The sequence below is a fragment of the Sabethes cyaneus genome, chromosome 1 (assembly GCF_943734655.1).
Source record: "Sabethes cyaneus chromosome 1, idSabCyanKW18_F2, whole genome shotgun sequence".
In the NCBI taxonomy this organism is placed as follows: Eukaryota; Metazoa; Arthropoda; class Insecta; order Diptera; family Culicidae; genus Sabethes; species Sabethes cyaneus.
The window spans coordinates 121,441,417-121,585,595 of NC_071353.1; positions in this window are offsets into that span (position 1 = coordinate 121,441,417).

Genomic DNA, 144,179 nt, shown 5'->3' on the forward strand with positions numbered 1-144,179 from the left:
ATGTTGATCCAATAGATTTATATAAATAGAACGCCGCTGGCACTAGGATTTCAATGAGCGTTATGCTGACAATCTTATTTATGTCATATCATTCGACGACTAAAAAGTTACCGATTATTATCATCCGTCCATAATTGACAAAATTTGACATGTGCTGTTCCCCTTCCGAGTCTTGTACTTCGACACATGCCCCCCGGAAACAAGAACATAATTCTTCCAGCACAAGCTATTTCGGCAATAATTTTCTGTATAGAAAATTCTACTGTTCTTGGTCCTCAATCGTAACAGAACTTCCTTAAGCTGTTTCCGTTTTCACACGTCATCATTCTACTTAAGCAAGCATCATTCAACTACACCTACCCACCCTACCGGAACCGATTAAATCGAAACAGTTCTAGATCCAGGTCTTCCACCATCAGATAAATTCTTGGTCCAAAACGATGAGGATGTTAACAATGCTGTCGTTGGCTGGCAAGATCAAACGGAAACTTTTTCTTCTCAGTAAGCAATATTTCTGTGCTGTTTCTCTGTAGGTACCTACCTGTATTCGGAAGAAAAAGGACACATTTTCTTTTTATGCAACGTCCCTTTTCTATTCAACAACAAGATTGGAAAATAGTTTCAACAAGTTTGCTTCGGGCATTGCAGTTTTACCTTCCTTAGGGGGAAAAAAGTAATAGTATTACACAATAAATTACCTTTTTACGTAACTCAATCGGTTTTCCTAAACTACGAGAAATTTGACGACAGCTTTCTTTAGTACAGAATTAGCGGCACTTGTGCCGTCACTGAAAGTGTTGAAATAAACTTTGTCGACCCGGAAAATAGTTTATGTGGGAAAGGCATTCATTCACTGTTGAGTAAATTATGATGGGATTTACCATGTAGCCAGGTGTTTGCTCTTGGCGACCTTCCTCAACTCGTAAACGGTCAACAACCACTAGATAAACGAGAAACCATGTTTGAAAACACCAAACCTTATTTCGCACACAAAGTGTTGACCGTACTGTCCCTGTCGCTGCATTTGGGATCATTTGTGTTAACTGTCAACGCACAAAAAAAGTTGCAATTTCACCTGTTTACCATTTAAATATCATGCACATGCCTGTTTCGGCAAACAGCGCAGCGGTTGGTTTGTTCTCATTCATAATTCACAGCTACTGAACGTCTGATTGAATGCGTTTAAATTTCCAAATAAGTACCCGTGCTCAAATATTGAACCTGCAAACGGTTGCGGGCAATAATAGCATCGGAAATTGTGAATAATTAAGTGTACAACTTTGTTTTTGCCGACGAACGAATGTGTACAGAACGCCGGAAACATCGCTTTTGCAGCATCACTCCCAGCCGGTTGGCGCTGCAGCAATATTGCGCCGCATGTCAGCAGAACTCGTTCCCGAAACAACATGACCACGTGCTAGAGGTGAAGGGGGCCGGGTTGGGTCAAACTTGCTCATCAACGACCAACTACAGGTGGCAGCAGTAGCATAGCAGTTTCCGCGGTAGATAGAAAATTGAATTCGAATGAAATGAATTTTCTCCGTACCGGATTCGTCACAGGCTTGTTCGGTTTACCGAGTGTGGCCTACCTGCCATGTGTTGTACTAATTAGAGTTGTTCTGCTTTGTTGTATGCTTAACTCAGGAGTTTTGCGATTGAGAACGGGATGCAAAATTAAGCTGTTAACCGCAAACGTACGTATTTGTGAATGTTTAATCAGACGTTCTAATAAGCGAGCAGTTTAGTTTTTCAACATGTCCTGTTGAAATTGTTTATTCTTAAAGGTATTTTAGGTGTTGTTTGGTCTTGCTTTTTAAGCACTTTTTTCTCAAACTCCTCTATCAACTTCTCACTCCTTCTGACATTTATTCGTAGTTCAATGGGTGGAGCGGATGCTGGTTGAAGCGCCCGAAAGGAAAATATTTTGGGGTAGCACTTGATGGTCAGGCCGACCCAAGAGAAAGTATAGCAACGATCAGGTATTAATCATTGCTCTCGCCTTAAGAATTGCCGTTTTCAGCGTCTTATCGTCTGGACTGCGTGGTATCTCGACAATCATCCTCAACGCTGCTTCAACAGTGCACACAATCTGCTCCCACACTCCGCCCATATGGGGAGCTTCGGGTAGAATGACAGCACGTTGGGCCCCACTATTCTTGGTGCCGGTAAGATACTTGAAGAGAACAAAGTACCCTGCTCAGTCCGTCCGGCATCCGTGCGACGTGTCCGATCCACCGTAGACTCCCAACTTTCGTAAGGTACGATGGGATTCTCGCCACTCTCCTCTTTCCATTTTTACTCCAACAAAAATAGTCTAAAACACCTTTCATTCAAATACGGCATGTGCACTTCTGTCTTCCATAAGCAAAGTTACAATCTCAAGTCCGTAGAAGAATACCGGACTGATTAGCGTTTTGTACATCTACAGCTTTGTGCGGTGGCGTATGGTTCTTGATAGTAGTACTATGCGGAGAGAAAAGTAGGCTGGATTTTTAGTTTGAATGCGTCGTTGAATCTCCTTACTCGTTGGCGCCACACTCCACCTTCCATTTTGCCACCAAGTACGGATTGCAGAACTTTACGCTCAAAAACACCAAATACTCGTCGATCAGCTTCCTTTGGTGTCCATGATTCATGTCCGTAAAGGACCACCGGGAGGATTGGTATTCTGAAAAGCGCCAGTTTTGTGCGAATTTGCAAACTACTGGATTTCAGCTGGCTGCGTAATCCGTAGAAAGCCCGATTCGCGGCTGCAATTCATCGTTTCATTTCACGGCTTACATCGTTGTCACATGTCATGAGTGCACCAAGGTATATAAATTCCTCCACTACTTCATATCGTTCCCCATCTAACTTAACCTCGGCACCAACACCACATGATCTCCCACGTTCCCTGCCAGCAATCGTGTACTTCGTTTCGACGGTGATAATGGTAAGCCCCAATCTCGACGCTTCCCTTTTAAAAGCCCTGAATGCCTCTTCCATTGCTCTACGGTTGATTCCGATGATATAGACGTCATCCGCAAAACCAAGAAGCAAGTGCGATTTCGTGATGATAGTTCCATTCCTTTAGACGTTTGCTCTTCGTATTGCATCTTTCAAGGCAATGTTGAATAGCAGGTTAGAGAGTACATCCAGGTTGCTTCAGTCCATCCAACGTCACGAAAGTGGCTGAGGTTTCACCCGTTATTCTAACGCATGATTTGGTCCCACCGAGCGTCGCACGAATCAGCGTAAGTAGTTTCGTTGGAAACTATGTTATAACATTATCTGCCACAGCTCATTTCGTTTAACTGAATCGTACGCCGCCTTAAAGTCCACAAACAGATGATGTGTCTGCAAGTTGTACTCCCGGAAGTTGTCTAGTAACTGATGCAGAGTACACATCTGATCCGTCGTGGAGCGACTCTCACGAAAAACAGCTTGGTACTCGCCGACGAAGGACTCCGTTAATGGTCTCAGTTTGCAGGACAAAATACGAGAGAACACCTTACAGACAGAGTCGAGCAATGCCATTTCTCGATAGTTTTTACAGTCGAGTCGATGCCCCTTGTTAAAATTTGGGCAAATAAGGCCATCCAACCACTCCTCTGGCAATTGTTCTTCCTCCCAAATCCTAACAATGGATCCGGTGGATTGTTCCGTACAGCCGCTCGCTCCCCGCTTTTAGAAGTTCAGCTGGGATACCATCCTTCCCAGCAGCCTCACCATTTTCAGCTTACTGATTGCCTTCTTAACCTCCTTCTGTGTTGGTGGCCCAACAGCTTGGCCTGCGCTTTCTTATCCTGTCCCTGCTGATCTCCGCGTTTACCTCTCCATTCAACAGTGTCTGGAAGTGCTCCTTCCACCTGGCTGGTACCGCCATTTTGTCAGTAAGCAGGTTACCAGCACTATCATTGCACATCACAGGAATGGCAAAATTCCTGCATTTCACCGTTCCCTAGAAACTCCGTGTGTCATTGCTGGCGTATCGTTTCTCTGCGCTGGCAAGCACGTGCTCCTCGTACTCGCATTTTTTTAGATAATGGGTTCTTATATCCGCAGCTCTTTTTTCCTCTCTCTCTTTTGACGTGATTCCGCAGTGAGCTTGCGACTCCTGGCCTGGTTCTTTTCATCTGTCACTCTCTGGCATTCGGCATCAAACCAGCTGTTCCCCTGTTCCACACGTCGTGCCTACCACCTCTCTCGCAACTGTTTCGATGGCACCATGGATGTTTCTCCATAGCCCATTTATATCTTCTCATTCTACCTGCTGTTCTGCGATTCGTTGATCAATCATCCTGGCGTACTCCACTGCCACGACATCTGCCGTCAGCCGCTGGATGTTTTAACGCAGCGTCCTCTCAGTGCGAGTCTTCGCCGTGTTCGACAGCCTTACGCGAAACATACGCTCTTCGAGATAAGATCCAGTCACGAGTCGATTCTACGAATCAGAGTCGATATTTGGTCCTTGAAAAGACCGTACATCGATGACATCGGAACAGTGTCGACCGTCAATCAAGACTCCGAGACCGTTCGCTCCGAGACAGACGGTGTGTGAGCCGTCCCTCATCTGGAGTACAGGCGCCCAAGCACACACCTTCCAACTTATCTGCTTCAGTATGTACATGAAGCATTTCCAGGTAATGCCGTCGATCGTCATCATTTGACTTAAATCTGCGTGGAAGCGCTAGGTTAGACCTTGAGGGAACCAGAGCTATGTTTGACGCTCCTTCCAAATAACTCTCCCCGTTTCATGCCCCAGAGTTTCATTAGTACAAGCATAAGCTTACGTATAGGATACCGTCCATCTGCTGCTATTCCGTTTTGACAAGGACCGATGAAAATTTGCAAAATGATGACTAGAAAAAGCATACTTGGAACAGTACACTACTCCTCATTGTGCAATCTTATCAGGTCCCTGCATGTTGATCAATACCGACGCCGGCCACGTCCGAATGCGGGTCCTGGTGGGATGAGTAGGAATGTTAATCCAATACTTGTTGCTACTCTGCATCTTCACAAGTATTTGGGAAAGGAATTTTTGTTAGTAGAAAGAGAGAACTACATAAAGACCCAACTTAATGGATGTTGTACTCTGTCGAAAAGTACTCGAGGTTTCGGTGTGGTTTCATTAAAACGTCCGCGAAGCATCGACTAACTCGTATGTACAATCGTAAATTACTTTTCTAACTCGGTATAAGAGTTAGTTATTCACGTCGGCACACGACGTGTTGCCTTAAAAAGTCATCGAGACCAATCGGAACCAGTTATCGCCAGGGCAGCAGTTCCGAGAACGAGCCGAAACATCACGCCCGCCCGAATCAACCCGAAATCTCTCATAGAATCGAAAGCATGCTGATAAAAGATAAAAAGGATCCACGCAACTGCCTCTACATCTATAGGGGTATCTATGTATCTATAACTACATCAATATAGGGTACGGGAGCAGCAATGTCAAATCTACGTATTTTTATGCAAGCTTAAATTTGGGACCCATCAATTTTCTCAAATTCTGTGAGTTTAGAATAGAGCAGCAGACTTCATATAATCTTCATATTCTGTACATGTTTAGACTCGATAGTTTCTCTGATCCCGAGTAAAAGAGTGAGTCCCAAATTTAAGCATGCACAAAAATCCGTAAATCTGACATCGCTGCACGGGAGGATATTTTTGGTCCATTAAGCGATTGCATCTATTTTTTCGGCCAATGGCCTAGTTCTAGTGGTTTTGACGTTCTTTTAATAAATAATAGTATATTAAAATTTTATATCGGTAAAGTATGTTTATTGGGGGAAGAAAAGGCAAATAGGCTGAATTTAGAAACATGCTGAAATTATCCTCTCGTACCCTACTTTAATATAACATGACCTAATACACAAATGAAAAATCAAATACTCAAGCTCCTAAAATATACAAATACTGTTTTGTAAATTTTGACTGCACCTATACACACAAACTCGTATACTTCGTTGATTATTTATATAAAAAGCAGCAAAAAACTATTTGTAATACTCCGATATTCACAACACTCGCGATCAATGGCTTGCACAGGTCTTTGGAGAACATTTGTGATTGTTTTTTCCTGATATTCGTAATATTTCAAAGCAAAATATCAATTAGAGTAAGGAGGGGTAAAAGTGCGATGCGGGTAAAAGTGCGATTCAATGATTTATCGGTGCAGATTCCGAGTAAATTTTCTACATTGGCATGGATGGGTGACTACTTTGACAGCTTCAATCTAACGTAAACTTTGGTTGCTTACGAAGCATAGTTGCTGAATTATGTGCAAACGTTATTTTAGGGCGGTTTTGACGTATTTTTTCGTTATACGGCGAATACGATATCAACAGGAGGATATTACTTGTTGACAATTTGTAGCAGCGTTTTACATCACTCACATATCTGTCTTGAAAATACGGCGAAAATAATTTACAAAATATATTTCGGTTTTCCGTAATTTAATCTAACTCCGTCAAACGCCTAGCGGGGTAAAAGTTCGATTCACGGACGGGGCAAAAGTGCTATTCATGGACGAGGTAAAAATGCATAGCTAATTATATACACAGCTTTAGGCACTATATCACAGATACTAGAAATGAAAGATCTGCAGAAAACTGTGTACTCTACAGATGTTGGCCGAAGAAAAACAATGTGTTCCCGCTAATGAAACAAAAAACAAATGTTTGGAAAAGTTTCGATCTAACGGAGGCTGCAATACACCAGCGCAAAATAGAAAACGGGCAAATTGAGAATATTCCTTACCGAAACATAACGCAGATTGAAGATAATATGGTTTTGATAGCCACTGCTGGGCTAATTTCATGGATTCTAGCTTCAAACTTTTGCACCGCGGTATTCGCGCTTTTGTCCCGCTAGTGGGGTAAAAGTGCGAAACTGCACTTGATCAGAAGAATGAAGAATTTATTTTGCAAAACACTATTACCGTAGATGATTTATAGTTGAATGTGAAGACATTGAGTTACTGCATCACTATGAAATGTATTATGTTGTTATCCTTCTTTATATCTCACGAAAATTGATGACAACTTCAAACATCGCACTTATGCCCCGCCCTACTCTAATTGCGGAGCACACGCGAACAGATCGCCTGCACCGACGCCATCTTTTTTCACTCGTGTCATTCCAGAGTTACATTAGTGCAGAAAAACCAAACGGATTACATCTACACTAAACAAAAGCATTTGTGTGTCGTTGTTTGTATCGTTTCTTCTTTGGCAAACCAACCTGGTGTCGAGCCGCTTTTCCACCGACCTTGACAGTAAGCCATCTAAACCCGGATTAGTGACGGCAATCCGACACCCAATCAACATGTCACTTTCATTTGCCACGTCGATGCACTCGCTTCCTTCCTTCGGCACAGCACCGCACCGCCACGGAACGATTAGCATAAAACAACCAATGACTCCCGGTGTCTAGTCATCATGGCCTTAGTTGTTGCCCTGGACGCCGTTTGAACATTCGAATTGGGGCAGCCCATCCATTCATGAATATTAATGATCAAACAAGGAGAGGCAGGAGCCGAAAAAATACCATCGAATCCGGCTGCAGAAATCCTGTGCCTCGTGTCCGAGTATCGCAGCATGCGCTCGCTTCGCAGGTTATTTTCTCCTTCTGACATATTACAGTAGGCTTACAGAGACATGGAAAACGTAAAAAAAAACGACGGAAACACTTGTTAGTCCGCCCTTCCGCTGTCCAACCCAGGACGATAGCTGTCGGATTTGAAATGCGTAGGCACGGCATCACGATTACATATCATGGTCGAGCTTTAATTACAGTTTAAGCCACAATCTGGCAGCGGAAACGGAAACCTTCAACTGAGAACCGTGCGAAAGCAACTCACGAAATACCTACTATAGCTATTGAAGCCGTTGATCTTGGCTGCCCATTCTAGCAGCTGTCAGGAAAGTTGCAGATAAAATATTTCTTTCGAAAAAAAAACTAGCGAACAACGAGCCTCGCACAACTACGATGAACCGTCGTCTTCTGGTCTCCTGGTTACATGATGAAAATCGCAGCCTGCATCTCTTCCTCCGACAACTACAGGGGTCGTGCTACGGCGTTTTATTTTGCACTTTTGCTGGTCAAAACCAAAAGGCTTGATTTCACCAAAATTGGCAGAAAAACGACTTCTCATCAGTACCTACCTACTGGCAGTCGTCAGCCACCTAACGGAAGGATTTCTTGCCATTTTAGCAGATAGAGAAAAATTAAGCAAGCGTGAAAATTTAACGAACGCATTCACTGGTAGGTAGGTAGGTATTACCAGCAGATGATGTTAGAAAGCAGCGAAGCGCTTTCTGAAAATCTGTTACAGCCGGTGTCGGTGGTGTTTAATGACTTAAAAACTACATTGCTTCAGAAGAAAGGTAATTCATGGTCTGTTCATGTCAGGGAAATTCGTTTTTTTTCGAACTTTTATTGCTGATGGCTCACGCGTGGTTCTTGAATTGTGTCAGAGTGAAAAAATGCGCATACCACTCACACACAGAACAACTGGATCACAAGTACCTAATACTGTCGCGGAATTTTATTCATCAACTGTACTCGCATAACAGTCGCATTTATATACCTATATATATTTTCACTCTCGACTCTACTCGTGAAAAAAAAACTTTTTATCGATGACTTATTTTGTTCATCATCATCATCATTATCAATTGTAATTGTAATTGTTATCATTTGTGAGTTATTTTTGTGCCAAGTTCTTAATCCATTTTTGCGTGATTCGTGATTCGTGTTATTATAGATATTATAACCATTGTGAATCAATCTTTGTGCCATTTTCTTTTCATTACTATATACTATTTTCAAAATATTTTGTTGAATCATTGTATTATAAGTGCCGTTTTTGAGTCATTTTGTTTCATGTTTGTGCCGTTTTTATATAATGTTTAAATAAATTTTCGTGTTATTTAATTATAACGCCCGAAGGGCTACCACGGTCTCTACCAACCACCATATACTTTGTTTTGGTAGAATTTATGATAAGCCCGATCCTCACAGCTTGCGGTTTAAGATGCATGTACGCATCTTCCACAGATCTACGGTTAACACCGATAATATCGGTGTCGTCCGCAAGCCCTAGGAGCATATGAGACTTCGTGATGATGGTACCGCTTCTCTGCACGCCTCCCCTTCGAATAGCACCTTCCAACCCAATGTTGTACAGCAAATTCGATAGTCCGTCACCTTGCTACCAACCATCTAACGTCACAAACGAGTCCGATGTCTCACTCACTATGCTGACGCTTGATTTTAAATCATCAAAGGTAGCACGTATCAACCTAATCAGTTTTGTTGGAACATTATCTTTAGGCATAATTTGCCACAGCTCGTTTCGTTTAACTGAATCGTATGCCGCCTTGAAGTCTATAAACAAATGGTGAGTCTGTAGGTTGAATTACCGGAATTTATTGTTCTGTTATTTTTGTGTTATTTGAATTTCATTTTTGTATACTGGTATCATTTACTGCGCCATTTATTATTTGACGATTAAATTGACCATTTTGACCAAATTTGACCATTGAATATTTGACGTTATGTTGGTTTCATTTCGAATCATTTTTGTGTCACACTGTACTATTTTAGTATCATCTAAACGCATTACAAGCGGTTTCTTGGGTGATAATTTGATACGGCAACCGGAAGGAAAGATGGCAGACATTTCCAAGCATATGAAACTAGCAAAGTATGCTAAAAATATTAAATTTGGCAGGATTGACTCTGTACCTATGGCTTTATGGATTACTTTATTCCAAAACATCTTATTTTGAAAACTACTTATTTGATCAAAATGGCGTCAAAAGAAAAGTGCAAGTTGAAAATTAAGTGCATTTTCAGAAAAAGTTACACTGAGAGAAAAAACTTTTCAAAACCATGATAAAAATCATAAAATATTAATTATCTTAAAACCATCCCTTTGATTTGCAAATTTTTTGACGTAGGACTACGTCTTTGTTTACTATACTGGGACTGGGTAGCACTTTGTAAAAACGAGAAATAGAAGTGTAACGTTTGAATGAAATATTTCAAACGCTAATAGCTACTATACTACTGAACGAAACATAACAGTTAATATGTCGTTGGATAGATAAAATGTCCAGCAATTTTATAGTAACATACTAATAATAATTTTTTATACGCTAAATAGTGAAAATGTGTGTAAAGATTCAAGGTCGAATTTTTCCATACATTTCCCTTGTTATCGCCTAGCTTCACAGGCACGGACGACAATTAGATACACCAAAGGATTTGGATCCAAATGATAACCTTGAGACCACTTTGTAAGCCACACCCCTTTTCCAATCCAATCGGCAACATCGATGGCTATTGACGGCAACACCGGTCCCAAAGACAAGCGGAATCAGAGGGCAATGGCCAACGTGAATCCCACACGATGCACTTAACATTACATTTTGCATTATCCCCATCGCAGACATGCGAAATTGTTCGATAGCTTGCTCAATCAGTGTCGGACAATCATTTAAGCAGCAGCAGCCGATATGGTTTCCCCCACCACCTACACTAGCTTACAAGCAGCAGCGGCAGTGCCAGTGACTATAAAATGGTACTCTTGGTTCGCCGTCTGCTCATTCATCGCACAATCGCACTGACGGACGGTCAGTATTTACCATCGACGGCTATTGGTGGCGAAAGCAACGGCATTTGGCGGCAAACACCAGCGATCGGAGCCAACAACGATAGCAATCGGGAGGTAACGATAGCATTTTTGGCGGCTATTGGAGGCAAATCCAAGGACCTTTGCTGCATCTAATGTCATTTTCGATGACAATTCGAGGCACCCAATGGCATTTTGGCGGTTATTTTCGCAAACCAACAGCAAATGGAAGCAAATCGACTGACGGGCAGCAAATTCAGCAGTAGGCCGTTGTGGTCTTAAACAGTTCTTATAAGAACTATAGTAATTGAAGAATGAAAAGATTTTTCTTCACTTTTCTAAATGGTTAACGTTTCAACGTTCCATGGAAAATGCTTGCTCATTCAGCGTCGGATAATCATTCGAGCAGCAGCAGCAATTGATCTGGTTTCCCCCACCACCTCACTAGCTTACAAGCAGCAGCGGCAGTGCCAGTGACTATAAAATGGTACTCTTGGTTCGCCGTCTGCTCATTTATCGCACAATCGCACTGACGGACGGTCAGCATTTACCATCGACGGCTATTGGTGGCGAAAGCAACGGCATTTGGCGGCAAACACCAGCGATCGGAGCCAACAACGATAGCAATCGGGAGGTAACGATAGCATTTTTGGCGGCTATTGGAGGCAAATCCAAGGACCTTTGCGGCATCTAATGTCATTTTCGATGACAATTCGAGGCACCCAATGGCATTTTGGCGGTTATTTTCGCAAACCAACAGCAAATGGAAGCAAATCGACTGACGGGCAGCAAATTCAGCAGTAGGCCGTTATGGTCTTAAACAGTTCTTATAAGAACTATAGTAATTGAAGAATGAAAAGATTTTTCTTCACTTTTCTAAATGGTTAACGTTTCAACGTTCCATGGAAAATGCTTGCTCATTCAGCGTCGGATAATCATTCGAGCAGCAGCAGCAATTGATCTGGTTTCCCCCACCACCTCACTAGCTTACAAGCAGCAGCGGCAGTGCCAGTGACTATAAAATGGTACTCTTGGTTCGCCGTCTGCTCATTTATCGCACAATCGCACTGACGGTCGGACGGTTTATTACAATGATCTGTGGGCTGGCCATTCATTGCTATTTCAACCTTTGTGAAATACAGTAGTGATTTGTTAAAGAATTCGCTATGTCTAAATGGTTGCAGGCGTTATATTTACGTAACCACCGTAAACGTATTCGTGAACAAGTGGCTGGTGTAGTAACTGAACCAAGGATATCCTTAACAGGAGCAGAGCGTACTAGATTATCACGCAAACGAAAGCGTGAGAGTGCTTCTAGTTCGGCAGGTGAAGTTGCAAGTTTGTCGCACGAAGAGGCATCGCCCGCAGATATCAATCCATCGCATACCGTTATAATTCCGTCACATGAAATGACAGGTAAGCATATTTATAGAAAATTATCGCATGCTATTTGAGCTGTTTAGAAAGAAGTTCATAATAAATTTCGTAGCGAAATTACAAAAATACACTACAACTCAGTGCATTGATGGCAACAAATGTTTGTTTATTCGTGAATCTAAAATTGAATCTAAAATTTCAATTTAAATTAGTTGTGAAAATCTGGTGAATACTTAAATTACATAGTGGATCGTAAAACAATGTTCAAACCATCTCTGCTCTATTTACTCTATTTACTGCTAAATTGCTAGGGAATAGTAGGGAAGTGAACTGCTTGTATCCTCATGACTCAAGAAATGCACCGATTTTATTGTCCAGTCCCAGATACACCTGGCTGAGCTTCTATCAAGCAGTTATTAATAATTGTGTAAGACAGATTATCTAGTTTGACATATTATTTAATGAGTATTATATGACACAGTCCTACGTCACCCTTTCGTACAACCCTTAGGGCTGTATACCTTGTAGTTTTTTAAAGATTGCTTAATTCATTTAAGGAACTAGAAACAAGAAGAGCAATCATGACAAAAGTATGAGCGTAGTATGAGTATGTGCGTGTTTTTTTCACGAGTATTGACATCTGCTCAGCACCTTAGAAAATACGGTACTATCAGACACCTGAGAAGACAACTCAGGAATTGGGGCTTCCCGACCCCCCTAACGGGGCGTGAGGATGCAGACCCACTAAAACCCTACTCGAGTCTCCAGCCTAAATCCCCCTGGCACCACCTTATCGGTATTACTTCAGGGAAGGGCTATTGTGCTTAACGCACCCTCTTAGATAACTACTGGACTATGGTAGTTAGACTATTTATTCGCCATTGATCGGCTCTCCAGCGCACAGTGGTTTGATTGCTCTGGAATCGTGAACTTTTTTGATAACTCTTTTCATAGTGTTTTTTTCAATATGGCGTCTTCGGAAGAATTTCTGTATATTAATAGACGCAACAACTGGTGATTAGTATTAGTTCGGAACTCAAATACAGGTGGCGCTGAAATATTTAACTTTCTAATTTGATGATTTAGAGCTATAGTATGTTCTAAAAAGTTTTAGATAATCTTATTATGAAGCTTTTTGCTGAAAATATTATTCCTCTAAGTATCACAGTTTTCGAGATATTAGGCGTCTTTCATGACGGACCCCCACAAATCGAGCTTTTCACTGTAGCTTCAAAACTATGTGATTTAGGGAAAAATAGTGTTCTGCAAACATTTGCATCTACTAAAATCACACACTTTTCCAGAAGAAAGAGAACACGTATCTTTTATACAGAGCGAGTTACTGAACGATTTAGGTAAAAATTAGCCATATTTCGTACTGCTATACTGCTATACAAAACTTGGAAAAACTGGCGACCGAGATATAATTAAAGTGAAACTACATTCAAAACTGATCTTAAAACATGCTAAGTCATTTGTCTCTTTAAGTATCTTCATCATTTAATTTACATTTCCAAAAAGTGTTACTCAGTCTTTTAGAGACATATATCATAATGTTTACTATATCCCATCGCCCTGTTAACAGCAAGGTACGATGCTAATCTAACAAGCCAGTCGTCGTATGTACTAATCTCGGCTGTGTGGTACTGCTAGAGTTTAATAGGATCCTTACACTAGCCCTGTAATTGTCCCGTACTCTAATAACCGCTGCGAAGCCTGCCGGCAGTGCCGATAAACAAGGGTGATGTTCTCAAGACGGTTATACCTAAAGCTTTGCTCCACTTGCATCGCAAGAGACTAGTAAGAAAAGCAAACTAATGTTAGGTAATTAGAAGTCATTACTTTGAGCGTCTTAGCAGAATTTCGAATACGGGAATATTGTGATAGATTTTTGTTATGTAACAGAATTAAACAGAAAACGTTTTCTTCATTCTTTTCTCGTAGATTTGTCTTTTCGGAAGCCGAATTGGTTCCTTGACAGACCGTTTGTACCCTCCGTGTACTGTACGAGTCTGTTAAGGATAACCCTCTCCAGCACCTTGCCGGCAATATCGAGCAGACAGATCGGCCTATATAACGAGGGGACACCCGGAGGTTTTCCCTGCTTCGGCAATAGGACCAGGTTCTGTCGCTTCCATCTGTCCGGGAAGTTGCCATCTTCCAGGCATCTACTCATTACTACTCCGAATAATTCGGGAGTCTCCAAAATAGCCGCTTTAATGGCCATATTCGGGATACCGTCTGGCCCCGGTGCCTTGCTCACCTTTAGGGTTTTAGCGATATCAATGAGTTCCTCGTTCGTAACCGTCACTTCCTCCCCGACCTCCAAACCGCCGTCGCCCACGTTACTTTGGATGTTCGGCTGGGAGGCCGACCATCCTACGCTATGGTCTGAGATACTGGAACGTCAGCCGTGGGACGACTCAGCGGCCTGGGGCCAGGGCCTTGGCTCGTGGCGCGGAAAGAGGCCCTCGATGATCCGCTCCAGCATCTCTGGCAATTGCTCTGCGGGCGCCATCACGCCCTTGGTCTTTGCGATTACGACCCTGTAGGCATCACCCCACGGGTTCGCATTGGCACTAGTACATAACCTTTCAAAGCAGTCTCGTTTACTAGCTTTTATCCCGCTCTTAAGCGCTGCGCGTGCAGCAATAAGTGCTACTCGACAATCAGCCCTGCCTTCATCCGAACGAGCTCTTTGCATAATTCTCCTCGCACGAAAGCATGCTCCGCGGAATTCCGCAATTTCAGCTGTCCACCAGTAAGCCGGTGACCTCTCAAACCTAGGTCGGCTTTTCCTAGGCATGGTAGCGTTACACCCTCGCGGCAGTACCTCAACCAAATGATCAGCGTTCGGATCGGGCATACCGCGATCACCGCACTCTCTTCGGATCGCTTCCACAAATACTTCGGGATCGAAGTATGATGTCTTCTATCCACGGGTGGTTGGGGTGTCGGCTCTACTCGCCACCTGCCGCCTCGTTATCTGACCGACACCATAGCGGACCGCCTGATGGCCACTGTGAGTGTAGCCATTGTCTACCCTCTAGTCTCCTATCAGACCAGGACTGCCAACGTTGGTCAGATCTACGTTAAGCTTTGCTCAAGCAGAATCCGACCCCTTATGGTTCGCGCGACGACTTCCCCACTCTACCGTCCAAGCGTGAAAGTCGTCCGCCACAACCACCGGCCTTAAATCAGTCAGCACAACTGATACTCGTTCTACCATCCGCGTGAACTGCTCGATAGACCAACTCGGCGGAGCATAACTGCGGAGCTGCAGTAAAACACTGCACCCACTTTGGAAACCGCAAATCCCTCGTCTGCAGTTGACACAACCTCCTGAACCACGAACCTGCTTGTTGTCCATAGAGCCGCCGTCCCGGACCTATCCGCGACCCAGTTGCCGCTTCCGGCAGGGACGCGATATGGGTCCGAGGTCATGGTCCGAGGACCATTGCTGACTCGGAAACTGCTACGTGTAACAGCGGCTGAGCCGTGCTGCAGTGGTTCAGGTTGAGTTGTGTCACTTGCACTATGAACGTGGCTTAGGCGCCGGCACACCGGCCGGGCACTTTGAACCTCCCGTTACGTGCTTTGCGTCCCGTTTACCGGTACAGATCAGGCACTTGGGAGGCTCCGCGCAGTCTCTCGATTTATAGCCAGCATTGCCACATCTCCTGCACAATTGGCTCCTATCTGGCCCCTTACAGTTCTAGGCTTTATGTCCGTACTCGAAGCACCAAAAGCAAGCTTCCGACTGCTTGAGCACGCTCAGTGGGTATACCCACCACCCCACTTTTAGCCTAGCAGCATTTAGGGCTTTTTTTCCGTCCGCCAGCGTAAGTCGCATGGTAGCTACCTGGATCCCGGCCGGACCCTTGCGTAAGCGAACCGCCTCGGTTGCCATCACCACTCCACTTTGCTCTTTGAGAGCTTGTACTACCTCGCGCACTTGGATGATCTCATCCAGGTTCTTAAGCTGGAGAGTCACTTCTGGTGTGAGAGCACGTACCTGCACTCCGTCCCCGAGCACTCCTTTCGCTATGGACGGAACTTGTATGCGGAACTCTTCTTGGTGGCGTCCTTCTTTGACTCGAGGATCCGCCCATGCGTGAGCGACGAATGCTTCGCACGTCCGCGCTCAGATCCCTGAGTAGGGCGTCTCCTCTCATGGCCTTCAAAACCTCGGAGTATTTCAACCCGTCGGTTTTCAGGATAAGAGCGTCGCCCTTCTTCGCTCGCTTCCTTGCCGGTTTAGGTGGAGCTGTTTTTTAGTGGAGCCTCCTCTGTCTTTCCGCTTGGCCTTAACCTCGGTCCACGGGCCACCCGTCTTGGAGCTTTCCGCTGGTTCATCGGTTAGCTCTGACAACCCGCTAGCCTAAGGGCTTTTTCCGATCAGGCATTTTTTCGGTCCACCAGGGGTGCAATCCCCCGGGGACTATCTTAGACGCTTGGCGGACGCCTGACCGCTGCTGGTAGCGCTTTTCGTGGCCTCCTGGGTCGTCAACAGGCGGGGGTCCGTCTGTACTGCCTTCGATGCCTTCACCGTCACCTTCTTGCACGCGCCACGAGGTTGTTGGGAATTTTGGTCGCTGCATTCAAGATTCTCCGAGCATCTGAGCATGTGCAAGCTCTGCTTCAGGTCCTTGGAGAAATTGACGCGACCTGACGTGAACTCGATTATTACATCGAGCTGCTGCCACTTTAGGTACAGCGTCTCTGTTCTTCTCCATCGCCCTGATTAGCGCTGGGCCATTCATCGCTGTGTCTGGCGTGGTAGCCATACCACTGCCTTTGCCACCCACACTAGCTCCTAGTTGCATCCTTCTCCACCCTTGGTGGAGAACGCTGGATGCCTCCTCTCGCGAATGGGTTTTCCACCGTATCTACACTTATTGTATTTTTGATTTTGTTTTCCATAAGAATCCCACGAGTTGAGGGGAAAGAAAAGTCCGCCACATCAGAGCCCCTCATGATGCGGTAAGGGCTGATTACTGTGGAGGGCGCTCTGGTACTCCACAGGCTCCGTTTGAGGCTGAATATTTATAGAACCCCCCCCCCCCCTCCCCAACATTCATCCCTCGGCACGAGTCGCAGGACACCTTGGATTAGGGGTTTATCCATTCATGTTTTTACTTTTAGCCATGGATAACAGCTGTTGAAACCATCCTCCTTTTGGGGGCTTTGGGCCCTCTGCTCAGGTTCTCAGTATTTTCAGGTTCATCGAACATGCTTCTACCGAGATCCGTCATTTGCAGGCGGAGAGTTTACACTCAGCCTTCGCATGAATGCCCCCTTCTCTGTCCGCATACGACTGTAGTTTCCACTGGTTGACCGATTTCCACTAAGGAACGTATCCCGGATGGTACCACGAGGAGGTAGAGATATGAGTTGCTAAATAAGAGACTGCGGAATTTCATGATAGTTCTGGAGCGCATGATTCAACCATTTACCATTCTGTGTGTGTGTGTGTGTGTGTGTGTGTGCGTGTGTGTGTGCGTGTGTGTGTGTGTGTGTGTGTGTGTGTGTGTGTGTGTGTGTGTGTGTGTGTGTGTGTGTGTGTGTGTGTGTGTGTGTGTGTGTGTGTGTGTGTGTGTGTGTGTGTGTGTGTGTGTGTGTGTGTGTGTGTGTGTGTGTGTGTGTGTGTGTGTGTGTGTGTGTGTGTGTGTGTGTGTGTGTTATTTTGTTATCCTCCTAGTTGGCTTCGAGGTACGAAGCAGGTCTAACATAACATTAACTACTGCCCTTTTTTCACACATTTCCTAAGGCATTGCTGGCGTAGAAGAAGTTTATGTGCTGTTTGACGGGACATTTTTATGAAAAGTTACAATGAATTTTCTCTAACAGATGTTCTTTAGCCGGGGTTAATTTTAATCTGGTAGTTCCTTAACGTAGTTTATTACCACAATAGTCACAATATTGACTCTTAACAAGAGCCAAATTAACTTTTTAGTGGATTATTATAAAATTTTCTACTACAATGTCATCGGTTTCACCAGAAAATTTATTTTAATTTGCAAAATCAAATCCACCAAATTGGTTGCTGTTCTTGTTCGTTTTAACAAAATGCTATTCATCGCAGGTTTTTATTATATTAACATTTATGTAACTTTGGCACAGCATAGTTTTCATCATTCAATCCTCATTTTTGTACCAACGTTGATTTATCGAGGCACGATTGTTGACGTTACTATAATATGCTATGAACGATGAACTACAAAACATAAATTAAAAAGCAAAAATGAAATTTTCTTTGTTGAAAAAATAAATACATTAAAGATGCAAAGTTGTTCCACCTACAGTTTGGTGTATTTCGGGTTGTGTTACAGCGCACAAAAACTTGAAAAGCACGTGTTCACGTCAAACCAGTTGCATGCGCTCGCATCAGTGGAAAACCCATTCCCGAAGGAGCTAACTTTATAAAATAGTTCAACATAAGCTTGTATAACAAGCGAACGTGCCAGCCAGCAAGTTCAGAAACGTATACATACTACCTACCTCGCTTCGGTATGGTATGGCTTCTCGGAAATAATTTTACTACAAGTTCGACATTGCAGCTTTGGGGCGATATGCATGTCGTCAGTTGCAAATTCATATCTGCGATTTAGTTGTTAATACTAACTCTATGTAAAATCGGTCAGTAGTTCTCGTTCTCTATACTGCGAGATTTCACCAGCAGTGAATGTCACCGATTCGTCATGCCACAAACGCCATTTAATTAAAAACTTTTCCGTCAGCCCGTGTCGGTGAGGCATAAGTTCCATTCGCGCACTTGTTGCATTCCTGCACCCACACCCACTTCCGGAGCTCACACCAGCTCGACCCAAGCTCGACAATATGCAGTTCGTCCAAGGCGTCCCTGGCAATCCCCTCTGGAGCAAACTTTAATTCACTTTGCACGTTACGCAGGAAGCTTCCAAAAATGAATTATTATAGGAAGCCTTCAGCTTCTTTAGTGGTGCTTCCCGCGGGAGAAAGTGAAAGTTGTCTTCTGACACACCCTTGTTTCCTTCGATTCTCGCTAGAATTCAACCCGTAACTGACCTACCGACTGTGTGGGGTATTAATTTGATAAAGGCAGAAAACATTTTTTTTACGGCTGTATAACAAGGCATTTCAATTATGGTTGGTATATGGTACTTTGAACGAAAGTATTCACGGGTCACTATCTGGCAATGACCTGCTTGAATTGGGCTACTTTTTTCGATCGCATTCCAAATATTCCCTTGCTATCGATATTCGCTATTGCGTTAACTCCAGGTTCTATCTAATGCAGCACTTGGTTGGATCGGGGAACGATAATGTCTCGGGTGGTCAGATGTAGTTCAGTGTACGCCAGGTCTTGAGCCCTTTTCTTTACAACGAGTAACACCAATCGCACCGCGTTTTTTCACCAATATTAACGATCAGCCATCGTTTTCAAAATACTTTCAGCAGTTGCTGTTCAAAATTCATCGACGTGCTGGTAAGCAAACGCGTTCGTTGCCCCCATAGTACTTGTAGTCCCTTACTTTTCTGCGGCACTTACGCCAAAGGCCACAAATATTTACTATTAAGCTTTAAGCCTTCTGTCGGAATACGCTTCACCCAAGACTGTTTAACTGACTGTACAAGGCGTTCCCATGCTCCACCTAAAGGGCCAGAAACTGATCAGCTCTATCCTTTAGCGCAGCGATTCTCAAATCGCGGACCCCCAGGGGCTCGCCAAAAATTTTAGTTCGCAAGATTGCAGCCCGTCAACGGTGTAGAACTGGAGAAAAATTCGCGCAAGCTAAAATTAAAGCCGTCGTTAGCTAAAATTAAAACAGCAATAATAAGTATGAAGTCCAGCAAAGCATGATGGTATTATCGGTACAAGTGCGCATCAGCTAATCAGAGTGTACGTAGGGCATCTTACTGATACAGCAGGATATTGCTTTGGATACAGCAGGCAGCAGGATGCTCCCAAACAAACATTTTTGTTTAACAGCAACTTATTCAACCGTTGTATAGCTAATTACCAAGTAGCAAACGCTTGATAAGCTCTTATACAACAAAACTGTTTGTTGGGCTACCACTTTCGAGTTCCTCCGAGATGCGACAAAGGTTGAGTGAGACAAGGTGACGGTTTATCCCGTGTGCTTTTCAACATCACTTTTGATAGTGTGATCCCAAGAGCGGGCATCAAAACGAGAGGCACGATTTTTGGCAAAGGTAGTCCACTCCTAGGCTTCGCAGATGACTTTGATGTCATAGCCAGTAACTTTGCAGCCAGGAACTTTGACGGCGGAGGCCATCTACGCAAGACTGTGAGCGGAGTTTAGAAGGATTGTGTTAAAAATAAATGAGTCGCATGACGCCGAACAACAGTGCGACAACTCTTCAACATTCCCACCGGCACCAGCAACAGAGGTACCCAACGTGCAAGGTAGCTTCACCAAATCGAAAGCGACTTGCGACGGCGAGACTAGGCGACCTCGGGATGATCACCAGAGTCAGAGTGAGGCTCATAGGAAATGGATGACGAGTGACCCAGAATCGGGTCGAATGAAGACGACTGCTAGAAATATCACGAACCACCTCGGCTTTACGCGGACAATGATGATAACGACGTTTAGTTCTTAAGGAAGAAATTCTTGATAACCTATTTTGGTTAATGTTCTTCAACAAAATGTTACACATACTTACCTCCTTTTTTTCGGCGACAATCCACTTATCGAATCCATGCCGAATTCAGGAGCCGCCTCCACATTACTCGGTCTTGGGCTGCCACTCTCCAGTCGCCCCTAACACCCGCTGTGCTAGCATCCTCGTCAACAGCGCTCATCCAACGGGCACGGGGTCTGCCTCGAAGTCGTCGGCCTCTGTCGGATTCTCTGCTAAATATTGTTTTCGCTGGTCTCTCATCCGGCATCCGTGGCCAGCTCACTCTAGCCTGCCGTATTTTAGTCGCTTCATAATATCCGCATCTTTGTACACTTGGTATATTTCATGATTCATGCGCCTGCGCCACACTCCTTCGTCTAATATGCCGCCAAGAATTGATCGCAGGATCTTACGCTCGAAAACGCCAAGCGCTCGTCGGCCACTCTCTTTCAACGTCCACGCTTCGTGGCCATAGAGTACCACCGGAAGAATTAGCGTCTTATAGAGCGCGAGTTTTTTACGGAGTTGCAGGCTACGGGACCTCAGCTGGCTACGTAATCCGTAGAAGTTCCTGTTGGCAGTCGCTATCCGTCTTTTTACTTCACGGCTCACATCGTTGTCACATGTCACTAACGTACCAAGGTAAAGAAATTCGTCGACCACCACCACAAAAGTATCTCCATCTATCACCACCGCAGCTCCAACACCCGAAGGACTACCACACTCTCTACCAGCCACCATATACTTGGTTTTGGTAGAATTTATGGTAAGCCCTATTCACGCAGCTTCCTCCTTAACATGCGTGTACGCTTCTTCCACAGCTCTACGGTTAACACCGATGATATCGATGTCGTCCACGAGATGAGATTTCGTGATGATGGTACCGCTTCTCTGCACGCCGGCCCTTCGAATAGCACCTTCCAATGCAATGTTGTACAGCATTTTCGATAGTCCGTCACCTTGCTACCAACCATCTCACGTCACAAACGAGTCCGATGTCTCACTCGCTATCCTGACGCTTGATTTTGAACCATCAAGGGTAGCACGTATCAGCCTAATCAGTTTTGTTGGAAAACCATGTTCAAGCATAATCTGCCACAGCTCGTTTCGTTTAACTGAATCGTACGCCGCCTTGAAATCTATAAACAGATGAGTCTGCAAGTTGAATTCCCGGAGTTTATCGAGGATCTGTCGCAAAGTGAAGATTTGGTCCGTCGTAGAGCGTCCCTCTCGAAAATCGCACTGGTATTCGCCAACAACTTACTTACTTACTTACTTACTTACTTAGGTGGCTTGCCGTCCTAAGACAAAGCCTGTTGAACAAAGTTTCTCCATGTAACTCGGTTGAGGGCTACCGCTCTCCAATTCCTCGGACACCGGATCTCGCTCCACCTGGTCTAACCATCTTGCTCGTTGCTCTCCTGGTCGTCTTGTTCCTACCGGACACCATCTTTGCAGAGTAGTTGTCCGGCATTCTTGCAACATGCCCTGCCCATCGTATCCGTCCAGCTTTAGCCACCTTCTGGATACTGGGTTCGTCATAGAGCTGTGCGAATTCATGGTTCATTCTCCGCCTCCATACTCCGTTCTCCTGTACGCCGCCGTAAATTGTTCTTAGTAGTCGTCGTTCGAAAACTCCGAGCACTCGCAGGTCCTCCTCGAGCATTGTCCATGTTTCATGCCCGTAGAGAACAACCGGTCTAATAAGCGTCTTGTTCAGGGTACACTTTGTAAGGGGACTTAGTCTGCTCGACCGCAATTGCTTGTGGAGCCCATAGTAAGCACGACTTCCGCTGATAATACGCCTCCGAATCTCACGGCTGGTATCATTGTCCGCCGTTACCAGTGAGCCAAGGTAGACAAATTCATCGACTACCTCAAACTCATCGCCGTCGATCAGTATACTACTGCCCAAGCAGTGTCGTTCGGCATCGGTTCCACTGGCCAGCATGTACTTTGTTTTAGACGTATTTACCTTTAATCCAATCTTTTCTGCTTCGCGCTTTAGTCTGGTGTACTGTTCAGTCACCGCCACAGATGTTCTGCCGATAATATCCATGTCATCGGCAAAGCAGACGAATTGACTAGATTTGTTGAATATCATGCCCCGCGTGTTGATATCCGCTCGGTTCATAACACCTTGTAGCGCTATGTTGAACAGCAGGCATGAAAGACCATCACCTTGATGAAGCCCTCTGTGTGATTCGAATGAACTTGACAATCCACCCGAAATCCGAACACAGCACTGTGTACCATCCATCGTCGATTTAATCAGTTTGATGAGCTTCCTGGGGAAGCTGTTCTCGTCCATGATTTTCCATAGCTCTTTCCGGTCGATGGTATCATATGCGGCTTTGAAGTCAACGAATAAATGATGCGTGGGAACTCTGTATTCACGGTCCACGGAGGATTTGCCGCAGTGTAAATATTTGATCCGTTGTAGACCGACCTTCGACGAAGCCGGCTTGATAAGTTCCCACAAATCTATTCGCAATTGGTGATAGACGGCGGAAAATGATTTAGGACAGCACTTTATAAGCGGCATTGAGAACGGTGATCGCTCGATAGTTCTCACAGTCCAACTTGTCGCCCTTTTTGTAGATCGGGCAGATAACCCCATCTTTCCACTCCTCCGGTAGCCTGTCCGTATCCCAAATTCTTACAATTAGTCGGTGCAGACAAACGGCCAGCTTTTCTGGTCCCATTTTAATAAGCACCGCTCCGAAGCCATCTTTTCCAGCTGACTTATTGTTCTTTAGCTGCATGATGGCCTCCTTAACTTCGCCCATCGTTGGGGCTGGCACCTCTTCCCCGTTTGCTGCACCGTCGAAATCGCTTTCCCCGCCGCCATGGTTTTCCACCTGGGCGCCATTCAGGTGTTCGTCGAAGTGCTGCTTCCACCTATCCGTCACCTCACGATCGTCCGTCAGAATACTGCCAGTCTTATCTCGACACAAATCGGCCACCGCTCTTCCTGGATGGCTGCAACCTCGACCTTTATCTTCTGCAGCTCTCTTGCCAGGATACCCGCGCGTGCCGGTTCAAGTAGAGACCTGACATTCCAAGTACCAAGTTTCCAATAATCGTTGTCCTTTTTCTTTTGCCTGGGTCCATGCCGATTATCCGGTTGTAGTTCTTTTCCTGAATTTCTCCTAGCGAAAGTTATTTAAGCGTACTGCCTTACTGGGGCTGCGATGCCTAGTCCTCGCGGACAGGGCTGCTGTCTTGAGTATAGCTGGCGAGACACAGCGTTTCATAAGTCAGCCGTCCGCTACGAATCAGTCGCTGTTGTATGCCGCCCCTAACCTGGGATACAGCCGCATACCTGGTACGGAAACGGCGAATCACCATGCGGTGGAATCGCCGTCGCGAGCCGTCCCTAACCTGGAGTCAGACGCTCACGGCTGGCAAGGTTGTTGCCAACACACTCTGCAGATGCATGAGTGCTCCTTCCGTGTCGGTATACGACCTTAGCTTCCACCGGGGTTGGTTACCCGATCTCCACCAAGGTTGCTCGCATTCCGGCTGGTACCACGAGGAGGTAGGGAGAGGAGTTGCTGGATGAGAGGCTAATGACCACTGTGGGGTCTATTTTATAACTGCAGGTACGCGAGTTACCGATGTTACGCATTACCCAGCTATTTACCAGCCAAATGTTACACATAAAGTCATATAAAAATATATTAAAAAAATGAACCTCCTGTAAAAAAAATCATTTTTTTAAAGTCATATAAAACCGCTGGGAATCGCTGCTTTAGCGGTATCTTAATATTCATTCTGGCTCCAGTGAAGCAGCGAGAAAGTCGTACAACAAACGGATATTACCATTGGCAGCAGTGGTTTCTACTTTGCCGAATAAAGATAGAGATTCTTGAAAGCACCCGGTATAAAAGTTAGATTTTTATACAGAAACTTTTTTAGTTAAGTTTTGCAGTCAGCAATGTAACTGCATAGATTATGGAATTGCAAGTATCAACTAATCCAAAAACAAAGCCTCTGTTAAACGTACAAAGTAACTTTAAAAATTAATGCAACAACTTGCCAATCCTGCCCATCTCACGTTGCTTTAAATGAGTTCGATGCACGCAGCTGGCACAAGCTATTAAAAAACAAAAGCTACTGACGATGGAAATTCCCAGTGACATCCGACGAGCGCCACCGAACCGAGGGAATAACAATGCGAGGAAAATTATTTTCAGTGTAGTGGCAAAATTGGCGCTTTCGGAATATTAATAAGTCGCATTCCGGTTCACGGCCGGTGGAATGCTTTCGTTCTACTCTACAGTATCCTGACAGAAATCTGCTGATGGTTACCATTTATTTTTGTCGAACCTCGCACAGAATTGGCCGAATTGTTATACATGCCTACCTACCTATAGAACTCGATGATTTAATGCGACTTTTGGGCGCGTTACATCCATGGCGACAAAATCTCCCATAGACTTGCTGATATCACGTAGCAAAAACGTATAGAAAGCCATATTTTCCACCATTGTTGACTGGCCGTTTATTGTCAGAACACAAGCTAATTTAAATTGAAAATAGAACGTGTTCAGAATCGGACATGCCGGGACGCTCTGCTGTGGCGTATTCAACCCGCTGCTGCGCGGCGTTTTTCGTATTTTCTGTGCCTACCAACTAGCGGAAAAAAATCAACCAACCCGCATATTTTGAAAGCAACTAAGCATGCTTCGATTGATTCGTATACAGGCTCGTTAGCACGTTTCTGTTTGCGATGTTTTTCTTCTGCCAATCAAGCATCAAAGAAAATTCCCGCCTCATACACAGGGTTTGATTTGAAACTTCTTCACCGGCAAACAAAAAATAGGCAGATACTATTCAGCACTTCCCCCCAACGACCAGCACCAGATTAAACGCTGAGGTATTTCAAACAATTTCACTTTGCATAATTCAAGCAAATCGCATTTGCGCGATGAAATCGCGCGTGCAATTATCCGCGATATCAATCACAACCACAATTTATTCCAAATCACTATCTGTGTGGTGGTTGCACCACAAATCTGGCTCGTTATCTAAATTTGCCGATAATGAGCAAGGGCTATAGGTTAAACGATAACCGCAGAGAATGATTGAATGTTACCCGCTGACTTGGCGCGATTATCACACCGCTGCACTGCTGCGCTGCGCTGCAGTGATTGTTTTACGTTTGCAAAAAAAACACGACATTATCACTGGAGTGGAAAATTATTTCCGCACTCCCTCGTACCATGCGATGATAATGATGCTAACGCACAGTTCAGTTATCAGTTTTGCCTCCCATCCAAACGGCAACCATCACATCCTACCTACCTGCCTGCCGGTAGATAGGTAAATTGATTGTTCCGTTGATTCCAATTTATTCAAAATAAATTTGATAGAAAAAAAATAGCTGCTTTGTTCCGGCTCAAAAAGTACGACGCCGCTTTTTTTTCTGTCGGAGCCCCCTCCCCTCCAGCAATTGGTGATACAAACGGATGATGCATTCTGCTATATTGAAGCTTACTGGGGAGAGAAAAAATAGTCATCTTTTATAAGTACACCCTGTTCCGGTTCGGTGGAATGCAATTTAATTTTTCGGCCCACTCGGCGAAACTTTTGTGAAAGATCTTTTTTTTTCTCTCTCTCTCGCCATGGCATCTGCACTGGAAGTACCCCCATACGAATACGAACAACGCCACGTACCACATAAACACAGCATCCTAGCATTTGATAAATGCTGCAAGTTCGAATGCGACTGCGTTTATATTTTATTTCTCCGTGCAGCATTGTATGCTGCCGTATTTCATGCTTGTCTGCCTAGCTGAAATATTCAAGAAAAATGAAACTGGCAATTGCCGGTAGGTTCACAGGAACCCAGCGCCAGCCCCCAATCCAGCAGCCAGCTGCTCAAACCCCAAACAACTACTGGAGTGGAATGCCTTAGGATTTTGTCAATCTCTGGGTGAAATTTTCGACAGCATAGATGCGGAAAAAGAAAATTGATGTCAATTTTTGCTGCGTCAATGTGGTAAAATAATTTGCTTTTAATAACTAAACCCTTTTGACAAGAGGGATCATCTTTTCATTACCAGGAGCGCGGCTGTACCCCAGCAATCAGCAGCATAGAGCCGGGATGACCCGTGCTGTTTCAAGTAGTAGTCTCCATTCAACTCGATCTCGGGCCACTCGTCGCCAATTCACCGGTTGTCTCAGAAGTCGCAAATTGCTTTCGAACTAGTCGAACCATCTTGCACGTTGAGCTTCCCTATTCCTGGTGGGGTTGTTGAAAAAAATTGCTTTCGCGCACTGTCGTTCGGCTTCTTAAAACGTGTCTGGCCTACCGTAGCCTACCGACTTTCACCAGATGTATGAAGGGAATCTCTCCAAGCAGTGCTTGTAGCTCGTGCGTCCCACCGCTTTCAGTTTCTACTCCACCAAATATCATCCGCAGTACCTTCCGATCGAATACGGCACGGAGGAACAGCGTCACGGCTTCAAGTTCATAAAGAACTACTAATCTAATAAGGGTTTGTACATTTGTCAGCTTCGTACGGTGGCGTAAGGTTCTTGACCGTAGCGTTTTGCGAAGGGCAAAGTAAGCCCGATTTTCCGCTTGAATGCGCCACTGGATCTCCCTACTCCGTAGGAGGCACGAGTTGGTTTCTTTTGAGGCTCTTCCTTTAATGGATTTGGTATTCGACCATCCATCATCCCTACACATGAATGTGATGTCAATAAAAATGTGGTGTCTCGCCAATTATTAGGTGTCCATCTAAGTTCCCGCAGCTTGTCAGCAGTTGGCAGCAGTGGTCGATTTCGAAATGTCCAAAACGACTGTTTGTCAAGAGCAATGCGTGCGAGAATCCACGCAAACGAGTATGAACATGGCACCCAACGCTTACGCCACCGAAGCAGGCGTACGACAAACGACCGCCGTTGCTGTGTGCAGGCATTGTGATACGCAACTTACAGCCTCGTAGCGTCTTTCTGCGTGACTCGCTCACGAGGCAAACAACTTGCGAGCGGTCAGCCAGCCGTGATGGCTAGCGGTACACTGAAATGCAAGTTTTGTATCATTTTTCCTTTTCCTCTTCGTTTCACGGCCTCGATTCTACACGCGGCTGGGAGTGTAATACCTCGCGAGTGATCAGTATCAGCTGCTCGGACTGCAATGACGAGTGAAAGCGACCGTGGATGATAGCTACAGACACACTTGCAAAAAATCATCGCAGTGCATGAATAAATAAGAGCGAGAGTCAGAAAGGGATGCTTACGCCGTCGTGAGTGAGAAAATTAGACCACATGACTGTGGGTTGCGAGTAACACTGAGCAAGAGATGCTACTTATGTCCTGTTTACGTGATAATCCAAAATAAAAATAGGCCAAATCTGTTTCGTGATGCTTCGTGATAGCCCAAGGACCTAAACTGATTCTAAGAGAATAGGGAAATAAAATTTAAGACATCCGCTGACATTGGGGATGAATACAGACTAACAAGATGATAACCATAAGTAAATTCTCCATCAAAGAAGGTCCTATTTGGAATAAATAGGATGACTCAGTCCCCGCAGTGGGAACTGTTGATTTTCTTCTTTTTGCGAAAAAACAGCGGCTTAAACGCAATTAAGTGCGATCGTGATTCCACAGTACGACAACGCTTGACCCCATGTTGCCAAATTCCCTACAGTCATTTTCCAGTCCAGTCCAGTCCAGTCCAGTCCAGTCCAGTCCAGTCCAGTCCAGTCCAGTCCAGTCCAGTCCAGTCCAGTCCAGTCCAGTCCAGTCCAGTCCAGTCCAGTCCAGTCCAGTCCAGTCCAGTCCAGTCCAGTCCAGTCCAGTCCAGTCCAGTCCAGTCCAGTCCAGTCCAGTCCAGTCCAGTCCAGTCCAGTCCAGTCCAGTCCAGTCCAGTCCAGTCCAGTCCAGTCCAGTCCAGTCCAGTCCAGTCCAGTCCAGTCCAGTCCAGTCCAGTCCAGTCCAGTCCAGTCCAAATTTCAGATGAGTTAAGCCAAAATGGCTGAGTTTTCCAGTAACGGCAGAAATAATTCTCAATTTTGGTTTGGATTTTAATTACCCAACGGCCTTGTTGGCTCTGTATACTTACCAGCTAACCATTTCTCAACATTTAATAATTCGAAAAATTGCTCTTGAACAAACACAAATGGAAGCACCTAAATCGAACTATCGGTTAGCAAACAACCACAAACAACCACAAACCAAACGACAACAAACGTCCGCAAGCCAGGGATTGTTCTCGAATACCGCAGCAACCGCGAAACAGTTGAGATGAAAATAAGAAAAGAGTAAACTGGGAAAGGCAAAGGTCCTCCCGGGCGGACGCTAGATAGTGTCGTTGCCCAAGAATTGTTACCGGCACTAGCAGCAGCAGCAGCAGCAGCAGCAGCGTTACTAAAGCAGCTGGAAGAAAAAAACAACCTATAATCAAATCAGCATCATAAAATTTTATCGAATTGTCGTTTTCGTTCCGCCTGCGGCTCTTCAGCAGCCAGCGTCGAGATGGAAATGGGTGGAAAGCACCATCCCTTTGCCAGCCATTTCCGTTTCCTTTAGCGGGCTAAATGGGAATGGGTCTCTCATAGATGAAAACACTGTTTGTTTACGTTCAGGTTCTCGGCATTGATGCTTCGGTCGAAATGGTACGATTTGCTCTTTCCACCCGGCTATAGATGCTGAAACGATGCATCCGGCGGCGACCGGTATTCGCGGACTATTCATAATGAAATAATGTTTTTAATTATGCAAATGAAAATGAAAGAATAATTCATTGTAAATGCGTAACTGAAGAGCTTGATATAGCCAACTCCGGTCAAACTTTGTTTTAAGCGGAAATCGTTTGAGAGCGATTGTAATCGGGCTGGAAATTGAATTGAATTTGGTTTCAAATAATCCGGCAGCACTGGTTTTCCTCCCATCTACCGCATTTCGAAAAACTTCAGCAAGTAGTTACTTAACCAATTGCGTTGGTTCTCACAAACTCATTGCAGACGTTATTGCTGGAACCTGGAAGGACCGTTCTGTACGCCTAAACTGTCAATTCCACCACTCGCTCTTGCAAACCTCATCGAAAATTTCGTCATTATTGTCCAGCACACAGCCGTAGGAAATGATAATTACTTTCATGCATGCAGCAGAATGAAATCCCGCCGGAGGCGGCTGCTCTGTCGCAATCGGCTCTCGCGCATCGTAAACCGGACGCGACGAAATAAATTTTCCAAATTGTCCCTTTACTCGCGGTAAGTGCACCGAAATCGGTTCCTGGTGGTTAGTAAACCGCACCCGAAATGAGTCCCCGCGGATGTCCCCGGCCAGAGCTCCAGAGCTTCCGGGGCGGGGTAGCGGGAGTTTTCCAATTTCGCCATCTGGCCGCGGCAGTAGCCGCAGAACAATTTCAATTTTAAACGAACCATTTCATGCCGCTCGGTGCTGCGCTGCGCTGGTTTCGGAACCAAACTGCAATCTTCATTTTCTGGACAGCCGAACAGCTACCCGGTTTGCCGGAAGAACGTGATGGCACAAGTTTGCTGGAATTTGTCCATAGGGGAAACCGCCATGTTAGTGCGAACCGGTGACTGAATTGTCCCTCCCATTTGCCTGCAAAATAATGGGCTTCTGGGGCCATAATTGCAAGGTTTATTAATTAATTTGTGAATTATTGACAAGTGTCTGGGTTTTGGTAGGTTTTACAAGGACGTGGTATTGATTTTTATTGTATGTCTAAGATCAGCCTAGTATGATGGTTTTGCTAGCAAAGGACAGTAGGATCCCACAGTTCCACATCCCACAGAACTTGACATGTTTCTGTAGGTAATGTGGGAAGCTGACCTACGTTCAATGTGTATGCTACAACCTCTGCAGCAATGGCAACAGCAGCTGCGAGGGTGTGCTGATTGTTCTCATAGCTTGATTCGTTTACCTTAGCATACACAAGATCATCATAAACTCATGTTTCGAAGGCAGCGTTTTTTTGCGAGGGAAGAAAACATATTGTTTCTTCAAGGATTTCGGCTGTAAAAATGTTCCTGCAAACACACATTAATAATTCATGAAATGTTGCTTTTGGCGTGTTGGATGAATGTTTATATCTCCTGTCTAATGGAAGGGGAAAGTCTACTGCAGGATCCTGCTGTCGTCGTCTGCGTTGTTTTGCTTTCCCAAACGTGGAAAAGTCATAATTTCGCATTCTTGTCTTGTAACAGTGCAACATCACTGAATGCACTGGATGTTCCTGAAGCACCCTCAAGACTACTTCACCCGGATAGAAAGTGTATTATTGTCCTGATTTTATAAATAACGATCGTTCTTCTGGTTAATATGTTATCGATAAAGGTATATTTTAATGGAGGCGCGTGGTACATAAGAATATCGTGCAGGAATAATGATCATCCAAACTAGACCAGTTTTAAATTTATTTTTTGATTTCAAATTGAAAGAGTTCGAAGTTCGATCGAAAAATACACGTAATTAAAACAGTTAGTGCACGACAAAATACGTAAATCAGTTTCAACGAATTGTCCAGTTTCTTACAAAATTGCAAAATCCTTTTCAAAATTATATAAAAAATTCAAAGTGTTATGGTTACAATTGTTATCAAAGCAAAACTTTTGATTCCGATTGACGAATTAACGATAAAGGGAAAGTTTAATAGCACCTCTTGATAACAAACAAGATAGTATGAAAGGTTTCCAGCCACTGTTACGTGCACTGAGTTTATATTTTATTCTAATGTTCTAAGAAAAAGTGCTCAATCAATCATATTGGAGCAGAAGCCCAAGCTGTATAAAATCTGTTCTCCGTCGTCGTCGTCGTCATCGTCGTCAACGTCGTCAGGTAGGAGAACAGTTTGGTACCGAAAATCTAAAACAAACAATACGTAAGGCTGGTTTTGAAGAGGAGACCGTTTTGTGCCGTTGCGTAGGTTCCAGAAGTGTATACGCAATCAATAAAGCAGTGATTTAAACAGTCACAGCACATCAACAAATTCGCTACGGGATTTTGACTTTGAAAGTGTTCAGAGATGGTAAATAGATTGTGCAATAATCTGGACTGAGCTTTTGTTTGCAACGGAACAAAAAAAAATTAAAGCACTCTCGGGCAAAAGGTAATGACCTTAGCAGGATCTTTCGATGACGTTTTGAAAGTCATTCCATTTGTGCTTGGAACTGTTTGCTAGTTTTGTATTATTCAGACCCACGACTTCTCAATACAGTAAATAGTACTCGTTTCCATTTTTAATAGAATATTAGCTGACCCGACAAACTTCGTATTGCCAAAAATAAAACTGTGCTGTACATAAATCCGGGGGGTTAACCCCCGCAGTGGCCGGCGCTTCCTAATTCACCATAGAAAAAATTTCGTGACTCCAAAAACCTTCACATGCCAAATTTGATTCCATTTGCTCGATTAGTTCTCTAGTTATGCAGAAATTTGTGTTTCATTTGTATGGCAGCCCCCCCCTCCCCTCTTAGTAGGGGAGGGGTCACTAACCATCATAAGAACCTTCCTCGGCCCCAAGAACCCCTACAGGCAAATTATCACGCCGATCGATTCAGTAGTTTTCGATTCTATAAGAAACATACGGGCAAACAGACAGAAATCCATGTTTATTGGTATAGATTTGTATGGGAGCCCCCCCTCCCCTCTTAGTAAGGGAGGGATTTCTAACCATCATAAGAATATTCCCCGGCCCCGAAAACCCCTACATGCAAATTTCCACGCCGATCGGCTCAGTAGTTTGCGATTCTATAAGGAACATACGGGCAAGCAGACAGAAATGCATTTTTATAAATCTATACGATTTGTATGGGAGCCCCCCCTCTTAGTGGGGGCTCTCTAACCATCATAAGTCTCTAACCATCATAAAAACCTTTCCTGGCCCCAAAAACCCCTACATGCAATTTTTCAGGCCGATCGGTTCGGTAGTTTTCGTTTCTATGAGAAGCATACGGACAGACAGACAGAAATCCATTTTTATAGGTATAGATGCAAGTGTAAGCCAAACTCCCCGAAAGACGTTCGAATCTACCGAAATAAAACACACCGATTCTTACAACTATGTCTTTTTTCCATCAGGGTATAATTAGCACTCTCGTTTTAGTCATAATCGGTTATATCGGAAGTTCTTTCGAGCAAATTCATTTTATAGATTTATGGCAAACATTATAGAATGGTTCAAAAATCGAAATTAAAGTTCAACAAGGTTTACATAAGGATGAATATTGATAAAATACGGTGAACGTGCATCTAATTTAGGTTTTACCCTTATTATGCTTATAATGCCACGGTTCATCTTTTGCAATTCATTCAATCGCGGCGATTCTTAACCAGGTGCTATAACAATTCCGCACATAACTTTCTAATTCTGTGTGCTCGACTGGTGCGCAAGAACAGACACAGATTGCACAGTAGTCCAAAAAGGCGAAAAATGGAACTTTTTTTCTAGTGTCTTTTGTTTTCATTTCATCATTTATGGTCTTCATCACTTTTGTTCGTATGAATATCCCTCTTAATATAAGAGTATCAGAAGTTAGTCATCGTTTACTATAATAAAAATAAAAAAATAACTTTTTTGTTTTAGGAAATATAGACATAGTTTCGTCAACAACGATGTAAATAATGTAAAAAGAAGCAACTTGTCTGAAGAAATAAAATTTCTATCTTTATCGGGTGCTGAACTATAGAGCATATTGTTTGAAACTTTTGTTAGTTTTCCATACTTAACTTTTGCTAGTTCCATTTTACAAGAATATATTATCGAAGCACTCAACCACACGTTTTTGCAGAACACCGCAAATCTTTTGGATCATTACTTGCCAAGTTATCGCATATTCAAGATTTAAATTTCCATAGTTTCACGAACCTTTACCCCACAGGTTATGAAAGTGAATTTATGAAATCAGTGCTTCACCCTAAAGCTTAGGTCGAGTACTACAAACTTGTATAGATGCCGCTTGTCTACAACCACCCAAATGAGAGTACGGCAAGCATACATTTTTATGTGTTTCGCGTTCGCTATAGGCTCGATACACGTCCACTTTTTTGTGTTAGCAGATAGACACATAGTTTCTTCAGCAAAGTTGTAGAAATGAGTAAGAAATAAAGATAATAATGTAATTTTCAAAAGTTTTAGTCGTTTATGTCCCCTTAAGGAAAAACTAAGCTTAAATCTATACCAATAAAAATATATTTCTGTCTGTCTGTCCGTATGTTCCTTATAGAATCTTTGTATATTAAAACTTATAGAATTTGTATATTAAAACACCCATGAACCCAGAAACATGCACAACTCGAGATTGTAGAAAGGTCGTCAGAGATTCACAATTTATGTACAACACAGTTTAATTTTTGGCAATACGAATTTTGTCGGGTCAGCTAGTAAGCTATAACTTTGTAAGGAAAGGTCCTCGAGATTTGCAACCTTCTGCAAAAACATGTGTTTTGAGTCTTTCAATAATTACCGAGAACCATGTATTCTTGTAAAACGCAACCAACATAAGCTAAGTATGAAAAACTAATTTTAAAAGAATTTCCAAAAAAAATGCTCTATAGCACTGCACTAAATAGAAATAAAAATGTCATTTCTTTAGCAAAGTTGTTTGTCTTTATATTTTATACAACTTTGCCGAAGAATTTCCTCCAATCTAACCACTCGTACGCACACACATACGCTCCACTAACCAGATGAACTACGCAATATATTTTTGGCCCTTATATCAAAGTTTCGCAATTTCATCCAGCCTACCATTCTTCTCCCCAAACACTCCTCCACTTTAATAAAATAGTTTACGTTGGACCGCGGCAGAGTCAGAGGCAAGTAAAATAGAAAAAGTTTAGATTAGCCAAAATAAAAGTTTAATTTACAGTCTAATAAAATTCTAGTTTAGAGCTCAACTTTAAGTTCTATTCCAAGCCTAATTTCATGTCTAAGTTCAAGTCAAAGTTAAAGCTCAAATTCAAGCTCAATTCGAAGTAAAGTTTCAAGTCTAGATTGGTGCTAAATTAAATACAATTTCGTGCTAGTTTAAAGTCCAAATTCAAGCAAAACTTCAATTTCAAGTCTAATACCATATCCGTATCCGCTTTGACGGCTGATGTCAAGTCCAATTTAAGTCCGTATTCCATTTTAATTTGAAGTACAACTTTGTGTTTAAATAGGTCCAAACTAAAGTTCAATTAACTGCCAATTTCAAGTCCAATTTTATTTGTGTATAATTTCTAGTTTAATTCTTTGTTCAATTTCATTTCCTATTTAAGCCCAAAAGAGGGAAAACGGTTAAGAAAACGAAGAAAGCAAGAAAAACTTACGACAAATTGTACAGAAAAGAAGACAAAATAGAACAAAATGAATGGAAAATGAAACACAAGAGGAAAAACAGGACTGAAAACAAAAACAACGGGACAACAAACAATGAAACAGGAAACACGGGTAGAAACTAAGAAAAACAAGCGAAAAAGAGGAAAAACGGAAGGGAAAAACACAAGAGTAAGAAGAAACAGTAACGAGGAACATGTGGGAAAGTAAGATGAAAAATGTCAGAGCTGATTTCAAGAGAAAATTCGAGTCTATTTTCGTGTCCATATCTAAGTTCAAGCCTTATTTAACATCCAATGTTAATGTTAGAAAACAAAAAACAGAAAACAGAAAACAGAAAACAGAAAACAGAAAACAGAAAACAGAAAACAGAAAACAGAAAACAGAAAACAGAAAACAGAAAACAGAAAACAGAAAACAGAAAACAGAAAACAGAAAACAGAAAACAGAAAACAGAAAACAGAAAACAGAAAACAGAAAACAGAAAACAGAAAACAGAAAACAGAAAACAGAAAACAGAAAACAGAAAACAGAAAACAGAAAACAGAAAACAGAAAACAGAAAACAGAAAATGGAAAACGAGAAACAGCAAATGAAAAACGGAAAAGTGGAAAGAGCAAAAAAAGCGACACAAACATGGAAAACAGAAAATTATATAAACTTAGAAACAGCAATAACATGATGGATTGGAAAAGCATAGCATAGTTTGACCGCCCGTGAGTTGCCCGCGATTGATCTAGATCAGCTGAGATTGCACAAAGAACCATCAGAATGATGCTTGGGAGTAGCAGACCATTTTCAGTGTGCATTTTCTGGTGATCTAATTCTTTGTGATGATCAATAGCAAAGCCGGCCACGCCCATGCAGGTCAATTTGGGAGGGAAAGGAATGTTAGTCCGACACTTGCTGCTACTAGAGACCGAGAAATCCTCTGCATTATCCACTTATTCATCCAAGTGTCACATGACAGGAAGGAGTTGTTGTTAGTAGAAAAGAATTGATCTGGAACCACCGAGGCAGGTGGTGCGATCACTGTCATTCGAGATCGCGTACGATTTGAGGACGTTTTTGGTTACGTGGCCATTGTGAAACAGGTAGTGGAGATCCGATATAGCAAAAAACTATGAGAAATCAGTTTACCGCACCGGAAGTTATGTGCTATCAACATATTCGATTCGTTCGAAATCGCACGCGGTCAGTTATTAAATACCGATAGACATTTGTTGCAATGCACGATAGCTGTCCTGAGACAAACGGGTTTATTTTGGCTATTAAATCGAAAACATTGACTGCGTGAGATACCTTTTGACATCCTTCTATCATAGAACTAGCTTAAAAACTCTAACTACTTTATTAGGGAGCTGTATAAAAGCTGTCAAGCTTTTGATATTTGATAATCATATGAAATATCGCGCAATGTTCCTAGGTAACCGATTTTACGATTAAAATGCACGTTTATAAGATTTCAATAAAACTTCCCGTTTGTAAACGCACCATTGCTAATTGTGCTCAAATGAATGCAAAATGGCGTTCTAAAACAACCGCTGTCGGAAAAATGCAACGAGCGAGACACGAAAGCAAACAATGCTAAATTACCATACAAAAAGATTCCCAGTATGTAAGCACCGGTTGTATGAGACTAACCTGGATATTCGTAAATTTTCGTGTAAAGTCAGTAATTAAGAAAATTAAGATCAAAAATACAACTTTTTTATAAATGAAATATAATGGTAATGGTACTACATAATGAATCATGGTTTGAAAATTTATATCGAGAAATATTATGCACATGCGAGATTTACGGTGGCTTGAAAACCTCGTGACAAACTTAAATTTATTATACCTGAAATTAAAAATCAGGCACAATGAAGTGTGCCAATACATATAGTCCCTAAGTTGATAAGCATTTCCTCCTATCAACACTATGCAGAGATATAGCGCCCTGCACGCGTAATAACATGATGGATTGGAAAAGGTTAAAAAACTATTAAGCGAACAGAAACAATAGACGCTTTCAAAAAAGTAAAAACACTGGAAAAACGAAAAATAGGCAACAACATAGCATAGTTTGACCACCCGTATGTTTTTTTTTTTTTTTTTTTTTTTAATACCCTCCTCTGACCCCCACACCAAAGAGCTCTCAATGAGAACCCCCTGGTAGTGGACACATACAAAAAAATAAAATATAAGAAAATAACAACGCGGAGTATTTAGCTAAACAAAAAAACAAAGTGAGATCCCAATGGAACTTAGTTCCTTCGAAGGGATTCACGTAAAACTGTAAAACAAAAAAAAAGAGAAAAAAAAGCATATAGCTTTATAGTGAAGTCGTTTGTGGCGCAGATAAGTTACTTAAACTACTATATAATCGAGATGCAGGGAAAAAACTAGCAGAAGCCAGAAAAAACCTACATACATAAATGGTTGACACGTTAAATAATATACTCATTTACCTTCCTTATTATATACTGTTTTAGCTTGCTTTTCATAAGGACACTACTTCTTATTGTTTTTATTTCATTTGGAAGCAAATTGTACTTTGATGGACCATAATTAGTGATACGTTGTAGACCCAAGTTGGTAGATGCTCTGCTTCTTAATAACTCATTCGAATGTCTAGTATAGGGATAGTTTCGCCTGGTCGTAAATATAATATTACTACGGAAAGTCCGGTCATGTGAGGCATTATGTACAAACATGATAGTTTGAGAGTCGCGCAATCCTAAGATGGGTATAATTCTATGATCTAAGCTTGTATAAAGCGAATACGTCGAGAATAAATGCGGTAAATTGAAAATTATTTTTATACATCTGTTTTGCAACGTTTGAACCTTTTTAAGTTTTGATTTAGCAGCGTGACCCCAGACAATGACTAAATACTGAAATATAGAGTGGATACACGCATAATAAAATTTTAGTAATGATTTATGCGGCACGAAGCAGCGTACTCTTTTCATAAGCCCACATAACGACGAAACTTTGCTGGATACATGCTTAATATGTGTTGCCCAGGAAAGACAAGAGTCTATATGCAGTCCTAAGTACTTAAAAGACACAACTTTTTCAATACTCAAATTGCCGACGAGCGGATCAGGATGTTGACAGATTTTTTTCCGCGACGAGTGAAAAAGCATGTATTTTGTTTTCGATAGGTTCAACGAGAGTTGATTACCATTAAAAAATTCAATAAGAGTTGATAAATCCGATTCTATGTCTTTTACTATGGACTGAACATTAGCGCGAGGGTAAAACAATGCCGTATCGTCCGCAAACAGTTTAGGTATGCCTTGAAGTTGTAAGTTTCCAATATCATTAATGAAGACCAAAAACAATAGAGGACCTATGTTACTACCTTGCGGAACTCCAATGTCAATCGATCGTAAAGTGCTATGAACACCGTTAATAGCAACAAATTGTTTCCGGTTTGTTAGATAGTTTTTTATCAAGTCATTAGCGACTCCTCTAACTCCATATCGCTCAAGTTTTTTTAAAAGAATTTCATGGTTTATGGTGTCAAATGCTTTTTTAAGATCGATAAATAAACCACCTACGATTTTTTTGTCGTCAATTTCTTCTATCAACTCATCAACAAGCTCTATAATGGCGGTTGATGTTCCACAGCCTTCCCGGAAACCATATTGAAACTTGTACAGAACATTATTAGCACAGAAAAAGTTTGCAAGCCGGTTTGTTAACAGTTTTTCCATGATTTTGTTCAAAACTGATAATGTTGAAATAGGGCGATAGTTAGAGGGATCAGAAGTATCACTAGATTTAAATACAGGCGAGACTTTTGCAATTTTAAAGATGTCAGGATAAGCCCCGGTTTCTATTATTCTGTTGAAGAGCTTCGCGATTATCTCGGAAAATGGACGTACGTTGGCTTTTATCAAGTCTGCTGGTAGATTATCATGCCCTCTACTTTTTTTCACATCAAGTTGATTTATCAGAATTGTGACTTCGTTCACGCTAGCGGGTCTCAGAAAGATAGAGTTACTAACACACTTTAAGGGTTTCAGACAATCGAAGCTAGACTTTGGGAGTTTACCGGCCAGGTTATTTCCAATAGTAGCAAAATAGTTATTAAACAATTCAGCAACTTCGCGATCAGAGTCTAAGACTTTTCCGTCAATTCGCAATTTTATTTGATCACTAGTTTTTGAATGTCCAAAAATTTCGTTCAACTTTTTCCAAACATTAGAATGATTAGAACTTTCAAGTATGTTTTCGTGATATTCTCTTTTACACCGTTTCTTAGCAGCTTTAAGCTTTTTCGTAACATGAGTAAGCATTTCCTTAAGGCGCGTGTCATTGGGATTATTTTTGACTTTTTCAAAGCAATTATTTTTTATTTGAATCAATTTCCAAAGGCTGTACGTCATCCAAGGGCAGTGCTCCCCTTTTAATCTAACAATTTTGGTGAAAGTTTTAGTGCATGCGGATAAAAGATTGTTGTAAGTTGTGATTAGAGTATTTAGTGTAGCATCAGTATCATCACTAATACAAAAATCATTTAAAAACATTGAAAATTCATGGTGTAGTTTGACACGGTCGACTATATTGATTTTTAGTTCTTGTTGCCTTTTCTCATTGCTCAGTAAAATAGACGAAATAACAGGAAGATAATCGCTAATATCACTAAATATCGTATGATTCTGCAGTTTTGCGGCGAGATCGATAGGACAAATAAAATGATCCAGAATATTATTACTTACTGGCCGCGTCGGGAATGTATTGGTACACACATAACCATACGATTCCAACAAATTTTTATATCTGCCTACAACATTATTATTTTGCAGATTGGTTGGAACATTCACATCACCAATGATAAAAAATGGTTTAGACGGAGTAGCAGATGTTAGCCAACCCTCCAAAAACTTTTGAAATTCATTGTAGTCAAACGAAGGTGGACGGTAAACCCCGATGACATTATACAAATGACCCAGGTGTTTAATTTCTAAGTGTACATAATGCAGGCCATCGATGATTTGGCCCGCGTATGTTGCCCGCGATTGATCTAGATCAACTGGAATTACGCATGGAACCATCAGAATGATGCTTAGTATGATAGTATGATGATGTAAGTATATAAGCACCGGCTATATGAGACTATATTTGAAAATTTTCGTATAATATTAGTAAAATTACGAAAATTAAGATCAAAAATACACCTTTATAAATTCAATATTAAGGTAATGGACTAATGGCATTACATAAATAATTATAATTTATTAATTTATATCAAAAAATACTATGCACATGCGAGATTTACGGGTCTCGAAACCACGGGACAAACTTGAACTGTTTATACTTGAAAATAAAAATCAGGCACAATAGAATGAGCCAATATCGTCCCTTAGTTGATAAGCGTTTCCTTTTCCCAACGCTAATATGCAGAGATATAGCACCCTACACGCTTCGTAAACCGAAAAATATGCAATACAGAAAAAACAGAAATGCAGATAAAAAAACCCAATAGAAATGCAAAATAAGAAAAACCAGGAAAAATACAAAATACAAATGATAATACAGCTAGAAAAACTATTATTACTGTAATCGTGGTGAATGGTATTTACTATTTTTTAAAAAAAAGGTACGCATTATCCAGTTCGTAACAAAAATATTGCACCAAATTCAGGCTCCACATAGAGGGAGAACAATATTTTAAAATTATAGAATTCCACTGCTTTAAATTTGTTTTATTCACAATCATCATTAGTGAAGTATAAAGTCGAATCAATCAGAAGCCAATTAACCCTTCTGTATCCGCAGTATTTAATGTGGTTCAATTGGTCATTTTGTCGAACGGTATGTTTGGTTTAGACATTTGTTTTTAAACGTTGAATGGACGGATTAATTGTTTCATTTTAAGTTTGTTCTGTAGAGTATTATCAATATTCGGCAGTAATAAGTTCATGAGAGCTTATTAATAAACTTTAGTATGGATGGTTGAAAAAAGGTTGGAAACAGCAGGTTAATATCCTATCAACACCGAACAATGAAACTATATCAGCTCTGACTTGGGGCGGAAAGGACTCCGGGGATGTTGGTTCGTTTCATTTGCGTATTACGCGATGACACGGATTTCCGTATGGTAATTAATCATTCATTTATCGCAAACGGCCTCTGCTTACCCCGCCGCACCGCACCACATCGATGCCCCCAACTGCTACTCTGTCTCTGTTTCTCTCCCCGCCCGTCGGCTGCGATCCGTTTTGTTTTCACAAAAGGTGCACCAATTCGCGTTTGTTGCTTTTATCAGCAGTTCACTTGGGGCGTCCCGATACAGGTGAACGCGGACAAACACGCAGTGTAAATTGGAGATAAATACGGATTGTGCTGAATGTGAGCAGTATTGTACACTTCGAACCCCATTTGGGGTTAATAATCGTCGTAATGATATGATTGCGCAGGATAATGCCGGGAAACAGACTGCCTCACCGACCCGCCGAACCCGTTCCGTTTAATGAGCGCAGTTTTTGCAGTCAAAGGAAAAACGAAGTTTGATGTCGTTGCAGAAATAGTGCAGCGAATATTTTTTACTACCTTTGTGAATTCAATTTAATTTCTAAATTCTGGATGCGGAGCAGTCAGAGTGAAAGGCTATGCTCACTGAGGTATTAATTTTAGTTAACGAAGTGATACTTTTAATCGACATAAAATTGAAGTAAATTTCAAATTATTTTTCCACTTTTTATCACTCAGTAATCGAAAAAAAAGTATCACAAGAAAACCAAACTATGCAGTAGCGTTATCAATAAACGAACTCAGCCGTTTTTGCGGCAAATTTCCTTTCACAGTTTTCTTTTTCTCTCAATGAGGATTACAATCATTATACTTTTTTGTTTCCACTTCAACTTGGTACGAGGAAAAAAACGGATAAGTACCATTAAGTTTGGTTTCTTCCCTCGAATCCATTGGAGAGAGTTGAAATATAGAACAATACAAAGTTAAGTTGAAAATCGTCGTCTTCGAATCCGATTATAGCAAAAAGCTGCAAAATGGAGCAAACAAGGCTCATACTCGTACCTTAGCCGAGCAACAAGCTCAGTAAAAAGTAGCAACTCTTCCAAGGAACAATTTGCTAAGTGCGCTAGAACTTTTGTAAAATATACGCGGACATTACAGGGATTACTGTGTCTTTTTGTTTCCGGACGACTGCTCGGAAATAATCGCACGCCATTTTTCAAAGCCACAGCACAGCAGCAAAGCGGAAAAGTCACACCTAATCGTGCCGACCGAATGTGGAGAACTTTCCACCGGCGGTGGCAGTAAAATCCGGGCATCATCACACCTGCTGCGGTTAACGGTTTGGTACAATGCAGTACAGCAGATAATATACTCATATTTTAACGCTTTAATTGGATAACTTTTACCGCAGGTAGAAAACGTAATTCCTACCGAAGATATTTCGCCACGTTTCGGAAAGCACGTTTTGCGACCGGTAACGGAATTCACGTGGATTAGGTTATATACAGTATTTTGCCAATTGTTCAACCCCTCAATATGGTAAATATGTTTAAGTTCATTCTTATTTAGGCTATTTAAGCACAGTTTTTAGTCAACATTTCACAGTTGGTTATGGTGGCGCCGAAACTTGCATCTTTTTGCGAGAATTGTTAGAAACGTTCTTATCACAGAAAAACAATCACCTTTCCAGCAGGATGTAGAATCCAGTATTTTATCAGAAGATCGAATTGCCACAACCGTCGATCACACTACCGTCCACATTCGTTGTTCGAATTTCATCCGAAATGCTCCCTCGACTCCCGGATACCTAGAAGAAAAATCGAATCAAACGCCCTACCTCTACATCGCCGCATCTGACGCGCCGTCAGATGAAGCAACATTCCGTATCACATCATCATAAATTTCCATGTTTTGTGCATCGTCCCCTCACCGACCGGTGTGAGACTGGTACGATATGATACGGTACGGAACGGGGGCTAACGTGTTTCAGCGTGTGACACGAGATTGAAAGATTCCTGGAATCAGACATCAACCACGGAACCGAACCTTCATACACACGCGTACAACACACATGTGGTGATACCGAAAAAGGACCTCTCCATAACGTTCACAGTTTTGCTGCTACGTAGATGATAAGCTGTTTACTGGCTCGGAAAAGAGGTCCCCTCGTTATGCTGGATATTGCATAATGGAATAAAATTTTTATTGAGTTTGATCTCCCACCGATGATGAGAGGACCAATCCGGTGGGTGCATTTTCAATCCATTTTCGGTTTTAATTTCGTATAAAAATGGTTTTACAAAGCTAAGGGTTAAGCGTAAGCAGATTTAGCTCGTGAAGCTTTTAGATCGAGGTATTTATGTCACGATGTTCTTTGCCATGTCCTTTTCGATCAAAAAAAACACCCCATTCCCATACCGTGCGCTTAGTCTTTCACAAATGGAAACAATAACAAGGCTGGAAACTTATTTTGTTTAATCAATAGTATCAAAAGTACATTCCGTTCTACTATTGGGATTTATTTGCTTTCACATTTAAAGCCGCGTAGCATTGTTTTCTTTTCATCTACTTCGACACTCCCACATTTTTCAACAGAGAATACAGTTTAGTCAACTTGATCACTACACAAAGCAACTTCTCATCGCGAGTTTATTCTCGTCAAAACTATAGATCAGAACCGAAAATTAAATGGACAAAACTTCACTGGTTTTTTTGAGCACATTTTTCCACTGTTTGCAGTAAATGAGAGTACAATGAAGTAATTTGCGGTTTCGTCACCAACGAGAATGACATTAGGTGCGGCTCGTTTATGTAGGAGTGAGAGGGTAGCAAAGAGTGGAGGAGAGTATCCGGGAACCAGCTAGCACCAACTCGTATATCAATGTACGAAAACTATCGTAAATATCTCCTAACAAACTCGAAATCGTAACTAAAGCTGGATAAAGTAGGATCAAGTTGATTTTTTGTCGTATATAATGATAATGAATGACATATATACGATTTTCAGCACAAAATCGTAGAGTAGTACGGAGCGACTCGCGCTTAATCGGAAATTATCGTATATGAATACTTATATAGTCGTAACGCTCAAAATTTTTCGTAATCACGTATATCGCCTCCAAAATAGTACGGACGACTTATTTAGCATGTATATCTATACATAATGCTGATTTTTACCTTTTTTATACATATGAAAATGCTAGCTGGGGAGTTTGAAATTTGATGCTATTGATATTATTTCGACTGCAAACAGCTTCAGCGAGGGCCCCAGCTAATGTCAAAAAATCTTTATATGTGTGCGTGGTGGAATACTTCATCAAACGATTCTTTACATGACAAAACATGACTTCTCTGATTTCAAGTCACCGTAAGATCACTATCGTCAGGCTTGCTAACAAATGTTTTTTGAAGTTTTTGTCCTTTCGGTGTTGGGCAACAGAAGGGGGGAGGGCAAACTAAACAATATGATTGATTTATAAAAGGAAAAAAAACCAGAACGTTTATACCTCAATATTGGTCGTGAAAACTAAATCTGTTCTTGCTTTTCGTATACACGTGATTATTTTCTATGAAAAACCTGCCAAACGAGGGGCAAAATTGAAAAATAATTGCTACTTTTGGTGAATACATTGTTTGAACTTCCACTTCTGTTTCATGCTAGAAGCGCTAACACCCATTTTTCGAGTGTTTTAAACAATAGAGCCCACAGACTAATTGTTTTTGCCACTTGATTTTTAAAGCCAACCAAACCTAAAGACAGACCTTGTTGACCTTGTTGACCTTGTTTGCATAAGGCAATTGCAAATTATTTTTGCAACTTTTTGTGACCCCTCCCCGGCCCCCTTCGAAATTGGCTTTAAAAATGGAGGAGCGAAGAAAGTTTGTTGAACATGAGTCAACATTTTTTGAATCAAATCAATTGTCTTTGGGCTGTATGGTCTAAAGAACTCGAGAAATGGGTGTTAACGCTTCTAGCACAAAACAGAACGGGAATATTCTAAAACGACTTATTGTTAGTGAATTATTTTTAATTACTAATTCTATTATTTTTACTCTTTTTTGTGTAATTAACCTTCGATACACCTTCGTTGCCAATAAGCTCGCAAAGAAAGCCCTCTGGTATCGGACACTTACAGAACTTGCCAACTTACAGAACTTGCCAATCCGGTGAATGGTTTCAAAACTAATTCGTATCTAGATAATATTTCCAACAACCGCTGTAATTTCGGCTATGCTTTAGAAATTCGTTTTTTGTTTTAATCTGAAGGTTACTTTGAAAGTTGTCATCATACCAGACCAAATTTCGCATGAGTACAATCACTGTGAGTTCTTCTTAAGTTCTATTTCTATCATTTTGCTTGCTAATCTCGTGAGTGCCTTCAAAACTGCGTCGTTTTAAAATATTTGCTAGATAATGTTTTCAACAACCACAGTAATTTCGGCTATGTTTTGGAAATTCGTTTTTTTGCAAAGCACTTGAGATTGTTTTATGATTTTTCGCTTTATATATTTCAAAGTTTTTACCAACTTTAATGTCTGAAGAACACGAAAAATGGATGTTAAAACGCTTCTAACACAAAACAGAAATGGAAGCTCAAATAATGTATCTAACAAAAAGTGACATATTTTTGATGTAGGACTACGTCTTACGGCTAGGTTTGGGATAGGGTGTCAACCCAAAAAATCGAAAAATGCGAGTGTCACATAAAAATGAAAGATGTTGAGAGCTAATAGCTTAATGGTTTCTTGGTCGATTTCAAATATTTTTGCGCCAATCGATCGGAAAATCTTCTACGCATTCACACCAATAAAAAAAACCCGAATTAATCCACCTAGCGGCGTGACCTAGCCTTTCTACTGCCACAATAATCATTATTTAATTTCTCAGGAACATCTATAATTAACTTGACTATATTTTTAAATATCCGTTCCGTATTCCTCAAAATCCTTATTTGCCAGAAAAATTCACAACGTATTGCGTAGAATAATTATATTTTCTTTCCTTGAGTGCGTAAATACTTTAAGCGTCATTTATGCTACTTGATGAACACCTTATTTAGTTTTATAATCGGTTGGCCTTAACTTTCGGGTTTCAGAGCCACATACGAAACTTGTTTCGAACTGACAATATGAAATATGTGTTCATAGCAGATTTTTTGATATTTTTTTTGAGTGGTTTTTTTAGTGGTTTTTTGGGGAAGATTTTTTTGATATTTTGATATTAATACCATGCGTTCGAAAGTTAGCATCTTTGAAAAACAAGAGTTCAGAAAAATTATTATTATACTTCGCTTTTTTCTTAGCTGGCGCTCCTTCAGATAATTATTTTTGCATGAAAATCAAAACTTAAGCTTCTTTTGAATGTACTTTCATGAAAAGATAGTCATTAACTTGATCACATCGTTTTTACAATGTTAGAGGGTTAGGAAAACAAGATGAGGTCGAAAAATAGTGCAAAAACTGCGCCATAAACATGCTTGAGAATGAGAAATATGATCAATATGATTTCCAGTGCTTGTCATTTTTGATTTATTAATAAAATATGATACATGACATAAGACATCTGTCCTTTAAAATGTCACTAACGAAAACAAATCTTTCAAAATTACTACCGTGCACCGTTTACTTCCTATTTTTCATATAACATTTCTAAGCTCTAGTATCTATGGATTGAAAAGAGCATCTATTAATGCGCAAAATTTGTATGAAATTTGTATAAATTTATTTGGAAAAATCAACTCACTAGTATTTTGATCCTATACACCACTATATGTACTTATATACTTAAATTAACTGCTTTTCTCCGCTTTTTGCTTTTCTTGTACAATTGTGAGTAACAGCAAGTGAAGAAAATGACTATTGAAATCTAAAAAAGAAAAGAAAAAACTTTTCGATTGAATCCCATTATTTAATATTTATTTGCGACAGATACGTAGTTCGCCTACGACGTGCAGGCTTCATCAGTGTCTTATTTCAAAGCGTATACGTATCTGTCGCGAATAAATATTAAATAGTGGAATTTACTGCCCATGGATGCATAGTCGGCGTAACGACCAGCACCATGATTGTTGAGAAAACGCATTTTTATCGTGAAATAAAGCCATATAATCTCTGCTATAAACTTTTTCAAACGAATAATCTGTCTATTTAGTAGAGTTTATTAATCAAAAGAGGACTGATGGGGTTTCATGATTCATTCCTCATTTATTGTGTTTAAAAAATGCGAACGCCAGTTTATGTGAATAAACAGACTGGTTTTTGAACGATTATTCCCATAACTTGGCGTCAAGCTACAAAAACAAATAGGTTACTATGCTGTTTGATTATGCAGGAAATTACGTCAACCATTAGCATTACGTGAAACCAATAGCAGAGTAACTCAATTTTCCTAAATTTCTCGAATATTTTCGAACAAACATATGTTGTTTGAGTATTGGGCATATGAACAACATAGTTAAGAGTGCGTAGGACCGAAAAAGTACATTTTGGTTTTTACGTCAACTATGCATCCATGGGCAGTTTAGTAGGTTAAAATTTTTTTTTCTTTTATTTCAGAGTTCGTATTCCACTAAGAGGCTTCAAAAACTTCAGACTATTGACATGTTTCTCACTTTTCTTGAATTTCATAGCAAATTGTCATCACATATATACATACATACATACATACATACATACATACATACATACATACATACATACATACATACATACATACATACATACATACATACATACATACATACATACATACATACATACATACATACATACATACATACATACATACATACATACATACATACATACATACATACATACATACATACATACATACATACATACATACATACATACATACATACATACATACATACATACATACATACATACATACATACATACATACATACATACATACATACATACATACATACATACATACATACATACATACATACATACATACATACATACATACATACATACATACATACATACATACATACATACATACATACATACATACATACATACATTGCACACATTGAATACAATCAACATTTGATTGATATGTTTTGATTTCACACGTTTTAACGGTTTAATATACGGTGCTTAAGTGTTAAAGTTTGAATAACTTTTGAATGAACCGTCCGATTTTCAATAACTCGGTTTCGTTTGATAGATCTCAGCAGTAATTTTCAAATAATAATAAAATGTGTGATGTTTTTCATTGAATTAATTCCTAAATGTTACAAAAATAGGTTTTAAATACTATTTTTTCATATTTCTTTATGTAACTTTCAAACTACAAGTCCAATAGTCATGAAATTTGGAAGTTAAGGGTCTGTAAGGCTCCTCTTTCATATGCAATCAATTTTGTTCAAATCGGTTAAGGGATCTATGAGATAATGAAGTCCCATATTTTTCATATTTTTATACATAACTTTTGAACTAAAAGTCCGATCAGTATGAAATTCAATAGCGACCAATGGGACACCTAGACCTTTCATTTGACACTAAGAACATTAAAATCGGTCCAGCCATCTCCGAGAAAAGTGAGTGAGATTGAAAGCGTTACATACACACACACACACACACACACACACACACACACACACACACACACACACACACACACACACACACATACATACACACACACAGAAAATGCTCAGTTTTCGAAACTGAGTCGAATGGTATATAACATTCGGCCCGCAGGACCTTCTTTCCATTTTCGGTTTTCCAAGTGATTTCTATACCTTTATACTATATATTTATATAGTAGAAAGGCAAAACCTATTGATTTCAAAGTCTGTACTACTGAAAAATTGAAAATAATGAACCATTGAAACCATTATCCAATTGGAAATCATCGCGTCGTGATTGGTTGGAAAAGAAGTTATTATAGTTTTAACGTAATTTGATATCTGTGCTTGGGAAGTAAACCAGAATAAACAACAAAGTCTCCTCGTCACAACAAAATTTCTTAACACCGTGATTAAACCTAGACCATTTTGATGTCCTTACTTGGGAAGCACGCTAGACAGAGTGACAAAGCCCCCTCGTGTCAACAAATTTCATACGAACGCGATTAAACCTAGTGTCTGATTTGATGTCTGTGTTAGGCAAGTGTGTGTGTCGTATGTTCGAATTTCGACTGTGAGAGGCTGTTAGAGTCAATAGGATCGTAGCAACTGACCCTGTAATTGTCCTACACTCTAACAGCTGGCTTCGAAGTCTGTCGTACAAAAACAGAAGGTCAAGTTTCGATAACGGTATGTAGCACCTAAGCTTTGCTTTGCTTTGTTAGGGAAGTGTGCCAGGAATAATGACAAAAGTTCCTTGTCCCAACAGAACGCAAATTCATTACGGCGAGACGATTAAACCTAGGCGAATTTGAATGGCGAATCTGTGTTCAAAAAGTGCGCTACAGGTATAGTGTTTCATTAGGAAGGATTGTAAAACGAGGGCCTGTTGATAAAATGAGATTGAATTGGTAAAATCCTTCTAACTTCCCCACCGTTAAATTGGTAATTGGCAATAAATTACGGAAATTTTGTTTTTTCCGCATTTTGGTTTTAAACTTCTTTCTGTTTTCCATATTTTCCCACTTTTTCGACTCCTTTCTGCTGCTTTTAATTATATTTTTTCCTTGCTTTCCGTTTTATTTTGTAGATTTTCGGGTTTCCGTTTTTTAATTGTTTCTATTTGCCTTCCTTATCTAGAATTCCTGTATTATTTTTGCTTTACGTTTTTCAGTGTTTTTATTGTTTTTTCGAAAACGTCTATTAGTCTGTTTCTTTGATAATTTTCTAATTCATTAGTTTATTGCTGTTTCTGTATCCTTTTGTGTTTCTGCTTTTTTAATTTTCTGTTTTCTGTTTTCTGTTTTCTGTTTTCTGTTTTCTGTTTTCTGTTTTCTGTTTTCTGTTTTCTGTTTTCTGTTTTCTGTTTTCTGTTTTCTGTTTTCTGTTTTCTGTTTTCTGTTTTCTGTTTTCTGTTTTCTGTTTTCTGTTTTCTGTTTTCTGTTTTCTGTTTTCTGTTTTCTGTTTTCTGTTTTCTGTTTTCTGTTTTCTGTTTTCTGTTTTCTGTTTTCTGTTTTCTGTTTTCTGTTTTCTGTTTTCTGTTTTCTGTTTTCTGTTTTCTGTTTTCTGTTTTCTGTTTTCTGTTTTCTGTTTTCTGTTTTCTGTTTTCTGTTTTCTGTTTTCTGTTTTCTGTTTTCTGTTTTCTGTTTTCTGTTTTCTGTTTTCTGTTTTCTGTTTTCTGTTTTCTGTTTTCTGTTTTCTGTTTTCTGTTTTCTGTTTTCTGTTTTCTGTTTTCTGTTTTCTGTTTTCTGTTTTCTGTTTTCTGTTTTCTGTTTTCTGTTTTCTGTTTTCTGTTTTCTGTTTTCTGTTTTCTGTTTTCTGTTTTCTGTTTTCTGTTTTCTGTTTTCTGTTTTCTGTTTTCTGTTTTCTGTTTTCTGTTTTCTGTTTTCTGTTTTCTGTTTTCTGTTTTCTGTTTTCTGTTTTCTGTTTTCTGTTTTCTGTTTTCTGTTTTCTGTTTTCTGTTTTCTGTTTTCTGTTTTCTGTTTTCTGTTTTCTGTTTTCTGTTTTCTGTTTTCTGTTTTCTGTTTTCTGTTTTCTGTTTTCTGTTTTCTGTTTTCTGTTTTCTGTTTTCTGTTTTCTGTTTTCTGTTTTCTGTTTTCTGTTTTCTGTTTTCTGTTTTCTGTTTTCTGTTTTCTGTTTTCTGTTTTCTGTTTTCTGTTTTCTGTTTTCTGTTTTCTGTTTTCTGTTTTCTGTTTTCTGTTTTCTGTTTTCTGTTTTCTGTTTTCTGTTTTCTGTTTTCTGTTTTCTGTTTTCTGTTTTCTGTTTTGTTTGTGTTCTCAAAATACAAAATATTTATGTTTATTATTTTCTGTTTTATTTTGTATTTTGTAGTATTTTGTATTTTGTATTTTGTATTTTGTATTTTGTATTTTGTATTTTGTCTTTTGTCTTTTGTCTTTTGTATTTTGTATTTTGTATTTTGTATTTTGTATTTTGTATTTTGTATTTTGTATTTTGTATTTTGTATTTTGTATTTTGTATTTTGTATTTTGTATTTTGTATTTTGTATTTTGTATTTTGTATTTTGTATTTTGTATTTTGTATTTTGTATTTTGTATTTTGTATTTTGTATTTTGTATTTTGTATTTTGTATTTTGTATTTTGTATTTTGTATTTTGTATTTTGTATTTTGTATTTTGTATTTTGTATTTTGTATTTTGTATTTTGTATTTTGTATTTTGTATTTTGTATTTTGTATTTTGTATTTTGTATTTTGTATTTTGTATTTTGTATTTTGTATTTTGTATTTTGTATTTTGTATTTTGTATTTTGTATTTTGTATTTTGTATTTTGTATTTTGTATTTTGTATTTTGTATTTTGTATTTTGTATTTTGTATTTTGTATTTTGTATTTTGTATTTTGTATTTTGTATTTTGTATTTTGTATTTTGTATTTTGTATTTTGTATTTTGTATTTTGTATTTTGTATTTTGTATTTTGTATTTTGTATTTTGTATTTTGTATTTTGTATTTTGTATTTTGTATTTTGTATTTTGTATTTTGTATTTTGTATTTTGTATTTTGTATTTTGTATTTTGTATTTTGTATTTTGTATTTTGTATTTTGTATTTTGTATATTGTATTTTGTATTTTGTATTTTGTATTTTGTATTTTGTATTTTGTATTTTGTATTTTGTATTTTGTATTTTGTATTTTGTATTTTGTATTTTGTATTTTGTATTTTGTATTTTGTATTTTGTATCGTTATGATCGAAATCATATTAGGCCATTACAAATATTTAAAAAAGTTTATGTCCTTCCGGTGTTGGTCAACTCATGGGGAGGGGGCAAAAAAACAAAGGGATTTTTTTATTCGACCAAAAAAAATGCGTTTTTAGTATTTTTACTTAAACTTTAAACGTGAAAACTAAATCTATTGTTACTTTTTACATATCCGTTATTAATTTCCATGCAAAAAAAATCAGAGGGGTTGTGTACAAGACACGACCGCATATACAGGTGACGCAGGACTACGTAAGTCTCTTTGTAGTGATAGTGGCATGTATTCATGCTTGTAATCATTCGATTCTTCATGTATACATGCTATATGCAACATATATACATGCTACATGCGTTGTATGTAACATTTATCAAAGTAGTAACATTGCATACGTTCAATTCTCAAAAGATTGTGCACTTGAAAACAATTTAACTAAATCAAGAACATAAGCTATTGCTTTCCTGCTACCTTACTGAAATTAAAGATTGTTTTTATTATCCATGGTTTCCCACGGTGAAGGGATTTTACCAATTCAATCCTATTTTATCAACAGCACATCTTTTCACTACACTTCTAATGAAACGGCAAGCATGCGTATTCATACGGAGTCGTATTATAACCGAACAGTACAGCTGTAGCACATTTTTCCAACACAGATATCAAGTTCGCCTAGGTTTAATCGTCTCGCAGTAAAGAATTTGCGATCTGTTGGGACAACGAACTTGTGTCATTTTTTCTGGCACACTTTCCTAACACAGACATCAAGTTGGACTAGGTTTAATCGCGTTCATAAGAAATCTGTTGGCACGAGGGGGCTTTGTTACTCTCTCTGACGTACTTCTCAAACAAGGACATCAAAATGGTCTAGGTTGAACCGCGGTGTTAAGAAATCTTGTTGAAATGAGGAAGCTTGGTCACTTGTTTTGGCTTACTTCCCAAGCACAGATATCAAATTGGTATAGGTTTAGATCATCGTAAAGAATCTTCCAACCAATCACAAAGCGAGAATTCTGGTAAAACATAGGTTCATTATTTTCAATTTTTCAATAGTTCAACATAAAGAATCCATTCTTTTCTTCATTTGGGTCAATTCTTAGAAGATTTTCCGATCGATTGGTGTAAGAATATTGAAAATCGATCGGAAAACTGCTGAGCTATTAGCGCTCAAAACCTTTCATTTTTCGTGACGCTCGCATTTTTCGATTTTTTGGAATGACACCCTATCTCAAAACTTCCCGTAAGACGTAGTCCTACGTCAAAAGAATATAAAAAGAAAGATAAATTCGAATGAAAATTTTGTTTGCCGATTTTCGGAAATTCCGTTGTTGGATATTTCCATTTCTGTTCCATGTTAGAAGTGTTAATAGTCATTTTTCAAGTTTTTTAGATTGTAGAGCCCACAGACAATTGATTTTATAAAAATATTTTGACTTATGTCCGACAAATTATTTTTTTGATTTTTCATACCAATTTCAAAGGGGAGGGGTGTGACAAAAACTTAAAAAAAATTGCAATGGCCTTACTGGTTATCAAAAACTGTTCATATAAATCGTTTGAATTGCTTTGAGTTGTGGGCTCGAATGAGGCAAAAAATAAAATCCCAAATGAGGCGGAAACCCCAAATCATATCCAGAATGTGAATCAGCAAGCACATCTTAGTGACTAATCGCTGTTAATCTTGGTGCCATAGGAGACAGACAATGCGTGTACTTGCAGGATTATTACCAGATTAACTAGCCGACTGGCAATTGTAAGCTCTGACAAATCATGAATACACGAATCCCATGCGGCATCTTCAAAGCAGCGATAATCCTTTGTCCATTGGTTGGATCCATCTAAAGCAATTCCTAAACTGGGATTCCCCATCTTATGCTGCATGGGCATATGAACCGAGAGGAGCTCAACTAGACTCAGAAATATAAAGCAAACGAGTATGAGCAGCTTTTGGTTTTCCCTTTCCGGCACAGTGTTATAAGGGTCGACAGAGCTTCTATCGTTTGTTGGTTGGAGGGCAAGCTCTACAGTCAAGAATTATTTGTGTCACCGAGAAATGCATAACATACCATCACCCGAATCGTGAATGATGAATGGACCGTTTCCATGGTTGGCGGCCCTGTGGCAAAGGAAGGAAAGGGTGGAAGGAACCAGAATGAAATAAGTATGTATGCCCGTCTTGCGATGCAAACAGAACGACATAATTCCTTCAGGGATTTCTTGCCGGGCGGGGAAATGAATCCGCTTAGCTTGAAATGGCTTCAGAGAAAATTAATCAAAATGAAGCAGCAGTCTATCACACTACACTATACACAAGTTGCATAGAAGAGCATGACAGAGCAGAGATCGCTAGTGGCGGTGTCCCAGCCGCTCTGCCGGGAAGGATGTTGATACATTGTTGCGAATGTCTGTGATTCAACTGCTTGTCAATTTCGCTTAGTCTTCATTTGGCGAGCGTTCCTACGTGGAGGATATTAATTCGTCAGGCTTGGTTTGCTGCTTGTTAGTGCAAGTGCGATATTGTTTTGTTGTTCGGGGTCGTTGACCGAAACAATATTTTATGAATTTATACTATTATAATAAATAACTTATAAATAAACAATCCATCGAAGTCTGATCGTATAAAAATCCAGTTCAAAACGATTAATACAAACGCTGATAAAATTAATACTCGAGGATCTGTTAACCTGCTTTTCTTTGATAGTTTTTTTGACAATCCGCCAAAAATATATATTTTAATATTTTAGAATTTTAACACTATTAGAAAGTTCAAACCAGCGTTGTATATTACACTTATGATCTGCAGTACAATGCGTCTCCACCGAACTTAAACTAATGGAGTTGCATGGTCATCGGTTGCTTGGAAGCATTAAAAGTTACTTATCCATCAACGATGAAAGTTAGTGAAGAACAAAACAAAATTGTTTAGGCACCAAAACGATGCCCGCAATCTGTCGCGTTCACTGAATGGTTGATAAACTTTTGAATGTGCAACTGTGTGAACAGTATATCCTTCATATAAATTATGTCGCAGTTAGGCACTCGATAATCAAGTTAAAATTAGCACCTCTAGATTAAGTCAGCTCAAACGTCTCACATTTCTCTCTCAACTTACTTTCCTTTCTTTGTGGTGCCGAAACTGTGCCTTATGCTTTGTTTTCCTCTCCACGCACTGGTACACATGCACACACACCCACACGTGGGAGTAGAATTGTTCGCTTTTTAGCGTCGCCGACGAACGGTGTTACGAACGATGACGGCGTTTTGATGAAGAAGCATGTCATGTTCAGAGGAACAGCCAGCAATCGACGCATCCGCTCTGACGCGGATCCTTACCTCTCTGCACCTGCATCGCACTCTGGCGGAAAATACTGGAAGAAGCTTTAAGCGGAAACTGCTTCGCAATGAAGAACGGTAACGACGGCGACGACGACGATGACGCCGATGAGAATGATGATGATGATGATGACGGTAATGATAATGATGATGATGATGATGATGATGTTGATGTGAACTGAGTAGCAAAACATCGCCGCCACCGTGGTTGCATAAGGCGCCGCTATTGTTGTTGTGACTGTTATTAACGAATAAGATTAAATTTCCTCTTTTATCCGCCAAACGGTGCTGCCTTGAAGTGGGAGGGTACATACTGCGACGGGAAGGATATTGATGGATATATGCCTTGTTTACGGCATGGAATGACACGCGCGTTTGGATTGACAGGAGTCGGCGATATTACTGACAGTTTGGAATTAATTTACGCCAAATGATCCCAAACCAGCAGGTAAAAGTAGGACCGAATTTTCGTGCAACTTTAATCAAGTGAACTACACTGCCAGATTTTGTTTAGTCAACGGCAACGGCGTAGATCCCACTGGTCGGCTTACCGCATGTTGGTAGACAAGAACAACGCAAACATAATCGTAATCTGCTTAACGCTGACGAGGCATAATGACTTGCTCCTGAGGCTTGTTTTCGGCTCTTCGTCACACGGTTCAGACCGATGCTGTGTTACATAATGAAACAACGGAGTGAGCAGGTTACAACCGAGGAAAATTAATATCAACACAGCCTTTGAGTAGGAGATTAAAACGTGCACTTCACGGGCCCAGGTTTAACCAACCTGTGCGCAAGTTGGCGTCGTGGGACAACCCGACGAGAGCCCTGATGCTGCCAAAGTTCATTTTCCGCTAACGGAAAAACAACACACTGCACTGGCAGGCGCGGAGAAATCTATCAAAATCGTCCGTCCAGTAGAACTGCGCCGCCGTGCAACCAATGATGCAACTGATTACGGTCCGCAATTGCTTGCATCTAATTCTAGAAACTAGGTACATGGCCATTAGCATTTATAGGCATTTTTCCTGTATGAAATAGGCACTTTATTTATTAAAAGGTAATGTAAATGCCCACATTCGCATTGCTGCATCTCACAAAAATTTCTATGAAGAGCGCAAATTTGTTGCGGTATAATTTTCAGAGTAGAGAGATCTGAACGCCAGCAGCGAAGAATGCAATATTTCCGGTGCATGTACGAGCCACTTTGCCGGTGAAGTATGTGATAGCAGCTCTGCAGCATATAAAATAGAAATGTTAGTTCATCATTTGATGTTGGAGGGCTGGTTCGGAACATTCATTGCCTTGTACTAAAAAAACTGGCTATGAAGTCTACCGAATGAAAATAGGAAAACCGAAGGACCTGCTTGACTTATCTCTTTTCGAAAATTCAAACGCATCCCAAAATGGCACATAATCAGACATAAAAGTCAATTTTTTAATTAAAAAAATTGTCTTTAACCGTTTAGTTGGTTTCGAGGTACAATGCTGGTCTAACAAAAGCCAGTTGTGGTATGTCTGAATCTCGGCTATGCGGTGCTACTAAATAGAGTCAGTAGGATTGTTGCACTAGCCCCGTCCTGTACTCTTATAGCTGGCGTTGCATCGATGATGATACAATAACGACACAGTGATCAGTTGGACATCGGCTCTCGTCCTGAAGATAGGCATATGATGCCTGAAACCGGTCGACGTGTAAGTTAAAAGTAATTTGTTTTATTTTAACATTTTGTAAGAGTTAGAAGTGTCTTGTCCGCGATTGTGTCTAGTGACTGTGAAGTCTGTCGATAAAGAAGGGTCTACTTCAGGGTTCCTTCAGGAATCGGACGCTTGTTTACGAGACTGCTGAGGGGCGAAAGACGATGAACATTACGCCTAGAGTTCCACAAGGCTCCACAATTGGCCCAACGTTTTGGAACAGGATGTATTACGGTGTACTGTCTTTGAAGCTACCCAGAGGCGCGGTGACCGTCGGCTTTGCGGATGACATCGTGCTATCGGTGACAGGCAAAAGCTGGTGGCAGAGGCGATTGGAACTATCGAGAACTGGATGCAGGGGGCAAAGCTACAAACCTCTCACCATGAAACGGAGGTTATGCTGGTTAGCAACTGTAAAGCCGTATAACATGCAGTCGTCACCGTCGGAGAGCACATTATTACTTCAACGAGCGCGGTCAAGCATCTGGGAGTAATGATAAACGACCGGTTGAACTTCAACTGCCACGTCGACTACTCTTGCGAGAAGGCAGCACAGGCTATCAATGCGATAGCCAGAATCACGCCGAATAGTTACGGTCCGAATAGTAACAAGCGGCGGCTGCTGGCTAATGTACCATCGTCGATACTGCGGTATGGAGATCCAGCCTAGCTCACAGCACTACGATCGAAGCGGAATCGTGTGAAGCTGAATAGTACCTTCCGACTCTTTCCCTTCTGAAAGAGTCGCCAGTGTGTATAAAACAATCGTCGGAGACAGTATATATTATCGGTGGAATGATCCCCATCGCGAAAGATACGGACTGCTACGGACGAAGAAACACCAGAGGAGCCTAGAAGCTGACGAGAAAAGAATCGCTGAGAATGATAGATAGACGTACGGACCATACCAGTTCTGTCAACCTAGTGGAACATGAAACATGGAGAAGTCGGGTTCCACTTGACCCAGTTTCTGTCGGGTCACGGTTGCTGTAGGCAATACCTGCACCGGTTCGGGCACGCTGCGATACCAGTCTGTCCGGAATGCAGAGTGACGCTAGAAACAGCGAAGCACGTGGTGGCCGAATGTCCAAGATTTGCGGCGATACGAAGCGGGATGCCACCCTTGAAAGTGGAGACCATTGGATGAAATGTGCCGAGACGAGAGCATGTGGAATGTCGTCAATAGCGTGGTAGCGCAGATTAAGCTGTGAGCAGCCACAAAAATGGAGAAATGACCAGCGAACTACCAACGCCGGTAAGCACATCTCGACAGATGCGTCGGAGGCGGAGCGAATACCACAACGGAGCAGTACCAGGGTTGGACAGGAACCCTGCGAGGGTGACTGTGAAAGGATGGACGGTATGTTGGTCGCCATCTCTGAAAAGGTTCACGTCTCGATAGGCAACGATGAAGTGCACAGGTGCATGCTCCTTCCGAAATAATACTTGCCGGTTGTTCCGGAAGAGTGGAAAAAGGACGGAGAAAGTAAAAAGTTTTCCTTAGTGGTTAAGCACAAAGTAAAAAAAGCAAAGCCTTGGTTGGGCTCCGTCATTAGACATTACCCTTCTTTATCGACAGTAAAATAGGTCTTTGTCGCCAGTCGGTTGGTTAAAGACAATACTTTATCAGTAACTTGAACAAAAGAAACAAACAGCAAAAACCTTAAAAAAAGACTAGCTTGCTTTGACCTAAAGTGTGGCCTACAAAAGTTACCTACGTTACCTTGGTAACTACCAAACACTGCCGCTTCCGGCACAGTGTGATATGATTCGGATTGCTCGACTGTATCGTATGCTGCCTTGAAATCCACGAAAATATCATGCGTGGGAACGTTGTAAGCAATATCTTGGGTATTACCGACTTTAAGACATCACCCTTCTTTATCGACAGACTTCGTAACCAGTTATTAGAGTACAGGACAATTACGGGGCTAGTGCGTCGATCCTACTGACTCTAGCACCATCGCTCAGCAAAGTTTCGAACATACAACGGCGGCTTGTTAGACCTGTCTGATTGTACTATGAAGCTGACTAGGCAGATGCGTTGGCTGAGGCACGTTGTACTACCGATATGTCTGGAGGATTTGTCTGAGAGTGAAAATTTGATCCGTTTAGTACTCTCGAGCAAAATTTGAGCACAAAGCGTAATCAAGATGTTTTGTTAACGGATAACTCAATGTGTTATATTGATATCATTAAATGATTATTTCTAAATAACATGCTGTAGTACACAAATAACAATATAGGTTATCCGTAATAATCCCTCTGTGTTGTCAATGTATCTTCATATTTATTTAATAACAAAATATAGCATTATACTTACTATATTTTGTTATTGAGCAGATATTTAGAACATTGGTAGTAAGATGAGCTTAATAACTGATTGTGTTATCATATCATATTATGACTTGAAAGTGACATTAGATATATTTTATAAATAATTTTTTAATATCTCATACGCTACTGCATTTGATATTCAGTTTAGTACCTTAAAAATACTAATATATGTTATTCCAAACTCTGCATATTGTCATGTGATTGCTTTGTTATTCAAATAACACAAATAGTTATTCTTTTGGTCTTAAAAGAGCAAAATTTTGATCTTAATTTTTGCTATTTTACCAACTATGTCAGCCAAAACAGAACCAAATTTTGATATGAGTTATTCGATTTCCATAACGCAGTTTGTTTTGCCTTTTTGCCAGTTATTTTGCCTTTCGTGTCTGCTCGGGTATGTTCAAATTAATACCTGTCTAGCTTCATTTCATTGCTGCAAAGACAAGTTTATTACATATGTATCTCGAAGAGGTTGATTCCAGGCAGATCTTAGTTACAGATCTCACAATGACTTCCAACGTAGAACTACGCTTTTGTTTTCTATATTGTGGTGCACTTTACAAGTACGAAAAATGGGCAAGAAACGAAAGTGGTTACGTTTTGCACGCTTATAACTCAACCATTTCCAATGGGTTTTAAAGACATTTGTTCCAATCGATCTGAAGTTTTACTATGCATTGATTGATATGGAGAGTATAATAAAAATTTATCGAGTCATGATTGAAATAAGCATAAATATCAGGCACTGCCAAGAATTACCAAATCAGGCAATTGCATGTAAGCACGGCCAAACGCATCCCGGTGTTGCGGCAGAAAGCCGCCTTGTAATATTCCTTCGCAGTTAGCTTCTATTGTTCAGCCGAATCTATCCACCAAAGGGTATTTATTGTTCGTTCGACCGAACGTGAGACACAAAGGCTATCCTTCTGAACGTGGAATAAATCTATTTGCCACAAGTGTATAAAAGGCGATCAATAAATAGCAATCAGCATCAGTGCACTAGCAGCCACCGCCGCTGGCGGATGGTTGTCTCTAAACATCTTGTGTTTTATTTCACTGTGTGAAGAAGCCAATCCCGTTAGTAACCGGACTACCCTAACGACGATCATGAGCACCCGGCATGACAATATTTTACACTTTCGATTTCGTTTACTTCGATACAAGAAAAAACAGTCGCAGAACATTGCCGTCCCAACAGGTCAGGAATGCTTTATTTCGATAAAACCTAGACCAAGCTGATGTCCTGAAAGTATAATGATTAGTAAAAGTGTGAAACCACCCCCTTCCCTCGATCGATTTTATTATTTGAACATTGTTCCTAGACTCACTTGATGTCCTGAAAGTAAACTGATAAATATCCCATCCCTTCCATTTTACCGATTATATCGATAAACTGTAAGAATTTATTGGAAACTGAAGTGAAGTAGACGGAATATTCAAGTATGATAACTCAGCTTAATTGATTATTTTCTCTGCGTTATTTACATGTATATGACTACAGGCAGGCATGACGTGAACTGTTTTGGAAAGTGATGAAGTATCTGACGTGAAAAATGATTGATAGGAAAACTGGAAAATCTCGATATAGACCAAAATTATACCGAGCGATGGAAGGCGAATTCGCCGCCATGTTCTTTTCAGTTGGTACTCGACGGTTTTACTAACTAAACTACTGCCGCCCGCTGTATAAGGTAGTCCAATACCTAATTATGTTTTATTTTCCCAATTCTATCACTCCCCGCGAAGCTGGGCAACGCACTGCTTTGCTTCTATTACATTACCGAGCAGATAACAGTCCATCTACTCGGCGATAAAAACAAACAAAAAAATCAGAGGGGTTGTGTACAAGACACGACCGCATATATAGGTGACGCAGGACTACGTAAGTCTCTTTGTAGTGATAGTGGCATGTATTAATGCTTGTAATCATTCGATTCTTCATGTATACATGCTATATGCAACATATATACATGCTACATGAGTTGTATGTAACATTTATCAAAGTAGTAACATTGCATACGTTCAATTCTCAAAAGATTGTGCATTTGCAATTTAACAAAATCAAGAACACAAACTATTGCTTTCCTGCTACCTTACTGAAATTAAAGATTGTTTTTATTATCCATGGTTTCCCACGTTGAAAGGATTTTACCAATTCAATCCTATTTTATCAACAGCACATCTTTTCACTACACTTCCAATGAAACGGCAAGCATGCGTATTCATACAGAGTCGTATTATAACCGAACACTACAGCTGTAGCACATTTTTCCAACACAGATATCAAGTTCGCTGAGGTTTAATCGTCTCGCAGTAAAGAATTTGCGATCTGTTGGGACAACGAACTTGTGTCATTTTTTCTGACACACTTCCCTAACACAGACATCAAATTGGACTAGGTTTAATCGCGTTCGTAAGAAATCTTGTTGAAATTATGAGACTTGGTCATTTGTTTTGGCTTACTCTTCAAGCACAGATATCAAATTGGTATAGGTTTAGATCATCGTAAAGATTCTTCCAACCAATCACGAAGCGAGAATTCTGGTAAAACATAGGTTCATCATTTTCAATTTTTCAATAGTTCAACATCAAGAATTCATACTTTTCTTCATTTGGGCCAATTCGTAGAAGATTTTCCAATCGATTGGTGTAAGAATATTGAAAATCGATCGGAAAACCGCTGAGCTAATAGCGCTCAAAACCTTTCATTTTTCGTGACGCTCGCATTTTTCGATTTTTTTGAATGACACCCTATCTTAAAACTTGCCGTAAGACGTAGTCCTACGTCAAAAATTAAGGAGATCTGTACCTAGAGGAACGAACGAGGGGTTCATGTAGAACTACGAATTCGGGTACAATTTAGCAATGCTTGACAATTTGTAAATGTTCAGCAAATTTACAATTTATTGTATTGTAATAAATATTCTAAAACATTTTCATACATTTGTTAAACGGAGTTTTGTTTAAATATCCTAAATGTCTGTACTTTGTATATCATTTTCATCATTTTCTTAGCGTTTATAGTTGCACTAAGAGTTAAACCATCAGGCCACAATTGAACCTTTTCTAATGATTGGCGATGATTTCGCATTTTGGCAGTTATTGCGAGACTTATAGCACCAGTCATTTTTAAGTAACTGGCTTGAAACTGGTATACAGTTGACGAAGTTAGCTTACTTAAGGAGCTTGCTTACAACTACGTTTAAACCGAGAAAATAAACTAATCTGTGTTATTTTTTACAACACTGATCGATTTCGTCAATTTCCACAAAATTGATAGCACCATTCATTGTGATAGATTTATTTGAAGTATAATTGTCTTACAATTAACATGTGGACAGCCAGTTAAAACATCAATTGGCTAACGTCCTCTGCATCTTACTAGTTCCTTTCGACACTCTGCTTTACAGCAATGACTTGACAGAAATACAATTGAAAACATGCATAGAACAAACAACTAACTTACGCAAAGCATCAAATGAAACATAGCATGAAACATGAAGCATAGCATAGCATAGTTTGACCGCCCGTGAGTTGCCCCCGATTGATCTAGATCAGTTGAGATTGCACAAAGCACCATCAGAATGATGCTTGGGAGTAGCAGAACATTCTCAGTGTGCATTTTCCGGTGATCTAATTCTTTGTGACGATCAATAGCAAAGCTGGCCATGCAGGTCAATTTGGGAGGAGAAGGAATGTTAGTCCGACACATACTGCTACTAGAGACCGAGGAACCTTCTCCATCATCCACAAGTGTCACAGGAAGGAGTTGTTGTTAGAAGAAAGGAATTGATCTGGATCCACCGAGGCAAGTGCGATCACTGTCATTCGAGTACCCGTACGATTTGGGGACGTTTTTGGTTACGTGGCCATTGCGAAACACTATCAACATATTCGATTCATTCGAAATCGCGCGGTGAGTTATTAAATACCGATATACATTTGTTACTATGCTATGTTACGAAAGCTGTTCTGAGACAAACGGGTTTATTTTGGCAATTGAATCGAAAACATTGACTGCGCGAGAAACCTTTTGGCATCCTTCGATTATAGAACTTGCTTAAAAACTCTGACTACTTTATTGGGGAGCTGTATAAAAGTCATCAAGCTTTTGATATTTGATAATCATATGATAGAAATAACGTACGATGTTCCTAGGGTACCGATTTTACGATTAAAATGCACGTTTATAACATTTCAATAAAACTTCCGATTTGTAAACGCACCATTACTAAGTGTGCTCAAAGGAATTCAAAATGGCGTTCTAAAACAACCACTGTCGGAAAGATGCAACGAGCGAGACACGAAAGCAAACGATGCTAAATTACCATACGAAAAGATTCTCAGTATGCAAGCACCGGTTGTATGAGACTAACCTGGATATACGGAAATTTTCGTGTAAAGCCAGTAATTAAGAAAAGTTAGATCAAAAATACAACTTTTTTATAAATGAAATATAATAGCGATGGTATTACATAATGAACCATAGTTTGAAAATTTATATTGAGGAATATTATGCACAAGCGAGATTTACAATGGTTTGAAAACCTCGTGACTTTAAATTTATTAAACCTGAAATTAAAAATCAGTCCCTAAGTCCCTATTTTTTTTTTTTTTTTGTCGGAAGATTTGACCACTGCGACCATTATTTTGATCTATTGTGGTACCCTAAGTCCCTAAGTGGATAAGCATTTCCTCCTTTCAATACTAGTATGCAGATATATAGCGCCCTACACGCGTCTTATGCAAAGCATCAAACGAAACGCTCAAAAACTATTCTCGGTCTTAGTCGCTAATTTTCCTCGCTTTGAGAATTATTGCGTCACGTCACATGCACAAATATTCCTTCAACCCTGTTTTCGTACAAGACAACAGTTCCGAACAAATTCTTTCAGTATATGAAAACAACCTGGCAAAAAAAGGGTGACGACTCACTTTACAATAACGTTTCATTTTCAGGGCATCAAATTGGACTGGATTCAATGTTTAGAGATAAAATCGGTTGAATAAAAGGGGTGGTTTTGCACTCTGGCGTACTTCCCAAGCACAGATGTCAAACTGGTATAGGTTTAAACGTCGTAAAGAATCTTCGACTTGTTGGGACGGGGGGTTTTTGTTACTTTTTGTGAAACGAAACCACTCTAAACAGATGATGTGTTTAACTGTCGTCCCGGCCTGTGGTTATTACGGAGAAAATGTATTTTTTGAAAGTACCCCCTTGGTACCTACCTTCCTGAGAGACGTGGCCCTACGTCAAAAGCAGTCATATAAATAATACCTAAAACAGAATTAGGTATTAGACTACCTAATACAGCGGGTGACAGTAATTTAGTTAGTGAATCAGTCGGGTATCAACCAAAAGAAGATGGGTGCGAACCCCACCTGCCATCGCCCTGATATATTTTCCAGTTCAACCAATCAATCATTGTTCGCATCAGACACTTCCTCACTTTCCAAAATATTATTTTCTGTTTAACCGAAAGTTGTGCGTTTAATGAAAAGCGCTCTATGGTTTAAACAAGTTGCTCAAGCCAATAAACTTGGGTATATCGTTTGTCGACTGATGATTACTTTCCAGCCAGTTATCTAAAATTACTTGGAAAATGTCCAGCATCTAATTGTACTACATTCGTAGTTCAATGCGTCGACCCAGCGTTCGTTCCGCTAGGCACAGACTTTAATACTTATTGTTACGTTTTTGCAGGCGTTGGAGTTGATTGAAGGTATTCGCCAGTGTGTGTGTGTGTACTGATGATCTGGGCCGAGCCAGGCTTAAAACGACAGTCCAATGAATAAGTGTGCCAGTGTCAATGTAGCAAAATCATTGGACATAAATAGTAGAGGATGCGAATTCAATGGAAATTCGACTTACTGAAGAAAAATATAGTTATCCTTGAATGTGAAATGGCTACTACCCAGTTGCCGAAATAAATGTTTCAAAACAGTCTTAACAGCTGCTTCCCATAGACCACCGAAATGTAATGCTCAGGGAGGAGTAAAGAGAAAATTTATGTACGTAGTCTTTTAACGAATATTTGAACGAAGGTGTTGTGAACTGTTTTTGGTGGAACGGAAAGGTGGGTCGAATAGGCCGTAAGGATGTCAAACGACTGTATAGCGAAATCTGTTCTCTTCAAGCGCGCTACTGGCACTAGGAACACAAGGACCGAACGTGCTAGATTACTCGACCAGATTGAAGCCGAATTGCGAGTATCGAGACGCTCAACGAATTAGCAACAAGAAGCCCAGTATCAAGCTACGACCTGTCCTAGATTCCACTATCCGTTTTATATTACCTAATTATATTTGTTTAAAGTAAGAGATTCTATTACCTAATTACAAAATTTGTAATTTAAAACCATGGCTAGCGAAATTTATTGCCATTTCATGCCGCATTTTCACTAAAGTGGCAGTCTCCAAAGAAACAAATTCAATTTTACTGGCTAGGTGTTCAGCGCTGATTGGCATAATTTGCAAAGTGATGAATAAACAAATTCGATCCGAAAGAATTTCGCTTTTCGCCAAGCAAGCAAGCAAGCGAGCAAGAAGGCAAGTAAGGCCCAAATCAACATACAAACAGCCCCGCACGCGTGTACGCTGCACGATCCAATTAGAAGCCGGAAATGCAAATTTCATTCCCTTATTTGAAACCGTATCACCCTTACGGCAGTCGTCGTATTCAAACGCATTTTCCCAAGCCGGCATTTTCTGCGGTCCCAAACAAATTTACATAGTGAGATATGCAAATATTTAGTCGGAAAAGGGTGTATAGAACCCCTCGGTGTCCATGGCCATACACTCTCAATTGAAGGAAGTGGCAACCCACCAGTGCTAGTCGGGCCGGCGGTGGTTTGTGAGAAGTAGCAAAAGTCCTCCCACAAAGAATACCTCCGGTTCGAGGTTTCGGGATGAGCTAAATGCGTGTATAATATATGCTGGGTGCGAAGCGGAGAGCATCAGCTCTGTTAAAAACATAAAAAATGCTCATCCGCTTGACGGTTAGCTGAGCAGCAGGAGCAGTGTGGTAGACGTGGAGGGCCAGCTTTGGATAATAGGTCCCCGGCGGGTTGACCAGCGGCGCTGGTAGTCCGCTTTTTATTCACATGTGTGGGGTTAAAGCTCACGTACATATATGTGTATACACAGATCGAAACACTTGAATGGGAGATGCTGCGTTTATATTTTTTTGTTTCCCATCGAAACCAGTGAATTGTGGAAGCACTGTTGAATGGGGATATGGTTTTCTAGTTACTCACGGAGTTTATTCAGTGCAGTGTGAAGGGAATTAAAAACGAATCAAAGGCGCCTTTACTTTGCACTTTGGTCGGTGTGGGTGCGCGTGAATCGAGTGCGAAATTTACTGCCCATTTTATGTGTTTGTTTGTACGCTTGAATGGTAGGTCGGCTGGATAATCCTGCTGGGAGCTGGGAAGATAATAATGATAATGTGCTAAACCGGTAGGATGTTTCCATGGGTTCTATGAAATTATATCGCTGATATAATCTATTCATTTATATACTCTATAGGACTTGACCAACAACGTTTACTCTAACTTTAACTCTAATGACTTGAGCAACAATGTTTGAGAATTGCCTAAAAGTCATCACCGCACTCACCTTTGTCATCAGGAAGTGATAATGAAGTATTTACTTAATAGAAGGCCTCCGACTCAGTGCCGATCTCGTAAACACTACGTTAAATTTAAAGTTTGCGTTAAAGTCGCTTATTTTATTCCAGTTTGACATAGTTAAACGAAGCCTTGTTGGACTAGCAGCGTGTAGTTTCGATCAAATGGAAAACTCCAGCATGAGATCATACTTTGACTTCGAAAATAAAACGCAAACCGAGACACCGGGTAGACAATACGTACTGAGTACCGAAACACATAATTAATTAAAAGTAAACCCCTCACGCAAAGCCTAAAGCACTATTTGGGCTTTGCACCATCACGTGACCATCGTCTCGATCCGGTTTGATGGTGACAATTTCCATTGCAGCAGTGCTGGACCTTGCTGGTACGGGTACTTACTATGCGACGGACCCGCCCATAACGGGGTGCGGTTATCTTTATGATTCACCTTCCGTAATAATCCAGAGGTTCCCTCCCTTGTCACATTTGACAGTGGCATACCATCCTATTTGCCAGCTAGCAAGCACCGAAACTGGTCCGTTTCGAAATAAAAGATGAGCTTAAATCCCCACGTGGCAGCAATAAAACGTGTGAATGAGTATAGGGTTATGCTCATAAATGTGACTTATAGAGCGTGCAGTCATTTTCGGCTGCCGCCCACCGCCTTCCGGTTCGTCTAGTCTTGATTTTACGGTTTTGTAACCAAAAGTAAAAGAGGACTTTAGCCAAACATGGTCCACGTTTAAAAGTCATAAAAAATGGACGAGCGACCGTTTGCGGGATGGTAAATTTGGCCGCACCATAGGAGGATGACTTTATTGTCCGGAAACGCGAAGCTCACGTTCGGGACACACCTGTGGGCTGCGTTCGCCGTGTGGATTTTTCTTCCGATTTTGCATACAGTCAAAAGCTGACAAAAGAATGACTGTGGTGTTTTTAAACCGCAAAGCAATTTGGGCACACCTTTTCCGGGTCACCGTTCCGAAGCGCTCCACCCGCCCGACCGGTCCGAACAGAGACAAAAAAGGATAACATTTACGGATGAACGAACGAATGCAGCGCCAGTGGCAAGGCAGAGCTCAATCCCTTCTTGGCCATTGTTGGTGACACAGAACGGTCGTGACTCGTGTCGGAGCAACCATGCAAACCATACATGATAATGAAGACAATTTCACCGCGTCAATCGTCGCTCGACCGACATCGCGGTCGGTACAAAGTTGGCCATGATGAATCAATTGTGCACTTCAGTCGTGGCTTTCCCTGGTTTCAGTTTGCGATGCACTTTTCCGTTCGTAATTTGTTCATCTACTTGCCGCAAGCATCTTGCGAAAACAAACATCGATAAAGATTCGAAAACCGATTCATACACTTAACTGTGAGCAATATTGTTTAGACGTTGGCGCTGGCATCACTTAGCAGACGATTGTTGGTCAGTTTAGCTATCCCGACCTATGAACGTTTCGCATGAATTGCAACAATCCGAAAGAAAAAGCACGCGACGGTTATGTCCGGAACGTGGGCGATGTGCTTTTTTGTTCGTCCCGATTGCCCACAGACCGCACAGAAAGAACACGGGAAGCGGTTTTATTGTTGCAATTGGAATGATTGAAATTCCTCCACGCTATGGAGTTTCTACGAATTATCCTGGTATCTCACTGCTGGTGGATTGTGACCTAAAGTTAACTATGTCTAAATTCTTAAACTTCGAGCTATCTTCCGAGACCTGTTTATTGTAACTATTAGGAGGAAGGCCCTCAGCCCCATCTTAAACAATGAAAAAGAATAAACATGTTTAACCTCGTTTTTTTTTCAATCCTACTCGCAGTCATGGTAAAGCAGATTCCGAGCTAGCCGATCATGTGTAGACCACATCACGACGCTCCGTATTATATTGAAACAAATCAGACCTGTGAAAGCACGCACCGCACTGCGAGCCGTGCTAAAATATTTTGCCCCGTTCATAGCTAACACACTCTCGGTTTTGGTTTCGGACACGGTACGGCACTGTGCTCATCCGTACCGAGCCAAAATCAAAAGAATCAGGTTCGGATTTTTTTCTTTCTTATGTAGTGAGCTCGCACACAGCGTTAACCGACGCTGCGTTCAGTTACCAAAAGCACCCGGTGTGGTGGAGTTTACGTGAATCGGTTGATATCGTTTTATTCCAAGTGGTGCCACGCGGTGGTATAACAGGTCTGATGCAAACTAACGGATTCCACGACTGTCTTCTTCTGGTGTTGGTAGTGATGCCGAGAACTCCATCCGAACCAACCACACAAACAACTGGGTCGCACTAAGGTTTCCCAGGTTTACTAACCTTTCTCATCGAGGTTCAATATTTATGAGACGCTTTTGGGAAAGTGCTGCACCATGGCATCTTGTTTCGTACTGCTAGAAAAGAACCGGGGGTGTATACTTTCAGCAGTACTGTTCCTGTGTCCACATTTAGGAATCCTGAACAATAGAGCCTTAAATGAGATCAATTCGGCTGACGGTGTTCTCTTGCATTTCTCCTTATTTCTCTGACAGCACCAAAATACAGACCTCAAATCAGCGTTTGACAGAGTCAATTATAAAATTCTAATCGTCAAAAGCAATCGTCTGGGTACACCAATCAACTTTGTAAAGAGGATAGCGTCATAACTCGCCAACCAATGTGTGTGTGTAACACCGATCACACAGATAAAACGCCTTTTGCAACCTTTCTGGTGTACCACAAGGAAGTAGTCTTGGACCGCTGCTTTTTTCCATATTCATCAACGATGTTTGCTTTATAACATTCGACGGATGTAGGATATAGGATGACTTGAAAATTTGCTTGCGGATGAGGTCCATTGAGGATTGTAAACACCTATAGCTGGATAAACTGCTGTATACAGTGGATAGTCGACCTATTTGCAAATTGGGGCTCAACAAATCGCATGGTAATCTGCATAAAAAGTGTGCCGTCATTTCCTTTACTCATGAAAACAAGCCAATGCACTGGCAGTACAAGATACAAGACTAAACAATCGAAAGAGTCTCAGCTTTAAAGGACCATAGAATTTTGCTTGATACATAATTGTTCGTTCGGAGTAACTCCACCTTGGTTCCACGTTTATGCTGGAAAACACCAATCATCTCCTGTATAGAATTAACCCCATGTTGTGAAACTCTATCCCCGGAATTGAATCTAAAACACATAGTCTTAACGTAACTGCTCTGCAATCGAGTCTCTACAATACTATCTCCGTATTGGACACAAGGGTGCAATGAGGAGTGCGCGACGTTAGACATTTAGACTTTTGGCATAATAGACGCTAGGCATAATGGATGATAGGCATAAAGGACGATAGGCATAACGGAAGAAAGGCATGAAGGACGTTAGGCATAATTTACAAAATTTGGCTTTCCTACGAGCTACGAATAAGCATTTGAACGAATCATCGCTTCGTCACAATACAAAACGAACAGGGGCTGCCTATTTAGCATTTAGTCAATTGACATAACGCTCTTTGGCATAACGGCGTTTGGAATAAAAACAATGACATAAAGGTAAGGGACTATTTGGCATAACGAATATTTGGCAAAAAGCAAAGCTTTGAGCTTAAACATCTTCCTAAGACTTTACCCTTCTTTATTGACAGACTACGCAGCCGGCTGTTAAATAGACAGGACAGTACAGGACAACTACGGGGCTAGTACAATAGTCCTACTGACTATCTAGAAACCGCTTAACCGCGATTTGAAATACGACGACTGACTTTTTAACTAGTGTCCACGGTAAAATTGCAACACACTCAAATTACTATAACTTTTGAACCTTCTTCTTCCTCTTCCTCTTCTTCTTCTTCTTCTTCTTCTTCTTTTTCTTTATCAGTCGAGAGCCGGAGTGGTTCTTGTATTGTATTGTATTGTATTGTATTGTATTGTATTGTATTGTATTGTATTGTATTGTATTGTATTGTATTGTATTGTATTGTATTGTATTGTATTGTATTGTATTGTAATGTATTGTATTGTATTGTATTGTATTGTATTGTATTGTATTGTATTGTATTGTATTGTATTGTATTGTATTGTATTGTATTGTATTGTATTGTATTGTATTGTATTGTATTGTATTGTATTGTATTGTATTGTATTGTATTGTATTGTATTGTATTGTATTGTATTGTATTGTATTGTATTGTATTGTATTGTATTGTATTGTATTGTATTGTATTGTATTGTATTGTATTGTATTGTATTGTATTGTATTGTATTGTATTGTATTGTATTGTATTGTATTGTATTGTATTGTATTGTATTGTATTGTATTGTATTGTATTGTATTGTATTGTATTGTATTGTATTGTATTGTATTGTATTGTATTGTATTGTATTGTATTGTATTGTATTGTATTGTATTGTATTGTATTGTATTGTATTGTATTGTATTGTATTGTATTGTATTGTATTGTATTGTATTGTATTGTATTGTATTGTATTGTATTGTATTGTATTGTATTGTATTGTATTGTATTGTATTGTATTGTATTGTATTGTATTGTATTGTATTGTATTGTATTGTATTGTATTGTATTGTATTGTATTGTATTGTATTGTATTGTATTGTATTGTATTGTATTGTATTGTATTGTATTGTATTGTATTGTATTGTATTGTATTGTATTGTATTGTATTGTATTGTATTGTATTGTATTGTATTGTATTGTATTGTATTGTATTGTATTGTATTGTATTGTATTGTATTGTATTGTATTGTATTGTATTGTATTGTATTGTATTGTATTGTATTGTATTGTATTGTATTGTATTGTATTGTATTGTATTGTATTGTATTGTATTGTATTGTATTGTATTGTATTGTATTGTATTGTATTGTATTGTATTGTATTGTATTGTATTGTATTGTATTGTATTGTATTGTATTGTATTGTATTGTATTGTATTGTATTGTATTGTATTGTATTGTATTGTATTGTATTGTATTGTATTGTATTGTATTGTATTGTATTGTATTGTATTGTATTGTATTGTATTGTATTGTATTGTATTGTATTGTATTGTATTGTATTGTATTGTATTGTATTGTATTGTATTGTATTGTATTGTATTGTATTGTATTGTATTGTATTGTATTGTATTGTATTGTATTGTATTGTATTGTATTGTATTGTATTGTATTGTATTGTATTGTATTGTATTGTATTGTATTGTATTGTATTGTATTGTATTGTATTGTATTGTATTGTATTGTATTGTATTGTATTGTATTGTATTGTATTGTATTGTATTGTATTGTATTGTATTGTATTGTATTGTATTGTATTGTATTGTATTGTATTGTATTGTATTGTATTGTATTGTATTGTATTGTATTGTATTGTATTGTATTGTATTGTATTGTATTGTATTGTATTGTATTGTATTGTATTGTATTGTATTGTATTGTATTGTATTGTATTGTATTGTATTGTATTGTATTGTATTGTATTGTATTGTATTGTATTGTATTGTATTGTATTGTATTGTATTGTATTGTATTGTATTGTATTGTATTGTATTGTATTGTATTGTATTGTATTGTATTGTATTGTATTGTATTGTATTGTATTGTATTGTATTGTATTGTATTGTATTGTATTGTATTGTATTGTATTGTATTGTATTGTATTGTATTGTATTGTATTGTATTGTATTGTATTGTATTGTATTGTATTGTATTGTATTGTATTGTATTGTATTGTATTGTATTGTATTGTATTGTATTGTATTGTATTGTATTGTATTGTATTGTATTGTATTGTATTGTATTGTATTGTATTGTATTGTATTGTATTGTATTGTATTGTATTGTATTGTATTGTATTGTATTGTATTGTATTGTATTGTATTGTATTGTATTGTATTGTATTGTATTGTATTGTATTGTATTGTATTGTATTGTATTGTATTGTATATTGGTCGAATCATCTGACAATTGATATTATGATATTATCTACATGAAAAATTAAATCTAAAACTAAGACTAATGCAGCATCCTGGGCCTTGTTATTCTTCTACTCAAAGCGCGTGAGGTAACATTTCCGAAGTCAAATAAGTCTTCGACTAGCGTGAAGGTACGAGTGCATGACGTCAGTGGTTCATAAAATCCGTACGTGGTCCGATGGAATCTAGTTGTCAGCAGACACGACGCTGTCTACGTGAAGCTCTAAAATCAATTTGAGACAGTGAAACCGTGGCATCAAGCTCATTATTGAGTAGCTTAGCTACCAAAGTCGCTTCTTGATTCTTCCTACGACTCTCTAGCGTATCCAAATCGAAAAGCTGGCAATGGTCTTCGTAACGGGGAAGATTATTAGGTAGGCGCCACGGCCAATGTCTTAGAGCGATACGGACAAATCGTCGTTGCACACGTTCTAGTTGTCCAGCACAAGTAATGGGGATTCCAGATGATACAGGCGTTTTTAAGTATTGGTCGTACTAATGCGTAGTACAATGCTTTCAAGCAATGCGGATAAAGTCACGAGCGATTTTTGTGATGAATCCCAGTTGCTGCGAAGCTCTTGAGATGACAGCAGCATACTGTTGATTGAACGTGATCTTGTTATCCAACAGAACTCCAAGATCATTAATCTGATCGACGCGTTCTGTAATAACTCCGTTTAGCTGATAATCAAATGAGATAGGCACAGTACAACGATGAAATGATATTGCAACACTTTTGGCATTGCTTATTGTTAGCTTGTTTCTGTTACACCCATCAACAAAGATGTCCAGTAGTTTTTGCAATCGGCGGCAATCGTCAACAGATTTCACAGCTAGATAGATCTTTAGATCATCGGCATATACCAGTACGCATCCGGAACCCATCAAAATAGCAATATCGTTAAAGTACAAGGCGGAAAGCAAGGGCCCCAAGTTACTACCTTGTGGGACACCAGAAGTATTACAAAATTCACGTGAAACTGTCGAATTCAGCTTGACACGTAAAGTACGGTCTGTAACATATGAGCGCAACCACGAGGTCAGTCTATCAGAAACACCCAGTTTAGAGAGCTTGTGCAAGAGTATTTGATGATCTACTGTGTCGAACGCTGCCTTAATATCTATGTACACAGCATCGATTTGCGTTCCGGCTTCCATTTGTGAGATGCAGGTACTGGTGAATTCGATCAAGTTAGTCGACACAAAACGACCCGGCATAAAGCCATGCTGGTCAACTGAAATATAGTTTCTGATGCTGTTCAGGATTACACTACTGACGATGATTTCAAAAAGCTTTGATCCAGCAAAAATGCCTCTGTAATGCTTGTAATGCGTCTGTAGTTCTTTACGTCTCGCTTTCCTTCCTTCTTGGATACGGGAAACATATAGTACTGTTTCCACAGCGTAGGAAACTTTCGCTGATCAAACGATTTGTCGTATCAAGAATTCCAAGAAGGGCTAGGGCTAGGGCTAGGGCTAGGGCTAGGGCTAGGGCTAGGGCTAGGGCTAGGGCTAGGGCTAGGGCTAGGGCTAGGGCTAGGGCTAGGGCTAGGGCTAGGTCTAGGTCTAGGTCTAGGTCTAGGGCTAGGGCTAGGGCTAGGGCTAGGGCTAGGGCTAGGGCTAGGGCTAGGGCTAGGGCTAGGGCTAGGGCTAGGGCTAGGGCTAGGGCTAGGGCTAGGGCTAGGGCTAGGGCTAGGGCTAGGGCTAGGGCTAGGGCTAGGGCTAGGGCTAGGGCTAGGGCTAGGGCTAGGGCTAGGGCTAGGGCTAGGGCTAGGGCTAGGGCTAGGGCTAGGGCTAGGGCTAGGGCTAGGGCTAGGGCTAGGGCTAGGGCTAGGGCTAGGGCTAGGGCTAGGGCTAGGGCTAGGGCTAGGGCTAGGGCTAGGGCTAGGGCTAGGGCTAGGGCTAGGGCTAGGGCTAGGGCTAGGGCTAGGGCTAGGGCTAGGGCTAGGGCTAGGGCTAGGGCTAGGGCTAGGGCTAGGGCTAGGGCTAGGGCTAGGGCTAGGGCTAGGGCTAGGGCTAGGGCTAGGGCTAGGGCTAGGGCTAGGGCTAGGGCTAGGGCTAGGGCTAGGGCTAGGGCTAGGGCTAGGGCTAGGGCTAGGGCTAGGGCTAGGGCTAGGGCTAGGGCTAGGGCTAGGGCTAGGGCTAGGGCTAGGGCTAGGGCTAGGGCTAGGGCTAGGGCTAGGGCTAGGGCTAGGGCTAGGGCTAGGGCTAGGGCTAGGGCTAGGGCTAGGGCTAGGGCTAGGGCTAGGGCTAGGGCTAGGGCTAGGGCTAGGGCTAGGGCTAGGGCTAGGGCTAGGGCTAGGGCTAGGGCTAGGGCTAGGGCTAGGGCTAGGGCTAGGGCTAGGGCTAGGGCTAGGGCTAGGGCTAGGGCTAGGGCTAGGGCTAGGGCTAGGGCTAGGGCTAGGGCTAGGGCTAGGGCTAGGGCTAGGGCTAGGGCTAGGGCTAGGGCTAGGGCTAGGGCTAGGGCTAGGGCTAGGGCTAGGGCTAGGGCTAGGGCTAGGGCTAGGGCTAGGGCTAGGGCTAGGGCTAGGGCTAGGGCTAGGGCTAGGGCTAGGGCTAGGGCTAGGGCTAGGGCTAGGGCTAGGGCTAGGGCTAGGGCTAGGGCTAGGGCTAGGGCTAGGGCTAGGGCTAGGGCTAGGGCTAGGGCTAGGGCTAGGGCTAGGGCTAGGGCTAGGGCTAGGGCTAGGGCTAGGGCTAGGGCTAGGCCTAGGGCTAGGGCTAGGGCTAGGGCTAGGGCTAGGGCTAGGGCTAGGGCTAGGGCTAGGGCTAGGGCTAGGGCTAGGGCTAGGGCTAGGGCTAGGGCTGGAGCTAGGGCTAGGGCTGGAGCTAGGGCTGGGGCTAGAGCTAGGGCTATAGGGCTAGGCCTATAGGGCTAGGGCTAGAGCTTTTTACAAGGTTGTTGTATGTCACGAATTCGCCGTGTAAAAAGTACTTGAGTGTATAAGATGTACGAAAATTGGAACTAAACGATATATTTTCAACATAGTTCAATGTATATATGCAATAATTGCATGCCTGTACAATGAAGAACAGTCGGTAGGTTTAGTGTTAAAGAGGAAAGAATATTCTACCATATTCCAATAACTTATTTATACCCGATCCAAAACCCCAAAAGCGTCTGTATAATATGATTATGGTGAAGAAGCGTAAGCTGCACTTACTACTAGAGACGAGCATGCTTGCATAAATGATCTTAGCATTCACACATTCGACTGCATATGTAAACGATGCCACATACGCTGTCGGAGAGTCTTGTCTATACACCTGCTGCAGATTTGACCTCGCCCAGAAACTCAGTGTGCAGATTATGACTTCCCTGATGTCGTTGAATCAGCAAATCTCAGCAGCTTCTCGAATCTCGAAGAAGGGATTTCTAAAGCTAAATCTCCGGCCTGAAGGGGTAGCAAACAGAACAGAACTTTCCATCCGTTGATTCAACATCCCTGCTATGAATAAGCAAACGCATCCGAGTTGTTCGTGCTTGCCGCCGGATGCGGTCCCAGTTTTCTCTCTCTCTGTCTGTCTCGCCCTTGATCCGACCGCTCGAAATGGCAACAACCAGAACAATATGCTCTAGAGCCTCTCAAATCGCAATAACCAGCTCGGATTGATGCAAGCTGGCATTATTGTTCCGCAAGACAAAAGAAGACAGATTCTATACCAACCGTTGTTTTCAACCAATCGACGTGAGCAGCATGCAAACCGATTGCCTGGCCGGTGGTTCGTGCTAAACAAATTTCTTATCAAGAGCATTCGATCGTGATTGAATCGTTTTGTTCGTTTGAAAAAAATTTAGCCTCATTTCGAATTGTCCGAATGAAAAGCTCGCTTTAGTTGCATTGGTTCGATTGTGTGTATTATTTCGTAGGAAGTTTTTAATGAAATTCAACCCTTTCACAATCGGCCTTTCCACGCTACAAAGTAGCGTAACGAGCAGCAACAGGATTTCTTTAGATTATAACTGGGTTACTAGGAGTGGCAGTTGTTGAAAATATTCGCACGAGTGATGCTGTGTCGTGTTACAGTGTATAGGATGAAGCGATGAGAGCCTGCAGGAAAAGCATTACTATGACTACCGGCTGGATACTAAATACAAGTTTACAGCTCGGCCACTAATTATCTCGTACATTCCAGCCGCGAAGCATATCAAACCCGGCTGAAGAGGTTTTAAGGATAAGCTTGGTCTCTCCTGCTGGCGGTAAAATGTTTTCACTAGCTCAAGTGATGAGTTGAGTGCAGCTCACAGAAGCTTCTGGTTTTTAATGTGGTGCACATATGTGGAGTATGCTTGCAAATGCTATATTCTCTCTATCTGAACATTATCGGTGTCAATTAGTTTTCGGAATAGCCGAATTTTGGTTTCTTTTTGTTCATTCTACAATCATTTTTCGATTCCCATTAGTCTAATAAACCAGATAAACCTCATTGATTTAGCATAAACCAAGCAGCTGCACTTCAATTTTATTCTTCTTCGATGAGACCCAAACATTCTGTGCCTTCATTACCTTCGGGAAACAGAACTCCACTATTCCGGCTGAGAGAAAAACACGCCGCTTCGTTAGCCCCGGTCGTCTTTAGTTAAACTCTTTCATCCTTTAGAGTGCCATATATTTAGCCTAGTTCCAATCACTACACAACATGCTGCTTCGCTGTCTCTACCGAACCAAACCGCAACACTCTCGCTCAACAACTCTCGCTGTGAAATTTCCACACCCGATCGAAATGAGGCACAACTATTTCCGGATTTCCATCGTCTGACGGAAAAGCATAGTCGAGCGTAACGTTCAGATCGATTAGAACAGATTTTTAACATACGTTCGGCAGTGTTTCCTTTCCCTTCCTTCGCCGTTCGATGTAGTAAAATTAATTAACAGTAGTGGGTGGTTTCGTTGGGTTGCAGTGAATTATCACTCGAACATTGCGGTTGAAGGCGAAAAGTTTCCTTTCGATGTAGCTGAGTAGTTCAGGCAATGTGGTATAGTTCCAGGCCAAATCGGAAATAGCGAGGACAATCTGTAGCACGAGTTTCAAACCGACATAGCGATGGTGCCGGGCCTGGAATGGAACGCAGACGGCCCGGCCGGCCTGTCAATGAGTAAACAGGCACAGTATATGTTGGATGTATCCCAAGCAGCATTCTCCGCCCGAATCTGTGTGCTGGAGAAAGTGAGCTTAATTGAATATGTTCTACCATCCTGTATGACCAGCAATAGCGTCAGCTTTTTAGATGTAGGCTGTGGTTTGGCAAAAGTCTGCCGCCACAAAACCGTTGCTTTGGTGTTCCAGTTGTAGGTAGGTAATTCAATTTAGGAAAATGCTATCAAATTGCTTCATATATGGTACATTAATCTAGCAAGCTCCAATGAGCGAGAGAGTAAAGCAAAGCACACAGATTCTGATCAGTGTAATTTTGGCGATGGAATGGCCTAAAAATAGTGTGTCTCGCAAACAGTGCGTCCTGATATTAGAATAAAAGCCATTTGAGAGAAAATCTTTCCAAGCCTCTACCTGCTACAGATGTGTACGATTAGGACGCTGCTGGTTTGTATCACCACAACAAGTTTCTTCCCAGTCCAAACCCGCTTCTTTCTGCGTCCTGCCACAGCAAATTACTTTCATTAATCATGTGGCTGTCAATTCATGAAGAGACAGGGTTTGCTTTGAAGCGGTTCCAACTTTGGGTGCGGATTTGCCTAACCGAGAGGCAGTATTCAATTATCGCATCGGACACAAATGAAAAGTTTGGCATTTCACGTTCAAGGTGGGTGCGTTTCTTAAAAACAGCCTACGCTTCCGAGGATTCACCGGCTGCGGGGGCGGTGTCTATACCTGAGAGTTGATAAATATCCTGAATTATGCATTGGAGAGAATGGTGAAGTACTGTTCATCTGTAGCGAAGTAGCTCTTGGTGGCATATTGGCTCCATTTATTAGAAGAAAATTACGTACGTTAAGATAATAAAAAAAACATGACGTTGAAACTAAAGTCTCTTGTTTACGGAATTGCATCCTTTTTACGCACAACGCGCACGTAATACAAGTGGAATGTACGTTTCTTATCATGTGGCGATATGTTGTTAATTTTGATGTTTCGCTTTTATCTGCGATCGTTTTTCTTACACTGTTCATTTCATTATAACTTTTTAGCTTTTAGTATCATTTACAGTTTAGTTTAAAGACGAGATTTTGTTTAGTTGCTCTCTAGTGCATGAAAATATTATACCCAAATCAATAAAGTCTTTTCGATGAAAAGATAATTTTTCTGTTACCTCTTTAGATGATTCACTTTGATGATTGTTTGTCAGGAAGGTAGTTGTCAGTAAAAATTAACGAAAAATTTCAGGGTCAGACAGTTAAACAAACCATCTGTTCAGTGTGGTCTCCTTTTACAAAAATAAGTAACAAAAGTCCCACCAGGTCGTAGATTCTTTACGACGTTTAAACTTATACCAATTTGATATCTCTGCTTGGGAAGTCCGCCCGAGTACAAAACCACCCCTTCTCTACAAATGATTTTAACGTTTGACCATTCAAACTAGTCCAATTTGATGTCCTGAAAGTATAAAGAGTTTTTAAACGACCTCTTTTCTTCAATCGATTTTATCTTTAAATGTTGAATCTAGTCCAATTTGATGTCCTAAAAGTGAAACGTCAGTGAAAGTGCAGTAATATACTGTTCGGAACTGATATTTTGTTTTCTTTTTTTATTTTTGGTTTTCTCCTCTTTTATTCAGTTTGTCGTTATTGTTTTCGTTTTCTTTATCGCTTGTTATTCTTTTCTCTCATTGTACTACTTTTCTCATCCGTTCTGCCTCTTTTTCGGTTCAGTCAGTCCCCGTATTGTGGCCTTCGTTTCTCCCTTTTCCTGTTTTCTTCTTTTCCACTATTTTTTATTTTACGTTCCGTTTACCCTCTCATTGTATCACAATTTTTTTTCGTTTTCATGTTTTCGTCTTTTTCTAACTCATTTCTCCAGTGTTTATCATGTTCACCCCCGTGCTCTTTTCCGTTTTTTCTTAAGGAGCTGCAAGAGATGGACTACATCTAGAACCATCGATAATCCATCTGTTGTTATGCTACGAAAATTTCTACATTTCTACAAGAAACTGTTTACTCATTGAGCATATTAGATGCATTCCAGCGCTACGGGGCACAATTGGCACCCATTGTTACCGTATGAATCGCCTCCTGTTACACAAATTTTTTGGCAAAGACCTTGTAAAATATTTGTTTAAAGAGTACTTTATTTTCCACTAGAATGCCAGGGATTTGATTAAACAGGAACCGATCTGCATAGTAGGGATAGTGTCCCATAACGCTGGAATGGGTCATTATTTGATTCATGAAACATGAGTTTTTGAATTACGAAACTATTCATATTTTATTACGTAAACCAAGCTTTTCGGCCTAGGGAACAACAAAAAATGTTATCAAGAAACTTTTATCATTAAGATTAAACAAGAAAAAATATTTGAAAAAATTTCCATGTGACAAAATAGAATTTTCCGACATTTCTTTGGAGTTTTTCACCATCATTCATCCTAGAATTGGACCCACAATTCAAAAAAATATATATCGGGCTTAAATTGGACTTGAAACTGGACTTGAAATTTAACCCCAAGCAACACTTCAGGTTTTATTACGTTTCTCCAGTGGTTTTCATGACCAATATCATAAACCTGCTAATAAAACTATGAGCTCCACTAGAACCTTCTGAAGACCACTGTAAAATTGCCTTTCGACCAAGTAGCCTACTCTTCAAAAGGTTTTCATAACTTCTTTAAAAATCGAATTATGAGCTTTACCCAGCTAGCACCAACTCGTATGTCAATGTACGAAAATTATCGTAAATATCTCCTAATAAACTCGAAATCGTAACAAAAGGTGGATAAAGTGGGACCAAGTTGATTTTCTGTCGTATATAATGATAGTAACTGACATACATACGATTTTCAGCACAAAATCGTATAGCAATACGGACCGACTCGCGCTTATTCGGATATTATCGTATATAAATACTTATATAGTCGTAACGCTCAAAATTGTTTGTAATCACGTGTATCGCCTCCTAAATAGTATGGATAAAATTGGCATATCCGTCAAATACGATTTATTAGCATGTATATCTGTATGTAATGCTGATTTTTATCTTTTATTATACATATGAAAATGCTAGCTGGGTAGTAGCCGTATCACGCACTGCTGAAAGCGGCAATAAAACCGGTTATGTTTTTCGCTACTTGACAACCACCGCCATAATTTAATTAAGTTTTTCACCTTGTTCTACAAAGCTATAAAGCATAAAGCTTGCTCTGGTAAAAAGTTAAATCAGTCAGGTAGCTTAATGTTAACTTGAAAATACATCTGTGAGCAGAAAAGTTTAGGGCTTACTGCCAGATCACAAAGATCGGGTATGAAATGGGGAAGGCAAATGAGGAGCGTCCAATATAGCTCTAGCCATCCCAAGCTCCTACCTAGCGCCTCCACGTGGCCATACCTGGTAATGCTCTTTTGAGTAGCCAAGCTAGGAGGTGCGATGCTGGGTGGTTCCCGGCTGCCTAATCTCAAAACCGGGGTTTTGGGCAGACGGCGGAGCCACACGGCCTTGCTAATAGGTAAGCCTAATTTAGTTATTTTAATTTTTTTTTTTTGTTTTAGCTTATGAAGCATCTCTTGTTATATAGTAAAAACCTTGGCCGAAACGAGTTTGGATACTGCACATGGATACCAGAATGAAAAAATTAAATTAAGTATTAGAAGCACTTATGGAACTTCAAAGGACGCTATTCTATTTCATACGAAGGAATGCTGGTGAGATTGTTCTAATATATACCACACTTCATTACAGTACTGGACAAAATAAAGTACGCACTTACCACATCTTGAAACTTTCATGCTTTTCTCATTATTTATAGCAGATAACTATTCACAGTGATCGAACAAAAATTAGCTTTATATATGTACTTTCAGAAGATGTTTTATACAGAGGCTTTATACTCCAGAGGTTTGTCGATATATTTTTGAGCAAATTTAAGACGTTTGATCCTATACAAATTAATATTACTTAAAAACAAATATTGAATATGAAATAAACAAACCTGTTAACATTTCGGATAAATGACCTTCGTTGAGCAAATCCATTCTTAAATCCCATTTCCTTCAGTCTCCTACGAACAGTTCGTTTGGAAAAATTTTAAGTTCATATTTTCTCGGATTACACGGCTGGTAGAGAACGAATCTTTAGCCACTTCTCGACGAATCAGGCGATCATCACTGGTTGTAGTCCTCCGCTTTCTTCCTCTTTCAGTCCGGTCTTTCACGCCTCGAAGTTCCTCATATTTTTTCAATGTTTTTCGAACTCCTGCCTCACTAATTTCATATCTTCGAGCAATTTCTCTATTCGAGAAACCTTTCTTACGATTTTTAACGATAAGTTTACGGATATCTTCACAAATTTGCTTTTTTGCCATCGTACCAGATAAAAACGCGCACCAGTAATGAAAAATCAATCACAAACAATTTGTTTTGACACTTCGCTGCAGCGTGATGGCGAGGAAACTATTCGTATGCAGTATGCGGCGTTGTGCAGTCATTATATTAGTAGTGCGTACTTTATTATGACCAACTAAAAATTGACTTTTTCTAGAACTATACAATAGCTTGATCAAAATAGCTAATGTTTATATTTAACGATACATAAATCGTTTAAAGCATTGAAAATGCTACAATTTGTCCAAATATACCGAGTTCATATGTTTGACAATAAAAAAGGTACCGCGTGTTATATAGTATGAGAGCGGGTGCGTACTTTATATAGTCCAGTACTGTATATACCCATATATACCACATTTCATCTTAATATCATATTATTAATAGTATTATTATTGACATCATAAATGTGGAAGGCTGGATGATGGAGTGGATTGCCAACCTGAATCCTTAAGGTCTGAAGCAAATATGGCACTTCTCAACTCAAAACAAACAAATCATCACGTGGGTTAAAGTTGGTACAGCGAAATTGATTGTTACATGGAAGGATCCCAATGCTGGAAGGCGACTTTTATAACCTCGGAATGCGCACAAGTGCCTCTGCTTGTGGGTCCGCCCAATCCCTTTTGGCCCTTCTGTAACAGCATTAGTGTGAAATTCATTTGATAATCAAATTTGGATCTACTGTAATTCTACCTACATACATTGGCAAGTCCTTGAAATGATGATGGCTTTCCCCTACTACTACTACTACTACTACTACTACTACTACTACTACTACTACTACTACTACTACTACTACTACTACTACTACTACTACTACTACTACTACTACTACTACTACTACTACTACTACTACTACTACTACTACTACTACTACTACTACTACTACTACTACTACTACTACTACTACTACTACTACTACTACTACTACTACTACTACTACTACTACTACTACTACTACTACTACTACTACTACTACTACTACTACTACTACTACTACTACTACTACTACTACTACTACTACTACTACTACTACTACTACTACTACTACTACTACTACTACTACTACTACTACTACTACTACTACTACTACTACTACTACTACTACTACTACTACTACTACTACTACTACTACTACTACTACTACTACTACTACTACTACTACTACTACTACTACTACTACTACTACTACTACTACTACTACTACTACTACTACTACTACTACTACTACTACTACTACTACTACTACTACTACTACTACTACTACTACTACTACTACTACTACTACTACTACTACTACTACTACTACTACTACTACTACTACTACTACTACTACTACTACTACTACTACTACTACTACTACTACTACTACTACTACTACTACTACTACTACTACTACTACTACTACTACTACTACTACTACTACTACTACTACTACTACTACTACTACTACTACTACTACTACTACTACTACTACTACTACTACTACTACTACTACTACTACTACTACTACTACTACTACTACTACTACTACTACTACTACTACTACTACTACTACTACTACTACTACTACTACTACTACTACTACTACTACTACTACTACTACTACTACTACTACTACTACTACTACTACTACTACTACTACTACTACTACTACTACTACTACTACTACTACTACTACTACTACTACTACTACTACTACTACTACTACTACTACTACTACTACTACTACTACTACTACTACTACTACTACTACTACTACTACTACTACTACTACTACTACTACTACTACTACTACTACTACTACTACTACTACTACTACTACTACCACTACTACTACTACTACTACTACTACTACTACTACTACTACTACTACTACTACTACTACTACTACTACTACTACTACTACTACTACTACTACTACTACTACTACTACTACTGCCAGATCACGAAGATCGATTTAATTTAAAATAAATTTTTACAAATATTTAAAAAAGTTTTTAATGAGTTGAATAAAATCAAGGCACCATAAATATTTTTAAATTTTTGAAAACTAGTTGTATTTAAATAAATAGATTCATCAATCAATCACAATTTCCTGCAAAATCGGTTTAGTTGCTTCCTGTGACATGAAAAGAGATTGATAATAACTTTCGTTCTGCAACTTACAGTTTGCTTCGATGAATTATTGTTTGTGGGCTGAAAAAATACTACAATATGGCAATATTATCTTGCATGAAAAAATATTTTCGGTGATGAACTCTAATAATCTTCATTATAGCTAAAAAATTAACAGAACTATTACGGTTTGACAAGCAACCGTAATAAGATTAAATTTGACTGGTGCGCCATATTGTATTCCTACGCCCCACGTCTGTCTGGTAAGTTTATGAGAGACGTGGTGCTGCCAACTAGTTTTATCGTGGCAGAGGTGGGCACCGCTAATCAGCTAATCGCTAACATTTTAGCTAGCGAGTAGCGCTTTAGCTAAGTTTTAAATGTGCTAGCGCTTATATTAGTCTTATTTCGATGCTGGAGCTTAGCGAGTTTGCAAACACTGTCAAATTAGTCGTCATCTCTTTGCAAAGCCATGCTGATTACTTACTTACTTATATGTCCATGTCCGTTGGTCCGGCAGAACAAAGGGATGAAATCAGAGATCTCCACTGCTGACGGTTATCCGCCAAGGTTTATACCTGTCGCCGGGACAGGTTCTCGTCTACAACCCGGATGTCGTTGGCTAAGCAGCGTCGCCATGAGTCTCTGGGTCTGCCTCTTCTACGCTGTCCTTGTGGATTCCAGTCGAGTGCTTCTCTGCAGGCCTCGTTCGCTCTTTTCCTCAGTGTGTCCGATCTCCTATCCACTTCCACCTACGTTCACGAATTTCTGAGGCTATCGGCCGTTGATGACACCGACGATGGAGTTCCTCATTGGATATACAGTTGTAAGGCCACCAGACGCGAATGATATATCGCAGGCACTGGTTAATAAATACCTGCAGTTTTTGTGTTGTCTCCGCTGAGACGCATCACGTTTCGCAGGCACACAGCAGTACGGATTTAACGTTTGAAATAAAGATTCAGGTTTTCGTACGTAGAGTGATCTGGTTTGAGCGCCAAATGTTTCGCAGACCTGCAAAGACACCCCTGGCCTTCCTGATTCGTGTGGCTATATCTGTCTTGGTACCACCATCGGGCGTTGTCTGACTACCAAGATATTGAATCATCTTGTTGTCCCACTACTGTGAAGTTGGTGGATTTGTCAGTGTTCACTACCATAGACTTAGTTTTTGCTACATTTACTGTGAGACCTGCTGCCTGGAAGCTCTCGTTTCGGTGTTGTGCGAGCAAGACAATGCCGTCGGCTAGTTCTTCTAGTTCTAGACGGAATTGTTACCCGTTCTGGATCAAACGCTGTCCAGAGCCGTTATAAAACTGGTGTGCAGGTTTACGCTGAGGAAAACTATTTTTCACAGCAACACCTTCTGAGTTCCTACTTCCCTGTCAGCATACGATCTTAGTTTGAACTGGGTTCGGTTATTCGATTTTCACAAATGTTGCTCGTATCCCGGCTGATACCACCGGGAGGTAGAGATAGGCGTTGTTGGGTAAGAGGCGGAGAACCACTAAGTGTAGTGCCTAAACAAGAATTTCAAGTATTTCTGACATTTTCTTCAGTCAAATGACAGCCATATTAAAAGCAGCGAAAATGTATTTTATATGAGAACATCGCAGTGTAACCACGAAGTGAATTAAAATAAAAGTTACTAAACCTTCATTGTGAGCAGGTTTCCAAGCCAACTAGATCCACGTAACTAAACACTGAACTTGACTGAAGTAAGGCGTATCGTGCACTTGTGCAAGATAGGCACCAAAGACAATCGGGAAGGCATAAGCTTTCCCTGCTTCCAAGGAGTTCCGCTTCTGCCATAGCCAACCAGTTTTGTGCTTTTGTGCTGCCATGGATAGACTGTGTAGACCGTTGAAGTTTTTCCCAACAACAACGGAACGGTTTGTGGTGCAGGTTCCACTGTCTTGGATTACGAAGAAAATTAAATGCTTTGAAAGTGAAGTTACTGCTTCTTATGCCTTCCTTGCCTTTGGGGTGGTTAACTTAGCATTTTTTCCACACTTTATCTTGCTCTTTCTTTTAGTTTTCCCATTCGAAGCGTTAAAACTGCTTCCGCAACAAATGAGAATAGTCACGCGGTATGACGGGCCACCGCACGGGTGACCAATCGTTAATGCTATCGGATGTGAGTGCAAATTAGGTTTGCACTTTCTGTAGATATCCTAGCTCTGCGAAAATTGTCCAATGTAGGGGGAAAATAGTGCCAACCCCCGTGCGATTGGTGCCTATCTAATGCACAGAGATGATTTCGGAGGATAGTTGGTCACCCGTCATGCCGGCCGTTGGCTCCGCTTTTGCAATGTGGATTGTAGGGAACAGGATAAAGTTGAAACGAAGCCACCGTGGCAAATATGCTCATTTATTTTACTTTCTAGACTGAGCAGCTTGGCCAAACAGAGAGGACGGTCACGCGGCAAGGGCGAAATTGGTACAACTTTTTCCTCCTCTGGCTGTATATTCAGCAGAAAGTTTCGTCTTTTAGTGTGGTTTCACTTATTTAATTTTCTGCTCTCTTTCACTAATGCAGGTGATATTCGTAATTCCGTCACGTAGACGGGATTGTTGGCGGCGTGTGTGTATGTGAGCACGGAGATCATCCTAGTTTGGTAGAAAGCAGATCAGTTGTGCTTGTTTTATAGTGAAAACTTTTGCACCGGAAAGTGCACTCATCCAAAACGAAAATTGATTGCACTGGGATCAAACGAGGACTTTATACATATCTATCTGAACAGGAAAAAAAATTCAATACAAACCGTAAATACTGAAGTTGGACACAAAGATCGTTACCTATACCCAGCTCAGCCTAGCCTAGCTCAGTCCGGCCGTTAGTATGCTAAACAGTTTCCACTGGCCGCTATCCGAATGGCACAACTTTTGGACAGTCGAACGGCGAATAAAGGAAACCCACCTAACTACGTGTCCGACAATTTGCGCCAGCCCGCACTCGAATAAAACTGTCACAATAAACACTCGTAAACTAGGATGCGGCCAGTTGCGACCACTCGACAAAGTTGGTCCCGCTAGCTTTGTAGCTTTCCCTTGGGGGCTGCTGATACATACGGATTGCCTGTTGAGCGGAAACTTCTTCTAGCCTCGGCAAGAAACAGCTGGAGCTTTTCGGCGGCCTTGTTTTGATAGAAGTAAACGATTGAACGGCGGAGAAAGGGTGAGAGTGGACAGCGGTAGGGGGTGGTTTAGTAACTCGCTAAAGTTTTGTTGTCGTTAATAATCCTAACACTTGTTGTTCTTTGCTAAGAAATGAGGGTTTTTATCACGGCACCGACACGGGATTCGAATGGCTGGACCAAAGTTTCCCAGCTGCCTGCAATTGAAGTCCGGTCAATCGGCTAACGATTCGAAAGCGATTCAACCGTAAATATCCAATTATGTAGATGCAATATTTATTGTGTGCAGTCGGTTGTTTTCATTTGGCACGTATCGAAATTAAATTTAATTAGCTATAATGAGTGAGAATGATTGTGCTTCGTGCGACGCCGCTACTCGTTACTACCCGACCTGAGTCAATAAATTGTTGAATATCGATGTTTGAATTTGACGGTATTTAAATGGGATCAAACAGTTCGACTGCCACCAACATTGACTTCAAAGTTTGCGGTAAACATTGAAAGTCAACAAGTAGTTTGTAATTACATGAGAAAATCAATAGGTCGGACGACCAAAAGAGTTTACTTCACTTATCCTATAAGGCTTGCAAGCAAAAAAAACACTGTTTGATTGAAACAGAGTCAGATATTCAAATTATCTAGCAAATTTAAAACCTGACTCAATCCACCTAGCGGTGCGACCTGGTCTCATTACTGCATTAAGAATTGTATTTTAATAGCGATTTTCGCGGGTGCGTAATTTTTGTAAGCGTTAGTTAAATTACTTTGTCATATATGGAGAAAATGACAATTGAATTGCTTTACGAGTTTTCCTTTATTTCTGTACTCCAAACTGTACACATATGCACATATACACACATACCTACATAAACACATACACGCATACAAACGTGTATGCATGCATACAAGTATCAAGCATCAACATCTGTGGCTCGTGTGGATCTTGTGAAAGATTTGTGCCTTGCCAATCTTGCCAGTCAGTGTCATAATTTACCTGATGAGGACGGAAATGAAAACAGAGGAAATAGAAAGGGGTGAATAAGGAATTAGGACAGCACATATATACCGAGTGATTTTTGTACCTCTCAGGGGATACTGTAACCCTTGGTAGTTAACTTATTAATAATACAACCCCTGGAGGTATTGTACACATGATAAATAAATGCCTATACCGCTTTCGGTAAGAAACATCAAAATATCTCGCAATTTCAGTTTCCTAAAATCAGAATTACATTGAAACTTTTCGTTTAACATGTTTCAAGATTTTTCAATAACATTCATATTCGGATGAAAACCAAGATCGAATCTCTTGTTTGGTCCAGTATGCCGCACTTAGTGAGGCAGGTTTTGGACCAAAAATTGACTTTTCTACTTCAGATCTTGCTAGTTCCTCAACCAATTCTTTTCCCGTTATTCGGAACCCCAAACCCGATGAACGGTATTCAAAATGCAATGGGGCGAACCAACCAACGGTTGAAAGCCCTATCAAATAGTAAATAAATAAATAATTCTTCTAACTGAGAATGGCAGGCGATGACTGTTTCAGATTTTGAATTAGCCGAACAAAGTGCTTTTATAGCGGCTTGGCTATCAGATCACAAGTAGATAATCTTGCCTATCAGTTCTTTCTGGAGTGTAAACTGAGCTCCGCATGCAATTGCGAAGATTTCAGCTTGAACGGTGCAGTAACTACCCAACGAATAGGATTCCTCCAATTCCAGTGCACGACAGTAAATACCAGCACCCGCGCGAGCTTTGTACAGGGAACCATCAACCGCTTTTCTTTCCATGTAACCAGACAATCACTTATCTCTAGAATGAAAGTTACTAGAGAAAGTTCTATACGGAAAAGTACGCATGAGCGTTACATCGCTAGGAGCAAAGGCAATCTTCCCTCAGCTACAATTTGTGACCACCATCGAGTATGACCAGTGGTGCCGTATATAAGCAGAACGCTCGCTGCCAATCGCATAGCAGCTTTCACATGCTTTCGTGTGCATTCGTATGCGTTCGTGTGTTTTCGTGAAAAAAAGTGACTCGCTACCGCCAGGTTCGCTAGTATCTATAGAAAGTAGCATGTACGTGTTTGGATTTCTACTTCCACTTCTGTTCTGTGACCCATTGTTACCGTATGAATTGCTTCCTGTTTCACCAATTTTTTGGCAAATACCTTGTAAAATATTTGTTTAAAGAGTACTTCATTTCCCACTAGAATGCCAGGGATTTGATGAAACAGGAACCGATCTGCATAGTAGGGATAGTGTCTCGTAACGCTGGAATTGGTCTTTGAGCATGGTTTAGCTTTGTCTCGACAGCCACAATTCTATTCCTCCCCCTATGCCACCAAACAAGACAACCAATACCCCAGTATTGATCTGATAACGACCATGTACCAATTATTTTTGGTGCACTTCCGCAACACAAACTGGTTGTTACTTTTATTGTTATTACCAACAGGCAACACTTACCCTAATGGATCTTAAAATCTAACACACAAAAAATCAGAGAGGTTGTGTACAAGACACGACCGCATATAGGTGACGCAGGACTACGTAAGTCTCCTTCTTTTCGGATTTAAACAATTTAATTTAATTTAAATCCGAAAATAATAACGTACGGTGATTAAAGGAGACCACGTAAGTCTCTTTGTGGCGTTAGTAGCATATACCCATGCATGTAATTATTATTATTATTATTATTATTATTTGTTTATTAATCCATCTGACTATTTTGTCTACATGAATAACTCTTACAACTAATTACAAATATATACTACCTAGTGGACAGATTTAAGTTCTTCAGTCTACTAATAATACGATTCTTCATGTATACATGCTACATGCGGCATATATAGGGTTTTGTTGAGACGGCAGGTTGAGAATATTCAATTGTTTTTGAATGAATGTTAATAGCGCATAAAATCTTACTTCGATATCAAACACTATTTAGTTAGACATTTATGTATGTATTTATGTATTTAAAAAAGTAATGCTTGACTATGGAAACTGTGTAAAGAATTGCCAGAAGCTAACTGATGCAAAACAGCAAATGAAACGTTCAAGACTATTCTCGGACAACAGAGTCGCTGATTTTCCTCGCTTTGAGAATTCTGCGTCACGTCACATGCACAAACATACGTTCAGCCCTGTTTCCAAGCAAGACAACAGTTCCGAATAAATTCTTGCAGTATATTTGTAATTAAAATTGCATATAATAGGGGAAAATTAAAAATCATAAATTGTAAACACGAAAATTTGTAAAACAGGTTAAGACAATTGTAACAATTTTTTTAGGGTTTTTTATGCCTGAGTTGGAAATATGATTAAAAAATGTATTTCCAGCTTGGCTTTTCCCCTTACCGGAAAATAAATAAATAACAAAAATCTGGCAAAAGGAAAGGGTGACCGCTCACTTTTCTGTAAAGTTTCACTTTCAGGACATCAAACTAGACTAAATTTAATGTTTAAACTTTAAAGGTGATATCGGTTAAATGAAAGTGGTCAGGGTGTCGACTCAAATCAAAAAATAAAATTCCCTGACTTTCCCTGATTTTCCCTGATGTTTCAAATATTTTTCCCTGACCCTCAAAACTCGAATATCAAGCTTATTTGGGCGATTTTTGGCTTATGTTTTTAACCCTTTAGCATGGCTTATGCGAGCTACTGAAACTACTAACTAAAGCTAGATTTCTTCATGATTTAAGAACATGTATCAAAGATTCTTAACCTATTTCTTACCAGCGTTTCGAAAACGCCCTTTTCTATCGAGTCTAGGGACAGTTATGTTTGAGGTATCATCTTGAATCCAAAGAAACAAAGATTGAGAAATAATCTAATTGACCTGTTTTTGCACAAAGCTTAGATGTTACATACAACAAAATTACAGCCGTGTAAACATATCAAATCTTGCTAATTTTCAGTCAGCTCAAACTAGTAACTTTGCCGCTGGAAGGTGGACACATGTCTGCGAGTTTTCAGTTAAACTAAAACAAAATTTTCCTGGAAGTTTCAGCTTGTTATCTTTGCTGCAAAAAGTATGGGGTTAAAGAGATGATTCCTCAAAGATTGGTACAAAAATGTGCGTTTTGCTGGCTTCGAGGTACGGCAAAACTTTAGCTAGATATATTGTTAGAAAATGTCCAAATGGCAAATATTTTAACCCTCAATGGTGGACAGTATACGGAATTAAGACTAAAGCTGTGTGTCATGATTTCGGATTGCAACTATCTAGACTTGAGAGCAACATTGACTCGAAGGTAGTTCGGTGGCCGGCCGTTCGGTCCGATGACCGTATATGGGTGTTGAGAATTAAGGCAAATTCTTCAACTACAGCTTCATCAACGTATAGTCACCAACAAATCATAAATTCGATGATACTAGGGACGAATTGAACCGCCCAGTTAGCTTCGAGGTACGATACTGATCTAACAGCCAGTCTCGGCTAGCCGGTTTTTGTTAGATAGAATCAGTAGGATGGTTGCACTGACCCCGTAATTTTCCTGTACTCTAACAGCCGGCTGCGAAGTCTATCGATAAAGAAGGATAATGTCTAGTGACGGTTAATGCTCAAGACTTTGCTTTGCTTTGCTAGGGACGAATTCTATGACAGGTTCGAAAGGATTTATGGGGTGTGCACGACTTGAAAATTCAAGACTCTAGCTCCCAGATTGATCCTGTTTAACGGTCAATACTTTTTGGAAGTCACAATATACAGTCTTTTCTTAGCGACTTTGACCACTATCTCGTCGTAAAATCCACGCAAGGTTATCGAAATCGGCGAAGGCTCGCACTGAGAGGATGTTGCATTTCAACATCTAGCGGTTTACGGCATATGACGTTGCAGTAGAGTAGACCAGAAAGCTTGATCAACGAATCGCAGAACAGTATGACGAAAAGGAATAAGACGTAAGTAGGCTATGGAGGATCCGCTATGGCGCCAACAACTACGAGGGAAGTGATAGGCACGACGTGGGGAAGACAATCACCCTTATTCTGCGAGTCACGTGACTCAATACGTGTAACAGCTTGTTTGATGTCGAATGCCAGAAAACGACAGATGAGAAGAACCAGGCCAAGAGTCGCATGCTCACTGCGGATCACTTCAGAACAGAGAAACATGTAAGCTTTCTGCGTATTACTTAACCAGCTGAACCAGTCCCGAAGGTTGCCAACTCGCATAAACGCAAATTCTATAGAACGTTAATGTTCCGGTAACCCTTAACGGACATGAATCATGAACACTGAAGGAAGATGATCAATGCTTGGGGCTTCTGAGTGTAAAATTCTGCAATTGGTGAAAACGCTGTAGATCGCGTGTAAATAACAGTCTGTATCCCGCTTTGTGCTCTTGATGTCTGCACCGTGAAGTGCGTGAGGCCTGCCGATTTCGAGCACTACAGCGAGTAAAGTCTGACAATTTTACGGCGCAAAACAAATAAAAAATTTACGGCAAACTGAAAGATAATCGAATCGCCACTAGACATGTAACAAGTTTTAATTCAACCGATCAATCTGCGTATATTTTACACGAAAATTGATTTGATTCCAAAGTTGATCAACAATATTGCCGGGTAAACAAAATTTCCCTGATTGAATTTCGAAATTCCCTGATATTCCCTGATTTCCCTGATCCAAAAATGAATTCCCTGATATTCCCTGATTTTCCAGGTTTTTCCAGGAAATCGACACCCTGGTGGTGGTTCTACACTTCAACAAAATTGTTTACGTTTGGGACATCAAATTGGACTAGGTTTAATGCTTAAACGATAACACCAATTGAAGAACAGGGGTGGTTTGACACTCTGGCATACTTCCCAAGCACAAATATCAAATTGGACTAGGTTTAATCGCGTTCGTAAGGAATTTTTTTGGGACGAGGAGACTGTCACTCTTTCTGACGTACTTCCCAAGCACAGATATCAAATTGGTCTAGGTTCAATCGTCGCAAAGAATCTTCGACCTGTTGGGACGGGGAGATTTTGTCACTTTTGACGTAGGACACGTCTTACGGCAAGTTTTGAGATAAGGTATCATTCCAAAAAATCGAAAAATACGAGCGTCACGAAAAATGAAAGGTTTTGAGCGCCAATAGCTCAGCGGTTTTCCGATCGATTTTCAGTATTTTTACACCAATCGATTGGAAAATCCCAAATGAAGAAAAGTATGGATTCTTGATGTTGAACTATTGAAAAATTGAAAATGATGAACCTATGTTTTACCAGAATTCTCGCTTCGTGATTGGTTGGAAGTTTCTTTAGGATGATCTAAACGTATACCAATTTGATATCTGTGCTTGGGAAGTAAGCCAAAACAAGTGACAAAGTTTCCTCATTTCAACAAGATTTCTTAACACCGCGATTAAACCTAGACGATTTCGATGTCCTTGCTTGGGAAGTACGCCAGAGAGAGTGACAAAGCCCCCTCGTGCCAACAGATTTCTTACGAACGCGATTAAACCTAGTCCAATTTGATGTCTGTGTTAGGGAAGTGTGCCAGAAAAAAACGACACAAGTTCATTGCCACAACAGATCGCAAATTCTTTACTGCGAGATGATTAAACCTAGGCGAACAGATGCTACAGCTGTAGTGTTCGGTTATAATATGACTCTGTATGAATACGCATGCTTGGCGTTTCATTAGAAGTGTAGTGAAAAGATGTGCTGTTGATAAAATAGGCTTGAATTGGTAAAATCCCTTCAACGTAGGTAACCATGGGTAATAAAAACAATCTTCAATTTCTGTAAGGTAGCAGGAAAGCAATAGTTTGTGTTCTTGATTTTGATAAATTGTTTTCACATGCACAATGAATAACTCTGAAATTTTTTGAGGATTGAACGTATGCAATATTACTACTTTCATAAATGTTACATACAACGCATGTAGCATGTATATATGTTGCATACAGCATGTATACATGAAAAAACGAATGATTACAAGCATGGATACATGCTACTATCACTACCAAGAGGTTTACGTAGTCCTGCGTCACCTATATATGCGGTCGTGTCTTGTGCACAACCCCTCTGATTTTTTCTAAAAGTACGTTGTAACCAATCACGAAGCGAGGACTGTCAGTTGGGCAATGCTTCATTATTTTCAATTTTTCAATAGTGCGTACTTTGAAATCAATCGATTTCTATATTGGGGTTGATGCGTAGAAGATTTGCCGATCGATTGGTGCAAAAATATTAAAAAATCGATCGGGAATCCACTAAGCTATTTGCGCTCAAAACCTACCATTTTTCGTGACGTTCGCATTTTTCGATTTTCTGGAATGACACCATATCCCAAACCTTGCCTTAAGAAGTAGTCCTACGTCAAAGGTAAAAATTTTGCGAAATGGTTCACAGCCATAGAGACAAATTTTGATAGTAATACCCGTTGAGATTAATTGAAATCGAATACTGACGAAACTCGGTTGAACAAATCCTGTAGATCAGAGATGGCGCTGTTGGTGCTATAGTTGGTGTATAGTATAGTAAGTTTAGTAAACGAAAAGATAAGTAGCCTTCGCAGTGATCTCGTTGGTGCAATCAGGTTGATCTGGTAAAGAATGGCACGGCAGTCAATGTTGGATGTCAAGATATCCGAAACAACCATGGCGCGTGCTATTTCTCGGCGAGTACTAGTAATTCGAAGGTATCAATTCGGATAAGCTGGCAACAACCCTCGTATCGAGTGTTCCTCATTGGCTATAGCCATGAAAGCAAAAACCTCTAGATAGCTTTTGCAACAATTAATGAAACGTGTTGTTTGAAAGTCAGCTTAACATCAAGAAACACGCCGAGATCCTTGATTTATTCCACTCGCGGAATTGGAATCTCTTTGAGTTTGTAAATGAAGTGCATCGATTGATTTTTTCTCGTATAAGTAATTACAGAGCGTTCCAGAATAAAAATAAAATGGTGGCTCGATGTTGCGTAAAGAATTGTACTTCCGTTTATTCTCGAAGGTAAAATATCGTTCCACCGATTTCCTGCAGGTACAACTCCGTTAGATGCACCACGTCGAAGACTAAGGATCGAATATTGATTTTGCTACAATATGTGGTCAGATTGCCTCAGGTAAATATTTGAAATTTAATGTTTCGGTAAAATCGTTGATTTTTGTTTCAGCAAAACCTGCCACCCAAAGGATTATTAATTATAAAAATTGGATACCATCTCAGTTCCGTCCAGTAGTGTGTAACGGTAGAATTTAAAACAATCACCCTTATTCTGCGAGTCACATGACTCAATACGACAATTGTCACTCGCCGTGACTCGCCACGGCGAGTCGAGTCACCTAAGTGACAATCGTGTCACCTAGGTAAGAAACCCTTGTCACCTAAGTGACAAGGCGAGTCACCTAGGTGACAATTGTCACCTGATTCGCGGTGACTGCAACATAGTCACGTCACTCGCCTCGCAGAATAAGGGTAAATGATCCACCTGTGTGTAAAAATAAACATACGAATTTACGGCATCTGCTGGATTCAGCGAGTGCCGTGATTTCGACAGCAAGATTTTCGTATGTGCACCGTTTACGAGTTACGCGATTTCAGAACTACCACGCAACAGCAGTCCAACCTACGAGACAAATAAATACAACGACAGTTAAGACATATCTAACAACATGACATACGAAGGTTCTAGTTCATGAATTCAAGAAAATGTAGCTGATTTAATTGAATATACTGACGGTTTTTCTGAAAATGAATACGAAGACTTTGGCTATGAAGTAGAAGATGTAGAATTATCCGAAAACTCGCAGACAATACTCACCGATTAATTGGTAATCGAATAATTAAAAATTTCGGACATCACTATTTACGTTGATTTAACCTAGATCAATTTGATGTCTCTGCTTGGGAAATACGCCAGAGAAAGTAACAAAAAAGCCTCGTCTCAACAGGTTGAAGAATTCTCCGTACGACAAATAAACCTAGGCCAATTTGATATCTGTGTTAGAGAGCTGCGCTATAATTATTCGTATTATTCGGTTGTACCATAATTCTATATGTGACTATTTCATTGAAAGAGTAGTGACCAGAGAATGTATTGTGTTGTAGCAACGAATTGGTAAACTGTCTTCAACGTAGGAAATTATCAAAGGTTGATAATATAGTCAGTCCCATCACGGGTCACACACAATTGTGAGTCATTTTAGCTCTAGCTGCTGATTAGCGTTTAAATATCAGCTAATGATTGATCAAATTATTAGTGCTTGGGTATGCTGCTGCTTCGTCGTAATTGCCTATTCCCGTCCTATCGAACACAAATCATTAAAAATATCAGCATTTTTATGACACTCAATGCAAAACTAGTTATTCCCTAATATTTTAGTTTGTTGTCTATCATACGCGATCAATCAAAGTGAGCTCAGATCTATTTAAATGCTTTTTATCATTAAAGAAGTCCTACCAGCCAAATTTCCTATGTTTTTTTCGTGCGACGAAGAAGAAAATGAAGACTAATTGTTTTATTTCCGTCATTCATAAATCAAAATAACTCACGCAAGGCATTGTCGTTATTCTACAGCCAGAAAAACTTGCCTGACCTGCCGAAATTTTGCAGAATAACATTTGTCATGCCGTCCTACACAAATACATGCGCGTTAGCTTCGTAAACATTGTTGTGATTTTTAGTTCGGACGATGAAAAATTTTGATGGACAGATTTTAAAACGGTACGACAAATTTAAGAAATAAAGTCAGTTGCGTAATTTCAATAATATGCTTTAATAATCGCTTTACAGTGATTTCAAAGTTAACGGATCGTAAGATAAGTGTGTTTTAGTCAAATTAGCACAAAAAATTTTGGAGTAATCATTAAATCCGTCCAACAAATGATGAAAATAAGAATGGCTTTATTTACTACGACGGGGATTAGAAATAAACCCTACTTATGAGTAACAATTTTATCAACCACTTCGAATAATATTCACGCATTAATCAACAGAAAAAACTAGAATGACCCATAATTGTGTGTGACCCATGATTGTGGACTGATTGTAAATCTTTGGTTTCTGTAAAGGTATGTTTAGATTGGCAACAAGTGGCATGCAACTTTTTCCAAATTGTTGCTCGATTTTTCTAAGCAACTACGGCAACAAATTTTCAAGTCGCGACATCAGCAACATTGAGCAACATGTCGCACACCACATGTTGCCAAAAAATTGCCCAGTTTAAACGCACCTTAAGGTAACAGGACACCAGTACTTTACTTAGTTTTTGATTTTGGTGAATTGTTTCATCAGGGCAAATATTCTGCTTTCTCGTGGTTTGGGTTAAATATCTGTATGCATTAAAGCTGCAACGCACGCGATTTAAATCTACAAATCCAATGCCTGCTACGATCTTTATGAGCAATAATTCGAAAAACATCAACTAAACAGCGAGTTTGTAAAACGTCAACACCCAGAGATTGATATATTCTCTCCTCCGTTGGGTTTACGATAAAACCACAGGCAAACAGACATAAAACTCACTGTCCTATTCTTCACACGCTGTAACAGTCAATTCGAATTTATTGTTGGCTAGGAATGTCTCTGTATTCGTCAATGTGGCACTTTTTAATGAAAGGAAGGGAATTCCCCATATAAAATACTTGCTTGTTCGAGGGATACTCCTGTTGTAATTTGTTATTTGGGAATGTCGCTTGAACCTGGTTGCTAGTGTTTGCCCGCCCAGCTAGTTTCGAGGTACGATGCTGGTCTAACAAGTCAGTCGTCGTATGTTCGAATCTCGGCTAGGCGGTGCTGCTAGATAGAGTCAGATGGATTTTTGCACCACTGTCCTGTATTCTAACAGTCGGCCACGAAATCTGTCGATAAAGAACGGTCAAGTCTTAGAAAGACGATTAAACCCAAGGCTTTGCAAAACTAAGTTCAGTTCAGAGAAAAACTATTATATGCTGCATAAATGCTTTCACGATATGGTAAAGTATTTTTACATAACATAGAGACTCACTGCTTCAAGAAAAAAAAATTCCCTCTTTGTATCATATATAAAATGGCGGATTTCTTGCTTTAAAACGCTATACCTCGGGATCGGCAAAGAACATCTCGGAGCGACGAGTGATTCCTATATAAAAAAATTTGCGAAACACCATGAACTTATAAATTAAAAAATAAATTCACATTATACACATTAAGAGAAAAATGTAAATTTAGTTTTCAAATCGAGTTAAAAAATATTTCGCAGTACTGACGCTCAAAAATAATAACTTTTTCGAATCCCTTGGGCAATTTTCTAAACCTAACATAACCAGAGATACAAGAAAATAAGAGGGTTGGACATAAACGGGTATTTTCCTTCAAAATGAAAGTAGTGTGGGACTCGGACACTCGACGTGAAAGGACCTAGGGGAATTGTGTATAACGTGCCCCCCGTGGCCAATGTGCCCCCCCTTCGTTTTTCGCTAAACAAGCGAAATTAAAATGCAAAACCACCCAGAAACCATAGTATTTGATGGAACTAGCCTACTATGCAAGTATGACAGTTGTCACATGCTGTAAAAACAAAACAAAAATAAATTTGTTTTTGAGCAGCTTCCGATGTAACTTTTGGCGTCATTTCCATAAGCTATTTTCTTGTCAAAATCTCTAAATAACCGGTTGTTGCGATTCGATTGCGTAAAGTGAACTTCAAAATGACATCCCTGCTAAAAATAACGGTATGAAACGCTTGACTTGCTTTAACATTTAATATTTTTTCAAATAAGTAAAAGCAGGCCAAAATGCCCCACTTGCGGTGGTGCAATTTGCCCCCCTTGCAAATGTGGCTTTAAAACTATGTAAACAGATCTAAGTTGAAGTCGATTGCCATTATTTAATTCAATTAGTATTGTAGAGTAACCGTGGTGGGAATAATTTATTACCAACGTCCAAATTCTAGGTAATTCAACTACCCGGTACAAAACGCCACAGCTGCGTATAATGTGCCCCATGCAGAAAAGAAAAAGTGCACCAGAAGGCCGAAACTAGGTTTATTTTCCATAAAATAACGATATTTTGCAAAACAAAGGAAATAGTTTTACTTTCTACAAAATAGAGTTGGTCTGTCACTGGTAGAAATACTCAAATTACCGCATTGGGCATATTATACCGCAGGTGGGGCATTTTACCCCGCGCAGACGAGAAACACAACATTTAGGTGCTTTTATTAAATAATTCCTAGCATGTTTATTCCACAATACTAAATGAAATAAACAATTGCAATTGGTTGTCAGCTTAAGTACCAACATATACACGTAGTTGTAACGTTAATTTGGGGAAGTATAACGGAGATATATCCATTTATTCTTAGGGGGGGCACATTATACACTTTTCCCCTACGTCATTCCGTCATTCCACGTTTTGATGTGAAATATACCTTGGGATACCACTGGCAATGGCATTTTTTGGGTGATTTCCAGAATTTGGGAGGACTAGAGCAATCGGATCGATTGCTATAATCATCACCTACAAGGTGCTCTTCCAGATATTTATACGTCGTCCTATCCCAATAGAAATAGAGTTCGTAAGGCAGCTTTTATGAAGGCCCGTACTCGTATGAATAACTTTTTACAGTCTGGCAACTCCTACTGAAATGTTGGGAACACAACGTACCAACACATCATATTTTCGCCCATTTCAGGACAGCATACGATAAAGTCGAGCCCGAAATGCTTTGGCAGATAATGCATGAGAACGGATTTCCGTATAAACGGACCCTACCCTAGAGCAAGTGATGTGCCACGTGCGTGTTATTGGAGCACTCTAGAGTGCTTTCGGATCGATCAGAGGGTTATATTGTCCTGTATGTTATATAACATCGCTGTTGAAGGTCTAATTCGGCCAGCGGGCATCAAAACGTGAGGAACGATCTTCGTAAAAGCAGTCAATTCCTAGCTTACGTAGACGATTTTGACATCCTTGCTAAACACGGGGGACGGCGGAGGCCACCTAGGCCAAACTGAAAACGGATGGGTCGCAAACTAAACAGCGTTCGCTTCGCACGGACAGTGACTATTAACGGCGATAAATTTGAAGTGGTTGAAGAGTTCATTTGTTTGAGATCTCTGGTCACCGCCGACAGTAAAATGAGTCAGAAGATTCAACAACGCATTCAACCTAGAAGTCAAAGGTGTTGATTTCAGATAATCGCGGCCACCACAATGTTTGTTCGAATTTATCGACGCTTTTCGGTGAAATAATTATAATAAATTTTAAATTGGGTATGTTGCTGCTTCGTTGTAATTGCCTATTCCCGTCCTATCCAACACAAATTATTAAAAATATCAGAATTTTTATGACACACAATGCAAAACTAATTATTCCCTAATATTTTAGTTTGTTGTGCAGCCAGGAAAACTTGCCTGACCTGCAGAAATTTTGCAGAATAACATTTGTCATGCCGAACTACACAAATATATGCGCGTTAGCTTCGTAAACATTGTTGTGATTTTTAGTTCGGACGATGAAAAATTTTGATGGACGGATTTTAAAACGGTACGACGAATTTAAGAAATCAATTAAGTCAGTTGCGTAATTTCAATAATATGCATTAATAACCGCTTTGCAGTGCTCTCAAAGTTCTCGGATGGCAAAATGGATTCCAATCGTACACCTGGCGGAAATCAAGAAGTTACAGTGCGTCGGCCACGTCGCAAGGATGCCGGACGACTGTGCAGCGAAGTCTGTTCTCTTCAAAAACCCCACTGGCACCAGAAATAGAGGGGCTCAACGTGCTAGATGGCACTTGGAACTTCGGAAGACGCTCTTGTCTTTGAAATAGCAATAAATATTTTAATTCGAAATATTATTACGTACGATAATATTATTAACTTTGCTTTATCCTTAGAAAGTGTTATAATGATTTAATGTGTGGCTATAAAAATGTACGGATTTGAAAGTGCTGGATTTCTAAAAGAGCTTAACATTAACATATCCGGTAACAAATAATTGATAACTTGCAACACTTATGTACTTACACGTTTACATGAGATATATTTGCTTACTTGTGAGGTGGAAGTGATCCCAACGTGGGAAATTTCCGCTTGAAATAAACTAACAAAACCATCTGGCAGCTAGATAGTTGATTTCCTGCATACACAAGCTAGCAGAGAATTGGCATTAATCCAAAACACATGGAACCGGTCCAGTTGACATGGTTCTCGGCCCCTCGGGGACACAGTCCCGCAGCACTCTATTCTAAACATGTAGAGCCTGACATCAGGTCACATATCGGCCGGCCCTGACCTGACCTGGCTTGCCTCGCGAGGTTTGCCACAACGCACCAACACAACACATGCATTTAAGCATGCGTTGGGAATTTACTGTCAACTAACTGGCCGGGATCAGCCTACTTTGACCATTTATTGTGGTCCCCACCAGTAACCACCAGTGCCGCAATAACTGGTGTCAGCTGTTTATGTTTAATTTGACATTTGGCCTTGCTAGACGACGGAGTTGTCACACCAAACAGTATTAAATATTAAAGTGAACAGTCTGCTCAAATTCTTAAAATGTCGTCATTAAATTGTCAGTGAGCCGAAATTATTCGAAACGAGCAGGATAGTCGTCAATTTTTATAGCCACATATTCAACATCCCAAAGGGAGAAAAAAGTTTGCACTTCATTTGCAAAGTTGCCTAAGCAAGCAAGACCCTACCATGAGGGAAAATATCGATTTAGCTCAGTACGGTAGCAAGTTCGCAGGCAAGTTCACTGGCAGTTTGTGATCATTATTCACCTACGATGGGAAAGTTGTTAGCATTTATCATACAGAAATCATTATCATCGTTTTGCCATTTTCGACGCCTGGTAGAAAGCAATCGAACGATGAAGTGTGCCAATGCTGAAAAGCTCCTGCCTGATGGTGCCAGCAGTCAGTGGAAGATTATTTTACGTCGAGGAAATGATGTGTGTACGTGTAATCCTGTACCTACGTTGAACGTACAGTCAAGCGGAATATCGTTACATCAACGTAACTCTGCAAGCCCACCTGCAATAACGTTATTTTGCGATTTTGTTCCGGTTCTCAAAATAATATTTTCGCAAATTTTTTTTTTTTGTATAGTCAATAGACATTAAACACGCCAAAGAGTATAGGAAGCGACCAAAGCTGAAGTGTTGAATGAAATTTCCAGAATTCTTCACTTCTATCCACTCAAGTGCAAAATAAGCTCCCCTCGGGGCGTCGTCAAACATCCACACTCAACTCTCTCTCGCTTCGGCGTCAGTGGCCGTCGGCACGAATATCGAGCCGGATGAGAACCAAGAAGCATCATAATTTTCAAACTCTTCTATTCGCCTCGAGAGGTTTCGACGACCACTCTTCCGGTGGATGTTGTTCGGATTTTCACCACACCAGCGCCAGCGCCACCGCCACACCCCTTTTGTTTGCTGATTCGTTTTCTCTCTGTGTCTTTCTCGCTTGTTCGCTTCACACCATTGTGGCAAGTTTGTCTCAAGTGGTATAGATGTATTTTTCCATGAAGTGCGTCGAACGATGGACGACTGACTCTTCGACGGGGTTGGCAGACGGTAGGTAGTACGGTAGGTACTTGGCATAACGACCGAAGCTCTTGTGGAAATTTTGCACCGCTCTTGAATAATTGACAGGAAACAATGAATGAAAAACGACAGAGATGTCTTGTTGATTCTGTCGTGTTTTAAAATGGAAATTATTGACACAGCCATGTAAAAACCTTCTTCAAAAATAAACCTAAACCACCCCATGGGGATTCGATCGGCTTCACGTCGAGAGTTGCGGACTATGTTGAAATGCGGGAGAAAAACCGCAATGAAACAAAAACAGCCCGATTAATTAGGGAACTCGTTTTAAAATAAGAGCCTGGTGTGTGATCTCTATTTTAAGAAGGTAATTCACTTCTAGTGCTGTACAGGAACAGGAGAGTACAATATTTTTCTGATTTTGTACACCCCTATTTTATCAAGTTCAAATTTACCTTTCATTCATTATACAGTAACAAAGGTTATTAAATCAGTCGAATAATAATATATTTATGCAGCTCATTGAACCGAAACCAACACAATATCACAGACAAACAGACATAACTCTTGGAAGAAAAATCAACAAAAAATATCGTACCTCACATCTAGCCTGAACACCAGCACCATCTATGATAGACATTCCCAAATATCAAACAGCAACAGGAGTATCCCTCGAAGTAACAAGTATTTTTTATGGGGAATTCCCCTTCTTTCATCAAAACGCGCCACTTTGACCAAAACGGAGACATTCCCAACTAAGCCCAAATTCGAAATGACGGTTTGATCGGTACGAAGAATGGAAAACGAGTGTTATGTCTGTTTGTCTGTGACAATACTTTGAATATTATAAGTCTGAGTAGCCTTATTAAATATCCTTTCCGAAGTATCTATTGCATATTCCTTTTTGGCTTTCGTTGCCAACTTGCTGTTTATTTCCCCAATTTTTGGTAGATAACTACCACAGACAAACAGGTGAGACTTGTGCGTTAATTCCATCGTCTATGCATAAATAAATTTTCTAACCGCGGCCAGGGTGTAAATTGGCTAAAGGTTTCAGTGTCTGACTGGGTTGTGCTATTATTAATATACGACTTATCTATAAACTCGCGAAATAACGTATGCATTGAAAAAATTAACTAATTATGTATGGCGATAGAAAAATTACCGGAAAGATGTTTTTCACCAGCACCCTCAGCCGCTCATTTTGGGCGAGTACCTGCTGCTTAGCCACAGCTGGCCTCGACTGACGCTTCCGCATAAAATGTTCATTTTGATTAGGCACCTCTTCACCGATCGGTCGGTTGTTCCATCTCCCGTTCGAAGGGTCGGAACGATGGGGACACCTCGCTCTTTGGTCTTCCTCTTCAGCTTCTTCTGTATTCCACACTCGCGCATCACCGTCAAGCGACCCGAACTAGAATTCCGGTCGACGCTCTCGCCTTTCTCCAGAAGGGAGACGAAGTTGTAAATGCCAGATCGCCTACATCTGGTGGACACGCAGCCACTCGCAATATCCAACTTCTTCGCTCCGGGGTAGAGCTGGAAATACGAACGAAGCCTCGAGCGTAGTTGCTTGAATATTTCCGCATAACTGGCTGCTGCAAATTAACTGATAACGTTGTCAATTTTTTCTTTACACAAAAGGATGGCTACGATTGGTTTATTCACCACCAGGTGGCAGGACCAAGAACTAGAACAATCGGAATAGACCCACGTGACGAAAAAGGACTATGGATTGGAAACTCGGGACGTGGAACTGCCGATCTCTCAACTTCCAAGGGAGCACTCAGAGCCGCAAATTCGACGTCGTAGCGCTGCAGGAGGTGTGCTGGAAGAGCTCAACGGTACGTACGTTCAGAGATGGATATACCATCTACCAGAGCTGTGGCAACACACACGAGCTGGGTACAGCTTTCATAGTGATGGGCAAGATGCGGAAACGGGTAATTGGGTGGTGGCCAATCAATCCTCGAATGTGCAGGTTGAGAATCAAGGGCCGATTCTTCAACATAAGCATCATCAACGTGCACAGCCCTCACCTCAGAAGTACCGATGACGATAAGGATGAATTCTATGCCCAATTGGAGAGTGAATACGATCGCTGCCCAAAACATGATATCAAGATCGTCATCGGTGATTTCAATGCTCAGGTCGGCCAGGAGGAGGAATACAAAACGGTGATTGGAAGGCTCAGTGCACACCAGCGGACCAATGAAATGGGCCTAAGACTTATCGACTTTGCCGCCTCCAAGAATATGGCCGAATGTAGTACCTTTGTCCAGCACAAAATCCATCACAGGTCACCAAATCAGACAGAATCACAAATCGACCACGTTTTGATCGACAGTCGGCACTTCTCAGACATTATCAACGTCAGATCCTATCGAAGCGCTAACGTTGACTCGGGCCACTACCTAGTGATGGTTAAGATGCGCCCAAGACTCTCCGTTGTGAACAACATTCGGTAGCGACGCCAGCCTCGGTTAGATCTCGCGCGGCTGAAGCAGCCGGACGTCACCGCAAACTACGCGCATTCACTCGAAGCTGCGATGCCGGAAGAGGACGAGCTGGACGAAGCCCCTCTCGAGGACTGTTGGAACACTATCAAAACAGCCATCAGCAGTGTAGCGGAGAGCTCCATCGGGCATGTCGCCCGGAATCAGTGGAACGATTGGTTTGACGATGAATGTAGGAGGGTGATGGATGAGGAGAACGCTGCGCGGGCGACCAAGATGCGCAGTGCCACACGTCAGAACGTGGAAAGACACAAACAGAAGAAGATGCAGCGAAACCAAATCTTTCGAGAGAAAAAGCGCAACCTGGAAGAGCAGGAATATGCAGAGTTGGAGCAGCTGCATCGTTCTCAGGAAACGCGAAAGTTCTACCAGAAACTGAACGGATCCCGCAAAGGCTTTGTGCCGTGAGCCGAAATGTGTCCGTCAGTATTTTGACGGACGATCGTGAGGTGACCGATAGGTGGAAGCAGCACTTCGACGAACACCTGAATGGCGCCCAGGCGGAAAACCATGGCGGCGGGGAAAGCGATTTCGACGGTGCAGCAAACGGGGAAGAGGTGCCAGCCCCAACGATAGGCGAAGTTAAGGAGACCATCATGCAGCTAAAGAACAACAAGTCAGCTGGAAAAGATGGCATCGGGGCGGAGCCTATTAAAATGGGACCAGAAAAGCTGGCCGTTTGTCTGCACTGACTAATTGTTAGAATTTGGGATACGGAACAGCTACCGGAGGAGTGGAAAGATGGGGTTATCTGCCCGATCTACAAAAAGGGCGACAAGTTGGACTGTGAGAACTATCGAGCGATCACCGTTCTCAATGCCGCTTATAAAGTGCTGTCCCAAATCATTTTCCGCCGTCTATCACCAATTGCGAATAGATTTGTGGGAACTTATCAAGCCGGCTTCGTCGAAGGTCGGTCTGCAACGGATCAAATATTTACACTGCGGCAAATCCTCCAAAAGGGCCGTGAATACAGAGTTCCCACGCATCATTTATTCGTTGACTTCAAAGCCGCATATGATACCATCGACCGGAAAGAGCTATGGAAAATCATGGACGAGAAAAGCTTCCCCAGGAAGCTCATCAAACTGATTAAATCTACGATGGATAGTACACAGTGCTGTGTTCGGATTTCGGGTGGATTGTCAAGTTTATTCGAATCGCACAGAGGGCTGCGTCAAGGTGATGGTCTTTCATGCCTGCTGTTCAACATAGCGCTACACAAGGTGTTATGAACCGAGCGGATATCAACACGCGGGGCACGATATTCAACAAATCTAGTCAATTCGTTCGGAATCCTCATTACCTGAACGGCGTTGATGGGCTAGCGAAAATACAACGCAGATTCGCCCTCCATGGAATAATCCGGTCCAGCTACCGAAATGCGAAGCGCGCCTAATGCTCTATGGACTGAATACCCTAGCAACCAGGAGAAATTTGTGCCGAGCAATCTTTGTAGCTGCGACATTGATGTTGAGGGCCGACAGTCCATAGCTCCTCAAACCTCAACCGCATTAGTCTACGAGTTCAACCACGACCTCTTCGTAGCAAAATTTTCCTCCAAGTGCCGTTTGGAAGGACAAATTATGGAGCAATCGGAGCTATCGTTGGATTTCAACGAGAAAAGTTTTCTGAGCGTTGTCACTTGACCAAATACCGATAATCAAGGAACCACTTGATGATCTTGACGAGCAAAATGCGCCAAAAAGGGTAAGGGTTACTCACCGAAACCTGTAGGGCGACATCTGTAGGGAGCAGTAGGGAACCTAATCACAAACGAACGCAAAGTGTTCGGCAGATGGAAGCATTTGATAAACAACCCAATAGCAAACTTGCAGAAGGAGGCAAAACGGAAGTTAAACTAGGAATGCCAATGGAAGACTATCGCGGCATAACAATGGCAAATGCCACCTAGAAGATATTCTCTTAGATACTGTTGCATCAGCTGTCACAGATGTCACAGAGTTTCGTAGGGAACTAGCAGGCGGGCTTCATGGGGGCTCGCGCAACTGCGGACCAGATTTTTACCATCCGACATATCTTGTAGAAATGTCGGGAGTACAACGTGTCCACGCATCCCATCTTTATTGATTTCAAAGCAGCATATGATACAGTCGATCGAGCCCAGGTATGGCGGATAATGCACAAAGACGGTTTTCCGGATTAACTGACGCTGCTGATCAGAGCTACATTGTATCGAGTGATGTGTTTCGTGTGCATCCTCGGACACTCTCGAGTCTTTTCAAGATGCGGCGAGGGTTAAGACAAGCTGACGGTTTATCCTTCATACTATTGGACATCGCTCTACATCAAGGAGGCACGAGTTTCAGTAAAAGCAGCTAACAGCTAGGCTTCGCAGATGACTTTAATATTATAGCCAGGAATTTTGCGACGGTGGAGGCAATCTACACCGAACTGAAAGCGAATTTTAGAAGGATTGGTCTAAAAAGAAATGCGTGGATAGCTAAATATATGTAAGAAAGAGCCTCAAAGGAGACAAATGCTCACCTCCTACAGACGGTAACCATTGAGGGCGACGAACTAGAAACGATAGGTGAGTTCGTGTACTTAGGATCACTGGTAACCGTGAACAACAACACAAGTAAGGAGATCCAGTGGCGCATTCAAACGGGAAATTGGACCTATTTTGCATTTCGCAAAACGCTGCCGTCAAGAAGTATGCACCGCTGTACGAAGCGGACAATGTAACACTCATAAGGTCAGTACCCAAGTAACAATTTGGGTTTTATTGTGCTCTTATGATGGCATTTAAGACCAAAATTGGTATTGAAGACCACCATAAGAGTACAATAAAACTCACTTTGTTGCTTGGGTAGTTCTTCATCAACTGGGAGGTGTGACGCTGCTCGCAGAGAACATGTCCGCCCTTGCCGTGTACTACCAGAAGGTACTGATCACGAGCTAAAGGCAATGCTCTTCGTCAACCCCACTGACACTAGAAATATAAGGGCTCAACGTGTCAGATGATTAGGTCGGAAACGATTAGCGACCTCTGAGGCACCCAGGGAATTGCCGATGAGTGGCCCAAGATCAAGTTGAATGGAGACGACTGCTTGAAACAGCACGAGCCTCAGCCTTTATCTGTTGCACGGTGTTCAAAATACCGTTATTAAAAAATAAAATAGGCCATTTAAACGGAAAATGCCAGATGATTCGTATTGCCATCCTACACCTCTGAACCAATTTTTAAAAAAATCGATCGACGAAGTTTGAGTTACGCCCTTTTAAAGTTTTAAAAGGCAGACTGCTCATATAAAGTAATTAAAAATCTTTAATGACACTTTCAAAATGAACGTAAATCACAGCCGGTATTGATTTTTTATGCAACATACGCCCATTGCCGACCATTTTAGGAGTTTTACGCTGTATTGGGACTAACCGAAAATATTCCGGTTTAAGTTATCGCTGTGGAAAATAGCCAGTATCGAACATGAACAAATACTTATCATGCGACACCTCAAATTTAAAGAATTTAAAAACTAGATCACTGACAGTCAGATCAACTACCTAGCGCCACGTTGGTTTTATAAGGACAAGTTCCGGGGACTTCAGGGAACACTCAGACAAGTGGCCAATTTCGTCAATGAACAAAAACTTATCGTGCGATACCTTTAATCACACAAGAATTCAATAACTAGATCAATGGAAGCCGAATCTGCTATCTAAGGTCATATATCCAAATATATCTGGATATATTTGAAGGACCCCGGGAACCTCTGGGGAGTCAATAACACAATGTGGTACATTTTTGATAATAAAGACATGCTCGGAATTGGCCATTGTGGTTCTTGGTACTCAATTTGGCTTACTTGGATCTGTTTTAAAAGTTTAGTATGATTTAAGGTCTCGTATGATGAGTTTGTGTTCATTTTCGAAATTGGTCATTTCCTACGGGTTTCCGGAGTCCCCCAAACATGTCCAGATATGACCAAACCTGAGCCTAGATAGCAAATCTGGCTTTCATTGATCTAGTTATTGAATTCTAGTTTAATTTAAGGTGCCGCACGATAAGGTTTTTTTATGGACAAAGCTGGCCACTGGAGTGGGTGTTCCCGGAAGTCCCCGGAAGTCCCCGGAACTTGTCCTTATATAACCAACGTGGCGCTAGGTAGTTGATCTGACTGTCAGTGAACTAGTTTATAAATTCTGGCGTAATTTGAGGTGTCGCATGATAAATATTTGTTCATTTTCGATACTGGCTATTTCCCACAGCGTGAACTTAGTCCGATACATTTTCAGTTAGTCCCAATACAGCGTAAAACTCCTCAAATGGTCGGCAATGGGCATATGTTGCATATAAAATCAATACCGGCTGTGATTTACGTTCATTTTGGAAGTGTCATTGAAGATTTTTAATTACTTTATATGAGCAGTCTGCCTTTTAAAACTTTAAAAGGGCGTAACTCAAAACTTTGTCGATCGATTTTTTTAAAAATTGGCTCAGAGGTGCAGGATGGCAATACGAACCAACTGGCATTTTCCGTTTAAATGGCCTATTTTATTTTTTTATTAAGAGTATTTTGAACACCGTGCGTTAACAACATCAACGAGAACACCGATTTACTTATCGCTTCTCGCTTCCAACGTTGTTCTAGGTCTTCTTCAGTTCCCGCTTGACGATGGCTCAATATTTTTCGATTGGGGTGAGCTGTTGCAAATTGAGGGGGTTCTTGTCCTTAGGCACGCTGTACACTGTTAGCGGCATCCTTTCCATAGGCTTTTCTCCGTAATGGCAGGATACCAAATCCGGCCAAAACAGCACGGAACAATCGTGATACTTCAGGAAGGTAACAGACGTTGTTCCAGACACCCGTTCATGTAAATTTTCTGGTCGATGATCCCGGTTGGAGTGAAAATGTTGTTTTTCTAGCCACAGGTACAGACAGCCTCCCAAACGAGATGTTTCTTAGCGAACTTCGACACCTTTTTATGACTACCCCATCACGTTGCGGTACAAGCCCCGGCCCAGAAAGCTATTTGAACTCGGCCTTGGCGTAGTTTTCGTCGTCCATCACCACACAATTGAACTTCGTCAGCATAGTTGTATACAGCTTCTGGGATTGTGCTTTGGCTATCTTGTTTTAGTTACCGTCGCGATTTAGAATCACTTCCTTCTTATAAGTCGAAAGTGCAACTTGTTTTTTAGTCTAATACAATGTTGTAGACAACACTCCCAGCTTGCTTGCAACATTTTCGGACGAAGAGATTAGAGTTCTGCTTCAAAGTGCTGACCACCCCTTTTGTCGTCGCTGCGGCTCCGGGTTTTCGCTGTTTCTCTGGTTCTGGCTTGCTAGCTATCGACTAACTTCTATTTTAAACACTTCTATTACGTTGGTAACAGATAATTTAAACACGTTGAGGTAGTTCGGATTCTCGCAATGCGTTAGCAAAACTTTGATCTACACACTTAAAAGAATGTTTCGAAATCGGCTTAATTTATTTACTTCGACACCTCTTATGTTATCATAAGAACCAATGCCAAAATCAAAATAGAGGTTGTATTCTGTACATTACATGATTAAAAGAAATTATGTCTAGTTTATGTCAGACCATTATTAAAGAAGATCGATTCAGACCAGATCATTTGGTTTGATACGCTTTCGCTGTCCTTCAATACAAACCATGCATGCAATATCATAGTAATGTGTATTTCAAGCTAGAAGCCGTCCGATCCCATCAGTTTTGAGCATGAGACATCGAGATTATCAATTTATATGTTAGAAAGTAATACTAAAATGTTTCGTTATCAGTTTCTTAAAGTTAATGTCATCCTTTGTTTTTCCCGTGATAAACTAAAAGTCGTTAAAAATTGTCATAGGAATTATATACCTAAAAATATCAGCACTGTATCCGTTCAACATAATATTATTACTCATAATGCCACCGTGAAGCAGCATCTAATCCAGTTGTTTTCTTTTTCGTGTTATGGCGCCAGAATTGGACTTTTCTCCTCGGAAAAAAAACCAAAATCTTGCTGTAAACAAACCTTGAATGAGAGCAATAAAACCGCTCATTTAAAAGGCATTGAAAAGTTTCGGACTAACATAGTTTAGCCTTACACTTACATCTTCCGGGTGACGTTCGTGTTCGACCGGAATAGCTTTCAAAAATCAAAAGAGCGCGCATGTTTTCCACCAGACCACCTCGGACCAAAGTCTTCGCAGACGGTTCTAATGTGATGGTCCCAGTAGATGGCAATTCCTGGTAGGAGGAAATGCCCGGCACTGTTTGGCACCACATTGCCACACTTTGCTACGTTCGTTTCGAACGTCAAGGCGGTTTGAGGAGATGAAGACGAGTTTTCTTCCGAGTCCAGAAGGAAGCACCGCATCGGAACGAAGCCGGGACCTGGCGTCGTCGTCGGTCACTGCTTTTGCGAGGGAAAACTCAATAAAATTTTATGGTTCTAATTTCGTTATGGTTGTTGGTGAGATTTTACATTTCGGTAGGTTGACAGATTAAATGGATGTAGCTTTTAATGTGATTTTGTTTACTGTTTACAAGTTTTGAAAAACAGTTAGCGTAGGCAAAAAAGTTGGGTGCTATAAACTGATCACAAACAGACTACTACACTAGGTACAGTATTGGACATTTCAGATTCATCGTTACAGAAAACAGAAACGGAAATTTGGCAATGCAGAGCATAATTTCAGCCTTCAAAAGCAGTTGTTTTTTATTTTCCCGTGAATGCCGGAAGTTTGGCCATCGATATCGAATAAGCTGCTGTGTTGAGCTTCGCATTTTTTGGTACTTAGTAAATAAATAATTGACGGCAAAGCGAGAAAAGTAGCACATTTGATCTGATTCAAGCATTGGCAAAATGCCCGCGGTTCGCATCTTTGACCTATTTTCTCGAGAGTTATCCAATATTGAATGATTATTTATGATCCTTGTCCTGGTTGCTAGATTTGTATGATTTCATCGGATCGGACTTGTATAGATAATTATAACAGTGACTGTCGAACATCGCTATGAAATTGAATAGTGTATAGTCTAGTGCGTAACTTGGCAAAGTGCGGCCGTATAAATTCTCCTCCGAAACCCACATGTTTCTGCTATAAACAAGCCAACCAGAGCCGGGTGTAGTACTAGATACAGTCGAGGTTGCGGTCGACGGTTGTCGGTTTTGGTCTGGCAACAGTTTTTGCACCAGTCCGTCTGCCGAGCAAGCCTCTCCAGTGAGTAGAATAATGAGCTCACATGTTTGAGCTTGAAGGTCCGCGCCGGAAGGCCTGGCTGGACAGGAAATGCTATAAATATATGTTACGTAACATTCCGTGTAAATGCGGAATAGATGATGGTTCGCTCACAACATGCTAAAACACAGCGGTGAAATATATTTTCATCCGGAAACATAGATTAATTTGTTGAAATTTTGAAGCACTCATGATAATGAGCTTCAAATACCTCGGTACTAACATTCCAGTTATTTCTATATTACTACATTTTAGCATTAAAATCTTCGCTTATAATGCGCTTTGCACAGTAATTTATAATCCTTTCAATTACTGCATCCGTCGCTGCTTCCGCGATCCGTGTTCCGCAATCATTTTTCCATTCATCATTCACCAGTTGAATCAATCATTCAGCGAAATTGTAAAATGGTTCGGGTAGTAAGTACCGCCGCTTCCACTCAACCTCGGCAGTAAAGCCGAAACCACTCGGAAGCTCATCAGTCCATCGTGGCTCCTTCCGTGCCCATTAGGAGCACCTGCGTCCTGCGTCGATGCGCCCCCATCCCTGTGACTATTATGATTGATGATGAGCAGTGTACCAAGCGCTCACCTTTCACACTCCGTCTTGTCGTGGCTGCAGCCTTCTAACGACGACGCCGGCGATGTTAACGTTGCTTGTCGCGGAGTATTCCCATGTCGTCTGAATTAAATGAATATGTCATCTTTAACCACGTGGTGAAACATTGAGTCTATGGTATGTGAGGTTAGTGTGTGGCTTCACGATATACTCCCACTACTGGGCCGGAGAAAGGATAGAGTAGCAGTTCTGTCATGAAATTTAGTATGTCACTCTATCAAGTGTCTGATGTGTCCAAGTGTCTGATAGCTAGTCTGATTTGTTTTTCTTTTGCTTTAATTTTTATTTTAGTTTCAAATTTAATTTAATTTCAATTTACATTGATAATTTTAGTGATCCTACACCGAATGAACTCACCAGTATTATCGGTTCGGGCTGTCATTCTCTAATGCCCACGAATACTAGCTGAACATGCCCCAAGTAACAATTCCAAGTTTTATTACGTTCGTATAGTGGTATAGTGGACCAATTTCATAAAACCGCTTTCAACTTGAAAATACATCCGTGAGCAGCAAAGTGAAAGTTTTACTGTCAGATTATTCTGATCGATTTGGTTTAGGTATAGCGACCATAATAAAATATCCCATAGAACATTTAATAAATTTTAAGCAATTTCGTTGGTTTGCAGCAAGTGCGCAGTTAATTTTATCTTGCATATTGCTATGATAGATGGATAAAGTCAACGCGCCACTGAAATTCTGCCATTTTAGAAAACTGGTTGTTTTATCAAAATTCAAATAGTCAGTTAGTCAATCTCAATTTCTAGCAAAATCATTTTAGTTGCTTCCTGTGACAAGAAAACCGATTGATTATAACTTTCTTTCTGCAAAACACTTTGCCTTGAAGAATTTTTATTTGCGAGCTAAAACAAAATACTAGAATATGGCAATATGGCTTCGCATAAAAAAATGATTTTGGTGTCGAACTTTAGTGTTCTTCATAATAGCAGCAAAAAAACAGTTTTAATTTAAAACGTGTATAACACCGTTTTAATAGCTCTATAAAACTAACAGATTTATTGCGGTTTGACAAGCAACCGCGTTAAGATAAATTTTGATTGGTGCGCCATTTTGTATTGCTACACCACACTTATGGTAAGTTTATAACAGACGTGGTGCAGCCAACCAATTTTAACGTGGTAATATAAGCAACCACAATAAATTTGCTTTATTAACAGTTTTAATATGATTTTCTAACTAGCTATAAGTGTGTTTGGGTTCGTGTCCTTTTGGTATTGCGCAATACCACAAACAAACTAAAGGTAATGATTAATGCCGCAATTAAACCTTTATAAAATTCAAGCAAAATCAAGTGGCTTTAGAATTGCTACTAGAGGCATCATCCTCGACAGCCACCGGTTGTGCCGAGTCTACAGACGACTTATTTTAGAAAATCGAGATTTAGTTTTTCAAATTCTTTTTTTAGAGTGTAGAAATTTATTTATTTACAATATTTTTTATGAAAACTCAGGATATTTTCTAAAAGTAACTTTTAGACAATTGTTTGTTGGTGCTTCGAGTTTTATTTTTTATAGAAAAATTAAGCTCATTCCAGAAGTTGGTCTAGACCAATTTTGGAAAAACTAAGCATGCAAAGTTGCTTATTTAAATGTACTCTTTGCACACACAGCCTCCCAGTCGTCGTATGTTCGAATTTCGGCTGGAGGAGACTGTTAGAGTCAATAGGATCGTAGCACTAACCCCGCAATTGTCCTGTACTCTTACAGCTGACTGCGAGGTATATCGTTTAAAAAAAAAGAAGGCCATGTTTCGATTACAAAATGTGGCACCTAGGCTTTGCTTTTGCTTTACATACACACAAAGTTTCAATAAATTTTGAGAGAGTGCAGCACCCCAAAGACGAGTTGGCGTGAAATTCGTATACTACTCACCCTGTATATGGGACAACGTTAGTTTCGGGGGTTATAATGTAATGAAAGCAGCTAATATTTTTTTGACTAAATCAACTTTTTCAATTCTACGTCAAAGTCGTAACAGCACAGTGAGCAGATGCTAGATCCGGCCAAAGTAATGGAGAAATTGTGCGCTTTCGGTAGACAAGCAGACGCCGAAGCCATTTTTTAAGCGCTCCTTCCTGTAGTCCTCGCTCACTATTGACGGGGACGCCCGTTGTGAAATACGAAGAACTTTTCAATCCACACGAGCTTGCCACACCAAACTTTTCAAACTTCATTCCAAACTTTTCTATTCTGATGTATCGTGTACATCATCAAGAACATTTGCCACTTGCACAGCGTTTAAGGATTGTGTGACCTTCTGTTCGAGGAAAGGTCCACTGATTCCTTTCTGCGTCGGTCCTAAAATCCTGTACAGATTTTGTACATCGCAGACTCTGAGGGCATTTCGTGATATTATCTAATTCGCGCTAATTATATGTTAATGCAATGTGGTAACTATATGAATAAATATTTTAGGTGTCTAATGATGGTCGAGCTATTGCTATAGTAAACTGAAACGTTACGCCGGGAAAGAATAACGAGTTATAATTTCACCGAAAAAAAATCAACAAATCCTAGAAATAAACGTTTTACGGTGACTAAAAACCCTAAACATACCACAAGAGGCATGCCGTTGACGCACGAGGGGCGTCCAGATTTGCTTTTAGTTAGCCTTTAGTTCTTACAGTCCAACTTTTCACTATTCTATGAATCGAATTGATAACCCCATTTTTCCACTCCTACTTCTACCTAACTTCTCTGGTTCCATTTTTAAAAGCTCCGCTACAATGCCATCCTTATATTGTTCTTTAGCTGCATGATAGTCTCCTTAACTTCCCCTATCGTTGGAGCTGGCACCTCTTCTCCGTTTATCGTACCCGCCGCCATTGTCCTCCACCTGGGCGCTATTCAGGTGTTCATCGAAGAGCAGCTTCCATCTTTCGGTCACCTCACGATCTTCCGACAAAATACTATTAGTTTCATTCCGACAGGCGTACAGTTTCTGGTAGAGCATTCGCGTTTCCTGCGAACAATGCAGCAACTCCGACTCCGAATGCTCCTGCTCTTCCAGGAAGCAGCCTAAGCGGGCCACTGATTGTTTTACCTTATTACAAGCGATGGGTTGACTAAGTGGGGGATATCAGCATACCAATCTCCTTGCTATCTTTAGTTCTTCAAGCTGTTACCATTGGAAGACACTATTGTTGAGCTAAACTTTTGATTTTTCGCTTTAAAAGTTGGAGCGGCGGAACTAATTTTGAACACACCGAACCCATTTTCACCCGCAAGGTGCTTTTTTAAGCAATCCTGAAATCTGAATTTTTTTACGTCCCCTTAAAAAATCCCTCGAACTTTTCCCCCTATTTAGTAAGTTCGAGTTCCTATCCGCGACCTACTAATCGGCATCTGATGCGTAATCGGCATAGCGTATCGGCATAGATGCGTAAAATGCCATCTGTCTAAATTGTTTATCGGGGCATACACTCACCGCACCGTTCGGCAAACGGTATTCGTCGTCTCTATTATTCTCTGGTGTTCTTATGGGAAACTGCGAGTTTGACGTCTCACTCGCTGTTCATAAGGATGGTGGGAGAACAAAAGAGGTAAACATATAGCAGTACAAACGATCCGACTCAGAACAGTGTTGTCAAAGTAAATAACATTGAAACACATCGTTGCTTTATTAAATCACTGAGAAAATCTTCGAAAATTATTGAAAAAGCTGTCTTTTGTGTTGTTTTTAATAAAGAAAAATTAATTATGAACATACATTTCTCTTAAAAGTATTGAACCACGTTTTCACCATATGAGGTTTCAGTTAATTTCAAACTTAAAATTCTTATTTCCAGAACCGAAACAGTGTCTTGGCAACATGATAGTTCATCAGTTGTGCTGCAGCTGCTGCTACTGGTGAACAGGTTCCGTCAATTCAGAATTTGTTTTCCGTTTTGTTAGAAAATAATAAAACTTTCGGCTAGTGACAAAGCCTTAGATAATAGAAAAAAAGAGAGTGAATAATATGGTATGTGACAATTGAGTGCTTGACTTTTAGAGTGGTTGTAATCAGTGCTGATAAATATGATGGATTCGTTAGTAGCGAGGTGGTGATTGCCTTCAGCAGCTGAAAAATGTACGTTTTTGGACAACAATTTTTAATTCATCATATTTCTTGTCGGAAACCCAATAAATTGTGTTTGTGTGAATCAAATGTATGGTTAAGTGATTTGTGAAAATGATCCTATCAAAAGATTTTGAAAATATGAATAAAAAAGTGCATTTTCGGCTCATTTATGTTCAACTGATTAAAATAGGTGACACTGCTTAACTTGTTCCTTACCCTACTTTTAACGTAGAAGGGTGTCAATCCAAAATTTAGATTCAGGCCAGCATCACGAAGGAATGAAAGATTTTGACCGTTAATAGACCTTCAATTCAGAACGGATTTTGTTGGTTCGCATGCCATTCGATTCACAAAAGATGCAGCAATTGTGTGGTTTTCATGAAAAGATAATATTACCATCGCTAGATAGTGAAAATCATCGAAAACTTTCAAGGTCAAATTTCCCCATATATTTTCCGTGCGCTAATGTTGTTGCTTGCGTTTAGCCTTGCCTTTTCGACATGTAAAAACTACTGAAATGCTATAAAACGTCACAAACGGACTGCCCGACTCGACTGCTTGACTCAACTGCTCGACACGACTGCTCGACATGACTAATCGACTTTACTGCTTAATCGGACTGCTCGACTAGATTGCAATCGACTCGACCGCTTGAATGGATTGCTCAACTCGACTTCTCAATTGGAATGCTCTACACTGATAATAAAACTTGGTTCATAGTATGAAAACAATAGTTTACTTTACGAATTCTTTCGTTGTTTTCTACCACGAAGTAAATTCGTAAAATCAGTCCTGAATGTTTCGTACATATGAACAAAGCTATATTCGTACGAATTGTTGCATTTTACAAAATGTTTCGTAGATTTTACGAATGTACGAAAATGCTCACGATAAAAATAAATATTAGATTTCACTATGTTCCGATAGGTGTCAGCATTCTACATTACCGACACCTCTCGAAAAATATCGGAATCTCTTATCTCCGTAAAAAGCTGGTTTATCGGGAATCGAACCGAGCTCGTTTGTCATACTTCTTTACGAACAGCCGTCATCGCCGCAAACCATAGAATCACAGCTACTGTACACCAAGCAGGTCATAATTGCCCAAGTCTATTTTCTCTTTATACAATCTTCGCAACCTGTTTTTGTCGATAACGATGCCAGACAACAACCGTGCATCAAATGGGTTTTGATGCAAGACAGCTACGAATGTGCTCTCGTAGAAAGTACGAACCATTCGTAATAACAACATGCGGTAAACAATAAGCCTACGAATGTTTTTAAATTGTATGAAATTATTTTTTTCAGCTACGAATATAGTTTTACGAATGTTTTTTCAAAAAACATACGAAATTATATTCTCAGTGTACACGGCTGCCCGACTCAACTACAACTCGACTCAAATCAACTGGACTGCTCGAATCGACTGCCGACTTGGTTGCTTGACTCGATTGCTCCAGTCAACTGTTCGACTCGACTCGACTGCTCGAGTGGACTAGTCGACTAGATTGCACGACTTAACCGCTCGACTGGACTGTTCGACTCGACCGCTCGACTGGATTGCTCGACTCGACTGCTTGACTGGACGCTCGACTCGACTGCTCGATTGGACTTCTCGACTCGACTGCACGACAGGATTGCTCGACTGAACGCTTGACTAGACTCCTCGACTCGATTGCTTGACTCGATTGCTGAACTGGAAGGCAAATTTCTATTTTGGCATACTCTAATTTTGCTAATGGTAAAAATCTTCACAAAATATAACTAATTAACTCAGTTACTAAAGATATGATAGAAAGTCATAGTACAGGTCATAGTACTAGTACCGCGATAGTACGTACCCTCGTTAGTACGTACCCTCTATAGCACATACCCTCCATTATACGTACATTTTTCCTCTATAGTAGATTAATTTTCCAGCAACACTTTATTTGTTTCATTCCTTTGTGAAAGGTAAAATCGTTGATTTAAAAAAATTAAACATTAATTGCTATATCAAATCAATACTAATAAAATATATATTTATTCAACAGTGTACGCAAATTTCAAATTTTCTTGCAATAATAAGCGTAAGACAACAATGCTTCAAAACCTAAAATTGTGATTCCATAGAACGTATACGTTCGGTAATATGTACACTAAACAAAGCAAAGGTATACGTACTATCGAGGTATACCTGTAATATACATAATAAGGCCATTACAAATATTTTATAAAGTTTTTGTCCTTTCGGTGTTCGGCCACTGAAGGGGGGGGGGCGAAAAAAAAACAAAGTGAATTTTTTAATCGAGCAAAAAAAAACATGGATTTTAAGAATTTTTATTTAAGATTTAAACGTGAAAACCGAATCTATTCTTGCTTATAATATATACGTTATTATTTTCTATTTTTCTGTTGGGGAAGAATAAATGCTTAATGCGAGAAATGTAGATTCAGGCAAACTGAAAATTCTTGATATTAGGCCAAAAATATAGACTTAGCGAAGGTGAGAGTCGAACTCACAGCTCCCAATCTCTAGTTGAGCGTGTTGTTTAACCAATTACACCACTAAGCCGTCTATACTCTGTGGTCTTATATCAAGGTTTTGTTATGACGCTTGCCTGGTTCTATGATTCATTCGCACATTTATCCAGCGCGAATATATTTTTGTTGACTGTATGTGTTGCGACCGCACAGATTGATAGACATATAGCTATTCGGTTTGTGCTAATATCAAGAATTTTCAGTTTGCCTGAATCTACATTTCTCGCATTAAGCATTTATTCTTCCCCAACAGAAAAGTAAAAAGCCGACTGCTATACGTCGTTGAAAAGAAAAGAAAAAAGAATAATACGTAGTGGATCCTCACACTACATGTAACCGCTGGCTCGAACGGTTATCGACTGAGACGTTGCTAAGCACAAACCGAATAGCTATATGTCTATCAATCTGTGCGGTCACAACACATACAGTCAACAAAAATATATTCGCGCTGGATAAATGTGCGAATGAATGATAGAATCAGGCAAGCGTCATAACAAAACCTTGATATAAGACCACAGAGTATAGACGGCTTAGTGGTGTAATTGGTTAAACAACACGCTCAACTAGAGATTGGGAGCTGTGAGTTCGACTCTCACCTTCGCTAAGTCTATATTTTTGGCCTAATATCAAGAATTTTCAGTTTGCCTGAATCTACATTTCTCGCATTAAGCATTTATTCTTCCCCAACAGAAAAGTAAAAAGCCGACTGCTATACGTCGTTGAAAAGAAAAGAAAAAAGAATTATTTTCTATGCAAAAATATACGAAAAAAGACAAAAACGAAGGAAATTTTTTTGGACGATTTTCGGAAATTTCATTGTTCGAATTTCCATTTCTGTTTCGTGCTAGAAGCGTTAATTCAACTCGGAGACTCATTTTTCGAGTTTTTCAGACTGTAGAACCCACAGACAATTGATTATATAAAAAGAAATTTGACTCATATCCTACAAATTATTTTTTGCCCCCCGATTTTTCAAGCCAATTTACAAGGGGGGGGGGGGTGACAAAAACTTTAAATATGATTTGCAATGGCCTAATGTTTGGCATCCCAAGCAACAATGTGACTTTTATTGTACTTTTACGGTGGTCTTCAAGACCATTTTTAATCTTACATACCATCATAAGAGTGTAATAAAACCCAAATTGTTACTTGGGATGTGCTGCATATAACAATGATAAACAAAAGATAGTTATTGCTATACTATTAGTGCTGCTTTACGCTATTTTACACATTCTGGAATTTTCGAGGATGTTAGGCATAATGGAAAATAGGCATAATGGACAATTGGGGCTAAAGGGAATAGACGTGCCAAAGGTATAATGCACCGGCCTTTCGTGTTTCGGTTTTTCATGATACGGTTAAATACAATTTCGGCCTTCCGTAACAGTTATGGATATTTGGCCATTTGGATTTCGGTTATTCGGACATTCGGTACCAACTCGGTGAGTCGATGCGAGGGCTAGAGAAAACTAACAAGAGTGGATAGACCTAGAAAAGCGAATATACCAAGACAGATGTGATTTCTGTGTGGGGCTGCCCCGGCACTGGCCGGCGTTTCCGACGGCGGGTCGCCGGCAACCCTTGCGGCCAAGCCCGTCTCGCCCTGAATCGTCTATGAAAATTATTAAAATATTTTTCACGGCATTATACCCGAAAGGTCGTTATGCCAAAAGTTTTTCTGCCAAATTGTCCTTAATGATTACACCGATGCTTTTATGGGAAATGACGTTATGCCAAGCAGCATTATGCCAAATGAATTAATGTTAAATGGGCGGCCCTGGTTCTCATTGTACTGTGACGCACCAATAATTGACCGTCCGTTATGCTTATTATCCACGATAGGCATTATCCTCCGTTATGCCTAACGTCGCGCACCGTCTAATTGTAATACAGTGGTAACCCGATTTTGTCACTCCCCGATTTTGTCACTCCCCGATTTTGTCACCCCCGATTTTGTCACGTTTTTGACCCGATTTTGTCACCCCCGATTTTGTCACGTTTTTTACCCGATTTTGTCACGCTTTTGATTTATCAAAAGCTTAGTTTGAAAATCATTTTGAAGCATGTCAAATTTGTTAAGACACTGTGAAAAGAGCTGTGTTGATTATCGTGGAGTTTTCACAAAAGTTGTTTCTTATCTCCACAACTATTATAGCTAGAAGGTCACTTTCTTTGGCAAAGTTCTTTATAATAATCTTCTCAAAAATTTTGTAGAACATTGTTTTGCTCTATCTCTTACTGCTTGAAAAATAAATTTTCTATCTTACTTTTAGGAGGATTAATCAAAGAATGGTTCATACCATAAGAAAGAGCTTTTCACGCTATGAAATTTCTATGAACATAGTTAACCAGTATAATCAACCATTTCGGCGCAATTAAAAAACGCGTGTTTTCATACCTGTGGGACTGCTGTGAATAGGTGACAAGTGTCCACAGAGAGGTAGATGGAAGTGCGAAATGTCCTAAAAGTGATCAGAATGAAATATATGTAGTTCGTTCTAAGTTATCTGCAAAAAAATAAAAATTGAAAAAATACCCGATTTTGTCACTGTCCCGTTTTTGTCACCCCTAAATTCATCATAGGGGTGACAAAATCGGGTCATTACTGTATTTACTTTCATGCTTATTTCACTTAAAGTTAATTTATTTCCTTTTATTGACATCGTAAAGTTTCACCTAACAACTGGAGTTTGATGAGTTTTTAAGGAGTAAACCAAACTAAAACTGTTATAGGAGATGAAAATAGGGGGGAATAGGGTTAATGTATTATTACAATCAAAGCATGTAATAGCGATGTGTGTGATAGTGTGGTAGATCGCTAAAGTTTCAAAGCTTTACGCAAAAAGCAGCACAGAAAATTTGCATTGCCATGGGAATCTGAAAAACAAAAAAAAACGCGTGCGATGCCTTGTGTTTATGTCATCGCTTGAAAAAAAAAACTGGTGTGCAGCAGTTTCTACACATTAGAATTTTTTTCAAACCAGCTATTAAATTAGAATTTGATGTAAATGAAAATTTTGCATTTCCAAAACAAACACCGTTACTAAAATCACACCCAACTGGTGGAGCTTTTTCTACATTCCGTGTGCAATTGCAGCTTGAATAATTATTTTCGCTCCGCACCTGATTAGAAAAACGTTTCCGGATCCTTTTTCGTCACAGCAGCGTGATATGAACTGGTTTTGTCGGTTCTTCGGCGGTATAGTAATAGAAAGCGACCCTTAATCATCGGCAGCGGTCGCTCGCACACCGGTTTGCTCTAGCGCAGACGAACCGTCACGTCAGAGAGCAGACAGAAAGATATAATATTATTTTGACAGAAAATAAATTTAATCTAATGGAGTGGAAATGCGTTCGCCGAAGCAAGCGAACCATCACTGGTAAAATCTGACAATTTTCCGTTCACCCTTACGTTTCGAGTCAGTTACATCCGGGAAAAGTGAAGCAAACCCGCCGCGCGGTCTAAGTGCGCATACTGTTTCGTGCGGCAACATTTTCGTACACACTGCCGACAGGATAATGGTACCTCGGCTTCAAAGAAACATGAAACTTAATTTACGACACGGACACTTAAGATAATGTTTCTACGTTTGTTACGGCGAATTTTCCGCCTTTCCAAGCGGCGAAATCTACTACGAAAGACGACGATTGAAATGAAGTGTGCTGCAGCCCCGGCGTTGCTATGCTGCTATGCGGTGGCGGAGGAAGCCGCCTTCGGCTTTTATGTTCGCTATAAATTGGAACATTATTTACTTATACAGATTTCCGACTACCTACCTCCAACAAACCGAGCGGCAATGGCCTTAGTGTTCGGTGTCGTCGTCGTTGGCGTCATTGGGGGTACTCCTAGAAGCTGGTTTATCGACTTTTCAATTGATATTTGTTTATTTTATTAACTTTATTGAACACCGATCTCGGCAGGAAACTGCCGTGCCGTAACGGAAATAACCATGAAAGAGACATTTTCAGAAAATGTCAGAGAATTTGTAGTGGCAGCGACAGATTTCTTTTGCTTTTGCTTTAAAAAGAGGCCAAAAAGAAATTCATCACTGCTCAGTTCCGGTTTGAATTCGGTGAAAAGGTCATCAATTTCAGTAACATAAACAAGGCCCCGGCTATCAATTGGGGAAACATAAACATCACATTCCTGCTGGCAGCTCCAGCGCTGCCGTCACGTCAGTATCAGGCAAGCGCTCGGCTCGGCATCCTACTGCGAATTTCGTCAACGATACTTCAGCCCTACATCGCTTTCGTCAATTTGTAAATTCGCTTCCTGTGTGACCTCTGGTGACCATGTTCGCTATCATCTGGCCACCGTGTCTTGTGTTCGTTCACTACGAGTGAAGGAAAATCCGCCGTTAGTAGCATCGCATGGCAAGGACAAAAATGTATCGAATGAAACGAATGAGGACGTAGCTGTTTCTGTTGTCGACGTCGACATCCATACAAACATGCTGATCTACATACAGTGAGAGGTCGTTGATTTTGCAGCCACCGTCGTTGGCACAGACTTTTGGTCTGTATTTAGTAGCAATCTAGGCACTGAGAAAATATTTACAAACAAGTAAAATTTCCGAAAACCAATTCTAGATCAGTGGGGAAAATTCAATTTCTCTGGTGCAAAATCTGCTGCAATCTGACGTTGGTCGTCTGCTGGCCTTGTGCTGGGCCAGCCGGTCGAAACACATGTGAGTAAGAAATATTTATCAACAACTGCTCTACCAGGGCAGGGATTATCGCGTATCGAGACTGTGTAATATGCGATTTATTTGTGCGGAAAATAAACGAGCAAATTTATATCTATTCGCTCGAGCGAATGGATGCTGGATGCTGGCAGGACTTTTCGGCAGCGCTCCGTCGTCGTTGTTTTGTTTGGCAGATGCGCGAAAGGAAATATATCTGCGACAGCAGTTTTTTTTTCGTTTGTTTTTTTATTCAAACGGAGGACGCACCGGCTGTTCATACAGCAAAATGACTGCGATTGTTTGTTATGTTTTATGAGTATACCTTGTGAGCAAGATTCAGTGTTGTTAGCGACCTAGTTTAAAATGCTGTTTAAATCTCACAAAAAAAAATCCTGGCAAAGTTAATATGAAGAGATAAGTTCGACAAGTACGTTCTCCATGCTCATAGATTCAAGTCTTTATATGGAACCCTCTTTAACAACTCTTCCATTAGCTTTTAAATAATCATTATCTGTCTGCACTGTAGTACTGTACTGGAAGTACTGATGATCAGGTTGTTTAAGCGACACCATTTTCTAGATTAGTCAATAAAGCCTTGCAGTAAGTTACAGTAATAAACAGATCGTACAGAGAGAAATATCTTTATATCATCAGCCGGTCGGCAAAAAGGTAACTTTTATACTTTGTAAGAACAAAAAGTAAAGTGTCCAAAGGTATTTAAGAGTCATTCTAGTTCTTACGTTAGCACGACTACTGCTCGATGGGATCACGTAACAAACATCATTAAAAAATATAATGAATAGTAATGGTCCTAGGTTGGTTCCTTGTGGGACTCCAGATTGTTAGCAAAAGCAATACGACTCAGTAGAGCCCAATTTCACTGACAGTTGTCGATATGTTAAATAAGTCTGATGCCAGCAGACTAAGTCATTGGTAGCTCCTAAAAGTCTTAGTTTCTAAAACAGAATCTGGACTCCGGAAACTTGTTTTGTTCAAGTGATACAAATCTTCTTCAATGGTTCGCATAGAGCAACAGTCCATTTGTTGACTACTTTCTGTTTCTGGTTCTGGTTCTGGTTCTGGTTCTGGTTCTGGTTCTGGTTCTGGTTCTGGTTCTGGTTCTGGTTCTGGTTCTGGTTCTGGTTCTGGTTCTGGTTCTGGTTCTGGTTCTGGTTCTGGTTCTGGTTCTGGTTCTGGTTCTGGTTCTGGTTCTGGTTCTGGTTCTGGTTCTGGTTCTGGTTCTGGTTCTGGTTCTGGTTCTGGTTCTGGTTCTGGTTCTGGTTCTGGTTCTGGTTCTGGTTCTGGTTCTGGTTCTGGTTCTGGTTCTGGTTCTGGTTCTGGTTCTGGTTCTGGTTCTGGTTCTGGTTCTGGTTCTGGTTCTGGTTCTGGTTCTGGTTCTGGTTCTGGTTCTGGTTCTGGTTCTGGTTCTGGTTCTGGTTCTGGTTCTGGTTCTGGTTCTGGTTCTGGTTCTGGTTCTGGTTCTGGTTCTGGTTCTGGTTCTGGTTCTGGTTCTGGTTCTGGTTCTGGTTCTGGTTCTGGTTCTGGTTCTGGTTCTGGTTCTGGTTCTGGTTCTGGTTCTGGTTCTGGTTCTGGTTCTGGTTCTGGTTCTGGTTCTGGTTCTGGTTCTGGTTCTGGTTCTGGTTCTGGTTCTGGTTCTGGTTCTGGTTCTGGTTCTGGTTCTGGTTCTGGTTCTGGTTCTGGTTCTGGTTCTGGTTCTGGTTCTGGTTCTGGTTCTGGTTCTGGTTCTGGTTCTGGTTCTGGTTCTGGTTCTGGTTCTGGTTCTGGTTCTGGTTCTGGTTCTGGTTCTGGTTCTGGTTCTGGTTCTGGTTCTGGTTCTGGTTCTGGTTCTGGTTCTGGTTCTGGTTCTGGTTCTGGTTCTGGTTCTGGTTCTGGTTCTGGTTCTGGTTCTGGTTCTGGTTCTGGTTCTGGTTCTGGTTCTGGTTCTGGTTCTGGTTCTGGTTCTGGTTCTGGTTCTGGTTCTGGTTCTGGTTCTGGTTCTGGTTCTGGTTCTGGTTCTGGTTCTGGTTCTGGTTCTGGTTCTGGTTCTGGTTCTGGTTCTGGTTCTGGTTCTGGTTCTGGTTCTGGTTCTGGTTCTGGTTCTGGTTCTGGTTCTGGTTCTGGTTCTGGTTCTGGTTCTGGTTCTGGTTCTGGTTCTGGTTCTGGTTCTGGTTCTGGTTCTGGTTCTGGTTCTGGTTCTGGTTCTGGTTCTGGTTCTGGTTCTGGTTCTGGTTCTGGTTCTGGTTCTGGTTCTGGTTCTGGTTCTGGTTCTGGTTCTGGTTCTGGTTCTGGTTCTGGTTCTGGTTCTGGTTCTGGTTCTGGTTCTGGTTCTGGTTCTGGTTCTGGTTCTGGTTCTGGTTCTGGTTCTGGTTCTGGTTCTGGTTCTGGTTCTGGTTCTGGTTCTGGTTCTGGTTCTGGTTCTGGTTCTGGTTCTGGTTCTGGTTCTGGTTCTGGTTCTGGTTCTGGTTCTGGTTCTGGTTCTGGTTCTGGTTCTGGTTCTGGTTCTGGTTCTGGTTCTGGTTCTGGTTCTGGTTCTGGTTCTGGTTCTGGTTCTGGTTCTGGTTCTGGTTCTGGTTCTGGTTCTGGTTCTGGTTCTGGTTCTGGTTCTGGTTCTGGTTCTGGTTCTGGTTCTGGTTCTGGTTCTGGTTCTGGTTCTGGTTCTGGTTCTGGTTCTGGTTCTGGTTCTGGTTCTGGTTCTGGTTCTGGTTCTGGTTCTGGTTCTGGTTCTGGTTCTGGTTCTGGTTCTGGTTCTGGTTCTGGTTCTGGTTCTGGTTCTGGTTCTGGTTCTGGTTCTGGTTCTGGTTCTGGTTCTGGTTCTGGTTCTGGTTCTGGTTCTGGTTCTGGTTCTGGTTCTGGTTCTGGTTCTGGTTCTGGTTCTGGTTCTGGTTCTGGTTCTGGTTCTGGTTCTGGTTCTGGTTCTGGTTCTGGTTCTGGTTCTGGTTCTGGTTCTGGTTCTGGTTCTGGTTCTGTTTCTGGCTCCAGTTTTGTGACTGTGGTTCTGTTATTGTGGTTCTGCGACAGTGTGACTGTTGCTCTGTGGCTTTGGCTCTGGCTTTAACTCGTCCCCCTACTTACTTACTTATCCTGGTGCGATGTCCTTTAGGATTTGATCTACATAGGAATCTTCCGCCAATTTTCTCGAAAGTACATACCACACTTTCCGGTATTCTCACAACATGTCCCGCCCATTGTACCCTTCCAGCTAATCAGTCCCGTGATATTCTCCAGGAAAGAGGCAAAAAGGAACAAAGAGACGGAAGGGGAGAAGAAGAAAAAAAGATAAGAGGGAAACGTGACAAAAACTGGACAAACGGGATGGAAAAAGAAGAAAAATACGAAGAAAAAAATGATTAAATTGGCATGAACAAAAGGAAAACAAAAGAAAAACCGTTTCGGAAAAAACGGGACATGCAAAGAAATTAAAAGTGGAAAAATGAAGAGAAAAAAGGTAAAATGAGGTGAAAAACGAGGAGACTGGATAGAAAAATATGAAGAACGAAAAAAGAAGAAACATAAGAGAAAAGAGAGAAGAATAATACAGAAAACGAAGAAAATGAGGCAAAAAACGAAAAGATTTGACAGAACAAGGTGAAGAACGGAAGAGAAAACAAGAAAGATGATAAAAGAAAGAAAAAGCATTAAGAAAACGGAGAACACGAGAAAGAAAATGAGGATAAATTTGACAGAAAAGGAGAAAACTTGACAGAAAAAGAGATGACGGGAGAAAGCGAGGGAGGAAAAATGGGATAGAAAAGGATAAAAAGAAAAAATAAATTTATGGGAGCAGGAAAATAGAGAAACGAGAATATAAAAAGAGGATAACGATAATGATAATGGAAAACAAAAGGAATAAAACGGAAAGGAAAACCAAAAAGTGATAGAAAAGGAGACCAAGCAGTACATGATAAGCGGAAGAACGGAACAGACGAAAACGAAATCGGATAGGCAAAAAGTAAAAGCAGAAAAAGACGAAAATCGGAACAGACAGAAAGAAAATATCGAAACCGGACAGAAAATGACATAAAACGTGTCGAAAAACCAGAAAAAACGGAAAAAGATGAGAAACTTTATAGAAAAAAATTAGGATACAAGAAAAGGGCAAAAAACGTTACAGGTAAAGAAGAAAAAAAGAACAGAGAAAGTGAAAGTAGCGGGCAGATGCGAGAGAAAAGCGGGTAAACAAAACAAGATAGGCAATAGGGAACGAAAAACAAAAGAAACTAAAAGGGAAACGACGAAAACGGACGAAAGGAAAGCGTAAAACGGAAGCGAAAAAGACGAAAAACGAGAAGCAAAAAAGGAAAACCGAACAGGAAAAGGAAAGGAGGGAGCCAAACAGTATCAACGTGACAGAAAAGACGAGAAAAAACGGCGTCAGAAAAAAAGAAAAACGTAACTGACAAAAACAAAATCTAGAAGGAAAAGGGATAAAATCAGTTAGCAAAAGACGAAAACTGGTAAATTGGTAACGAAAAAAACAGACTACGAGAAGAAAAAAGACGGAAAGCGGAGAAAAAAATAAAAAAAAAAACCAAGTGAAAAACATGAAGAAAAACCGGTCGGAAAATAAAAAAAGTAGAAAAGAATAGAAAAGGAAGCAAAACAACAGGAACAAGAAAAAGAGAGAAAATGGCAGGAAACTGAGAGCAAAAACCAAAGAAACGGTACAAAAAACGAGAAAAAACGAGAAAAAAAAGTAGAAAAACGGGATTGGAAAGAGCAAAACGGAACAAAAAAGAGGTAGAAAATATGTACGGTTAAGACGAAAAATTAGTCCAAATTCAAGTCTAATTGAATTCCATGTTTAGGTTCAATTTCAAATTAGGGCCCGATTTCATATCATCCAATCCAATTGCACCCGAAAGTCTGGAGTTCTCAAACCAATCGGTCGGTACTTTTATGATTATTGGTAGATTCGTCCTCCTTCGTCGATTACTCCGTTTTGCCAGGACCTTCTTCTGAAAGAACGAGTGTCCACCTTTTGTTTGTGACTGGGCACGCTAGTGCTACTCAGCCGCCAGACACGAGGGACTGTGAAGATTTGCTCTCAACGCACGGAGTTTCCATTGGTTGACTAACCATGCACTGAGAATAAAGCATGATTCATAGTACAAAACTGTACGTTTGTTTTACGAGTTATTTCGTTGTTTTCTACCACGAAGTAGATTCGTAAAATCAATCCTTAATGTTTCGTACATACAAACAAAGCTATGTATATTCGTACGAATTATTGTATTTACAATACCGACACCTATCGGAAAATAGCGAAATCTTTTATTTTGAGATTTTGAGAAAGATTATCAGGTTAATAACATTCGAAGTTCGAACGGTGAATACTGTTCGAATGACAATGAAATCCTGGAATGTCTCTTTTATAGTCACTTTCCGGGCTGTGTGGAACCTGAAGTTCGAAACGATCCAGAAATCGTTTTAGGTGGCTTAGACTCATGGGCTTTTGCTCGGAGACTTGTCACAACTGAAGCGATTGAGTGGGCCGTGAACAGCTTCTCTCCATACAAATCTCCTGGAACAGATGGAATATACCCTATTCTACTGCAGAAAGGATTCAAGTACTTCAAACACATTCTGAGAAGGATGTTTGTGTGTAGTATTGCTATTGGGTACATCCCAACTCAATGGCGTGAAATAACCATTAAGTTCATTCCTAAAGGTGGACGCGCGACATACGAGCAAGCAAAAAGTTTTAGACCAATCAGTCTAACGTCATTCTTGCTTAAATCACTTGAGCGGATTGTTGATCACCACATCCGCGAAACAAGCTTAGTAGAAGTTCCTCTTCATTCAGCACAACATGCTTATCAAAGTGGCAAATCTACAACCACTTTATTACATGATGTGGTGGATAAAATTGAGGTTGCTTTTTCACAAAAGGAATCTTGCTGAGGAACTTTTTTGGATATTGAAGGCGCGTTTGATAACGTATCTTTCGCTTCCATTTTGGAGGCTGCTCGTTATCATAATGTGCCTTCAATAATCATAAAGTGGATAGAACAAATGCTTAGTAACCGATTGCTTTTTTCGTCCTTACGGCAAGCAAGCATTTGGAAGCAAAGTGTTTGTGGATGTCCACAAGGTGGCGTTCTCTCGCCTCTTTTATGGAACCTTGTGGCGGACGGCCTATTGAGGAAACTCAATGGTCTAGGCTATCCGTCATATGGTTTTGCGGATGACTATCTCATCCTAGTAGTTGGAAAGTGCATAAGCACATTATTTGACTTAATGCAGCAGGCACTACGCGTCGTGGAAACGTGGTGCCGAGAAACTGCACTTTCGGTAAATCCGAGCAAAACATCTATCGTCTTATTTTCAAGACGTAGAAATACCAATGGAGCTCGCGCTCTGCGCTTTTACGATTCGGATGTTGATGTTGTGAACGAAGTGAAGTACGTGGGGTTGATTCTCAACTCCAAGCTTGACTGGTCCACAAATATTGACTTCCGAATTAAAAAAGCGTGCATGGCCTTTGGGCAATGTAGACGAGCAATTGGCAACTCTTGGGGGCTTAAACCCAAATACATACACTGGTTATACACGGTCGTTGTCAGACCAATACTGGCGTATGGTTGTCTTGTATGGTGGCAGAGAGGGGAAGTTGTGACTGTCCAGACAAAGCTAAACCATCTTCAAAGGATGTGTTTAATGGCAATGTCTGGTGCATTTACTACAACTTCTACTGCCGCCCTAGAAGCTATTTTCAATATTAAACCTCTACACTTCCACCTGAAGCAAGAGGCACTAATATGTGCTTATCGACTACACGCGATTGGCCTTTGGCAGTCTGTGGACGGTTCCACTGGTCATACTCGATTGTGGTCGCAAATTGTTGCTGAGGACAAGTTTGCCCTTGCTCCTAGCGATGTAACGCTCATGCGTACTTTCCCGTATAGGACTTTCTCAAGTGACTTCCCTCCTAGAGAGGATTGGATGTCAGGCTACATGGAAAGGAAAATTTCCGACTATGTGGTCTGTTATACCGATGGTTCCTTGTACGAAGGTCGCGCGGGTGCTGGTGTTTACTGCCGTGAGCTAGAATTGGAGGAATCCTATTCGTTGGGTAGTTACTGCACCGTTTTTCAAGCTGAAATCTTTGCAATTATGTGCGGAGCTCAGTTTGCACTTCAGAAAGAACTGATAGGCAAGATTATCTACTTCTGTTCTGACAGTCAAGCCGCTATAAAAGCCCTTTGTGCGGCTAATTCTAAATCTAAAACAGTCATCGCCTGCCACACCCAATTAGAAGAACTAAGCATTCTAAATGCCGTTCATCTGGTTTGGGTTCCTGGCCATTCTGGTATAACCGGAAATGAATGGGCTGATGAACTAGCAAGATCTGGAGCAGAAAAGTCGGTTTTCGGACCGGAACCTGCTTTACCAATTGCGGCATGTTGGATAAAACAAAAGATTCGATCTTGGTTTTCATCTGAACATGTACGTTATTGGGAAAATCTTGAAACTTGTCGTCAAACGAAAAGTTTCATTGTTAAGCCTTGTGAGAAGGTTGCGAAATTTCTTTTGCAACACTCAAAGGTAAATTGCAGTATTCTTGTCAGATCACTGACTGGTCACTGCAGGCTAAATTATCATATGGCTACGATTCAGCGAGCTGAATCGTTTCATTGTAATTTATGTGAATCCGACTACGGTACACCATATCACGTAATGTGCAACTGTCCTGCAGTAGCACAATTGCGTCATAGGATCTTTGGATCCTACGTCTTAAATGAATCGGATTTTAGGAAACTAAAATTACGAGACATTTTGATGTTCCTTACCGAAAGCGGTATTGAGCTATAAGCTCTTATTTATCATGAGTGTACCCCCCAGGGGGTGTACTTTTGATAAGTTAACTACCAAGGATTGCAGTATCCCTTCGGGGGTACAAAAATCTCTCGGTATATATATGTTTGTGTTTTTCCAAATTCCTCATCCACCCCTTCCTATTCCTCCTGTTTTCCTTCCCGTCCTCATCAGGTAAATGATGACACGGGCAAGATGGGCAAGGCACAAATCTTCCACATGATTGTGAGGAACGTGCTGCTCGAGCCAAAGATGCTGATACCTGATACCTGAACCATGCACTGAGAATAAAGCATGATTCATAGTACAAAACTGTACGTTTGTTTTACGAGTTATTTCGTTGTTTTCTACCACGAAGTAGATTCGTAAAATCAATCCTTAATGTTTCGTACATACAAACAAAGCTATGTATATTCGTACGAATTATTGTATTTACAATACCGACACCTATCGGAAAATAGCGAAATCTTTTATTTTGAGGCTGACATGATGGGGAATCGACGTTAAGTTCGTTTGTCACGTTTCCGTACGAACAGCTAACGATGCAGCAAACTAGAGAACCACAACGACTGCATGCAAAGCAGGCCATAACTGCACAAATTTATTTCTCTTACATACAATCTTCGCAACCCGTACTCCTCGATAATGCAAAATATGCTACGAATGCGCTCTCGTACAAAATACGAACCATTCGTAATAACAACATTTGCGGTAGACAAGAAGCCTACGAGTTTTACGAATATTTTTTCTAAAAGAAAAAAATATGTTCTCGCTGCAATTATGTTCTCACTGCAGACATTAATATTAATTATATCAAATAAGCACATCGCTTACTCCACAGCAATATTGAAAACGTGGAATGTCTTAAAATTGCTGTGCAATATCCCATAAAATCAACATCTCGGTGGCAATGATGGTTTTCACACAAGAAAAATGTTAATATTTTGCGTTGTCTCAACATACTCATTTCTGGGGCCAGTTCATAACCTGGCATCGGAGTTTGTTAAACAGGTCTATTAAATTTTATAACGGTTATTTTTTTACAATTAACATGGACGGTAGAAGAAAGTAATGCAACAAAGATGTTGATAGTATCCAACAGAACGAAACTTGGCGTGAAGGGATGAGAGCGCAAAATTAGATAAGGGAGGGTCATTGAAGCATCGCTGGTGCGCATTATTTTATTTAGAAAGCGAGCCAAATCCTGTATTCGGACCAACTTCTGAATAATTTTTCCGGCTGAAATTCGAACATCCGTCAGCTGGCTTGTTTGACCAGCATCGAACCTTGAGACCAACCGGAACCCCACTCTACTTGCATCCGTCAGGAGTAAAATAAAGAACGAGCAAAATGGGACAAACGACTCAGTTCGAAACAAGACGGATCACTTCGGCTGGCTGGATCGAATTTCAAATCAAAGCGTTTTTCGTTTTTCTTTGAATAATTGATTTCGTGAGCAAACAAAAATACACTGCACAGCATCTGCCTGCCTGCCGTACCGGGGCCGTAGCCGTGCTGGCCGCAGGGTCCTGCTCGTCAGGATCATCAATCAGATTGATATTTATCTGTATACACCGGAATTATTGGGAGCCTAGCCGATGCGATGATGAGAACGACACCAGGTGACGCAACGAACCGATGCGATGCAATCGGAGACAAACCCGAAACACAGATCGAAAACGTAGGAGAAAGCGTAGAAAGTGCTCCCCAGGCGGGCGGAAGAAAATGATAGAAACGAACTGATGATGATGGCGATGATGACGTGCAAATATTGGATTTACTTCCGATCATAGCACTAGCATGTTTTATTTTCATCCCTTATTTCGAAATTTCTTTCAATTTGCTGTGCAAAGAAATAAGATAAATGTGAATTGCGTCGAATAAATAAGGCGGATTCGTTGTTTACACTACGGAAAATTCCAGCTCAAAAGGTATAACAGGACGCCGACACCGACAGATGGCAGTAATGCCGTGAATAGAAATCTGCTTTTCTTCTCAAAATAGCATTGATCTGTAACGGCTTCGCAGTACCTACCACACTTTGGTGATGTAATTTTCCAGCAAGCTGCTTCGTGCAATCCTGCTATACCTATCACATTTTATTTTGCCGGGTTTTCCCCAACGACCCGTCGATAACGGTCGTCGATAACGGCGACGAAATCAACACCAAACGATCGGAGCCAATATTTTGCTGCTTTTGTTTACGTTTCGCTTCACCGCGCCCAAAAGCGCTTTATAATTAAGCGTCAGGCATCGCGAAAAAAAGGGGAAAAACTTTCCTCCTTCGGGCGTAATCGACCGAAAGCTTATTGGAAAAGTTGGCGGCGACAGCGTGATGACGACATTCGTTTGCTGTTGCTGTTGCTGTTGCTGCTGCTGCTGTGGTATGTTGGCTGGCACCTTCTTCAAGGCCAGCTGCGAGCCGGACGGGAATAAATCCTTCTTTGGGAATGTTTTCTACCGATAACAACAATGTTTGCGACAGCAGAAAAGAAAACTTTGAACAACAACAAAATGACAATCTTCCAAGCTTATCGTTTTTATTCGCTTCAGATGGAGGAGTATCGATTAAAGATAAAGTTGAATTGGGTACCAACATCTTTTCCGACGAATGAATTGTGGAACCCGAAACGCTGGAGCCCTGTCCCGAATGCTCGCAATACAAGAAGGTAATGGTTATTTCGATCACGTTCCTGCTTTTCATTATTATGATACGATATAAAGCAGACGTATTGGAGAAGATGAGCTTTTCTTCTGCGCAAAAATGGACTCATTCGGATGTGGTGGATTCAGACAAGAAGCGGCACACCGCCATGCCGGCCGTCCGATTGACTGCTGGCTGTGCGAAACGGTCAAACACTTGTTGGAAAACGGGATTTTTTCTGGCCAATAACGGATGTGAAATTTCGAAATGAACGATGAGATAACCGATGTATTTTATTTGATAACGGGTGCTCAATGTTAGCCGGAATGGTAAAACAAGCAATGGTTGTGAAATAAGGATATTTGTTAGCGGAGCGTAGAACAACCAGTCAATCCCTCCAGTTGATTCGATGCGTAGAAGATGGTTTCAATGGTTTTATATACTCACTGACGTGCTTAAGGCGGGGCACACCGGGGCACGTGTGCTATATTCAGTTTAAAATCTAATGTGTTAAGGTACTAGTACACTGTTTGCTGAATCATCCAATATTTGATCTATTTCATCAAATAAATTTGAAAACCCGTGTACTGACCCAACCAAATATTCGAACAAATTTTATTTTTCAAAATGTCGCCGAGCTTTTCCAATAAAATTTGGCGGTTTGTAAAACAGTGTAATATGCCAATCAAATTAAATTTGTTTTCGCAACATTTTGCGCTGTTCGCCGGTTTGTTTGCTTGAAACTTATCAAAAAAGCTCACAATGTTTATTATTTGAACTGCTGTCAAAATAGAATTTGGTACAGGAAAAATCGTGCAGAAAGGAAGTTTTGCAAAGGAAATGACACTGGAATAAATCAGGACATTATTAAATCAATAGTGAAAAGTTAAAAAGATTATGAATAATGAGGAGATCACTTAATATACCTGTTTTTCGAACATGATTTGTTTAACGGGAAAATAGCAGTCATTAACTTTTCGTCGGAGAGCCCAATTTCGAAAGCAGTTTTTGGACCCAATAGCTGGGGTCTGGTGGTAAAAATATAAATACTGCCTTCTTCTTGCCAATCTGAACACAGCGAATATATTTTCATTAACAGAATTTTTGTTTCAAACAAAAAAACTGCTTTTGAAATTGGCAGAATCGATGACGACTAATTTCACCTTAAATACCCTCTAAAATTAGGCACTACCACGTATATAATACTATATATGTGAAACATTATTCTAGTAAATCTAGTAAATAGTCAGCATGTAAACGATCATTTCAGGATCAAAAGGCTACATTCTGTTTCTATTAACATGGATAATTTACTAGAAAATATGAACAATAATTGTATGCATATCCACCTTTTCGCGCGCTTAATGGCGGCTAGTGGGTACGTTTTTCGACAATGTTTATTTGCTTTTGGGAACTTCGCCAGGGTGTCGACTCAAATCCAAAAATAAAATTCCCTGACTTTCCCTGATGCTTCAAATATTTTTCCCTGACCCTCAAAACTCGAATATTAAGCTTATTTGGGCGATTTCTGGCTTAAGTTTTTAACCCTTTAGCATGGCTTATACGAGCTGCTGAAAGCTAAAGCTAGATTTCTTCATGTTTTAAGAACACATATCAAAGATTCTTAACCTATTTCTTACCAGCGTTTCGAAAAAGCACTCTTCTATCGAGTCTAGGGACAATTATGTTTGAGGTATCAACTTGAATCCAAAGAAACAAAGATTGAGAAATAATCTAATCGGCCTGTTTTTGCACAAAGCTTAGATTTACATACAACAAAATTACAGCCGTGTAAACATAACAAATCTTGCTAATTTTCAGTCAGCTCAAACTAGTAACTTTGCCGCTGGAAGGCGGACACATGTCTGCGGTTTTTCAGCTAAACTAAAACAAAACTTTCCTGGAAGTTTCAGCTTGTTATCTTTGCTGCAAAAAGTATGGGGTTAAGGAGATGACTCCCCAAAGATTTTTGGTACAAAAATGTGCGTTTTGCTGGCTTCGAGGTACGGCAAAACTTTAGCTAGATATATTGTTAGAAAATGTCCAAATGGCAAATATTTTAACCCTCAATGGTGGACAGTACGCGAAGTTAAGACTAAAGCTGTGTGTTATGATTTCGGATTGCAACTATCGAGGCTTGAGAGCCACATTAACTCGAAGGTAGTTCGGTGGCCGGTCGTTCGGTCCGATGACCGTATATGGGTGTTGAGAATTGATGCAAATTCTTCAACTACAGCTTAATCAACGTATAGTCACCAACAAATCATAAATTCGATGATACTAGGGACGAATTGAACCGCCCAGTTAGCTTCGAGGTACGATGCTGATCTAACAAGCCAGTTGTGTTCGAATCTCGGCTAGCCGATTTTTGTTAGCTAGAATCAGTAGGATCGTTGCACTGACCCCGTAACTTTCCTGTACTCTAACAGCCGGCTGCGAAGTCTGTCGATAAAGAAGGATAATGTCTAGTGACAGTTAATGCTCAAGACTTTGCTTTGCTTTGCTAGGGACGAATTCTATGACAGGTCCGAAAGGATTTATGGGGTGCGCCCGACTTGAAAATTCAAGACTTTAGCTCCCAGATCGATCCTGTTTAACGGTCAATACTTTTTGGAAGTCATCAATATACAGACTTTTCTTAGCGTCTTTGACCGCTATCTCGTCGTAAGATCCACGCAAGGTTATCGAAATCGGCGAAGGCTCGCACTGAGAGGTTGTTGCATTTCAACATCTAGCGGTTTACGGCATATGACGTTGCAGTGGAGTACTCCAGAAAGCTTGATCTACGAATCGCAGAACAGCAGGAAGAAAGGGAATAAGACGTAAGTAGGCCGTGGAAGATCCGCCATGGCGCCGACAACTACGAGGGAAGTGATAGGTACGACGGCGATGTGGGGAAGACAATCATCCTTATTCTGCGAGTCACGTGACTCAATACGACAATTGGGTCCTAAAGCCCTATGTAGTTTTTAGCTTGAATCGATGAGGTTAGGGTTAGGAACACATATTTTGATATTCAATTTTATATTTTTAGGCTATTGCCATTAAAAACCTTTTTTTTAATTTTGTGAAATTTTGAACAAAAAATAAACATTTGGGCAACCTTATATAGACAAACTATAGTTGTGCATGGTTGTGTCAAGCGGTGTCTAGACAACACGAATTATAAAAAGAAACCATAGTATGTCTTGAAATGTCACGGAAAGCTTTTTGTTTACCTTCATGTGATAGTGTGTCAAAAAGTCAAAAGTTGCAAAGTCAGGAAATGGCTTGGCAATCGCGACCTAAAACATTTTCTGAGTTTACAGCTCATTTTCCGGTTCCGGTCATCTCAGTTTAATTAAGGCCTTTGTCAAAATCAGCAATAAGCGTAGTGACTGCACTTGGTCACAGCGTGGATGCCTTCAGTTTTCGGATGCAACACCCGCCATCGAGATGCGACCGTGTTTGGTTAGAAACGCACAGAAATTTTTGGTCTGCCGTTCGCCCTACTGCTGATTCACATCGGAGTAGCAGAACATACCAATCTGATTGATAATACGGTGCCAGTTTCGGTTGGCGTTTTTTTTTCATACTGTTCTGCGGGGTCGATTGTACCGAGATTATACTGTTGGCCATCAGTTTGACATCGTTTAGTCATTCTTAGCGCAAACTAGATTTGGACAAAGTCTAGCACCGTGAATCGATGGATTGGAATACATTGCCCGAATCAAAACTTTTATCCGATAACTAGTACAAATTTGATGTTCCACTTCCTCACGACCAGCAAAACGCAGACAAGCACAAGAGACAACTGCGAAGCTGTAACTGTCAAAACGATCAGCTGCTCTAATGTCAAACCAGAGTTGCCAGTGAGAAAAAGTTATCATTGTTGCCAGAAACGTGTTATTTTCGTTATGTCAAGGAAGATCTCTAATGTCAAGGGAGAATAAATAACAATATTTTTGTTTCTTAATTTTTTAGTGCTCTGCATCTTTTTAAAAAAGAAAAAACTATACTCTGGTAGTCATAATGGGAAGCTTTATCGTTCCTTCTAAAAAAATCATCTTTTTATCAAAAATTTTAGGACCCAATTGTCACTCGCCGTGACTCACCACGGCGAGTCGAATTGAGTGCTGTCACCTAGGTGACAACCGTGTCACCTAGGTAACAACCCCGTGTCACCTAAGTGACAAACCGTGTCACCTAGGTGACAAAGCGAGTCACCTAGGTGACAATTGTCACCTCATTCGCGATTACTCCAAATTAGTTACGTCACTCGCCTCGCAGAATAAGGGTGAGTGTAACAGCTTGTTTGATGTCGAATGCCAGAAAATGACAGATGAGAAGAACCAGGTCAAGAGTCGCATGCTCACTGCGGATCACGTCTGAACAGAGAAACATGTAAGCTTTCTGCGCATTACGTAACCAACTGAACCAGTCCCGAAGGTTGCCAACTCGCATAAACGCTAATTCTACAGAACGTTAATGCTCCCGGTAACCCTTAACGGACATGAATCATGGACACTGAAGGAAGATGATCAATGCTTGGGGCTTCTGAGTGTAAATTCTGCAATTGGTGAAAACGCTGTAGATCGCGTGTAAATAACAGTCTGCATCCCGCTTTGTGCTCTTGATGTCTGCACCGTGAAGTGCGTGAGGCCTGCCATTGCCGATTTCGAGCGTTACAGCGAGTGAAGTCTGACAATTGTACGGCGCAAAACAAATAAAAATTTACGGCAAACTGAAAGATAATCGAATCGCCACTAGATATGTAGCAAGTTTTAATTCAACCGATCAATCTGCGTATATTTTACACGAAAATTGATTTGATTCCAAAGTTGATCAACAATATTGCCGGGTAAACAAAATTTCCCTGATTGAATTTCTAAATTCCCTGATATTCCCTGATCCAAAAATGAATTCCCTGATATTCCCTGATTTTCCAGGTTTTTCCAGGAAATCGACACCCTGTTCGCTCACGTATGCTTGAAAGTTCTACAACGACAATTAAGGCTGGATATTAACTTAACGTGAACAAAGCTGCCAAAAGCATGCTAACGTTTTCCGAAAGTTGTATCCAATAGCCGTCATTACGCACGCGAATAGGTGGATAGCTGTGTGACATTCAATTTTATTCTGGTTTTGTGTGTCGCAAGTAGTGCGCTGTAATCGCACAGTGATGCGCTATCCAGCTTTTTACACCATCTGACATAATAACGGACGGTATCAGCACAGAACAGAAGTGGAAGTTCGAACAATCGTTCGAGCAAAACCTGGCATCTACGCTCTGGTCTAAAACTCTACCAATAAGTAAGAACTTTGACGACTTTTTGTTTTGAGTGCACTTGTCATTCAAAATCCCGTCTAAACGAAATTCCTCAACTCGTCTAAATATTTCAGCTTTACTTCGCACATAGGAGTATTTGATGCAAAATGTTGGCCATAAGTCCAAAATGGAAAATGCATGATTTTATCAAAATATCGTATCTATTATCACAATAGGGCCTACTAGTCACGTTAGTATTGTTCTACACTCTTAAATGATTCTACCTGTAAATAGGTAGGATTTAGTTAAAGCTAGGTTGAAAATACTCAAAATGCCCTTAAAGTGTACAAACTCAAACTTTGGGTAAAAATTTCAACCAATTTTGGCTACTTGCTACCGATAATTGAATTATTCTCTATGACAAATAACGCAATTTTAAGTTCCTACTACCAATTTTTTGGTTGAAAAACTACTCAAAATCTGAGTTTGTACACTTTAAAGGCATTTTGAGTAGTTTCAACCTAACTTTAACTAAATCCGACCAATTTACAGGTAGAATCATTTAAGAGTGTATGCAGGATTGATTGATATTTTTTTCACAGAGTATGCGAGCCGTATAGGGTGTTTGCAGAGTACATATGTATTGGAGATCTGTTGGGCAGGCAAAAGTGACAGCTCCATATAAAACACACGGGCTGAGAAGAGCAAAATTTTTTAAATGATTTATTTTCTTCATTTAAAACAGAAATTACAAATTGCTTCATACAAATGGCAAGGTAATATATCTGTTTACTAAATAAAAAAATTATTTTCAACAAATAAGCTAAGACGCGGTAGCAATGATCAAAAATGTAACTATGACCTATGTTAGCGGGATAAAACTAAACAAATATCAAAAGCAGGTAGTTGCTTTCGGCTAAAAAAGCAATTTATTATGCTAAAACCAATGTTATATTCCGTTACTTTCAACTTGGCCTATGCCGTATACTGCTTCAAAAAACAGTATATTTGGGACACCGATTTAACGCGAATTCACCGAAACCCAAGTTACCAAAAGTCAGCATATATTTCAGGGGACATTTGTCCGTTACTTTAACTATTAATTACTTTAAAATGATTAATAATTTTAGAAAAAATGATAATTTTATCCAGCACGTTTTTGCTGCAACGAATAGGAAAATATGCATTGTGTGCCCAACAGATGTCTTGCATGTGTGTGTAGCAAAAGCCCTATTGGTGAACCGTATAATCTGTGTTAGTGTGTTCGTAATATGTGGACAGTATTTTTGACATTTCGTAATTACATCCCACGTTTTCTTTGCGCACGTTCACGTTAAAACTAACGGAACGTGCGGAAAGAAAACGTGCCATGTATTTAGGAAATGTCAGAAATGCTATTCAAATATAACGAACGCCGTCCGCCATTATGGCATGTAATAAGCTGGATATGCATTTATATATCCATCAGCTTCTTCGAGCCATAATGGCGACTGTCATTCGACTCAGTTCGACAAGAACAAAATATATTTGTCATTATGTTTACGTATATATGTATGCATGCATGTACATATGCATGTACAAGCATAGGCGTCACACACACACAAACCAATTTTATGTCACATACACAAACCAGTTAGCACCGCCTAGTTAGCTTCGAGGTACGATGCTGGTCTAACAAGCCAATCGTCGTATGTTCGAATCTCGGCTACACTGAGAAAACTTTTCGTATAGTTTCTATGTGTCCCACTTATAGATTTTTGCGAGGTGCCCAGTAAATGATTTTTATGTGCCAAACAGTTATCATTTATGTGCAAGCGATAAATTAGCACATACTATTCATACGAGTATAATTTTTATGTGTATCTCTGGGAGGATTATGTTTATATGTGGCTCATGATAATCATATGGAATTTCATATTGTTGATTGCAAGGAAGATTGTCTTATCAATAAGTGCGCAATCGCTCTTAAAAGTGCTATTTTGGCTTAAATCGTTTCGGTCTCTTAGGTGCACTTATTGCTTGGAATGTAACGAAAAAGTGCGCCGAAGATACCAAAACGATTTAATGCAGGATCGCACTTTTATGAGCGATTTCGCACTTTGGAGGGTACAATTTTCCTTGCAATCAGCAATATGGAAATTTACTAATAGTTATGTGCAGAATATTTTGAGTTTAGGCGGGGCTTGCTAGTTAGAGTCAGTAGGATCGTTGCACTGGCCCGTAATTTTCCTGTATTCTAACAGCCGGCTGCGAAGTCTGTCGATAAAGAAGGGTAATGCATAAAGACGGTATAAACCCATGGCTTTGGCTTTTTACACAAACCAATTTAGATTCAATGGATTCGACCGCAATTAATTTTATGGAAAGCTCTAAGGTAACAAGTTTATATATTTTTGGATAGAACTAAGTGCAAATTCGACGTGGATCCGGATGGTGCGCGCCATGGCTCGTAAGTGTGGCATACTAACTGATATGTCCACAGTCGATGATACATTTACAAAAATCAACAGATTTCAAACAAATTTTAAATATTTGGCAACTTTATCTAAAAAGCCATGTCGCGGTCCCCCAAAGAACTCCGGAATAACTCCGGGGCCATAAGACATATGGCCATTATCTATAGACATTATGAAAATAGAAAAGATATTCGGGAAATCCCCCAAATTTGGTGAACAAATATTGAAAGATAAAAAAGTTACGACCATTTTAGTGAATTTTGCAGTGCTAAAAATGATGTAGACCTTAGAGGGGTTAATCTTATTTAAACTATTCGATTAATGAATTACTCGTGCCGGCAGTATTCGGATACAAATTATTCGATTATTCCATGCTGTAATCGATTAATCGAGAAATTACCAGACATCACTAAATGCAGAAATTGAATTTACACTCAAGTCGCTTTTTACGCGAAGGATACGTCCCGCGTAAATCAAAACCGCGTAAATTCAGAAAACCGCCCAAATTCCGAAAACCGCCTAAATTCCGAAAACCGCGTAAATTCCGAAAACCGCGTAAAAAAACCACGTAAAAAACCGCGTAAATTCCGAAAACTGCGTAAAAAACCGCGTAAATTCCGAAAACCGCGAAAAAAACCGCGTAAATTCCGAAAACCGCGTAAATTCCGAAAACCGCGTGAAAATAGTCGCGTAAAAAATCGCGTAAAAAGCGACTTCAGTGTATATAAATTGCATTTTTTCATACCGCAGTAATTTGTATTAATTATTTTGAATTAATAATAATGCCTGTATTAAAACGTGTTTAAAAAAATTAAAATGGCTTTCAGCTTCCTGTTAAATGAATAGCGTCACTTTCCGAGCGTACTTTTTTTTGCGTATTTGCTCTGTTTGATCTGCACAGAAATCTGCTGGCGCAAACATTTTCGGGCCGAATGTATTTGATAATCTCACGAATTTCATGCTGTTTTGCAAACAGTGTACTGGCCCCACAAAATATGTCAAAATTTATTTGATTTTGTAACACGGGTAACGTCTCAGATCGAATTTTTGACATCAAATTTGACAAACAGTGTACTGGGCAAGACAAATATGTCTGTCAAATACCAAAATTTGCCCAAATTCTGACAGGAAGAAAATTTGACGATAAAGCAAACAGTGTACTGGTACCTTTACATAATGATTTGCAAATTACGTCTGATTACACTCAAGTCTTTTTTTACACGGTTTGTTTTTTTCGATTACTCGAAAACGGTGCAGCTAAGGAACTATTTACAATCTACGTGAGGAATGTCGAGCTACTCCCAAATGTATTCAGAAATGAATGAATGCAAGACTAATTTTGGTCTTGAATGCCATCATAAGAGTGCAATAAAACCCAAAATGTTACTTGGGTGGTCTCTAAGTTACCCCGTTCTTAATACTCAAAAAACTAAACCGTGTAAAAAAAGTACTTGAGTGTATTAGCTTTTTCGAAGCC